Source organism: Gopherus evgoodei, chromosome 1 (genome assembly GCF_007399415.2).
Source record: "Gopherus evgoodei ecotype Sinaloan lineage chromosome 1, rGopEvg1_v1.p, whole genome shotgun sequence".
Lineage (NCBI taxonomy): Eukaryota > Metazoa > Chordata > Testudines > Testudinidae > Gopherus > Gopherus evgoodei.
The window spans coordinates 156,670,392-156,814,570 of record NC_044322.1 but is presented as its reverse complement, the minus strand read 5'-3'; the positions used below and the strand labels follow the sequence as shown (position 1 = coordinate 156,814,570).

General features: G+C 42.3%; 1 protein-coding gene across 1 annotated transcript; it reads left to right on the top strand.

The window, feature by feature from the left end:
* Positions 1-49,107: 49,107 nt before the first annotated feature.
* EFHC2 (EF-hand domain containing 2) lies at positions 49,108-135,959 on the top strand. Its single transcript, XM_030576499.1, is given in 17 exon segments — positions 49,108-49,252; positions 55,996-56,184; positions 64,874-65,024; positions 81,645-81,868; positions 91,874-91,936; positions 91,938-91,989; positions 91,992-92,125; positions 93,674-93,784; positions 94,130-94,268; positions 103,887-104,052; positions 105,420-105,562; positions 114,113-114,309; positions 118,150-118,283; positions 126,970-127,167; positions 127,879-127,971; positions 132,640-132,745; positions 135,631-135,959. Coding segments are annotated over 17 exon segments (2,238 nt in total). The 5' UTR covers positions 49,108-49,210; the 3' UTR covers positions 135,727-135,959.
* Positions 135,960-144,179: the final 8,220 nt, after the last annotated feature.

Here is a 144,179-nt window from a genome sequence, read left to right as displayed (position 1 = left end):
CAGTGCAGCAGTTTTCAAGTGCATTTGTCTTAAGAATAAAGGCATAAGCATGCAGTAGTCTTTAGAAATGGAGAAACTATCAAATTAAACACAGAAGGAGAAAATGTTGCTCTTTAAACAACAGTACTTCAAGACGTTCCTTAAAGTCTATACTTTCCAGTGCTGAAAAGGAAGCATCACAAAATATATCCTAGAGACCTTTATTCACATCTAAAGATGTAGGGGGAAACTAAGCAGAAAAGTGTTTTCACTGTTGAGTGCTGTTTTTTAATTTGCAATGCTCATGTATATTTCAATGGAAGTATCTGCAGCTGGCTGATTGTGACTCAAATGTTGTGGTGATAGAGGTACACTAGCACTCCTTTCTCCTCCCCGGAAATAAGCAGAATGCTCTTTAATACGTGTGCAAGCATTTCTGCATAGGTGCAGTGTACATTTTTCAAATCCTTCATAGAAAATAGTATCAAGAAATCAGTGAATAAGTATTGGATCATGAATCCCATTTACAATAGATGCTTTGAAGAACTTCCATTTCAAGCAGAGGTTGTCTACATATGCTTGCCAGTATTGATTCAACAGAAGACAGAACCAGTGTGTCCTGTAATGATTGTTAATAAAACTTCATACTTTTTTCAAACTATACATAAATTGGAATGGGAACTTTACCCAATTTTCTCATATAGTTAAGGCACAACAAACTTTCAGTGTAGTCAAAAAAAAGTGAAGATGGTTTTATTTTGAGATTTTAAATCCTCTGCAGTGAATCAGTCCAAATGTCTTGGTGGTTAAATACTGAATATTGAAGATGCCACACTTCATCTAACCAAATTTTTACGAGAAAAACCTACATAGAATGAATCTTAAATATTAATAATGTACTCCACCTTGTGTTCCCATAGTTTTGTGTGATTGTCAAGGATAACAAATTTCTCCAGAAATTATAGCATTTTAAATTAAGGCTGTTATTTATATAGCATCAAATGTGATTATTGGTTTATAAACGTACAGGTTCCCTGTCCCACAGAATGTGCTATCTAAGACCCTGATCCTGCAGACACTTATATATGTGCTTAATTTTGAGCATCATTAGTCTTAGCCCACGTCCACACTACAGGGTAAAATCGATGTTATTAAAATCGATTTTATAAAGCAGGCTTTATAAAATCGATTTTGCGCGTCCACACTAGGGCTACTTACATCGATGTTGAGCGTCCATGTTCCCTGGCGTCCATCTTTTCCCTGAGCGTTGCACTCTGGGTACCTATCCCACAGTTCCTGCATGGGTCCCTGGCCTTTGGAATTATGGGTTACTACACCAGTGCATGATGGGGCCAAAATCCCCGTCGTGGGTGGTTCTGGGTACAGCCTCACCCCCTCCCTTCCTGTCAGCGGAACACAGTCACTTCGCGCGGTTTTTACTGGCTGCAGTGAGAAAACGCCATTTTGCAGCAAGCATGGATCCAGGAGTGCTCTTATCCTTGATCGCGAATGCTGTAAATAGTTCACGCATTCTCATGCTATCCATGCTGAACCATGAGTCAGAAATGCAAGAGAGAATGCTTGACTGCGGGGACGACAGTGATGAGGACTTGGAGAACGAGATTTCCGACACCCCGGGCCCCTGCACTTTGGAGCTCCTGACGGTTTTGGGGGAGGTTCTACCCGTTCCGCGCCGCTTTTGGGCATGGGAAACAAGCACTGACTGGTGGGACCGCATAGTCCTGCAGGTGTGGGACGATTCGCAGTGGCTGCGGAACTTTCGCATGCGTAAGAGCACTTTCTTTGAACTTTGTGACTCGCTTTCTCCTGTCCTGAAACGGCATAATACCAGGATGAGACCAGCCCTCACAGTGGAAAAGCGAGTGGCAATAGCCATCTGGAAGCTTGCAACGCCAGACAGCTACCGGTCAGTCGGTAATCAATTTGGAGTGGGAAAATCTACTGTGGGGGCTGCTGTGCTGGAAGTATCCAAAGCAATCATTAAGCTGCTGCTTCGAAAGGTTGTGACTCTGGGAAACGTGCAGGCCATTGTGGATGGCTTTGCTGCAATGGGATTCCCTAACTGTGGGGGGGCCATAGATGGAACCCATATCCCTATCTTGGCACCGGAGCACCAGGGCGCCCAGTACATAAACCGCAAGGGGTACTTTTCAATGGTGCTGCAAGCCCTGGTGGATCACAAGGGACGTTTCACCAACATCCACGTGGGATGGCCAGGAAGGGTTCATGACGCACGTGTCTTCAGAAGCACTACTCTGTTTAAACGGCTGCAGCAAGGGACCTACTTCCCTGACCAGAGAATAACAGTTGGAGATGTTGAAATGCCTATAGTTATCCTTGGGGACCCAGCCTACCCCTTGATGCCCTGGCTAATGAAGCCATACACAGGCAGCCTTGACAGTGCTCAGGAGTTGTTTAATTACAGGCTGAGCAAGTGCAGAATGGTGGTAGAATGTGCATTTGGCAGATTGAAGGGAAGATGGCGAACGCTTCTTACTCGCTCAGATCTTAGCCAAACCAATATCCCCTTTGTCATTGCTGCTTGTTGTGTGCTCCACAATCTCTGTGAGAGTAAGGGGGAGACCTTTATAGCGGGGTGGGAGGCTGAGGCAAACCACCTGGCCGCTGATTATGCGCAGCCAGACACCAGGGCAATTAGAAGATCACACCAGGATGCTGTGCGCATCAGAGAAGCCCTGAAAAGTAGCTTCCTCATGGGCCAGGGTACAGTTTGAATGCTGAGTTTCTTTTCCATTGATTACCACCCTTCCCAATGTATTCAGTCCTGCTGCTGCAAGCTGCATTCCCTGCACCCTTCCACAACTGCTTGCTTACGGTAATTAAAATAGCCGTCTGTGTCTGTGGAAAACATTGAATTCTTTATTAAAAGACAGTCACTGTAAGCAGCGCACCCTCCCTCTTGCATTTAGAACCCTGCGAATAGAATTACAGTAATAGGGTTTTTTTGGGAGAAGAATAGTAAATGGCTAGGGTTAGGGAGGGATGTAGGAAGGAAAGACACAGTCAGTTAAGGAAGCCCAGAAGTGGCTTCATGGACCAGGGAACGGTGTGATTGGTATGTTTTTTTCTCTGTTATTACCTACCTCCCCATGTCTTGACTCTGGCTGCTGCAAACGAGCTTCCCTGCACCCTTCCTTAACTGCTTGCTTATTGAAAATAAAGTTACTGGTATTTGTTAAAGAAATTGAGTTCTTTATTAAAAATCAGACCCTTTCACAAATCAATCATCATGCTTGCTGTTACAATCCTGTGCATGACATTTCATAACTCGGGGTTCTCCGGGGAAGGGAGTGAGGGAGGTTTGGAGGAAGGGGGAGGGAGGTTGGTAAGAAGAAGGCGCATCAGAGAAGACATAACAAGATTTATCATGGACCATGGTACGGTATGACTGCTTTGTTTATTTTCCCTGTATTACCCATCTTCCCATGTGTTTACTCCTGATGCTGCAAACTAGCTTCCCTGAAGCTTTGCAAAGCTGCATGCTTTATTTCTTTAACAACCCACCCTCACACTGCCTTTGCATAGCATGTCCTGAGAGTAAAGTAAGTAAATGGTGCCAAGGGAGAGGTTTGGGAGGAGTACAGGAGGGAAAGAAACATAACATTAAGGGGTTTTCAATGTAATGACAGCCTTCTGGTTGGACTGTCCACAGGGGTGTAGTTGGCTGGTGCAGATAGCCTTCCCCCACGCGTTCTTACACGCCTGGTTCTGGAAGGTGTGGGACAGGGTGAGTACTGAGGGAGGTTATACATGGGTTGCAGAGGCAACCTGAGACCACGCAGCTCTTCCAGCATATCGCGGAGTATGTCGGTCTGATCACGAAGAAGATCCAGCGTTGCTGCCCGCCAGCGCTGATCTTCCTGCCACCTGAAATCATTTTTAGCATCCCTCCTGTCTTCGCGTTGACTGGCAGCCTCCCTGTACTTTGCGACCAATTGTTTCCAGTCCCCCTGCTGAGCTCTCTCAGTACGGGTTACTGCCATAATTTCTGTGAACATCGCCTCACGCGTCCTCTTTTTTCTTAGCCTTCTTATGTGACCTCCCCGTCGGACAGGAGAAGGGAGAGGGAGGCTGGAGAAATGTGCAGCTGTGCGGGGGGGGTGGGGGTGGAAAGAGTGATAGAAGAATCATAAGAGACATTTCATAGAACAATGGATACAGTCTTTCTCAGTGAACTGCGCTATTCACCGTACCTTGAGCATGTAACTTTACCACAAGGTCGCCTTAGGATTCTTTTAATACTTATTGCTTGTGGCTGAGGACTGAGATTTCAGCTCAGCCGCAGGTCAGGGGAGCACACAGACCGTGTCCGGAGACAATGGTAAGTTATTTGGTAGTGAACCGTGCAGTGGCTTGTAGTACCCTGCACCCCCTGCTTTTATCAGGTAGCATGAACAGTAGTGAGGCAAAGCGCTTTGAGGAAAAACACTGGTTTCTTTTCTTAAGCCATGGAAAAGGTGCAGCACAGGGAAATACAAGTTCCCTCCCACAATCATCTGTGCTGCACTTTGGAGTTAGCTTTAATGCCATCTACCTAACCCCATCCCCCCTCTGCCATGGCAGTTAATAGGGATGATTCATGCTGGCCAAGTGCTAGGAGACACCACCCCGTAGGAATGAACAGCTTTCTAACAACCACCACCTGGGTCATTGTTTTAGGAAAGGTTTTTCATTTACTGGCTCAGCACAGAAGAAAGGAATGAATGGTCATCTCTGTTCCCAGACATGTTAACAGACTGTTCCAGTAACTCTAATTCCAGCTACTGCATGCAGGCACTCATGGCAAATCACCCAGTAAAAAAGGCTTGCATTCATTCAGCCTACGCTTTTAATAAAAAAAGTGCACTCACCAGAGGACAATTCCACAGCATCATTTTCTGTGCTACTGGCTTGAGAGGGCTGGCAGGGTACTTCTGTAAGGGTTAGGAAAAGATCCTGGCTGTTAGGGGGAATTGAATGCTCTGTGCTCTCTGCTGTTTCGTCCTCCTCTTGGTCCTCATCGTGATCTTCGCTGTCCTCTAAATCTTCGGCAGTGGCAGAGATCACTACCCCCACCTCTGAATCCACAGACAAGGGGGGGGGTTGTCGTTGCACAGTTCCCCAATATTGCGTTCAGCTCCTTGTAGAAGCGGCATGTTTTGGGGCCAGATCCTGACCTGCCCTTTGCTGCTTTGGTCTTCTGATACGCCTGTCTGAGCTCCTTCACTTTCACCCTGCACTGCAACGAGTCTCTGCTGTGTCCTCTCTGTCTCCTGGCATTAGAAATCTTTTCAAAGGTTTTCTCATTTCTTCTGCTGGACCTCAGTTCTGAAAGCACTGACTCTTCTCCCCATACTGCTATCAGATCCTGTAACTCCTGTGTGTTCCATGCTGGAGCTCTTTTCCTATTCTCAGGAGATTGCATTGTTATCTCTGCTGCTGAGAGCTCCACGCTGGGCAAACAGGAACTGAAGTTTCAAAGTTCCCGGGGCTTTTCCTGTTTACCTGGCCAGCAGTAGAGTTCCTTTCCCTGTGCAGAGCGGCCACTGGTGCACTATGGGATACCTCCCGGAGGCCATTAACTTCTGTTTCCGTCCACACTAGCATAAAATCGATTTTATAAAATCGATTTTGGGGTTACTCCTCTCGTTTTGATGGAGTTCCAAAATCGATTTTAGGGACCCTTAAAATCGATTTTATGCACTCTGTAGTGTGGACGGTTACAGCTTAAAATCGATTTAAAGCTCTTAAAATCGATTTAAAGCTCTAGTCTGGACCTGGCCTTACTGACTTCAATTTGACTGGTTATGTGAGTAAGGTTAAACCCATGCTAAAGAGTCTGCATGTTTGGAACTCAAATGGAAGATATTTAAATGAAGGTTAATAATAGTAAAACTTTTAAATTGGAAGTGGTAACTTGCTGGCTACACATTTTTACTCTTTCAACAATGAAGCTTGTTTCTTCACAAACTATGGTCGGTGGCCTACACGTGGTCTGTAAAGCTTTTTCATTTGGATCACAAAACCAACAGAAATGGTATCATCTACTGAGAAAAATAGAGGAATTAAGGGGATTGGAGTAATGAGTGAGCCACACTCTTACAAAGTAAGGTGTAACTGACTTTACTATTGACTAGCTGGCCTTCTGTGTTTATCGAGCTGTTAAGTATTTAACATTTTCAATTGAAGTCAACACTACTAGTATATATTATCAAGTTGCAGGTGGCGGTGTTTGGGTTGTTTTTTTTCAGTTCACTACCTCCAGTGATTCTTGAAATGAATTAACTCATCTTTCACTAGTGGGAAAGGCTGATAACATTGCAGTAGTACTGTAGAAGGCTGACGTGCATTTTGGAGTTGCCAGTTTAAAAAAATCTGAAAAAGTCCATATTGTTCCTCTTTATTCTACCTTCCATTCTTGTGTGTTCCTGAAAAAAACCAAACCAAAACAAAAAACCACTCAAGTCCATGGCTTAGTTCCCCGCACATGAAACATTCTGTAGAGGATGATGTAGTTACATTTATTTTATCCATGTGTTTTTGGTAGCTTACCTGCTCCCATGTCTTTTCAGACAAAGTCTTTCCATTAACTTCAGTGGGTACAAGATCCGGCCGTAAGTGCTTGTATTTCTGAGTATATAGAATAAAGGATCTTATGGTTAGTGTCCTCATACTCATGAGTCTCATACTGACCAGAATAAATAGGCACTGAGGGTATATTATGATGTTATAACTAGTTTAGGTCTTTGTTTTAAAAGGAGGAGTTCATTGTATAAAAGTTGAGAGTGTAAGATATCTACCAAACCCTTCTGTGATATTGAGGTTTTTTTTTCACTAGAAAAATAAATTCCTTTGCTAGAGGGCATGTGGGAATATTTGCTGTGGTTTACTTAGACTTAATGTTATAGTTATTTGTCAGATATCATTTCTGTAGAAGATGAAGAGAGCTACAGAACTAAGAGTAAAACCAGATGACTTTTTCTGTCTCCACAAAACAGTTGCAGTTCCTGTTAAATACTGAGCAAAGAAAAGTAATCTGTGTCTACAAAGTTCTTAAAAAAAAGTCACAACAAAGTTGACTTAAGATTTGCGTTTGTATGTAAGAAACACGTTTATAATATGGGGCAGCAGAGCGACTTGGTGTATGATTCCTACAGCATCATAAGTAGGCATTTTATCACCCAGGGCAAGCAAGCATATTTGCCTCCCCCTACCTTTTTTTCCCCACCCCTGCAGCTTTGCACCCTGAGCATCTGCCCCACTTGCCCTGCACTGGTTACGGCTCTGGATTCCTAAACTACGTTTAAAAGTAGTAAATTGAAGTGGGATATATACCACAAAACCCGCTATGAGGAAAGTAAGCCTATGGAAAAGCACATAGATAAATTAAAAGGGTAGACTACTGACAAAGAAGATTAAAATTGCAAATAAAAAAAGAAAAAATGACATTAAATAACCAAATGTACAAAGTTGCTAGGGGCCATCGGGATGCAGGAATAGATGGATGAGGTTGATAACGCAGAGGGCCTAAAGGAATTCTTCGCCCCAGTAATCACAGAAGCAACAGAAGGTAATATCCCAGGAACTGGGATACATTTTCCTGGGGGGAAGGAAGTGAAATATCAAAAGGTTTTACTGTTGCTCTAGAGTGGATAATAAGGCAATAAGAACTATTAAAAATTGACGAAGCACTTGGTCCAGAATGATAAATCACATCCTAGAATTCTAAAGAAAACAGACAAAATTGGAAAGCTTTTATGGAACATTTTTGCTAGCTTACTAAAAACAGGGTTATTAAATGCTGGTGAGTACTTAATGTAGTTTATACTCAGAAATGAGTGAGGGAGGATACAAATCCAGGAATTTATAGACCTGTAAGCTTGCCTTTGGTTCTACAGAAGAAACTGGAAAAGGTGATGAGTCATGACTGTATAATTTAATAAGTGACAGCATGGATACACAACAGAATATATTATTCAAACATAAGTGTCACCAGAAATGTAAATGATGCAAATAGGGTACAGTCTATCATTGTACAAAGAATTTACATGCACGATTCCTATTAACAAAAATGGGAGTTACCTATGCAAATACCTTCCTACTGATGCAAGAACAAATTTCAATGATATTAAACTGTACTGTTACTCTTCCAATAATGTCTACAGTTTAGTTGATTTCATATGGTTTTCTGTATTTATACATTTTATAGAGAAGTTTGAAGTAACACTTTTTTAGTCCTCTCTAAAATGATAAATGCACTCTGCCCCAGATAATTTGTTTCAGTAGAGTATCCTAGTTGTAGTTTATCATCAGCATTTTTAATTACAATTTTTGGACAAAAAATATGCAGCGTTCTGGATGATCTAGCTCCAGTCATCTCTCTAGGTCTAAGCTATATAAAGGTGTTTTTTTTTTTATTTTTTAACAGTATAGCTATTTCAGCTAGGAGTGTGATTTTTTTTATGAAATTAAATTGGTATAAATTCAAGTGTGGACAGGAGGGAGGGGGCAAATTGCCCCAGACCCCGAGCCCCACAGGGGTCTCCACGAGAATATAATATTCTATAGTTTTGCAACTTTTTTTATGAAAGGGGCCCCCAAAATTGCTTTGCCCCAGGCCCCCTGAATCCTCTGGGTGGCCCTGAGTGTGGATGCAGTTAAACCAGTCTAAAAGAGCATTATACTGGTATAGTTTATTCCTCTTTCCATATGGGAATAAGCCAAACCAGTATAAGCAAAAATTCTTAACCTGGGGCTCATACCCTCCCTGTCTTTATGGCTGAGAGAGAGAGAGAGAGAGGTGTAAATTAGTGGCAGGGGCATCCCAAACCTTTTTCTGTTATAATGTGGGGTCATATCTCAGAAAGTGTTGAGAGCCACTGCGCTAACTCTTTCATTGTACAATATGCTTTTTTTCCCCATTTCTGCTTCTCTCAACTCATCGTCTTCACCCCGACCAAGTGTGTTCTCAGGTGCCTGAGCTACTTGAATAAAAGTCTGTAAGCTGCTTCCATGACTCATCCCTGCTTACCAGCTGGACCTCTGCAACAGCACTTGAATTTTTTTGCTCTGATCTAAATAGAGGAGATCTGTGTTTTGTTTGTATGGCTTTAAAAAAAAAAAAGGTAAGTGAAGCTGATTCTCCCGAGGGAGTCAGAGAGCTGGTCAGGGCCAACATAGCTTAGATTGGAGCTGTCCAAGAATCACACCCATTTCTGCCAATGCACTCTAGTTCTAACCTCTAGCTAGAATGACCCAACTCCTATCTTGTACCCCTGCTGTGTATAGAACACCCAGCATCCTCAAAAAGCGGGTGGGATTGTGATTTGATGAGGTGTTTAGTCGTCTTCATTCAAGTGAATCTGAGATGATTTCTCTTGTGAGCTAAAACAGAATTTTTACCCATTTAGAAATGAACAGCGCTAGCATTTTCTTTATTTTGCTACACAACTTCTTAATTTCCCTGTTCATGTTGCCAGCTAAAGAAGACCTAGCTTCATGGATGTGGAACTACTCCTTAGCTAGCTGTTTCACATGGAATCAGAGTGGCAAAATGAGTATTGATGCCATTTGTTGTGCCATATTTTTAACCATATAGGTTGGTTTTTGGTTTGGCTTCCTGCAATACACATCAGGACTTCTTCAGAACAACAGAAGATGGTCTAATCTATCATAGTTTATGTGTTTCTAATGTGCCTATACTTAGGCATCATTTATAATAATAGTAATAAATACAAATACTTAGCTCTTACACAGCAATTTCACTTGGTATGTCTCAAAGTGCTTTACAAAAGATGTAAGTATTGTTAGCTGGAAAGGAATTTATGAAAAGATACTGGATAGGAAGACAGCTAGAAACTATGGACAGCATTCTGCTTATCTTTGGTACCTTTGCAAACAGAGCCTCGCTGGAATTGCATAGATTGCCAGGGAAGCAGGGAAACAAAGGGAAGGGCTAGAAGAGTATGTAGCTCCCCTAGCCAATGTCCTCAGCATGTAATAGCTGAAGAGTCAGTCCCTGGTGTGGATAGTAGGAGTACATTTATACAAGAAGATGTGGCAATATTAAACACATGCCCATAGAATACAGTGCCCAGAACAATGGTTGTAGAGCACAGAGCACAATGGGGGCTTGGCCCATGATTGGGGCTCATAGGCACTACCTTAATAATCAGTTATAAAGAGAATCAAGTTAGGGACGGCTGGGAACTTGAGCATACAATGCATGCTCCACACATCACACCTTTTCACTGCTGCCTCGGTTATGCACGAGGTGGCTATGTGGGAGTGACAGTGCTAAATGATCCTGGGTAGAACTTCAATGTTCAGCAACAACATCTGGGACAATACAGCTGTGCAATGTGAGTGCTATCCAGATGAGATCCAGAAAATGTGTGGCAGATGGTACTGGCCAAGGCTAAGCCCATGTTCTGACACCTCAAATGCCTATACTGGAAGAATGCTCTGTCCATACAGGTTGCTTTTCTTCCTGGTACCGTAGCTAACACCAGCATGTCCATGCACCGCTGATTACACTGGACTGTACCCACGCTTCCTTATACTAACATAACATCACACTTCCATTGTGGTACAAAATACCTTCTGTGTACTGGAAATGGTTGGAATCTTAAGCATGCCTGTCATTCCTGTGTAGTGGGATGGTTCATGGCTGCACCTGTGTGGTCTTGCTGACATCCTCAACCAATGTAAGCTGATGAGATCACTATGCTGCCCAGACCATGTCCTTGTGTGGTGTCAATTGCACATGTAAACAGTTATACTTCCTGGTACACTGCCTGGGAGATAGCAAGCCACATGCACTGTTGCTACTTGATGGGAGTGAAGACTATGAATTTGCAAGGGGACATTAAGTCTGAAGTCTTATGGACTAATGGACAGTGGTCTCAATTCCTATTTGCTAAGATGACCTTCAAACTACATACCAATGGCTGCTATTCTCACCTGCTCCTCAAACTGCCTGTGTCACATTGCTGAGGAATTACATACATTCATAGAGTTTAAGGCTAGAAGGGACGTTAGATCATCTAGTCCAAGGTTTCTCGAACGGGTCACTGCTTGTGTAGGGAAAGTCCCTGGCGGGCCAGACTGGTTTGTTTACCTACCCTGTCCGCAGGTCCAGCTGATCACAGCTCCCACTGGCCGCGGATCGCTGCTCCGGGCCAATGGGAGCTGCTGGAAGCGGTGCAGACCGAGGGACATGCTGTCCGCCGCTTCCAGCAGCTCCCATTGGCCCAGAGCAGCGATCCGCAGCCAGTGGGAGCCATGATCGGCCGGACCTGCGGATAGGGCAGGTAAACACACTGGCCGGCCCACCAGGGGCTTTCCCTACACAAGTGGTGACCGCTGTTTGAGAAACCCTGATCTAGTCTGACCGCCTGGATATTGCAGGTCATTAAATTTCAACCAGATTCCCCTGTATTGAGCCCAATAATTTATGTTTGACTAAAGCACAACTTGTGTTAGGCTAAATCATAGTTTCCAGAAAGGCCTCCAGTTTTTATTGGAAGACACAAAGAAATAGAGAATTCACCACTTTTCCTTTTGGCAGTTATCTCCTATGGTTAATCACACTCACTGTTAAAAAACTGTGCCTCATTTTCAATTTGAGTTTGTCTGACTTCAGCTTCCAGCTGTTTGATCTTGTTCTGCCTTTCTCTGATTAAAAAGCCCTTTGGTACTTTGTATTTTCTCCCCAGATGATATTTATTCACTGTAATCAAGTCCTCTCTCAGACTTCTTTTTGATAAGCTAATCAGATTGAGCTCTTTAAACCCTTCACTGTAAATCCTTCTCCAGCCTTTGAATCGTTTTTGTGGCTCTTTTCTGCACTCTCTCCAGCTTTTCACCATTCTTTTAGAAATGCGGACACCAGACCTGCATGCAGTACTCTAGTATAACACTTACCAGTTCTGTACAGAGAGGTAAAATCACCTTTTTACTCACTACTCCTCTGTTCATACATCCAAGGATTACATTAGCCCTTTTAGCCACAGCATCCCACTGGGAGCTCATTTTCAGTTGTTTGTCTACCATGACACCTAATCCTTTTCAGAGTCACTGCTTTCTAGGATACACTCCTTCTGTAGCTATGGCCTGCATTCCTTGTTCCTAGACTTGTAACTTTGCATTTGACTGTATTAAAAGGCTTTTTGTTTGAATGGGCCCAGCTCAGAGGCGGTAGTTCTAGCAGGACAGTGGGGGCTAATGTGCCCACAGTAGAAATATTGTGGGAGCTGTTCTCCTCCATCCCCACACAATATTTCCTCTGTAGCTGGGGAGGGTGTGCGATGGAGCAGCCCAGGCCCTGCTCCTTCTCCAGCCAAGGCTCCGTGGTGCCAGAGAAAGGGGGTGCTTGGAGGTGGGAGCTGAAGGGGGACTTGGCAGAGAAGAGGCTGCATCATTTGGGGACAGAGGGAGGGCTGTTTCCCCAGCAGGGCAGAACTCACTGACATTTGTGTAAAAGCAGCAGCTAGGGTAGAGAACTGGAGTGTCTGTAGGTCTGGGGAACCGGGGATACTATTCTGCCGCAGACACCCTCACTTCCTCTGCCTGCTGTGTCTCTGTGAGGCCAAGGTGAGTGCCCGCTCACCACTACTAAAGCCCTGGCAGTGCCTGAGCTCCCTCTGCACCCCGGGCTCCTTAGCATACCCACCCCCAGCTCCAAATCTCAGCCCTCCCATTGCCTCTGGCTCAGTTTACCAAGTGATCCTGATTGTTCTGTATTATTGTTATTTATCATTCAGCTGATCTTTTTGTCACCTGCAAATTTTATCAAATGCGATTTTGTATTTACTCCCAGATCATTGATGAAAGTGTTGGAAGAGTTTTGAGCCTAATTCTGATCCCTGTAGAACCCCACTAGAAATACCCCCATTCCATGATGATTATCCATTGACAACTTCTTTTTGAGATCCATCAGTTAGCCAGTTCTTAATCCATTTAATGTATGCTCCATTAATATTGTATAGTGCTAATGAATGTCATGTGGTACATAAATTGCAAAGTTGGTGTTTTCTGAGTGAAACTTGCACATACATATTTCCGTAAAGGGATTTGCCAAAGGCCCTGATGTACAGTCTCTGTTATTCCAGCTCTTTTCCTGGGCTATCTTTCAGGACCCACCGGACCTGCCCCACTGTGCACTTTGCGGGTAGAGCATGTGGAGCTGCAGTCCTCAGGGTTGGATATGTTGAGTCCAATCTGGCTATTTCATTTCTTGCTCACGAATGCCTACGTATCATTACGTTAGTGCTGTAAATATAGGTCCTCAGCCATGACGTGAATATTGGCCAACTTAATGCCATTAAATGGAGCAAAAGGTAAATGAAATCTCTAAATTAATTTGTTCAGACTCAGAAGATACACAGTCACTTTTACTTCATATTCCTTTGCCAAACTAGTCCCTTTAATGGTAATATCAGTGGTGTGAATTGATCTCCCTTACTCAATAAACAAAACACTACAACGATAGAACTAAAAGCCTGCAATTTTTTGCTTCCTTTCGAAAGGTGACAAACCTCTCTCACAAATCCATGGAAATAGTGCCAACTTAATTTTGGGCTTTAGCAAATCAGACAGATTTCCATTTCTGTGATAAACGTTTTATTTTTCCAAACAGAAAAACACACCCAAGTTTTTTGCAGACATGTTTTTGAAGAGAGAAGAAGAGACAATCTCAGGCACAGAAATGAGCGGCCTGATCTACAAGAATAACATGAGTCCAAAAAGGTATGTCAGAAGCAACAACATTGGTTCCTGGTGGGTGAGGTAATGCTGTCATAAACAAATAGCTAAGGGTTAATGTCTCTTTCACCTGAAACACCTGACCAGAGAACCAATCAGGAAACCGGATTTTTTCAACTTTGGGTGGAGGGAAGTTTGTGTCTGAGTCTTTTGTCTGTCTGCCTGTTTCCTCTGAGCTTTGGAGAAGTAGTTCTATTTTCTAGTCTTCTGTTTCTAAGTGTAAGGACAAAGAGATCAGATAGTAAGTTCTATGGTTTCTTTTCTTTGGTATTTGCATGAATATAAGTGCTGGAAATGCTTTGATTTGTATTCTTTTTGAATAAGGCTGTTTATTCAATATTCTTTTAAGCAATTGACCCTGTGTTGTATCATCTTAATACAGAGAGAACATTTGTATTTTTTCTTTCTTTTTTATATAAAGCTTTCTTTTAAGACCTGTTGGAGTTTTTCTTTACTTCAGGGAAATTGAGTCTGTACTCACCAGGGAATTGGTGGGAGGAAGAAATCAAGGGGAGAGCTGTGGGTTGGATTGCTAGCCTGATTTGGCATTTCCTCTGGGTGAAGAGGAAAGTGCTTGTGTTCCAGGATTGGGAACGGAGAGGGGGAATCACTCTGCGTAGTTTCACAGAGCTTGTGTCTGGGTATCTCTCCAGGAGCATCTGGAGGGGGGAAGGGAAAAAGGATTATTTCCCTTTGTTGTGAGACTCAAGGGATTTGGGTCTTGGGTCCCCAGGGAAGGTTTTTCAGTGGGACCAGAGTGCCCCAAAACACTCTAATTTTTTGGGTGGTGGCAGCAGTACCAGGTCCAAGCTGGTAACTAAGCTTGGAGGTTTGCATGCTAACCCCCATATTTTGGACGCTAAGGTCCAGAATCTGGGAATAAGGTTATAACATGGTGTAGCAGCGGCGGGATATAGACAGAATCCAGAAGCCAGTAGGAATATTATATTTTTCTTTTCTCTGCTAAGGGCTTTTTAGCAGAGAGAAACAGTTTGGTTTTAAAAGGGAACCAGAGAGAATTTTTTTTTTCTGCTCTCTAGCAGTTTGTGGTTTGCATATTAAGCGAGAAGACTGTTAAGGGTCTTTTGTCATGCAATAGCCCTCCCATTAGGAGGCAAGTATCAGCACTTATATGCATGCAAATAAAGTGGTTTTTCTGGTTTCCCTTCATTGAACATTAGCTAGAGAGAAAAGGAAAAAAGCACTGTTGCTAGGCAGACTTCAGGAGGCAACAGAGAGCCTGCAGTTCAGAAAATAAACACCGGAGGGCACCCCAACACAAGAAAACAGGAACCATGACTTCTAAGGCAAAGATTGACGCCGAAGAACAAATCAAAGACGCTGAACACAGGCGACAGATGGAGATGAAAGAAAAGGAAGAAAGCCTCAAACTGGCAGCCTTCCAAAGAGAACAGGCAGCCCAAGAGGCAGCACACAAAAGAAAACTAGAAGAAGAAGAGGTGGCCCACCGAAGGAAGCAAGCAGAAGAAGAGTTGGCCCACCGCCGAGAAATGGAAAAGCACCAAAAAGAAATGGAAAAGCACCAAAAAGAAATGGAAAAACAACAAAAAGAGAATGAAGAGAAGGAAAAACAGAGAAAACATGAACTGGAGATGGCAAAAGCTGGGCTGCATGTGCCAGCCAACCCTAACAACCCGGCGCCAATTATTGCTCCCCAGCACAGGAAATTTCCCACCTACAAGGCAGGTGATGACACCGAGGCCTTCTTGGAAAATTTTGAAAGAGCCTGTCTTGGGTACAGCATCCCCGAAGACCAGTACATGGTGGAATTAAGGCCACAACTCAGTGGACCTTTAGCAGAGGTGGCAGCTGAAATGCCCAAGCCGCAAATGAATGACTATAAACTTTTTCAAACCAAGGCCAGATACAGGATGGGGATAACCCCAGATCATGCCCGTCGGCGCTTCAGAACCCAAAAATGGAAACCAGAGGTGTCATTTCCCAAACACGCCTACTACATTGCAAAAAACTATGAGGCCTGGTTAACAGGAAACAACATTCAAACCTTGGAAGAAGTGAACCTCCTCATACAAATGGAGCAGTTCTTGGATGGTGTTCCTGAAGACATCACACGGTACATACAAGATAGAAATCCCAAAACTATCGCTGAGGCGGGGGAGATTGGAGCCAAATGGATGGAACTGGCAGAAAGCAAAAAAGCTACTGTCAAGGGGAACGATTACCCCAGGGGGCACACAGACCATAAACCCTACAACCGAGGACAGCCAAAGACCCTCCATACCACCCAAGTAAAGCCACAGATACCCTACTCTTCAACCTCACCAGTCTCCAGTAACTCACCTCGGCCCAGTGACCCATCAGATGGAAGATGCTTTAAGTGTAATGAACTGGGACATATCAAGGCCAACTGTCCCAAGAACACCATGCGAGTGCAATTCATTACACCACCATCACCCCAAAGATCCCCAGGCCCAGATGCCTCTCAAATACCCTTGGAGCGAAGGGAAAATTTGAGAGTGGGCGGAAAGAAGGTTACTGCATGGAGAGACACGGGGGCACAAGTGTCAGCTATCCACCAATCCTTCGTTGACCCCAAATTCATCAACCCAAAGGCCAAAGTTACCATTTACCCCTTCATGTCACAAGCTGTAGACTTGCCTACAGCTGAACTGCCTGTCCAGTACAAAGGCTGGTCAGGAATGTGGACTTTTGCAGTCTATGACAATTATCCTATCCCCATGCTACTGGGGGAAGACTTGGCCAACCAGGTGAGGCGGGCCAAGAGAGTGGGAATGGTTACCCGTAGCCAAACCAGGCAAGCTTCCAGACCCATTCCTGTTCCTGAGCCGTCCACAGAAGCCCCGTCTGTGTTACCAGAGACCCAGACAGAGGCAGTGGACCCGGATTCCATGCCTACCACTGAAACAGCCACAGCATCTCCAGTCCCAGGCCCGGAACTGGAACAGCAACCAGCACCAGCAAGTGCAACCACATCTTCAAACTCAACGCCAGAGGGCGCCAGCAAGCCAGAACTGGCAGAAGCAAAAGACAGCCATACCCAAAAGGCTCAGCCAGAGCCTGAAATACCCTCAGGTGCACCAGCGGAGAGCGGTTCACCAGCAACGGAAACAACCCCATCACCTACATCGCTTCCAGAGGGACCAAGCCCAAGTCCACAGTCTGAGGAAAAACTGGTGACCCCAGCCTCAAGGGAACAGTTCCAGGCTGAGCAGGAAGCAGATGACAGCCTTCAGAAAGCGTGGGCGGCGGCACGGAGCACCCCACCGCCTCTCAGCTCTTCAAATCGATCCCGGTTTGTTATAGACCAAGGACTTTTATACAAGGAAATTCTTTCTGGTGGACACCGGGAAGAATGGCAGCCGCAAAAACAGTTGGTGGTTCCAACTAAGTACCGGGAGAAGCTCTTAAGCTTAGCCCATGATCATCCCAGTGGCCATGCTGGGGTGAACAGAACCAAGGACCGGTTGGGGAAGTCCTTCCACTGGGAGGGGATGGGCAAGGATGTTGCCAAGTATGTCCGGTCTTGTGAGGTATGCCAAAAAGTGGGTAAGCCTCAAGACCAGGTCAAGGCCCCTCTCCAGCCACTCCCCATAATTGAGGTCCCATTTCAGCGAGTAGCTGTGGATATTCTGGGCCCTTTCCCAAAAAAGACGCCCAGAGGAAAGCAGTACGTACTGACTTTAGTGGACTTTGCTACCCGATGGCCAGAAGCAGTAGCTCTAGGCAACACCAGGGCTAACACTGTGTGCCTGGCCCTAACAGACATCTTTGCCAGGGTAGGTTGGCCCTCTGACATCCTTACAGATTCAGGGTCTAATTTCCTGGCAGGGACCATGGAAAAACTGTGGGAAACTCATGGGGTGAATCACTTGGTTGCCACCCCGTACCACCATCAAACCAATGGCCTGGTGGAAAGGTTCAATGGAACTTTGGGGGCCATGATAAGAAAATTCATCAACGAATTCTCCAATAATTGGGACCTAGTGTTGCAGCAGTTGCTGTTTGCCTACAGGGCTGTACCACATCCCAGTTTAGGGTTTTCACCATTTGAACTTGTGTATGGTCACGAGGTTAAGGGGCCATTACAGTTGGTGAAGCAGCAATGGGAGGGGTTTACGCCTTCTCCAGGAACTAACATTCTGGACTTTGTAAGCAACCTACAAAGCACCCTCCGACACTCTTTAGCCCTTGCTAGAGAGAACCTAAAGGATGCTCAAGAAGAGCAAAAGGCCTGGTATGACAGACATGCCAGAGAACGTTCCTTCAAGGTAGGAGACCAGGTTATGGTCTTGAAGGCGCAACAGGCCCATAAGATGGAAGCATCATGGGAAGGGCCATTCACGGTCCAAGAGCGCCTGGGAGCTGTAAACTACCTCATAGCATTTCCCAATTCCTCACTAAAGCCTAAAGTGTACCATGTTAATTCTCTCAAGCCTTTCTATTCCAGAGACTTACAGGTTTGTCAGTTTACAGTCCAGGGAGATGATGCTGAGTGGCCTGACGGTGTCTACTACGACGGGAAAAAAGACGGTGGCGTGGAAGAGGTGAACCTCTCAACCACCCTGGAACGTCTGCAGCGGCAACAAATCAAGGAGCTGTGCACTAGCTTCGCCCCATTGTTCTCAGCCACCCCAGGACGGACTGAACGGGCATACCACTCCATTGATACAGGTAATGCTCACCCAATCAGAACCCCACCCTACCGGGTGTCTCCTCATGCCCAAGCTGCTATAGAACGGGAGATCCAGAACATGCTACAGATGGGTATAATCCGCCCATCTACCAGTGCATGGGCATCTCCAGTGGTTCTGGTACCCAAACCAGATGGGGAAATACGCTTCTGCGTGGACTACCGTAAGCTAAATGCTGTAACTCGTCCGGACAACTATCCAATGCCACGTACTGATGAGCTATTGGAAAAGTTGGGACGTGCCCAGTTCATCTCTACCATAGACTTAACCAAGGGGTACTGGCAAGTACCGCTAGATGAACCTGCCAAGGAGAGGTCAGCATTCGTCACCCATACGGGGGTGTATGAATTCAATGTCCTTCCTTTCGGCCTTCGAAATGCACCCGCCACCTTCCAGAGGCTGGTAGATGGTCTACTAGCTGGACTGGGAGAATTTGCAGTTGCCTACCTCGATGATGTGGCCATTTTTTCAGACTCCTGGCCCGAACACCTACTCCACCTGGAAAAGGTCTTTGAGCGCATCAGGCAGGCAGGACTAACTGTTAAGGCCAAAAAGTGTCAAATAGGCCAAAACAGAGTGACTTACCTGGGGCACCAGGTGGGTCGAGGAACCATAAACCCCCTACAGGCCAAGGTGGATGCTATCCAAAAGTGGCCTGTCCCAAGGTCAAAGAAACAGGTCCAATCCTTCTTAGGCTTGGCCGGATACTACAGGCGATTTGTACCACACTACAGCCAAATCGCTGCCCCATTGACCGACCTGACCAAAAAAACCCAGCCAAATGCCGTTAAGTGGACTAATGAGTGTCAAGAGGCCTTTACCCAGCTTAAGGCGATGCTCATGTCTGACCCTGTGCTCAGGGCCCCGGACTTTAACAAGCCATTCCTAGTAACCACAGATGCATCTGAGCGTGGTATAGGAGCAGTGCTCATGCAGGAAGCAACAGATCACAACTTCCATCCTGTCGTGTTTCTCAGCAAGAAACTGTCTGAGAGAGAAAATCACTGGTCAGTCAGTGAAAAGGAATGCTATGCCATTGTGTACGCCCTGGAAAAGCTACGCCCATATGTTTGGGGACGGCGGTTCCAACTACAAACTGACCATGCTGCACTAAAGTGGCTTCATACTGCCAAGGGGAACAACAAGAAACTTCTTCGTTGGAGTTTAGCTCTCCAAGATTTTGATTTTGAAATTCAACACATCACAGGAGCTTCTAACAAAGTTGCTGATGCACTCTCCCGTGAGAGTTTCCCAGAATCCAGTAGTTAAAAAGTGTTCTTAAAATGTAAAAGTCTGTTACTTATATACTTAGTAGTATATGTAAAGGTGCATGTGTTGTATAAGCCGCAAATGAATGACTATAAACTTTTTCAAACCAAGGCCAGATACAGGATGGGGATAACCCCAGATCATGCCCGTCGGCGCTTCAGAACCCAAAAATGGAAACCAGAGGTGTCATTTCCCAAACACGCCTACTACATTGCAAAAAACTATGAGGCCTGGTTAACAGGAAACAACATTCAAACCTTGGAAGAAGTGAACCTCCTCATACAAATGGAGCAGTTCTTGGATGGTGTTCCTGAAGACATCACACGGTACATACAAGATAGAAATCCCAAAACTATCGCTGAGGCGGGGGAGATTGGAGCCAAATGGATGGAACTGGCAGAAAGCAAAAAAGCTACTGTCAAGGGGAACGATTACCCCAGGGGGCACACAGACCATAAACCCTACAACCGAGGACAGCCAAAGACCCTCCATACCACCCAAGTAAAGCCACAGATACCCTACTCTTCAACCTCACCAGTCTCCAGTAACTCACCTCGGCCCAGTGACCCATCAGATGGAAGATGCTTTAAGTGTAATGAACTGGGACATATCAAGGCCAACTGTCCCAAGAACACCATGCGAGTGCAATTCATTACACCACCATCACCCCAAAGATCCCCAGGCCCAGATGCCTCTCAAATACCCTTGGAGCGAAGGGAAAATTTGAGAGTGGGCGGAAAGAAGGTTACTGCGTGGAGAGACACGGGGGCACAAGTGTCAGCTATCCACCAATCCTTCGTTGACCCCAAATTCATCAACCCAAAGGCCAAAGTTACCATTTACCCCTTCATGTCACAAGCTGTAGACTTGCCTACAGCTGAACTGCCTGTCCAGTACAAAGGCTGGTCAGGAATGTGGACTTTTGCAGTCTATGACAATTATCCTATCCCCATGCTACTGGGGGAAGACTTGGCCAACCAGGTGAGGCGGGCCAAGAGAGTGGGAATGGTTACCCGTAGCCAAACCAGGCAAGCTTCCAGACCCATTCCTGTTCCTGAGCCGTCCACAGAAGCCCCGTCTGTGTTACCAGAGACCCAGACAGAGGCAGTGGACCCGGATTCCATGCCTACCACTGAAACAGCCACAGCATCTCCAGTCCCAGGCCCGGAACTGGAACAGCAACCAGCACCAGCAAGTGCAACCACATCTTCAAACTCAACGCCAGAGGGCGCCAGCAAGCCAGAACTGGCAGAAGCAAAAGACAGCCATACCCAAAAGGCTCAGCCAGAGCCTGAAATACCCTCAGGTGCACCAGCGGAGAGCGGTTCACCAGCAACGGAAACAACCCCATCACCTACATCGCTTCCAGAGGGACCAAGCCCAAGTCCACAGTCTGAGGAAAAACTGGTGACCCCAGCCTCAAGGGAACAGTTCCAGGCTGAGCAGGAAGCAGATGACAGCCTTCAGAAAGCGTGGGCGGCGGCACGGAGCACCCCACCGCCTCTCAGCTCTTCAAATCGATCCCGGTTTGTTATAGACCAAGGACTTTTATACAAGGAAATTCTTTCTGGTGGACACCGGGAAGAATGGCAGCCGCAAAAACAGTTGGTGGTTCCAACTAAGTACCGGGAGAAGCTCTTAAGCTTAGCCCATGTTCACCCCAGTGTAAGGTTATAACAAATGCTGAGTAATGGAGTAACTGCTCAAGACTATATCTCAGTGTGTTTTGATCTCCTTGATCATCCATATTGCTTCTCCTAATCTCTAAATAACCTTATTGGAGATGGAAAATCTATTGCCTTAATATCCAAGATTACCTAATGTAGCCTTCTTTGACTCAGCAAAAAATCACATAGGCTGCTACAAGAGGCAAAAGTCAATTAAATGCTCCAAATATTTTTTTTGGAACCAAACTGCAGACCTTTATCTCATTAGAAGGATTTACAGATTATACAAGGCATGGATAAATGAAGTATCAGTTTAATGTCTGACATGTCTCCTGTCAAAAGATTAAAATCTGCATTTGCAGAGGGATGGTGATGATAATCAAATAGGTATTTTCTGTCTCTTCCTTTTATGAAAATAATCAAAGCGATCTTGCGTCCAACTAAAACAAGAGGGAAACTATATGGAAGAGTTACCCTGAGGAGAGAAAGACCTAACAAGTGCTCTCAGAAGATTGATACAAATCCATTAATGCTATACATTTTCACTGACTGCAGTGTGATATTTAAACAAACAAAAATCCCATATTGCTTATCAAAATCTGCAAAAGTGTCCTAAGCCAAATCATTTATTTTAAATAAAGTTTAATTTCAGAAAGCCCGACGCTGTATTACAATGCCTCCCTTTCATCCTCCAAAGTAACCACAGAAACATAAGTTTAATATTTAAAATTAAAAGAAAAATTCTTAGGCCAAACTAATAGAATCTATCTATCATTGCCCCTTTGGTCTGAGTGGTCAGGTTGTTTCCATTAGAATATGAAATTCATGACATGAGTCAGGTATATTCCTGGTGTAAAGTTGTATATTTACAACAAAAATGTACACAGAGCCTGTTTTCCTGAACACGGTAGAAACAAACAACAGCAGGCCGTTTTCTTGCTCAGAAATCCCCAAGTCTGCTACTCCAATGAATTCTGCACTCAAGAAGCCCTGTCTCTCTGCTTCCTCTCAGCATCATGCTAACAAATCCCTCTTATGGCTTTTTTCTGTCTCCAACACAAACAAGCCTGCCACTGATATTGTAGCCCTTGCATGTGCAACCAGGGAAACCTCTCAGTTCACATAACTTAGCTCTGCCCTGCCATGCAGTCTATTGCCTTTGAAGACAAGTGACAGTCCCGACCAAAACTGACCAAGCACTACAGACAAGGGCAAATCGTGCTGAGAAGTGGCTTCCAGGAAATTGTGCTCAGCATTACACCAGTTTTCCACAACCGGTTGATACAATGTTAAACATGACATCCCTATGTTAAGACTGCACAATTTTCTTTAACATTGTGCTAGCTAACACAACTCCTCAAGGCCATGTTCTGACACAACCTAATTTTCTAGTGGAGATAATCTTTCATGGTGCAATAAGAGAGAAGTAACCTTAAAAATAAATAGGAAAATATGATTGTAGAACTACAGAAATTGGCAGAGGGGCCCTTTGCAGGACTGGTATCTGCAACTACTTTAAATTGAATTTTTTAAGCTGTCTTTGTTTTGGCTGACAGGGTCCCTTTAAAACTAAGCAGGTCATGTAGCTAAACTAAGCAAGAGCTGGTCTTCTGTATGAATTGCTGTGAGTCATGTTTGTACTCACAGGGAATAGTGTAATGCGTTAATTGAATCTTCTCACTGATTTAATTTTCAATTGACAAGTAAATAGATCTGGTTTAAAAAAATTAACATAGAAAAAGAAACTGTCAGTAATACTTTGATGATAAATTTCTCTGGTGCACATTTTCCCCTCTTTCTCAGATCAACAAAAATTGCAAGGGCTTAAAATGTGCAGCATTCTCTTTTCAATGAAGGTTACCACGTTTCATTGCATTAATTTGATGGCTCAGTATTTTGGCACTTTTTTCCAGAGAGATTTTCTTCACATCTTTATATAAAGCTGTGTGTTTCCCGGAATTTTAACACTTAATAGAACTACTAGTCATTTTCATAACCCTGACCCAAGCCCCAATACAGAACGTACAAGTAATGCAAAATTGTTAGATAAGCCCAGTTTGAGAGCAACATGACTATATCTTAGAGGTCAATGCTCCCATTCACTTACAGGAGCAGAAGGAACTGGAACCTCTTGATGTCTATCCAGGGGTGTGGAAGGTGGAGTGTTATGTTCTTCTAATTCCCCAGACTACACAGGAACTCCTCTCTTCCTTCTTGGGCTTTGGACTCCACTGCTCAGGTGGGGGAACACCAAAGGTAGGAAGGGGTTGTGACTGTGGGCCCTTCTGTACAATGACATCATTCCTCTACCCCAGTTGCATGGGGCCAAGCAGCACAAGCTCTCATTGACTGAGTCAGCATTAACACGTGTCGACTCTTGTTCCACATTGGAAAACTTAATGTGAGGGGGAATTCCAGGAGCAGGGATGATATGGAGAGCCTCTAGACACAGAGTTTCTTAGGCCTGGTCTACACTACACGTTTATACCGATTTTAGCAGAGTTAAGCCGATTTAACGCTGCACTAGTCCACACAACGAGGCCCTTTATATTGATATAAAGGGCTCTTTAAACCAGTTTCTGTACTCTTCCCTGACGAGAGGAGTAGTGCTGAAATCGGTATTACCATATTGCATTAGGGTTAGTGTGGCCGCAAATCGAAAGAATTGGCCTCCAGGTGGTATCCCACAGTGCACCACTGTGACCGCTCTGGACAGCAATCTGAACTTGGATGCACTGGCCAGGTAGACAGGAAAAGCCCTACCAACTTTTGAATTTCATTTCCTGTTTGGTCAGCGTGGAGAGCTCACCAGCACAGGTGACCATGCAGTCTCCTGAGAATCGAAAAAGAGCTCCAGCATGGACAGCACGGGAGGTACTGGATCTGATCGCTATATGGGGAGAGGATTCCGTGCTAACAGAACTCCGTTCCAAAAGACGAAATGAAAAAACATTTGAAAAAATTTCCAAGGCCATGGTGGAGAGAGTCCACAGCAGGGACTCAGTGCAGTGCAGAGTGAAAGTGAAGGAGCTCAGACAAGCCTACCAGAAAACCAAAGAAGCAAATGGAAGGTCCGGGGCAGGACTGAAAACATGCCACTTCTACGCTGAGCTGCATGCAATTTTAGGGGGGTCCGCCACCACTACCCCACCCTGGTGTGTGGATTCCGAGGCGGGGTTAGTAATCTCAGCCATGCCTGAGGATTCTGCAGATGGGGAAGATGAGGAGGAGGAAGAGGAGGACAAGCTTGCGGACAACACACAGCACTCCGTTCTCCCCAGCAGCCAGGAGCTTTTTCTCACCCAGATGGAATTACCCTCCCAGCCCTTCCAAGCCACTGGCCCAGATAATGAAGCCATGGAAGCGACCTCTGGTGAGTGTACCTTTGTAAATATAAAACATGGTTTAAAAGCAAACGTTTTTTAATGATTGATTTGCCCTGAGGACTTGGGATGCATTAGCGGCCAGTACAGTTATTGGAAAAGTTTGTTAACATGTCTGGGGATGGAGCGGAAATCCTCCAGGGACATCTCCATGAAGCGCTCCTGGAGGTACTCCAAAAGCCTTTGCAGAAGGTTTCTGGGCAGGGCAGCCTTATTCCGTCCACCATGGTAGGACTCTTGACCACGCCATGCATGTAGCAAGTAATCTGGTATCATTGCATGACAAAGCCTAGCTGCGTATGGTCCCGGTGATTGCTGGCATTCAAGCAACATCCGTTCTTTATCTCGCTGTGTTATCCTCAGGAGAGTGATATTGTTCATGGTAACCTGGTTGAAATTCAGGAATTTAATTAAGGGGACAGAGATGGCCACTCCTACTGGGCTGTTTGCCTGTTGCTTAAAAGAAATCCTTCCTTGCAGGTAGCCAAGCAGGGCGAGGAGAGCGGGGTGGGGGAATGGCGCTGAATTTTTTCGCGTTTGGCTAGCAGGGATCTTCCCTGCTACCAGCCACGCGGTAGGTGGGGAAGGGGGGTGATTAGCAGTGATCTTCCATGATACCAGCCACGCAGTGGGAGGAGGGGTAAATCGATCATCCCAGAGAATTGGATGGGGGGTGGTTTCTGCTGCTGCATGTTAACAGGAAAGAAGCAGCACTGAAGGGGCTTTACTTGGTATTTGGGAAAGGATAGCGCTGTGTATATGAAGGCTGCAGAAGCCGAAAGACAATGGCTTACTATGGACGCATGCAAGCTGAATACTGCTGCCCGGACCTGCGTCTGTGAGATCTCTAACACCAGAGCCGCAGGCACTCAATATTAAGATGCAAAATGCGACCTTGTAGTGAAATCACATGTGCTATGTAAGGTGAATAGTGTTGTTCACCGTGAAAAAGTATAAGCATTGTTCTGTAAAATGTATCTTTTTAAATACTTCTCTCCCTTTTTCCCTCCCTCATGCAGCTGCAAATTTTTCGAGCCTCCCTACTCCATCCTGAAGGCTATCTCAGATAAGGCAGAGGAAAAAAAAGACGTGAGACGAAATGTTCTCGGAAATCATGGAAGTAACCTGCAATGAAAGAGATCATCTGAATGACTGGAAGGACGTGGTATCAAATTACAGGAAAGGTGCCAGTGAACGTGAGGACAGGAGGGACACTCGAGATGAGAGTGGCACCAGGAAGATATGCGGTGGCGGGATGCAACGCTGGGGCTGCTGCATGATCAAACTGACATCCTCTGACGTCTGGTGGAGCTTCAGGAACAGCAGCAGGGTCACAGAATGCCGCTGCAGCCCCTGTGTAACCACCCTCACCACTCACCATGTTCCATGTCTTCCTCACCCAGACACGTAAGAACGCGTGGGGGAAGGCTTTGTGCACCCGCCCTCTCCACCTCCGTGGACAGCCCAACCAAAAGGCTGTCATTACTTTGAAATATTTTTAGTGGCCTTTTCCTTCCCTCCTATTCTCCTCCCAAACCACACCCGGGATACCTTGTTAGTTCTCTCCCTCTTTTTATAATGACTTTTAAATAAAGAATACATGATTTTTAAACGATAATGACTTTATTTCCTTAAGCAAGCTGTAATCGAAGGGGGAGGGTGGGTTGCTTACAGGGAATGAGTCAATCAAGGGGCGGGTTCATCAAGGGGAAACAAACACAACAGTCACACTGTACACTGGCCTGTGATGAAACTCGTTTTCAAAGCTTCTCTGATGCACACCGCTTCATGGTGTGCTCTTCTAATCGCCCTAGTGTCTGGCTGCACGTAATCAGTGGCCAGGTGATTTGTCTCAGCCTCCCACCCCGCCATAAAGGTCTCCCCCTTACTCTTACTCACAGAGATTGTGGAGCACACAGCAAGAAGCAATAACAATGGGGACATTAGTTTGGCTGAGGTCTGAGCGAGTCAGTAATGTGCGCCAGTGCGCCTTTAAATGGCCAAATGCACATTCTACCACCATTCTGCACTTGCTCAGCCTGTAGTTGAACAGCTCCTGACTACTGTCCAGGCTGTCTGTGTATGGCTTCATGAGCCATGGCATCCAGGGGTAGGCTGGGTCACCCAGGATAACTATAGGCATTTCAACATCCCCAACTGTTATTTTCTGATCTGGGAAGTAATTCCCTTGCTACAGCCATTTAAACAGAGTAATGTTCCTGAAGACGTGAGCGTCATGAAACCTTCCTGGCCATCCCACGTGGATGTTGGTGAAATGTCCCTTGTGATCCACCAGTGCTTGCAGCACCATTGAAAAGTACCCCTTGCGGTTTATGTACTGGGTGCCCTGGTGCTCCGGTGCCAAGATAGGGATATGGGTTCCATCTATCGCCCCACCACAGTTAGGGAATCTCATTGCAGCAAAGTCATCCACTATGACCTGCACGTTTCCCAGAGTCACAACCTTTCGTAGCATGAGCTTAATGATTGCTTTGGCTACTTGCATCACAGCAGCCCCCACAGTAGATTTTCCCACTCCAAATTGATTCTTGACTGACCGGTAGCTGTCTGGTGTTGCAAGCTTCCAGAGGGCTATTGCCACTCGCTTCTCAACTGTGAGGGCTGCTCTCATCTTGGTATTCTGGCGTTTCAGGGCAGGGGAAAGCAAGTCACAAAGTTCCACAAAAGTGCCCTTACGCATGCGAAAGTTTCGCAGCCACTGCGAATCATCCCAAACCTGCAAAACTGTGCGGTCCCACCAGTCTGTGCTGGTTTCCCTGGCCCAAAATCGGCATTCAATGGCTAGAACCTAGCTCATTACCAGCAGGATCTCCAAAGCGCAGGGGACCGCGGTTTGAGAGAATTCTGTGTCCATGTCCTCATCACTTTCGTCGCCGCTCTGCCGTAGCCACCTCCTCCTTGCCTGGCTTTGCACGTCCTCATTCAGCATAGACTGCACGAGAATGCGTGGTGTTTACAACGTCCACGATTGCGGTCTTCATCTGAGCAGGGTCCATGCTTGCTGTGCTATGGCATTTGCACAGTTCACCCAGGAAAGAAGGCATGAAACGGTTGTCTGCTGCTTTCACGGAGGGAGGGGTGAGGCTGTACCCAGAACCACCTGCGACAATGTTTTTTGCCCCATCAGGCACTGGGATCTCAACCCAGAATTCCAAGGGGCGGGGAAGACTGCGGGAACTATGGGATAGCTACGGGATAGCTACCCACAGTGCAACGCGCTGGAAATCGATGCTAGCCTTGGTACATGGATGCACACCACCGAATTAATGTGCTTAGTGTGGCCGTGTGCACTCGACTTTATACAATCTGTTTTACAAAACCGGTTTATGTAAAATCGGAATAATCCCGTAGTGTAGACATACCCTTAGAAGCCCAACAGCCAAGGAGCCTTAGGAAGCAGGAGTGAGCGCAGAGGAACAGAGCTTCTGTGCAGAGGACCTTGGCTTCTGGTGGTACCTTGGAAATCTGTAAGCTGCTGAGCTACTGCCATTTCAAACCTTCCCCACTCCCTGCAATAGAAGAATTATGAGGAAACACTGCACGTATCAGCTCATGGAGCTCCCAGTGCTCTACTTGAATTATTTCCAGGTAAGGAAGCATGATGTCCAATCTGCTTTTGTTTCAAACAGGTTATTTTATTTCATTGGGACACTCAATCTAAAAAACCTTCCCTTATTTAATCATAATCTTATTTGTGTCTATAATGTCCCTTTAGAAATTTGAGACGGAGGGCCCTGATTCTCCACTATAGTCGAACTGCAAATGGATACAGGAGAGTGGTGATGATAGGGAGCCAGTTGCTGCTCCGTGACCCTTAGCTGCCCAACTACAGTGGAAGTTAAAGTAGCCCACCCCAACTCTAACATCTGCTGCTGGTAATAGAACTTAAAACAGTGAAGGATCAGGCTTAATGGAGCTTTGCTCCATCACACCTTCTTCTGTGTACGTTCTGTCTATGACCTATCCATGTAACATGCCTGACATACCCCATGCCTTGCCTTGCAACAGAAGGGAGTGTGTGAGGGGGAGAGAGACAGCTGGCATAGGAGGTGGCAGAGTGATCTCTGCTGTCTTTCCACAGACAGAGGAAGTTCCCCTATGCAAGGGAACTCTTCACTGGCTATCTTTAGCCATTTTAAGATGGCTTTTTGGTTTGTTGTTGCAAGGTTGCTCAGCTGTGTTGGCCTAGTAGTAATACATTTTATTTTATTGTATTTTATTTTAGAAAAAAGCATAGTCTGTCATTGGCTTGGGAAAAACACACATATAAAGAATGACACAGGCTTTGTAAGCAGATATAAGGGGATAAACTAGCACAATAGGCCAAACTGGGGGCCTTCCAACCTGGACAGCATCTCTTTAACTTTCCATAGAACAGTGTATAATGACAAATCTGCTATAATTTGTCATTATAATACTGCCCCTTCTCCTCAGGTTCTATATGCCATTATGGATGGAGCGCCCATGACTTTCATGGAGTTGTTCTGGGGTGACTTTTCTATGTGTATGTAACCAAACTTCTGTCATGTATTATTATTTCAAAAATCCCTTTAATTAGAAATATTAATAATTTACCTCATAATAGCAGAGAATGGCCTCTGTGCCGTGTTTCTCTTTATGTGGACACGTAACATTCAACTCTGGAATGAATTGTCGTTGCTCACCTCATTGTTTTCCTTTGAATAGCGGACTTTCAAAACAAAATGTTCATAAATGTATGAGGTAATAATAACAATCTTTTACTACACACAGTTGATATTTTACTAATCTGTATGCACTAAGTTACGGTAAGTTACACAAGACAGACAAATGTAATGGTTGATTGTAATAGTTTACTGCTATAGCTACCAGGTATCCCACATCTCTACATTTCCTAATGTACTACTAGCACCAAGCATGCACAGAGCAAAATCAGCATGCTCTTATCTTTCTCTTAAGGACAGCAGCTTCACTATTTATTTAAAAGAAGAGCCAGAAGTGAAGGACTCATCTTGATTGCCTTTTTCCCATCCCACTTGTATAGATACAAAACTAAAGTAAATCTCTTCCATAGGAAGCAGATTGGTACAAAGTACATGCTTTCATCATATATAGAGATGAAGGACTAGACGGGGGTACACCTCAGGCAGTCTAGGACTGTATTCCCAATAGAGCTTGAGCATGCATTTATTTGCAGACACCATATGGCTTTATCATTTGTTAATAGGCATTCATATGAATAGCTCCTCATTGTTATCGGAAGAAGATGGACCCCAGGTGAATAGAACATTGATATTTGTGTAATCATTGCAGTGGTTAATCACAGCATAAGCATGAGCAGCAGACTTGGCTGGATAGACACAAAAATGTCCTCTTCGATGATGACATTGAAAGGTGGTTTGTTGGCTTCTAGATGGTAAACTGAGGGTCATTGAAGAGCTAATTCGGGCTGTAGCCCACAAAAGCTTATGCTCAAATAGATTTGTTAGTCTCTAAGGTGCCACAAGGACTCCTGTTCTTTTTGCGGATACAGACTAACGCGGCTGCTACTCTGAAAAATATCAAACTAGTTTCTGAAAAATGCAATAGAACAGTTGCAGTTAGAATCAGCATTAATGAATGCAGATTCCTCCTCCACACTTCTAAAAACCTCCCTAGGGTGAGTTCTTGAGATACCTGGGAGCATGGCTTTGTGCCTGATCTACAAAATTTGATTCTGGATTCAAACTTCCCCAAAGATTGGTGGTATTTAGATCTGGTGTTTTAGTATGGCTCATTATAAAGATGGAGCCATAAGTAAAGTTAGGGTCTGGATGTGAACTGACACAAAGTTTAGATGGTCTTTGGATCTGGAGTTTTGATTTGAGCCAATTTTTGTTGAATTAGGAATGCCTTATTGCAAAATTTACAGTCATTTCAATTCAGCTCTTAATGATGTTATCTATCACAAGGAATCTCATATAATATGAATAAAATAGATGCAGAGGCTATGTACACCTCTACTTCTACTTGCTGTGTGCTGAGCTTGTGTTTGTCAGTCTGTTTGGTTTGTTTGTTTGTTTGAAGGACCGTGTGCTGTAGCTGGCAGTTGGAGGTGGAGCTACTAGGAAGGTTTGAAAGCTAGAAGCCTCTGGTAATTGGCTGAACCTTAACCAGTGGGCGGGGCATTCACTCAGGCCAGGGCTTTATAAAGCTGCGCACAAGCGACCAGGGAGCTTAGCGAAGAGGAGCTGCTAACAGGGAGTTTTGCAAGGGAGTTTGGAAGGGGAGTAGGAAGGGGCGGGTCCCTTGTCGGTCTCATCTGTGACCCATTGGTCCCCTGAACCCATAACCTGAGCCACATCAAAAATCTTTCTGTTTACAGCAGAGAGGAGCGGACAGGGAACTGTAGACGGGAATTTGCGAGAGTTTGACAGAGGGAAGCTTACAATGGTGAGGAGGACCCGCAACACCTGTGCCAGCACTGCTTCTGTCTCCTCCACCTGCGCCTGTAGCCAGACAGAGCACCAAAGCATGGATGCTTTTACCCAGATTCTGGTGTGGGCTTGCAAAGACTGTAATTTGCAATTTCCACTTAGTGATATCCAGGCTGGGGGTGGCATCCAATGTGAAAGGTGCCTGCTGGTGGAATCTCTCAGGCAGCAGGTGGGAGAGCTACAGGAGGAGGTGGCCAGGCTGAGGAACATCTATGTCCATGAGCAATTCCTGGACAGTATTCATGTGGAGACAGCTGATGGTGCTGTCCCAGTTGACAGGACTACCGACACACCAGTGGAAGAGGAGATGCCTCAGGGTGTATCTGACACACCAGTGGAGGAGGAGGCTCAGGGTGGACATAGCCAGCTGGTTACTTCTAGCAGCAGGCAGTGCTCCACCGCTGCTGCGAACCCTCCTGTTGTGGTAAAAGATAACTGTTATGCTCTTCTTGATACAGGAGAGAAGAAATCACCCCCAACAATGAAGGGGGTGAAGCCTCGTACCCCTAAGGCTGGGAGGTCTGCTGCCACCACTGATAAGAAACGTAGGGTAGTGGTGGTTGGAGACTCTCTGCTGAGGGGGACGGAGACACCCATCTGTCGCCCTGACCGTTCATCCCGGGAGGTATGCTGCCTGCCAGGGGCCCGTATCCGAGATGTTACAGAGGCTTTGTCGAGAATTATCCGGCCTTCTGACTACTATCCCATGCTACTCATCCATGTGGGCACAAATGATACTGCGAGGTGTGACGCTGAGCAGATCAAGAGTGACTACAGGGCTCTGGGAGTACGGGTTAAGGAGTTTGGAGCGCAGGTGGTATTCTCTTCGATTCTTCCTGTTGAAGGTAGGGGTCCGGGCAGAAACAGATGCATCGTGGAGGTGAATGCCTGGCTGCGAAGATGGTGTCGCCAGGAGGGCTTTGGCTTCCTCGACCACGGGATGCTATTTGAGGAAGGACTGCTAGGAACAGATGGCCTTCACCTTTCGAAGCGGGGGAAGGCCTTATTTGCGCACAGACTGGCTAACCTAGTAAGGAGGGCTTTAAACTAGGTTCGACGGGGACAGGTGAGCAAAGCCCACAGGTAAGTGGGGAACAAGACCTGGGAGATGGGTTGGAAACAGGAGGGAGCACAGGCTATAATGGCAGAGAGGAAGGAGGGTCAGGGCGAAGCTGGGAGGCAAGATCAAACCAGTATCTTAGATGCCTTTATACAAATGCAAGAAGTATGGGTAATAAGCAGGAAGAACTGGAAGTGCTAATAAATAAATACAACTATGACATTATTGGCATTACTGAAACTTGGTGGGATAATACACATGACTGGAATGTTGGTGTGGATGGGTATAGTTTGCTCAGGAAGGATAGACAGGGGAAAAAGGGAGGAGGTGTTGCCTTATATATTAAAAATGTACACACTTGGACTGAGGTGGAGATGGACATAGGAGACGGAAGGGTGGAGAGTCTCTGGGTTAGGCTAAAAGGGGTAAAAAACACAGGTGATGTCGTGCTGGGAGTCTACTACAGGCCACCTAATCAGGCGGAAGAGGTGGATGAGGCTTTTTTCAAACAACTAACAAAATCATCCAAAGCCCAAGATTTGGTGGTGATGGGGGACTTCAACTATCCAGATATATGTTGGGAAAATAACACCGCTGGGCACAGACTATCCAATAAGTTCCTGGACTGCATTGCAGACAACTTTTTATTTCAGAAAATTGATAAAGCTACTAGGGGGGAAGTTGTTCTAGACTTGATTTTAACCAACAGGGAGGAACTTGTTGAGAATTTAAAAGTAGAAGGAAGCTTGGGTGAAAGTGATCATGAAATCATAGAATTTGCAATTCTAAGGAAGGGTAGAAAGGAGTACAGCAGAATAGAGACAATGGATTTCAGGAAGGCGGATTTTGGTAAGCTCAGAGAGCTGATAGGCAAGGTCCCATGGGAATTAAGACTGAGGGGAAAAACAACTGAGGAAAGTTGGCAGTTTTTCAAAGGGACGCTATTAAGGGCCCAGAAGCAAGTTATTCCGATGGTTAGGAAAGATAGAAAATGTGGCAAAAGACCACCTTGGCTTACCCTTGAGATCTTGCGTGACCTACAAAATAAAAAGGCGGCATATAAAAAATGGAAACTAGGTCAGATCACGAAGGATGAATATAGGCAAATAACACAGGAATGCAGAGGCAAGATCAGAAAAGCAAAGGCACAAAATGAACTCAAACTAGCTATGGGAATAAAGGGAAACAAGAAGACTTTTTATCAATACATTAGAAGTAAGAGGAAGACTAAGGACAGGGTAGGCCCACTGCTCAATGAGGAGGGGATAACAGTAACGGGAGACTCGGAAATGGCAGAGATGCTTAATGACTTCTTTGTTTCGGACTTCACTGAGAAGTCTGAAGGAATGTCTAGTATAGTGAATGCTTACGGGAAGAGGGTAGGTTTAGAAGAGAAAATAAGGAAAGAGCAAGTAAAAAAGCACTTAGAAAAGTTAGATGCCTGCAAGTCACCAGGGCCTGATGAAATGCATCCTAGAATACTCAAGGAGTTAATAGAGGAGGTATCTGAGCCTCTAGCTATTATCTTTGGGAAATCATGGGAGACGGGGGAGATTCCAGAAGACTGGAAGGGGGCAAATATAGTGCCCATCTATAAAAAGGGAAATAAAAACAACCCAGGAAACTACAGACCAGTTAGTTTAACTTCTGTGCCAGGGAAGATAATGGAGCAGGTAATCAAAGAAATCATCTGCAAACACTTGGAAGGTGATAAGGTGATAGGGAATAGCCAGCATGGATTTGTAAAGAACAAATCGTGTCAAACTAATCTGATAACGTTCTTTGATAGGATAACGAGCCTTGTGGATGAGGGAGAAGCGGTGGATGTGATATACCTAGACTTTAGTAAGGCATTTGATACAGTTTCGCATGATATTCTTATAGATAAGCTAGGAAAGTACAATTTAGATGGGGCTACTATAAGGTGGGTGCATAACTGGCTGGATAACCGTACTCAGAGAGTAGTTGTTAATGGCTCCCAATCCTGCTGGAAAGGTATAACAAGTGGGGTTCCGCAGGGGTCTGTTTTGGGACCGGTTCTGTTCAATATCTTCATCAACGATTTAGATGTTGGCATAGAAAGTACGCTTATTAAGTTTGCAGATGATACCAAACTGGGAGGGATTGCAACTGCTCTGGAGGACAGGGTCAAAATTCAAAATGATCTGGACAAATTGGAGAAATGGTCTGAGGTAAACAGGATGAAGTTCAATAAAGATAAATGCAAAGTGCTCCACTTAGGAAGGAACAATCAGTTTCACACATACAGAATGGGAAGAGACTGTCTAGGAAGGAGTATGGCAGAAAGAGATCTAGGCGTCCTAGTGGACCACAAGCTTAATATGAGTGAACAGTGTGATACTCTTGCAAAAAAAGCAAACGTGATTCTGGGATGCATTAACAGGTGTGTTGTAAACAAGACACGAGAAGTCATTCTTCCGCTTTACTCTGCGCTGGTTAGGCCTCAACTGGAGTATTGTGTCCAGTTCTGGGCACCGCATTTCAAGAAAGATGTGGAGAAATTGGAGAGGGTCCAGAGAAGAGCAACAAGAATGATTAAAGGTCTTGAGAACATGACCTATGAAGGAAGGCTGAAGGAATTGGGTTTATTTAGTTTGGAAAAGAGAAGACTGAGAGGGGACATGATAGCAGTTTTCAGGTATCTAAAAGGGTGTCATCAGGAGGAGGGAGAAAACTTGTTCACCTTAGCCTCCAATGATAGAACAAGAAGCAATGGGCTTAAACTGCAGCAAGGGAGATTTAGGTTGGACATTAGGAAAAAGTTCCTAACTGTCAGGGTAGTTAAACACTGGAATAGATTGCCTAGGGAAGTTGTGGAATCTCCATCGCTGGAGATATTTAAGAGTAGGTTAGATAAATGTCTATTAGGGATGGTTTAGACAGTATTTGGTCCTGCCATGAGGGCAGGGGACTGGACTCTATGACCTCTCGAGGTCCCTTCCAGTCCTAGAGTCTATGAGTCTATGAGACCCGATATAACATGAATTTGGATAGAATGCGGTAAAGCAGTGCTCCGGGGAGGGGGGCGTGCACTCCAGTGAATCAAAGCAAGTTCGTTATAACGCAGTTTCACCTATAATGCGGTAAGATTTTTTGGCTTCTGAGGACAGCGTTATATCAAGGTAGAGGTGTAATAGGAAACATCCAACAAATATGTCATAGTTTACAGTTCTTTTACTCTGCCTCAGTATAGAAGTCTGTCATTGTTAAATGAAAGACTAATTTCAGAAGTCACTGTAATTTTTTCCTGTATAATGCTCTGTCTGTTCATCAAGTTAATTTACAATAGGAAGAAAAAAAGCAGAAATTTAAAGCCTTCCATTTTTCTAAAATTGAATTGTGGCTGCTGTATAGATTAAACCCGTGATGTGCTGCACCTTTAAACTATTTAAACTCCACCACCCCTCTCCTCTGTGAAGCCTACAGACAGTAACCCAACTCAATAACATTAATGTCACCTACCCATAAGACTAAACAGATCTGAAACCAAAACAAATATAATGCTAAGGCAAAACCATCATTTAGGTCTCCCAGTGCAGTTTATGTTGACCATCTAGTTAGATAATAAGCACATTGGGCTATTTTGTGGATTAGAAATATTGAATGGCTGTCTATTCAGTGACCACTATCTATCCAGTGCACTAAATGAGGTAGAAGTCCTGTGGATAAGTAGTATGTGATCATGTAATTAAAGACTATTCATAATACATACCCACAAGAGGGCACATGTAGCCTTAATTCTGGAATTTCCTAAATTTTGAGAGCTTCACTTTGCAACTTTAACATTCTTGCAATGTCATTTTTTGGGAAGTAATATGAAAATGATAATACCATGAGGTATCATGCTAGGGCCAATGTTGTTTAACTGTTGTTGTCTAGAAAAAGGAGGGAGCAATGAGGTGTCAAAATCTGCAGATGACACCAAATTATTTAGGTTACTCAAATCCAGAGAAGACAGAGGAATTCCAGAAAGCTCTAACCAATTTAAGCGAGTAGACAACACAATAGCTAAAGTATGTCAGTGTTGATAAATGCCAAGTAATGTACATTTGAGGGAATAATCTGAACTGCCAAAAACATTGCTAGTTCCTAAATTAACTGTAGCTAGTCAGGAAAACGACCTGAATATCATTGTGGACAGCTCAGTGAAAACCAGTGGTCAAAAAAAGCAAAGCAGCTGTTAGGACACATAAGGAATATGATGGAAAATAACACTGAAAATATTAGAATATCATTATAATTTTATGTATGCAGTGTTGTTGTAAACTGTGTTGGTCCTAGGCTATTAGGGAGACAAGGTGGGTGAGGTAATTTCTGTATTGGACCAACTTTTGTTGGTGAGACAGACAAGTTTTCAAACTTACACAGGTTCTCTTCAGGTCCAGAAGTTGGCCCAATAAGAGATATTACCTCAGCCACATTATAATTTCATGGTAAGCATAGTATAGTGTGTTCAGTTCTGGTCACCCTACCTTTACAAGGATATGATATGTAGAGGTGATTCAGAAAGAGGAAATGAGAGTGACCATAGGTGTGTAAGAACATCCAGAGATGGAATGTTTAATTAAGAGAAGAGATGAATACAAGGAGTATACAAAATAATTAATTGTCTACAGAAAGTAGGTCACATTTTTTTTCTCATCATGCAAGAACAAAGGGACATTTCATGAAACTGAAAGGCAACATATTTCAAAATGACAGGAGGAAATACTTTTCCAAGCAACACACAATTAACGTATGGAGCTCATTGCCACAAGATATCAGTGAGGCCAAGAGCTTAGCGGAATTCAAAAAAGGACTGGACATTTATATGCATGATGAGACATCTAGATTTACATTAGTGAAGATTACACTTTAAAAATCCAAAAGATTGGAAGAAACAAAAACCCTCCTGCTTCAGAACCTAACCTAACTTTTAAATGAGTGGATTAGGAAGAAATTTTACCTACTGTGGCAAAACATCTCTGCCTCCTCTGGTGGTGGGGGCCTGGAGTTTGATGGGAGGACAGTGTTGTGGAAGGGACTGAACCGTCTTACTTGGGAGATGTGACAGACCTGCAGGAAGGGGCCCCTTTGTTTGGAAAATCTATAAGGAAGATTTCTCCACTACCTCCAAAAAACCTCAAACAGTATTAAGTTAGCACTTTCCCTATCCTATCACCTATAATATCAATAACAGTTACCTTAATTTTTCCACTTCCTTCCCTCATGTCCAAACAGTTTTAAATTCTGTATCAAGAATATTCAGCATCCCTAAGGTTAATCTGATTTGATCTTGTCTTATTCCATATATTTAGACATCTTTATCGGGCACTACAACTTGAAACAGATGTCCCAGATACATTATAGAACAACAAAATTACATGTAAATGTAAAAATTAACTTGTAATAACTTGACTTAATGCCTGGGCTTGAGGATCAGCATGATCCTGGCCTCCTCATCCACATAAAAATTATTCAGCCACAAAAGGCCCTTGAGCATAACATGACATTTACATCATCTATCTGTATTTCTTGTTTATTTCTCATAAATTTCCTTTGGTAATAACTTGATAGCTGAGAAACATTCTGCAGCATCCAAATACAGTACACGATTATTCCATATTTTATACAACACATGTTAAAGTAATTAATTTTCCCAGGCAAATGTCATACCATTTAGTTCATAGTTAAGAGCCAAATATTTGTGCACTCATTTGTTAGAAAGATATGCATAAGCACAGAACACTTTAGTTCCATTGTACTGAACAAGTGTAATTTAAAGAGACACTGTCACGCTTGTTAAGTTCTTAACTTTCACATTAGTTGTCGTTCCAGTTAATTGCAATTCCCTTAAGGATTCTGCCCAGTTTTATTTTTTTATTTAAAAAAAAATATCCTTGCTACAGCATTTAACATGAAAAAACACCACCAAAAGACTAGGCCTTCTATATTGTGGAGTGCACTGCAGGCAGTCTGATATTTATGTCCTATGGTGCCAGAAGGACATGTTTTATTTTAACCCTCTCTTGCCTTTTTATTGACACGATCTTGAGCCTGTCCCATTTTTGGTTTGGAACCATAGCAATTAAGACCCTGTAGGTGACTCATAAAAGCAACTGCATTTAATAAGAATTTGAACAGAATTGCAAGTTGGAGAAAGAAACTTCTTTAATTTTTCCCCCCTCCCCACTTCCCCCCCCAACAATAACAACTCTGGAGCAGCAATTCACAAGACAATACCCTCCATCAATGAAATGCAAGTTAGCAGCATTACATCATCATAACAATCTCCCATTGGCGCATCATGCTCTGAGGGCATGAAACCATTTCTGGCAGTTTCTCATAGCTGTTTATTTCCAAATGAACCCTTTTAGACATACTACACCCTATAATACAAAAGACACTCACAGCGTTATATTTAAATTGGAACTGAACAAACCAGTTCAGTGAACTGAAGAGTAGAAATACACCTGAGCAACTACAAATTCTCTCACTTGACAAGATTGGATTTCCTGAACAAAACCAGAAATTTCCATTGAAAGTTCCAGTTCAGCAATTCTAACCTGCATAGCCTCTCCTATTTCCTGCATGGCCACTTTTTCTTCAGCATGCTCAATGTGCTTCCAACAGCTTTGGAAGCAGAGGACCTGATTCTCTTCTCACTTACATTGATTTTACACCAGTGTAAGTCCACTGACTTCTGTGAAGTGAGAGGAGAGGTAGGCCCACTGAAAGGCAGGCAGTTCTGCTTCTGCTTCTGCTTCTGGAAGGACTGATTCAGAAATGGGAACGGGTGGCTTGGCAAAAAGTATGAGGAGGACTGGCAGACATAAAAGCAAAACATGAAGCAGATGAGAAGATATGGATGATCAATGGAAAGAAGTACAAAAGAGGCCATAAGAGTAAAGGGGATCAAGAAGAGAAAGAAGTAGCCAAGAAAGGAATGATATAGGGAGGGAAGAAGGGAATGTAAGAAATACAAGACAAAGGGAAAAGGGGACAAAAAGAGACAGGAAGAAGTGCACAAATAAGAAAACAAAAAGATGTGAAAATGAAAGGCAGCGTGAAAAGAGATGAGGTTATGAAACATCTGATTTTATTCAGATCTCTGGGGCATTCACAGATTTTTGAATCCTTAGAGTTTCTCCCAGCCCTGCTTCTAGTGCAAAAATGTACCAGCTGTTTTAATATCTTACACTGCATTAACAGTCTATATGGACAATATGCTATCCTATTCCAGGCAAAACAGATGATTCCTCAAAGCAGCTTTGATCAACACCAGATCCTCAAAGCAGCCTGCAAGGGTAGCTTGAAAGCTTTTTATTTAAAAAATAAATGTCATTTCCTCCTCTATTTTCTTAATTGAAATAGATACTGAAACTAGAACACAGTGTACCAGTAGCATGAGGGTGGAGTACAAGTGCATCCTTAGAAAAACCTTGATCAATATTAGAGTCTCAAGATTGACTGGAAAAAGAAAGCTTAAACATGGTCTTGGGAATTTTTTTAAATGTTTTTGTGTTTATCCATCAGCCTAAAAGCTTAAGCTAGGAAATGCAGAATTTGGAGGAGAGAGGGAACTGGTATTTCCTTCATGCAGCTCCAATTGATGTCAAAGCTTTAAGGCAGCCTTCAAGGGGAAACTTGGAGAAATGCCTGGGGAATTTTCAAAAGCAGTAGGCAGCAGGTTAACAACCCTTGATGAGCAGAGACAGCAACTGGGCTTGTAAGCAACCTGCTGTATTTCAGTTATTACATTTGATAGTGTTTACAATAGAGTATTCAGGCTGCAGACAAGTAACCAATGGTGGAAACAAAAATAAATTTCTCTGGGCACTTCCTCTGGGACAAATCTGTAAATTTTGTTACCTGGGCACATCACACTACACAAAGCAGAAATTCACAAGATGCATGTGCTGTGTGTAGTTTGTGTACTATCACTAAATGGAAATGATACCCAGTGATTAAAGTAAAAGGAAGCGTATATAAGCAAAGTACAGCCCCCTTCCCCAATCCTCAGTTGGTGCAGTGAGAGTTCCTCCTCCTCTTTCATTCTACTTTAAACCCTGATGTTGCCATTCTGTTTTTTAGGTACTGCACCTTTAAATATAGGGGCCTCTCCCTGGCAGCTGCAGGGTTGGCTGGGGGACAGATTGCCATTTTGCATTTCAGTTCAGTTGCAGAATGTCACAGAGGGAGTCACAGGGCTCTCCTGCCTCATGGTGACTTTATATTAGTTCTTTCTGTGCAGTTTCTAAATCTAAAATAAATGTCACCTAGATTGAGAAATACATGATTTCTGTCTGAGAAAATATAATAGGGAGGTCTCAGTAAATGATGAAAAATGGTTATTGCTACTGAGCAGTGTATTCATACTTCCCTTTGTTACTTGTGTATGCATGTCACTTGGGGTTAGAGCTTTCCTAGTCCTCTCAGCAATTGCTGTGTGTTTTAGTAAAAGTGTGTCTACAGTTTCCTGCCAATCTGCATTCCAGCTCTGAGTCTAATCAGATGCTTTACTTTCACATGCATACTATTTCACATGCTTTACTTTCACATGTATCTCACATTGGACCATAATGTGGGGGTGAATAGGATCTGCACAGTTACAGCATATCCCAGGTCACACTGAATATATACAGCGGTTTCACTTTAAAAGTTTCTGTCAGCTGGAAAACTTTGCTGCTTTACTGCGATCCCAGTATGGGTATGATTTTCAAATGTGCTCCGTGTAGGCATAACTCTGCTTTTTTTTTTAAGTCAATGATGAAATTTCCCACTAATTTCAATGGACCTTCGTCTGATCACCTATGCCTACATGTACAGGGTATGTATATCCAACTGGTAAGAACTTCAAAACCTGTGGAGACACTTTAAAAGTGCCACTGTACCTGATGTGACTTACATCCAAATCTATCTCTATTCATGCTCAGTATGATAAAATGGCAAGCTTTTACTATGAAGTATTTCACCACAAGCTCAGATTCAACCCTGTGTTAGGGGCATCTTAGCCAAAGTAACGAGCCACAGGAAGGTCACTTCAGTGTAGGGGGATCTGCCAGCAGCTCTTAACCATTCCTCTCTCTGCAGCTGGCATAGGCAGTATGGCTGGGAGAAGGAGATTATGGTCATGTGCCATGGCTCTTTCCAACAACTATATCATAGATGCTCCAATTACTTGAAGATTTTGCAAACATGAAGGATATATAGATTAAATGCATTCTTGGGACCTTGTTCTCCACCCACGTACACTAGTGTGAATCAAGTGTAACTTCATTGAAGGGAATGGAATTACTTCGGTGTAAAACCAATATAAATGAGAGGAAAATCAGGGCCTTTGTGACAAAACGCCCAAGTGGTGAGTAGTTTTGTTCAAAGCAGATCAGGAGATCATAGTTTGAATACTGAATATTTTCAAATTTGCTTGAAAAACAGTCCCAATACAGATTAGAATCACTATGTTTCTCTTTCACCATGGCAATAATATATTGGGTTTTTCTTTAACCCTTTGGCTTCCTTTCTGCCTTCTTCCTCCTTGTACTATAGAACAAATGCAGTGTCTGATGTACATTCTCCATTATAATTCTCTGTTGCTGTCAGGATGTACAATTAATTTAATATTACTATCCTTGTCATTCATTTAATACAAAGATTTTATTAAAATATTTTCTTTAACACTTTTTCAGTAATGGTAACTAATGCATTTGTTTTTGTTTTGGCCATATTCTCAAATGAATATAAAAAGGGAGGAACAAAAGATAGCCATGATGAATCAATCTCAAAGAAAACTTATGTGGTAACTGAATCAGTGGTTCTAGACAGGCTATATTGCTCCTGCACTTCACACAGCAAAATGTGACTGAAGAGTAGATGGAAAATGTTTGCAATGGTGTGTTTTGTTCTTACAGAGGAACTGTCTAGCAGCAGTTCTCAAACTGTGTTTCAGGACCCCAAAGTGCATTACAACAATAGGTGCCGACTCCGTGGGTGCTCCAGCCCTGGAGCACCCATGGAGAAAAATTAGTGGGTGCTACTCACCCACCAGCAGCCAAGCTCCTCTGTCCTTGCCACCTCCTTCTCCCCCGAGCACGCTGCGTGCATGCTCCTCCATCTTTCAGCGCTTCCCACCCCACCACCAGCTAACAGCTGTTTGGTGGTGCTTAGGACTTTCTGGGAGGGAGCAGGGAGGAGTGGGGATGCAGTGCGCTCAGGGGAGGAGGTGAAGAGGCAAGGCAGGGGCGGGGACTTGGTGAAATGGGACTGGAATGGGGATGGGAATGGAGGGGCTGGGGTGGGAAAAGGCGGGGTGTGGCAGGGACTTTGGGGAAGGGGTGGAATGAGTGTGGGGTGAGGGCAGTGCTGGGGCAGGAAGAGGTGGGGCAGGGGGGCCAGGGGCAGGGGATCGAGCACCCACCAGGCAGAGGGGAAATCGGCGCCTATGGTTACAACCCCATTTTAGTGGGGTTGCCAGGGCTGGCGTTAGACTTGCTGGAGTCTGGGTCCAAAGCCCAAGCCAAAGCTGAAGCCTGAGACCCCACTCCCCCTCCAGGTTGTGTAGTAATTTTTGTTGTCAGAAGGGGGTCACAGTGCAATGAAGTTTGAGAACCCCTGAGACAAAGCATATGCTTCCCTCATCACCTGTTACAACATGTAGGCCAAGAGAAAAGTCCTAACTGTGCTGAGTAATTGTGCAGGATGAGGGATGATGTGGAGGGAAAGCAGCAATTCTGTAAGTGTTCTCCTCCACAGCTGCCTCTGGCTTCTCCAAGGCCACCATGCAGGAGCTAATTTCCATGTAGCTAAGAAAAGCTTGGCCAGAATGTGGGGAAGAAGTCATGGGACTGTTCACTGTGGATGTTCCCTTGTTAGTGAATTGTACTTTGCAATGATGTCATCTGATACAATAGTAAGGGCTCAGGCATTTTTATCACTAATCTTGCTCTATGTTGTGTTAGATAACATGGTAGCAAGAAGGTCTGAATCCTGTCTACAGTATGACTTCCACTCTTACTACCTCTGACGGAGGAGCTACACCAAAAGTGAATTTTGGCTGCCAGTTTTCCTAGTTAGATGCACAAAAGAAGTAGGAAGAAGTGTGAGTGCCTTTTGGGCTATAGTTGTGTGAGTCAGACTTCCATTGCTATCTGGAAGGCAAGAACAACACAGATCTTGTCTTCATTGGAAAGTTAGATCAAGTTAAACCCAACGTTGTGAGTTCATGTTAGCTAATGGGATGTTAAACACAATTTTGCAACCAGTGTAGATTCCTACAAGTTGTGTTTAACAACATGTCAACTGGTTGCGGTTAAATATATAGTTCCATGACCATCTGACACAATATTAAACACAACAGTCCCTGCCTATATTGGTTGCAAAGTCTGTTTGACATCATGTTAGTTAACATGTCACCTCAAAGTCATAGTCTAACATGACCTAAGTTTCCAGTGAAGACAAGCCCACAAAAGCAACAAGGAAACGCATATATAGCCTGAGATCTGAAGAGTGTTCCCTGAGTATCCCTGTAGGTCTCTGGGTGAATGAAAAATCCTAGCTGGAAATATCCCTCCTGGGCTCCTGCTCTATCCAGAAGTCAGGAGAGTGGCAACTTTTTGAAAGCCCTGAAACTTTGGGGGCTGTGTTTCCATTCTGTGCATTTTTACACAGGAAAAGAAGCATATGGCCCACAGTAAATAACATGTTTATGCAGAGTGTTAATTGTGCTAAGTATGGCTTTCAAAACCTCACTTGGAATTTACTTATGATTTTTAATAGGATGCTGATAATACTGTAGCATAAAACCATCTCTTGTTGCTCGTGACGGATGAAAGCACACATTCCTCCAGCTACAGAGAGGAAACTGATTTTTGTACAATTTCAAAATATTTTTACAATCGGATGTTACCTAGAATCTCTGTGTTCTTGGGGAACCAGGGTGCAGTACCCAGCCTGTCTGACTCACAAAAGACCTTTCACCCCCACACCACCCCAGCCTCTGCTTGAACCAAAACGAATCAGAAGAAAGACTTACAAAAAGCAATGAAAAGGCAGTGAAAGACACACCTAAACCCCTGGGATAAAGGTGACAGGATTAAGGAAACTCCCCTAGCCTAATCTGCATTGAAGATGGGACAAGGAGGCATCTCCATTAGCATACAGAATGGAGAAAAGAGATTCCAAGGCAAGAACTGCACGGAACTCTGGGACCAGGAAAGCAGGGAAGCATTGCATGATGGGGGATTTCTGCTCCAGATGTTAATGAACCCACACTGGCACACACCCTGCTCAGACCAATTCTAGTATAAAATACTTTATTGTATCCAAAATAGTGAAGCTCCCTAATTGCATTGTGAGCTCCCTCCAAGGAACACCACCCACAGCCAGGAATGATCAGCTCCCATTGTCTAGCCTGAACAAAACAACTTTGATATACTCCCTTGAGCCATCAGTTTACACATAAACAAATCTAGTGTTCTCCCTTGAACCATTGTTTCTCTACAGAACCCCCCTACCCATGCTCAACTAAGTGTTCTGATGCTTGGATCCAAAATTTGCATCAGTTCCATTAGGACTTCATCTTCTCCTGACTGATCGTGCTGGGGGCTCTGCCTGTCTCCAGCACTCCGGACCTCAGCTACCTCTACCACCTGGGCCTCCTGATTGATTCAAGCTTTACGGAGTGGTGAGAACCCAGCTCTCTCTCTCTCTCTCTCTCTAGGTATAGCTTTCTGACCCTGACTTGTGTGATCAGTTATAGTTTTCAAAATCTGACTTTTATAATCAAATTTAAATTAGATTTAATATTATAACTGTTTTTTTTGTTTGGCTCCCCTATGGTTATTACCTGGCAATAAATGACTTTCATGATTAAGCTGGTTGCTTCTCTCTCTCTCTCTCTCTCTTCCACTCTCCCCCCGGTGATTTTTGGTTTCCTCATTCACTCTGCAGCAACGCTTCTCATACCTCAGCTAAAAGATCACTGCAACGCCCAAAAATTCTGTGGGGTTTGCTCATCAAGCGGGTTACTACCAGAACAACTGTAACGTGAAAGTGGGGATAGGGGCATGCTGAACCTGGGACATATGAGAGTGGCAGATTGAAAGTGCTGCTCGACCCAGCCTGCTCAGGCGTACTTTATTCCGGTGTGGTGTCCATGGCATATGAGGGTGACAGCTTGGAGGTGGTGTTTCACCCAGCCTACTGAGTCCAGGGACATATAAGGGGTCAGCTTGGGAATGCTGATTAACCCGGTCCTCTCAGACGCACTCTGTTAATGTACGTGTGTGTTCGTCTGATTCTGGGGCTGAAAGAACCCAGCCCTGGGGAATCTAGGTCCTGCAGGATAGCTCCATTGGGAGGGAACTTGCAGCAGGGAGAAGTAGAGCTCCGTAGGAGAACACAAGTGACACAAGAGTACATTGATAGAAGTACAGAACCCCCGCCCCCCCCCACCCCCAGAAGAGTAACCCTAATAAATGAGCATATCCCAAAGTAACGGCAAAGCTGGTAACACTGACAATTTGAAATAATAAAGTTAAGGACATTATTTCAAAAGTAAAGTATACAGGAGGAAAGTTTGCATTTCTGCTTATTTGTCTTGGATCCGATAGGGCTTTAATAACATCATGCATCGACTACAAGAAAGGGACCGAGACACTTTTTTTGTTGGACCATATGAATTGGACCTTAAACTCACTGAACGTTAATTCTCACTAAATGAGTGTCAATCCATCCTCAGCATCGTATCCACTCATTATACTCCACACCTGAACGTAGCCATTTTATGAACAACATATCTCATACCTCATATCTCAATATCTGTACTTTGACCCATCAACCTTTTACCCCCAACTGGAGATATTGCAGATTATGTATTCCTGATGCCATCTGATCTTAAACAGAACTTCGTGCCCCTTGATAATCTGTATGTTATTCCCTGATAACCAGAAACTCTACTCTGTACCATTCACTTTTTTTTTAAATCATCTTAATAATGGCAGGAGTCCATGCTGATGGAAAAGCCACGCTCACTTCCGTATTTTCACACCTTTATAGAATTGTCCCTACCTAATTTAGGATAAACTTTGCAGTACTTTCTCAATTCTTTCTGAGTTGAAAACTGAGGTATTAAAAGGTATTTTACTAATGTAGTAATATCATTTCATCAGCCTATTGGTCAATACAACAAGTGTACATGAATAGTAGTTATGAAATTGCACTAGTCCATTTAAGCTTTCTCAGTGGTTAACTTATGTAGTATGGGACAGGGGTCAAAGAGACTGAACCAAAAACTCTATTTTGCTCAGATATTTAAAAAGGTAGAAGTAATTTCTCACCATGAATTAACAGTGAAATATATTTGAAAGTAGAACTTTTAATTGGATTCTCTGAGCCTATTTTTGATAGTGGCTCTCTTGCTTTCAAACAGAATTTATGATGCTGGATCTATGGAAGTGCAGAGAAGCTTCTATGCTAGTTCAATAATCACAAAAAGAATAGGAGCATATTGGCATGTGAGCATTCCAAGATGCTTTGTGTCAATGTCCTCCAGACCCTCTCTTTCAAATGAAAGCTACTAACATTGAAAGTTTTGCTGCTGGAATATACACAGTGTTTCCTGAGGATTATACAAATAAATAAAAGATAAAAACACATTGAAATGGATAGAGGAGATACCTGTATTTCATGAATGTTCTTAGAACTTCAGTCAGCACAGAAAGGGGTTAGTCATATGAGTGGTACAGGTGCTACAATCACACAATGTACCCTTCAAAATTTGTACAGCTCTTTGCAAAACTTCTTTGAAATTAGAGGTGGTGACAAAACAGGTTATTTCCCCCAGGGAAAATTTCAACTTTTCTGCAAAAAATCAAAAACTGAAATATTTCTACCAACAACCAAAGTAATTTGATTAGAAAATGCTGCTGTGGGGAATGTCTGATTTGTTGTTTGGGTGCCTCATGTTCCCATTTTTCTCAATAGGCTGGGCTCTCTGATCAGACAATATCTCCTGTCATACCCTGCGTCTTCTTCCCTCCTGGTGAAGGGAGGCAGTGCATTATGGGAGTCTCATGATTGTGATACACTATGGGAACTGAAGTCTGGCAGCCGAGTCTCACCCATGGAGAATACAGATATGGAGCAACTGAACTACAGTGCCCATGAGGCACTGTGGTGGCAGAATATCAGAATCAAAAATATTTTTTTGGCTGAAATATTTCAGCTATCAGCCAAAAATCAAAATCTTTTTGGATTTAGGCTGTCCGTTTTTTTTTAAATTAAAAATTGAAATCTGCTGTGGAAAGCAGAACTTTCTGCAAAAATAAAAATAAAATAAAAAATCCAAATTTCTGTGGAAAAACAGTTTTGATGAAAAAGTTCTAGACCATCCATATGTGAAACACAAGGACAGACAGGCCATTGAGCTGCTGCTTTTCTGGACTATGGTTTGGAAGTGCACTGAGCATCCAGAATGCCCTGAAGAGGGTGTCCTATTTACAGGGGGAAATGAAATCTCCCTTGGACACTATCAGCTTAGTTTGTGTTCAGAACCCTGCTCGCCACTACTTATAGCGAAGTTCTTGAGTAAAACATTATTATGATGTTTTTCTTTTTAATTTCAGAGGAAACAGTTTAAAAATAAGGAGTACATACAGCACCTTAGAGACCAACAAATTTATTTGGGCATAAGCTTTTGTGGGAGCTCCCTGGTCACTCAATTACAGACCTAAAAGTCACAATACTCAACCAAAAAAACTTCAAAAACAGACTCCAAGGAGAAACTGCTCAATTGGAATTAATTTGCAAACTGGACACCATTAAATTATCCTTGAATAAGGACTGGGAGTGCATGGGTCATTATACAAAGTAAAACTATTTCCCCATGCTATTTTCCCCCACTCCCAATGTTACTCACACCTTCTTGTCAACTGTTGTAAATGGGCCATCCTGATAATCACTACTAAAGTTTTTTTTCTCCTGCTGCTAATAGTCCACCTTCATTGATTACTCTCATTATAGCTGGTATGACAACACCCATTGTTTCATGTTCTCCGTGTATATTTATCTTCCTACTGTATTTTTCACTGCATGCATCTGATGAAATGGGTTTTAGCCCATGAACGCTTATGCTCAAATAAATTTGTTAGTCTCTAAGGAGCCACAAGGACTCATCACTGTTTTTGCTGATACATACTAACATGGCTACCATTCTGAAAAAAGTTTAAAAACGTTTACATATTGCTAAGTAATCCTTGGAAACGCAAACAGCAGGGCATGGGACCAGTGCCTGGGAAGCAGAAAGTGAAATCCACTGAGCTAAATTTTAGGGTCAGAACTGTGTAACATACAAGGTCAAACAAAAAAAGTAGGAGATTCTCCCTTCAGCAGGTGGGGTTTGCAGTACCAGGGGGCCAGGTTGCAAGCTTTTCTCCACCGCCACCAGGGCTGCACACTAAGCCCCCGTCGGAGGGAAGACAGGCGGAAATCCCGCAGTGATCCCCTGACTCCGGGAGCTGGCGTTTTAAAGGGCGCACCCTGCCACCCGCTACAATCCCCGGGAGCCCCTCCCCGCTCCCCGCTCCCCGGTTCGGGGAAACCAAAAGCGGGAGCCGGCGCTGAGCGCCGGAGCCACACGGGTGAAGCACCCGCAGGCAAACGTGCAGTGACCGCCCCGAGCCTGCAGGGGTCAGCCGAGAGCAGGCGCGCCTCGCCCAGGCCCCGCCCCGCCGCCATGACACCTCCCCCTGTGATGTCAAACGCACGTCTCTAGGCAACAGGATCCCAAACAGCGCGTTCACGTTCCCTCTCCGCCTGGCAGCGCGGGGGGCGCGAGCGGCCCGTGTCCGGGCAGCAACACCAGCCCCGGAGCGGCGCCGGGCTCGAGACAGGCACGAGCATGGCGCTACCGCTCCTGCCCGGGAACTCCTTCAACCGCAGCGTGAGTGACAGCGGCTGCCCCGCCCCCGAGACCCCGCCCCCAGCCGCATCCTGTGCCCCCGCTCCTAGCCCCCCCCGTCCTGTGCCATCCCGCCCCCTGCATAGCCCCCTTCTGCACCCCCTCCCCTACAGCTGGCCCCCTTGCATCTCACCCCTCCTTCCCTTAGCAACCCTGTGCATCTCCCCTGCCCAGCCACCCCGTGTCCCACCCTGCACCCCTTGCGTAGGTCTTTCACCAGCAACCCTGCATAGCCCCCTGGCAACCTCACATAGCCCCTCCCCTGCACCGCCTACCCCCTTGCACCTAGCAACTTCTGCCCCAGAGCCCCTTGTATCTAGCAGTCCCACTCAGCCTCTTTACCCATCACAACTACCCTTCGCAGAGTCCCTACCCCTGTCCCTGCAACCTAGCAACTGCACAAGCTCCTAGCTCTGCCCCAGAGCCCTGTCTGCACTGCTTCTACCTTCTGGTACCCTCACACATCTCCTTGTAGCTCCTGCACCTGGCAGCCCACCCTGCACCCCTCTCCTGGCACCTGCCCCATGAATCCAACAACCCCCAGATAGTCTTTCTAATCGCCCCACACACTCCCAGCTCCCCCATTTGTTCCCCTCTATATGCTCCCTAGGTATCTCCCCAGCACACTGCCTAATCTACCACAGGTGTCTGATGCCTTTTTTTCCACATGTGTGGGGCAATAGGGGTAATGATACTTGGCTCCCTTGGTAAAAAACTTTTGAGACCTACTGATAAAAAATGCTATGAAAGAGCCAAGTGTTGTTGTTGCTCCCCTTCAGCGTACCTCCCAAGTGCACCCTAATGAACCCCAGGCTCCCCCAATATTCCTCCACAACATACCTTTCAGCATTATCACTTCCAGTATGCTCTCAATATACACAAGATGTGATTGCTTCACCTTATCTCTCTTTTATACTTATCATGTTCCTAGAAACCCATACATTTGAAATTACTGTGCTTATTCCAGAGGAGAAGGGAGGGTAGGTCTAATTTTCAGAAGATTGTTCAAAAAGAAATATTTATTGCCGACATCGGGCATTGGCAATGTTTGCACCTGATGAACTGTTGCTACAAACATGGTCTAGCAGCAAGTGTAGATGAGGATAAACACAACATGTCCTTGTCTATATTTGCAGGGAAATCATGTTTCAGCTGTACCCGTTGTCAGCAATAGTTATTTTTCTCTTTTGTATATGAGGCTTTGCTTCCAATACACTTGTCCTCTCTGGCCTTGTCTGCACTGGAGAATTATATAGTGTGTAATATATATATATATTAGTCTTGGTCCACATGTAAGTGCTGTACTAGCGTCCACACTACCAGTAATATTTCACTTGCACTTATCTCTGCATCCACACACAACTGTAAAATAAGAACATTGCCCTCAGGAGTCAGTGATGGGAGTACTACTTGTCATATACAAACTAGTTTTAGTGTTTCTCGTGTTCATGAACACTGTAATATTGAAAGTTGGCATGGACTAAGAATACCTTTATTTAGACTTGCTTATGATAGGACAAACAAAAAATATACAAAGCATGCCTTTAAAACATTTGTAGCAAATCTAGGACTTTCCGGAGGTGGGTGGGACAGGGGAACTGATCTCTAGTGCATCAAAAAACAATCTCCAGTATAGGTACATTGTGGGTGCTTTTTTCTGCTTCCATTGAAGTCAATGGCAAGACTCCTATTGAATTATTTGGCAGCAGGATTGAGCTCCACAGGAGTTGTCACAAGCAGAGTTAACTTAAATTCTGGAGTTTGCCACCTTCTCATTACACAATTGAGCAAAAGTAAAATAGTGTTACATTGATAACATTTCTTCTTTTTGAGGGCTTAAGTCAAAAGTGAACATATTTAGCAAGTAAGGAAGAACTGAATAACCAACCAGTAGTTTTTAGGACAGTTTGAACTTAGCTTATTTATGTAACAAAGGAAAATGGAGTGACAAATACACTGTTTAAAAAAACCCAAACAAATCAAAACCAGGACAGTTCAGGGATAAACAAAGTTAAGAATGATAATACATCATTCATAGCTGACAACTGCATTCTGTATATAGTTCCATAAGTATTCATGGCTGTTTGTAAATATGTAGAAGGACAAGGTTCTTACCATGAACTCTAAAATAAAAGAAAAGAGAGTTTAGGCAGCCACCACTTTTTCAAATCTGCCCATTAAGGATGGGGGAAATTTAAATAATAAATTTGCTGAATAGTACACATTTATCAAATATTTTTGAATATCAGTAGGTGAATACTTGGAAGTGAGTGTGACAAAATGAAGTTCAGGTTCAAAGGCTAGAGAGAGAGAGAGTTAAATCTTCTTTAGAATATTCTACTCAGTCATGTGGCCTCATTCATCTATTTTGTAATCATTCTTCAGATATTTTGGGTGCTGGTTGTTATTGCTAGCTTGTGCTGTTCACAGTGCCCTTTTCTCGGAGAAGAGTAGGAGGTGTACTATATACAGACTAACAAAGAGGTTTGGACCATTCCTGCCACCGCTGCCTTCCCTTCTCTTATCTTCACCATGAGCACAACAGGTGCAGAGCAGCAGCAGCAGTGTTGTGGATGTTTGTGGAGGTTGCTGCTTTTATATACTGGAAAAAACAAAAGCCACATTGGTTACTACTAGGAGCACTGCCTCTAGTGCCCCCTATTTTGTGGAGAAATCTAGTTCCAGCAATAACACCTACAAAGCAAGAAGGACTAGTGGCCTTGTCATTGCTACTCCTATTAGCTTTTGGCTTATTTTTTCCCCTGCTGTTATTTCTATCATTGCACTTCCTGTTGCTGTTGTCATCACTACTACAACGACCATTCTTTTCTGTTCCCACTGCTACTGATAAGTCAGTTACTATGCCTATGTGAAGGGCAAGAAGAAGTGTAGATGGAGAGGTGAAAGTACCCATTTTATCTGATTTGTACATGCCTAATCAGGAAATTTGCCTAACTGGGATGTCTCTCAGGGGTTCTGGTTGAACTTTGTGATAATTTATGGCAATTATTCTAGTTCAGTGGAGATGATATTTTTGTTAAAATTTTCATGATGCTTAGGTCTTTGTGTATGTCTCAGTCTTATTCTGGACTTGTCAACATTTATCTACCAGCAGCATTCAGTCTCTCCTTAGCTATGATAGGTCTAGAAAGGTTTAATTTCTTTCCATATCAACTGTACACAATAGACTGCTAAGATGGACATCTCACAGCTGCCCCTGTTGCTGGCACTTGGTAGGTAGCAGTCTCTGTCCCTGTCCTACTGTAAATAGTGCCTCCTCCCAACTTGGCAGCTTCCTGGAAAACAGTATTACTACTGAAATGGTTTATTCTGTTAGTGGCCATTCTGCTTAATTGGGGCCGATGTCTAACCATTTGGGCATCCCAGTTAATTAGACTCAAGGGTTATATATAAATCCTTATAAATACACCTTATAAATACCTATAGATTTTACTGTACCCTAATGCTTCCTTTTCACTGGATGAAACAGCAGAACTAATAGAAACAGTGCAAGTTTGATGTTCCATTTGCTGCAGAGGGTAGGATGCTTTCTGGTAGAAATGGATCAGGATGCATCAGAAGTCTGAAAAATTTACTGCTTGCAAAGGGAAAAGGGAGATACTCTTCTCCCTGCGCCCTCCTTCTTCTGCTTTTTCTTTTAAGGCACTTATCATGCTCCATTGAAAAACAGAGAAAAATATATTGTGCAATTCCATTTTCCTGATCCTGCTAAGGAGGCCAGGATTAATTAAGAACCAATGGTGTCTTAGCAGTAGTTACAGCAACAGGACAAGTGAGCACAGCTTCGGGAGCAGGAAGTCTCAAAGGCCAACTAGCATTGCTATTGTTAATGTGGTGGTTGATTTTTAATCCATGTAGAATGGCAGTATTTTGAGCTTCATATAGTCAGTGTCACACAAGCTGTAGGCATACACTTTAGAAAAGGTGTTTGCTGGGACAGAAACTTGTGAAGCCTGACAACTATGATCCATCTGTTGAATCATCTCTGTAATGGATGTCCCAATTTAGAGCATGAGAGGTATGCCCAAGTAGAGCAGAAAGAATGCACAAGCTGTTTCAAGTCCAGAATGGGTAAGGAAAGTGGTGCGGTGGCATGCCTGGCACTATCTCCCTCTTCCTCCTCTGTCATCCTACTCTCCTGCTATTAGTACTGTCCCATCTGCCTCCGCTCAAGGTAGCAGTACCATCACTTGTATTCTCCGTTCTCTTCTCCACTTGGGCTAAGGGCAAAAAAAAATCCCAGCCTATATCGGTGGTAGCAACATGAATGCCTATTATTGTTCCAATCATGCAGTGCTTTAAAACCAAGATCAAGCACAGCTCCTCTCACCCCACCATGCAGCAGATCACACAGCTGAGATGATGACAGTGGGCATGCAGCCCTTTTAAATTAGTGGGGTGAAGGGGAGAATGCTGGCTTTTAGCTGACCAATGGATTTTTGTTCAAAAAGTTTGAGATCCTGTTGAGATGCACCTTTTCTCAAACAGTTCTGCCTGGTACTTCTCAGAAGATCTGAAAGGGAGTTTACAGACCTTAGAAGAAGGTGGCTGTGGGGGAAGGTCTTATCTTCTGTGCCACTAATGTTTGGAACAGCTCAAATTCCATGCATGCACCTCTGACTTCAACAGCTTACTGGAATTACCCTCAATGATGCTAATGTTGCTATTGTTACCATGACGATTGCTGCCTCATGCATTCTCTGCTACTTCTCCAATGTTGCCAGCCTCGAGATCACAAGTTGCCCCTCCCATCATGAAATTTAAAAAAAAAAAAATTACATTGTGTAAGGGGAATTTTGGGCTGTCTTGATTTTTGAGCACCCCCCGCCCATCTCCAGTGTGTCTGTGTGACAATTAGTGCTGCCCACTCTTCCACATGTGCTGGGTAAGGGGATTTTGGCCCCTGCTGCAGGAGCTCTCACCTCCACATCTTCATAGCCCCTACCCAGCGATTAATCCTGTCCCGCCCAGCCTCACCTCTGTTCCTTTTTTTCATTCCTCTTTTCCAGGCCTGCAGGGCAGGGGCCCTCTCTCCCTGCCAGGCTGTTGGGGCTCATCCAGGGACTCTTCCCACCCCTCTGCCCCTTCCCAGGCTGGGTGCTGCAGGGGGAGGGGGAGTATCAGGGGATAGTCTGCAGGAAGTCTTGAATGGTACCTGGCTAGAAAATGGTCAACTTAAATCTGGCTTCTTTGTTATAGCTGTAAGGTCTAACATGGTGAGAGAAATTGCCAATAGATATTGTGGCAATTTCTTTTGCTTTGCTCATCCCTCAGTTTCCTGGTCATCCATTATTTCCGGAGAGAACCTGAATGTCAGAGTGATGTAATTGCCACAGTGTACACAACAGGTATTCACTTCCAGTGTTTGGTCAAAGCAACCAACAAACTATATGTATAAAGAGACCTTTGTTCTTTTCTTCCTTTCTTACTTAAAGGAACTTGCTGGCAAATACATACTGTTTGAAAAGTTTATTGTTTGCAGAACCTTTTAAGGTTAGTTTGCTTCTAATAATGATTCTGCATATAACCATTTTTATATGTTTTTTATGTAGAGCCCTCTACGATTTTGCAGCAGACAGTGGAAGATTCTTGATGGATTTAATTATTGGGCCATTTGGTTTTCATATAAAAAGTTACATTTCCGGAAGAAGTTCGTATGGGAGCAAATCTTGATCACTTAACTTAACAATTTAAGACGCAACTAACCAAAATAAAAACCAGACAGAACAACAGGAAAACTTTCTCACGACAGCTTTGAGATACATAACACCTGGTTCTGAGAGCTGTTTTCCTTTACCTAGATAAAATACTTCCCTCATTTATTGGCCACGCTTTTGACAGCTGCCTTTTTCTTCCCAGCTATTGCTTCAGTAATAGATGGGGAAAAAATAGGAAATATTAGATGTGCCAAAAGTGGTGCTATTCTGTAGAGCCCTTTGGTATAAATCAGCCATTTCTGCCTGCAAATTTCTCTTTTTAAATTCAGCTTTATTATATTTATTTCCCATTTGAACTCAAATGTAGAAAGCTTTCTCCTGCTCTGTACCCTCCATACCACCTTTCCTAGTTTGGTGAGGAGCTGCTACAGTAATAAAATAAGGAAACGGAACAAGAGAGCAGTTGACCAGCATCAGGAAAAAAAAAAAGACGGAGAACAAAAGTAGGAACCCCCCAGCCCCAAACCTTTTACAAATAAATTGCCATACTGGATCAGACCTGTGGTCCACGTGGTCTAGTGTCCCATCCCTGAAGGTAGCCAACATCAGATGCTTCAGAAGAAGATGCACTGTGTTATAAAGTAGTACTTCTTTAGTTGCTTTCATTCCTGGACCATGAACGTGCTCCTTATACTCTTAAACAACACTTCACTTCTCACTGAACATATGGGCGTACATTCCTATTGCCGAGGCAGGGACAGAACGGAAAGGAGAGATCTATTCACCCTTCTACAGGCACAGGGGAAACTGCACACAAGAAGATGAGGGAGGACCAGTGGAGTAATTTTTGTCCAACAGTTGGACGGAACAAGGAGCTGGTTCCACAGATGAGCACAATTCCCCTTTCTCCCTAAATCCCCTCACTAGTACTATGTCCTACATTTATACCATAAAAGTTTGTGTGAAGTTTTTAAGCTGTTGATTTAAATACATCGTTTTATGATTATATAATAATGGCTTATTCTCTTTTTTCCAATCTGTTTACAGCTAGGGAAAGAAAAGTTCCATAAATCTCAGCATTGGGGTTACTGCAATAAAATTGCTATGTTGGTGGCAGAAGATAAACCTGGAATAGGAGGTGAACCTTTGCATGGACAAAAGCTGAAACCTAAATATAGTGTGTTTCCTAGAGGTGTGGGAAGTGATGCTCCTTCATGGGTAGCATTTGATAAACAGGTATGTAGAAGTTGATCTCTGTTATAAAAGTGTTTTTACAAATGGTTAATTTAAGCTAAAATAGTATAAGATAAAGAAAATATTTTCTGTGCAGCAATGGTTAACATTTATTTTTCCATAGTATTAAGTATAGCTACACTGATCAATATACTAACTGCAACTGTCTAAATAGTTCACCACAAAGCTCCTAACTGGGGATTGGAGGGTATAGTGTGACTTCTGCAGGAGATAAAGTATAAGGATGGACAATGATATATTTCTTTTCAGTGAAATATATGGGGACCAAGAAATTATCTGGTTATCTTAAAAAACATCAATGGAGCTCATATATGAAGAGTTACAAGATGTAATTGGTAACTTCTATCCTTGTCCAGCGGTGAGTTGTGTGTGGCTCAGAGACCCACTGGAACAGGATTGAGGCTCTGATTCTACAAAGTAATCTGCCCATCTGGACCTTTATGCCTGTGCGAAGCCCCATTGGGACTCCAGATGGGTGTAAGGGTCTGGTTGGATTGATTCCCTTTGTAAAAGGTTTTAGGATTTAAACTATTATTTTTGCTTTTGTTTTGTAACAGAGTAGTGACATCCTTCAAATTAGCAAGTTATTGAAAAACCGTAATATTTGACAGTCTTACAAAATCAAACTATCATTATGTTTGATGTTTAAAGTTATGTTATGTTAAAGTTAGGTTCTGGTGACAAAGGTCATTTTGCCTCTTTTTAAAACAAATGACACAGAAATATTTTGTGACAAAACTATTGTGGTGGTTAAGTATTTGGAGGAATTTCTAATCTCTCAATTTCTGCTTTAAAATAAGTCATACAAGTAAGTACAGTTAAAACGCACATTCATCTTTTTGGTCAGCCAGCATCAATTATAAATTCATACAGGGCCTCATCCTGCAAACACATACAAAAGCAACTTTATTCACGTTAGCTATTCCTTTGAAGTCAATAGCACTGCTCACAAGTAAACGTACTAATATGTAGAAGTGTCTGTTGGTTCCTTAGTTTGTGAAAGTACTAAGGCCTCAGTCAATCCTGCAGACGCCTATGCACATACTTAACTTAGTACATGTGAGTTGTCCAAATGATTTTACTGGTACTACACACGTGTGCATGTATGCAGACTTGAGACCCAAGTATATGAAATAAGTCTGTAAACTACGTATTACCCTGCATGTGAGCTACAGTGCGAACGCTGCACCATTTTCAGACTTGTGGTTAAATAAACTAGATAAACTATTTACAATTTGACTTTTAATTTTTTGGTTTAAAATTATTCTGCTTTTGCCCATTTCTTGTGGGTTAGTAGCTTTCCTCAAGATCTAATAATTCAATTAAAATTGAAAGAGAATGCGTAGTACTTCATTTAACTAATTGAATAGCGAAGAAAGGTTTTTATAGTTTTCAATATTCAGTAGGAAGTAAGAGATTAAGTGTTCACATAAATGGGTTAAGAGCTCACAAATGAGACATTTTGTGCTTGAAACATTACTCATAATTTGTCCATCTAACTATACTGTCAGGTAGGCCAAACTAAATGATGTTTCGAGGTGCCCCACAGAGTTTGTCGAATCTCTGTTCCTGTTTGTTGTTGTTGTTTTTTGGTATAAAACTTTTATTAGTTTTTATTAACTTTTATTAAAAGAGGACAGATACTCCCTAAATTCATATATTAAACATGAGTCTGCTGTTATATTGCTATCAAGAATATAAAATTCCCCAAAGTTGAGGGATTTGGAGAGACGTGTATTATCCTCCCTTTTCCTTTGGTATTGTCACAGCCAGGTCATGCGCAGCCAGACCTAGTAGTCAGAGCCAGAGTCCACAGTCGTGAGACAGGAGTTAGCTGGGTCAGGATACCATAAGATCTGAGGTAGGAGTCAAACTGGAGGTTAGAACCATAAGGCAGGAACTAAAGTCAGGCTGGGTCAGGGGACCAGGGAGTTAGAAGCAGGAACCACAAGTCTGATACCAAGAGTCAAGCCGGCTCAGGCTGCCAGGAAATCAAGCCAGGGTAGTAGGCACAGAAGGCACACAGTCCAGAGAAAGGTGAACCCAGTTCAGACAGCTTCCTGTTCCTGCTGCTGACTTAGGGCCAGCGGGCCAATTGGCCCTGTGGGTTGGAGCCTCATAGTGGGGCTGGGCTTCATCACTCCCAGGTAAGCTGTTGCCATCAGGCTGCCAAGTGGAGGTTTAGAGCATGACTTCTCACATAAACCTTGCAAAGACCCTGGGGTCATGAGAGATATTATCAGTTGTACATTTTCATTTCTTAGTTACTAGCAAAATGCTTTGCTTAAGCACATTACATTAAGTAAACTGAAACTGCATCCTAGTTAATGGGTAAAATAGCATATGTGTCACTGAGTATGAATTTCATGCTGCAACTGCAGATTTGTAGTTCACTTTTATAGCTATTGTGTGTATCACTGTGGTAGATTGACTACCAAAATATTCTGAGACCTTTAATATCCAATAGAAGAAATTAGTTATTTGATTTGTCACCCTAAATTGTGTTTATTGTTAAAGTGCTTATGTGATTTTTTTTTTTTGATTAAAACGTAACTTGTCATTTTTCAGTTTAAGGCAATCTCCTTTTCTCTTCCCCTCTACCCTCCTTTCTAAATGATTTTGCATTATTGAAATGGATGACTTAGCAATTGCATATATTTCAGTTTTACAAAGCATAAGCATATTCATATACAAGGGTATAAAGAGAAACAATGTTTGTGGAGCAAAATGCTTAATTGATCAAACTGTTCTAACAAAGTAAAAAAGCAATTGGGCATATGCGGACAATAAGGAATCATTATTTAGGACCTGATCTTGCGTAGAGGTCCTTGCATGTGGGGTCTTCCATCTAGACGGATTCCCAGTGGGGTTAGTGAGATTCCATTTAGGCACAAGGGGCCAACTGCATGGATTCCTGTGCGGATCAGGGCATTAATGTGTAGAGGTATGTCAGCACATAATGTATCCCATTATTATGGGGCCATGACTGTGCCCCAGAGGTAGGTTTGCAAATAGTCTTCTCATTATAAACTCTATACTTAGCCTAATCACATCTGTTTAATCAAGAAGCTGAAAATTTGACATCCTTACTTTATGGCAAGAGGAGTTTATTTTGCCAAGTTTGAAGGGTCTAGATAAAACTGGTTTTCAGTAAGAAGCAAGTAAAAATTGCCCCTACTTTTATAATATAACAAAAATAACTAATACTTTTTGGAGTGCATGTAATGGAAATATTGACTTAGTTTTGCTCCTCCCTGGAACAATGACGCTCCTGGGGGTTGGTGGTGGAATGTCTCCTTTGAGCACTTGCAAGCTCTGAAAAGAAGGGCGCTCTGTGGAAATGTGCTGTCCAGACCGGGGGATGGGGGAGGAGGGAGTGAATGAAATCTCTCTTCTGTTCTCCATGCTGATGTGTCTGAAGCACCACACCTCCAAAAGTCTTCTCATTTAAGAAGCAACTTTGTCTCAACAGGACTCCTCCCCAAAAGGCAGATGATTCTTTATGTACAGCACTCCTGGAGGATTCGGCAAGTAAAGGCAGAATCTATCTTTGCCCTATGCTGTTACCAACCTTTCTTGCTTTAGCCCTAGTTAATGAAACATTGTACGACTTACAGGAAAAAATAGAAAATGATGGAACCATGACTTCAAAGAGTCCCATGACAGAAGTACTTTTCTACTAAATGTACGAGACAAGGGTTTTTCTGGCACACAGAACACAGTACTGTGTAAAGAACTGAATGGGATGGGAGGACATACCAGCCACTGGCAGCCTCATGGTTCAGGTGCCCTGCACAATCAACTTGGTTCCAGCTTTATTTAAGTGGAATTACAAGCATTGGTTTTCTAGAGAAGCTTGAGTGGAGGTGGGAATAACCGAGGCAGAGAAGCTTGAAGGCTTGGAAAGGGATAGATTCTAGAGGGCTGTAGGAAATGTCAGGAATGAAGTTAGGGATGACACTTCCCCCAGGGAGAGGAAAGAATAGTATTCACCCAAACCATTCTCTGGTTCTTACCTTGCCCTCTTCCCTCCTTGGAGGAATTCTCATTCATCATTTAACATGCCTTCTTTGAGATGCTAGCTATACATGTGTCAGGCTGCCCAGTCACCTCCAATGGTTATTCTTGCTACCAGAGAGAAGATTTAAGCTTCTACAGAATTAAAAATACCATATATACTCGTTCATAAGTCAAATATTTTTAGTTAAAAAGTGACTCATCAAGGAGCAGGAGTCAGCTTATAAATGGGTCTACACCAAAATTTGATGATTTTAAACTCAATGGAATCATTGAATTGAATATCTAATACATTGTCATTTTGTTTACCTGGAGTGTCTGCAGGCATGGAGCCCCTCAGCTCCCATTGTCTGGGAACAGTGAACCACGGCCACAGGAAGCTGAGGGGTTCCATGCCTGCAGGAACTCCTGGTAAACAAAACATCCTGACTCACCAGCGGCGTACCCTGACAGGCCTGGAGCCAAAGTTTGCCAACTCATTTATTGATGTCAATACTGCAGCCTTTTAAAGTTGCAAAGGCTTTGTTTAGTGGACTAGATTGGCTTGAAAGGAATACTGAAAGAGCAGTGCTGCAGATCTGCATGACATTTGACCCATGCATTTCACAAAATGCTATGTCTTACAAGCCAGACAGAAAAATACAATGAACGATAGTACTATAGTGTCAGTCTGCTACTGTGTAATTTGATCTCTTCATGCATTTCTACCAATGGACCTCATAAGTCTCAAGCCAATATGAAAATATAATGTGCAGAATAGATGGAATCTCTAATAAAATTGAAATAGCCAGTTATCCACACAGACATGCCAATCTACAGGGCTGCTTTGAAATAAACAAAGAACAATAATAATGTGACAGTGATAAAGCAGGTGACGTTCCTGTGTGAAGTCCTACAAAATCTATAACTACAATAATAATAATCTATTTTCATACTAGTATTTAAAATGAACAGTGAAATCAAAAGAAAATGGTCTGCTTATCACGCAGCGTTCAAACTTAAAGTTGTTGAATATGCAGAAGCAAACAATAATTGCGCCGCTGCTCGTGAATTCTGTATCAATGAGAAGCAAGTAAGAGAATGGCGAAAAAATAAAACAACACTAAAATACATGCCAAGAAGCAAGAAAAAGTGTCCAACGAGGTGCGCTTCATTTCCTGAGCTGGAGAAGGATCTCAGTAATTGGGTTGTTGAATGTTGACAAAATGGGTACATTGTCACTAGAACTGGAATTCATCTGCATGATCTGCAAATGTTGAAAGACGACAAATACAAGTCAGTAAAGCCGTCAATGTTTGTCGCTTCAGCCGATTGGTGTGCTCGCTTCATGAGCCGTCATGTTTCTGTCTTCGTCAGCGAACAAAGATAGCGCAAAAGCTGCCAAGAGATCTGGAATTAAAAATCGAATCTTTCCAAAGGTTTATTATAAAATATCGAAAGGAATATGCATTTGAACGGTCACAGATAAGAAATATGGATGAAAAACTGATGACATTCGATTTCCTGAGCAACAGAATGGTAACTGGTGATGGTGAAAAAACAGTTTTAACTAAAACCACTGGCCATGAAAAAATCCATTTTATGGTGGTTTTATCATGTTTGGCAAATGGATCAAAGCTCCCTTCTGTTGTTGTTGTTGTTGTTTTTAAAAGAAAAACCTTGCCTAAAAACATGAAATTTCCTGCTGGTGTCATCGTACGTGCACATGAAAAGGGATGGATGGATGAAAGTGGGATTATTGAATTGCTGGAAAAAGTGTGGTATAAGAGACCAGGAGCACTTTTCAAGAAACTGCTATGCTCGTTTGGGACATGTTCAGGGCACACAAGACGGATGAGGTGAAAAATGTGGCCAAAAAAATGAAAACTTCTTTGACTGTAATACGTGGAGACTTAACTTCAGTTCTACAACCGCTTGATGTCTGCCTGGACAAACCTTTTCAAGACAGGCTACGCAAAATGTGGTCTGAACTGATGTGGTCAGGCATGGTGAAGTTGACAAAAGGCGGGAATCTTATGAAGCCCGAAATCAATCTGGTCGCCCAGTGGATCAAGGATGCATGAGTGTCCATTCCTTCAGAAATGATAGAGAAATCATTTAGGAAATGCTGTGTCAGAAGATGATGCCATATTTGATGATGACAGAACAGAGGCTGATGATGAGAAGGAATCTGAGTCTGAAGACGACACTTCCGACATCTACGATGACAATGCAGGTGCAGCTGTGACTGAAGCCGAGTTTAATGAACTGTTTGGTGAATCAGAGACTGATTCAGACTTTGAAGGTTTTAAAGACTTTTTAGTGTCTCATATTGTTCTAAGTTACTTGTTTTAAATATCCATTTACTGATTTTAAATATTGACTGTAATTTTGAAGGTGAATACATATTTGTTCAGTTATTATAACAACAGTTTTTTTGTTAGATTACATTAAAATAATTCTAGCAAAACTTTTGAGTGTTTCTTGTGATGCCAGCTTTTAAAATATAGCAGGGGTTGGCAACTTTGGCTTCTGGCCCATCAGGGTAAGCTGCTGGCAGGTCGGGACGTTTTGTTTACCTGGAGCGTCTGCAGGCACAGAGCCCCTCAGCGCCCAGTGGCCGCGGTTTGCCGTTCCCAGCTAATGGAAGACGCGGAAAGTGACACCACTTCCCGCAGCTCCCATTGGCTGGGAATGGCAAACCATAGCCACTGGGAGCTGAGGGGCTCCGTGCCTGTGAACGCTCCAGGTAAACAAAACGTCCAGGCCTGCCAGCAGCTTACCCTGATGGGCCAGGAGCCAAAGTTTGCCAACCCCTGAAATATAGGGTTGGCTTATGAAAGGATCATACAGATTTTGCTATTTTTACCTATCCATCTTGGGGGGTTGGCTTATAAATGAACGGGCTAATGAATGAGTATATACAGTAAGTAATAATCAGATAGTGTTTATATAGCATTTGAATGAAAGCGCTTTACAAATGGGTGGACATTAGTGTCCCCGTATGGGAAAACTGTGGCACAGCGTTGAAAAAAGTTGTCTATGGACACACAGCCAGTCAACAGCAGAGCCAGGAATGGAACAGGTCTCCTTGTCCATTGAATCACAATACATCCAGTTTTAAGACTAAAGTAATTTCATCTGAAGTGGTTGATTGTTGAGGGGTGTTGGGCAAAGTTAAGATTGTTCATGTTGACTTCACTGACCACTAAAAATTTAAGCCAGTATTTTCATATCTGGGTGCCTAAGGTTAGGCACTTAAATCTATTTTTAGAAAACTGTATAAATGCCCAGCTTAGGCACCAAGTATGAGAATTTGGGCCTTATTCAAGTGCTGAAAGCTGCCCAGGTCTTTGTTCCTTCTGGGTAAATTTTAACCCCTTTTCTGTAAAGAGAGATTCTCCACTCATGCAGTTACATCCTTCTTCAGCAGAGCAGGAAGGACAGTCCAATTAAGAAACAGGACTGGGAGCCAGGAGATCTGCCACAGATCTTAGACAGTGCACTTGGCCCTTCTCTGCCTCAGTTTCCCCAGCTGTAGAAATGGATATTGATACCTGCCCAGGGTTGTGCTGAAGTTTACTTAATTACTGTTTGTAAAAGTACTTTGAGAGTCTCTGATGGAAATGCTAAAGAAAGGCAAAGTATTTTACATAGAGAATTTTTACATCTTTTAAAAATTTCCAAGCCTACTTCTGTCAGACAGCCATCAGTATCTGTATGGCATGAAGAATGGCTAGCTAGAGTCTTTCTTCCATGGTCAATTTTATCTATGGAATCCAGATTAAAAATACATTCTTTCATTGCGGAAATCTTGAAAATATAGTGATTATGAAAGAGGTCCTAATTAGCACTGGTTTGAGCCAGACATGGTAGTGAAAAGTATGCAAGTTTCCGTAGTGTTTTCTTGCATGTGTGTGCTATGCCTACTTTCCTGTTGATTTATATACAAATATGTTTTACAGTTTTCCCCAAGCTTGACCTCATGAATAAAGACAATAAATGGTGCCAAATTGTTTAGTAGTTTTGCTATGTGCACAAATGAGTATTAATATGCAAGAGCAAAACTTACTAGTACATGTAACCATATGGAAGATGTCAGCGTCTCTAGAGGTGAAAGCCGCTGTAGTAAACTACTGAGTGGTGCACCCACAAACATTTTTTCTAGGATTACTAATACTGTAAGTTATAGTAAGGGAGGATCTAGATGTGTGTTTGGGTAGGCCAGCCCCAGCCTTCCCTGAGATTCACACGCTCACTGAAACACAACAGCAGGTAAGTTTTGAAGTAATTGTTTTGTATAGCCCTAAATGGCACTCAGTTATAGGAAGCTGGTATCGGCCTTCTCTGTGACAGTAGCCTGCTGATAGCTTAATAGTAGATTTCTTTTTTTAAATTTAATTTAATTTAATTTTTTTTAACTGGAGTCTTCCTTCTCTACTCAGATGTAGTGATAAAAATGTCATCCAAAAGAATATAAAAATATAAGAATAGGAATTCGCATGAAATTGCATATTTCTGAAAAGTGAATCTACCTGCTGAAATCCACACATTTGTTATCTCTATAATTAATTGTGCATCTGTACCACTTCCCTTTATTGACATCTTTTTTATTGCAAACACATTGGATGAAGACTTTGCTTCTTTATATTTCTTTTTTTATGCTTTTTTGTAGGTATTGGCTTTTGATGCCTATTTTGATGAAGAAGTGCCTGAAAAAAATCAAGAGCTATATAGAATAAGACATTGTAAAATTTACTTCTATCTTGAAGATGACACAATTCAAGTGGTTGAACCCCAAGTCAAAAATAGTGGAATACCACAAGGTACCTATTTATAATAGACCTTCCTTTGTTTCTTCACCTCTGATCTTTTCCTCATTGAAGTCTTTCTCCATCTAAAAGGATACCTAAAGCATCTGCTTACATAGGCCTATTCTACACTACAAAGTTTTACCAGCATAGTTATGAATTATTTAAGCTTAGTACCAATGTGGACACAAGAACAAATGGATATAAACTGGACACTAGGAAGTTTAGACTTGAAATTAGATGAAGGTTTCTAACCATTAGAGGAGTGAAGTTCTGAAACAGCCTTCCAAGGGGAGTAGTGGGGGCAAAAGACATATCTGGCTTTAAGACTAAGCTTGATAAGTTTATGGAGGGGATGATATGACGGGATAGCCTGATTTTGGCAATTGATTTGGCAATTGATCTTTGATTATCAGCACGTCAGTATGCCCAGTGGTCTGTGATGGGATGTTAGATGGGATCTGAGTTACTACGGATAATTCTTTCCTGGGTGCTGGCTGGTGAGTCTTGCCCACATGCTCAGGGTTTAACTGATCACCATATTTGGGGTCGGGAAGGAATTTTCTTCCAGGGCAGATTGGCAGAGGCCCTGGAGTGTTTTTGTCTTCCTCTGCAGCATGGGGCACGAGTCACTTGTTGGAGGATCCTCTGCAGCTTGAGGTCTTCAAACCACAATTTGGGGACTTCAGTAACTCAGACATAGGTTAGGGGTTTGTTATTGAAGTGGATAGGTGAGATTCTGTGGCCTGCATTGTGCAGGAGGTCAGACTAGATGATCATAATGATCCCTTCTGACCTTAAAGTCTATGAGTGTGAAAAAAAAATCACATCCCCCTAGCTGATATAGCTGTGCTGACAAAACCCTCCTGCTATCCTGACAGCGGAATGCTTCTGTCAGGATAGTTAATGTTTGTGAAGATGGTGCTGAGAGAAGAACTTGTGGTGACTTATGCCACATCTATACTAGGGGGCTCTGCTGGCCTAGCTATGCTGGCCAAGTCTTTGTAATGTAGACAAGTCCGTAGTGTAGCTAATTTTGAGTACAAATCTATGACAAAGAGTATAGATAGAATTCTTTTTCTTGCCATGGCCATTAATGAGTACTTCCTCACAGGCTTCAGTTTAGAGGATCCAGGCCTAGTAGACGAACCCTCCTGTTTTTGAAAGAACATTCTGTGACCACGCTGCTGGGCAAAGTCCCTATTTTAACACAGCTATGATTGAAATTACATGATTATGGGTCTGTCAGCACAGTCATGTAAACTCTTAGTTTTCCAAAGGCAAGTTGTATATTATAGACTTCTACTCTTGTCTTGCTGCTGCTACCTTAGAACTGGTTGTTAATTTCTCTATAGAATTCTAACATTGTTTATTGCCCACTCGGGTAGCATGTGCCTGCCTTTGGTGAGGAGGTACAGCAGCTTTTAGTGCCTCCAGCTGTCAGTTCCTTTATTACTAGAGCTGGTCTTAGCATTTTTTGATAGGGCCTGCTAAATAATTTGTCACTGACACTCTCAAATTAACTGATTCCTGTGCACTGTGTTCACACCAGTATATGACCTGTGTTCTACACTCCACTTTTTATAAATATCCGCACTTGTGTTTTGGGAGAGGGCTAGTGAGTTGATTTTTCTGGAATACCCTCTAAATCTAATGGACTGGTTTTACATAAAAACTGTGTGATCTGCAGACCATCGCTCTGCAGCAGAAGTGTAGTGCAGCTGCAGTTCCTTGGCGTTTATGGGGCTAGCTATATACTTTCCAGTATTTGAAATGTTTGCAGAAGATAATAGTACAAAGAAGCAAGAAGGCTGGGGACCATTATGTCTCCCCAACCACTGGAGCATTTTGTGTACATTCTGATGAATTTTAGTACATACATCGATATGCACACATTAACTACTCAGTCACCACAGTCCCCTTTGAGGTAGATAGGTATTATTAATTTCCCCATCTATCAAACAGAAGTAAAGCAGAAATGTTACCTAACTGATCAGTAGAGCCCTGCAGATATCCGCTTTATATCCATAGATATCTACATCTACGGATGCAGAGGTGGTTGTAGTGTTTACAATCTCAGATGCAGATCCCATTTTTTGTATCCCATTTTTGTATCCCATTTTTTGCAGGGCTTTAACAGTGAGCTAGGGTGCTGATGCAGGTGCGGATACTTATAAAAAGTGGAGAGCAGATCACGGGTCAGATACAAGTTATCACAGATGCGGATTCAAATGTTTATAACTGCACAGGTCTCTACTGATCAGTGTTAGAGGTGAATTAAGATCCAGGAGTCCCTTTTCCTTAAGACAGTGCTTTGTGTACTGAATGACACTGCCTCTCTTGGTGTCAAATGGCCCCTCCTTGTGGTCAGAGGTCTCACTGGCTGTTCAGCAGAGGAGCTGGCTCTGGTTCCAGTAGGCACTCCTAGTCCTACCTGGGCAAATGCTCTATCAGGCTCTGGATGAAGGCTTGTCAAATCTCTGATTCTCTTAACCTGGGAAAATATGAAGAATTTAAACCCTCCGTCTGTGATTGGAGATGGCAGCAGGTAAAGCTGTTCCTTGGTTTATGTGATAGAGAAATGAGAGAAGCTACTTCTGGGTTAGATGTTCACAGCCTTTTCTTGGCTACTAGAATGATCTTCAACAGCTGGTGCACCTGAAGCTTGAGAGCCTGCAATACAACATAGGGTGCCACTTTGGGGCTTGTTGCAGGCTTGTTTCACTAAAGCAAGATAGAACAAGACCACTTTCCATTCCATTGGATTTGGGTGGTGGACAAATATTTATCCCTATTGCCCGTGTAGTGGTAGTAGTTGGAGAGGCCAGGCTGCTGGGCTTAGGATCCTACACAGTTCGGCGGGGCCCTGGCAGGGATGACTTAAAAAAAAAAGTGTTAAAAAAAAAGCCTTTCATTTTTTCCATGTATTATTTACTTTCCATAACTATATATATAATAAAATTATATATTATGTACATTGCATCATATATGCTGTTGATTGGTTATTAATGACTGCCGTTTCACATGTGTGGGTCCCAGCTGCTCCCTGCCCCCTTCATAGAAGCAGGTGTGCAGGGTTACTGCCCTGGGAACTGCAGGGCAGCAGTGGACATGGGGCTGGTTGGAGGTAGGGCAGGGGCTGACTGGAGGTATGGTCTGGCTGCAGGCAGGGCAAGGGGTGCGGGACTGGCTGGAGACGGGGGTGTGGGGCTGGCTGGCTTCAGGCAGGGCTGCAGGGGGGTGCAGCAGGGGTTGGCAGGGCTGTAGATAGAAGAGTGCGGGAGTGGCTGGCTTCAGGCAGGGGGGTGCAGCAGGGGTTGGCTAGAGACAGGGCAGGAGGTGCAGGGCTGGTGCGGGCAGGGGTGTGTGTGGGGCTGGCTGGCTTTGGGCAGGGCTGCAGGGGTGTGTGGCAGGGATTGGCTGAAGACAGGACAGGGGGTTTGGAAGGGGTGGCTGCAGGCGGGGGGGGGCTGGTGTGGGCAGGGCATGGGGTGCAGCAGAGGCAGCTGGAGCCCCGGCCCTTTAAATAGCCCCCAAGCCCCCCGCTATCCCAGGGATCTGGGGCTATTTAAAGGGCCAGGGGCTCCCCTGCTTCTACCCCGCCCCGGACCTTTTAAATAGCTGTGGGAGCCCTGGAGAATGCATGGGGGTGGCAGGGCTCCGGCAGTTATTTAAAAGACCGGGGTGGCAGAGGCAGCTGGAGCCCTGGCCCTTTAAATAGCCCCTGGAACCCCCCGCTACCTCAAGGCTCTGGGGGCTATTTAAAGGGCCCGGAGCTCCAGCCGGGAGAGCGGGGCTGTAGGGTAGGGCTTGCCACGCTCCAGCCAGAGCTCCAGCCGGGGCTACGGGGCTTGTCGCACTCCGGCCGGAGCTCCAGCCGGGAGAGTGGGGCCGCGGGGCAGCTGTGCTCCCGCCAGCGCTTTGGTCAGGGGAGCGGGGCCACGGAAGACCCCGGAGGAAACCACAGCCAGGGTAAGTAAAAACAAAATTAAAAAGGTGCCTAAGGCACAGGGCCCTCTTAGGCGCGGGGCCCGATTCCCGGGAATCAGGCGAATCGGCCTAAAGCCGGCCCTGTATGTCTTACATACTTGATTGAAGCTAGTGCTAACTGCTATTGGAGTACTTTTATTTTTTTTCTTTTGGTTCTAGATACTGAAACTTACCTTGAACATTATTGTAGAGAACCAAAAATACCTTCAGTGCACTATACAGGTGTATCTGGAAGAACTTTATGTCTTATACAACTTGGTCCTGAGTCTTTACTACAGAATTAGCAACTATTCTTGAGCGACAAGGTGGGTGAGGTAATAGCTTTTATTGGGCCAACTTCCTTTGGTGAGAGAGACGTGCTTTCGAAAGTTTGTCTCTCTCACCAACAGAAGTTGGCCCAGTAAGAGAGAGTACCTCATCCACTTGTCTTTCTAATATTCTGGGACTGACACGGCCCCAACACTGCATACAACAACTCCTGAAGCGTTAAAATTCATTCACAAGGACTACTCTGAGATTTTTAAAAAAATCTCAAACTCTCTGTTGCCACTTGGGTTGTTAAAGAGACTTTATAATTTCAGAGTGTCTATAGCAGAAGTTTTCAGACTATGGGGCGTGGCTCCATAGGGAGCCATGGAGAAATAGTCGGGGGCTCGGGCCAGCCCTATGTGGGTGGGGGTGTGTTGGGCAGGGAGTGCCACCTCTACCCATGACTCACCTCAGCAGGCCATCCGGCCTATGTGTCAGTGTCAACATATGCATGCCCAGTGCTGGCTCTACCCCAGAGACCATCGTATGCACCCTTCCCCATCCCTGAAAACCCAAGAGGGGAGGGGTAGGTATGGGGGGGTGCAATCAAAAATTGTAACTCAAAGAGGGGGCTCAGCTCAAAAAGTTTGAAAACTGCTGGTCTATAGAGAGATGATATGGATAGAAAGCCTCTTCAGCCAATCAGATTACAGATTTCAGCCAAGTCATTTGAATAAAATGGTCCATAAAGACAAAATGAAGATTTTAAGTGTTCTGAATTTCATGGCGGCTGGTGATCTTTCAGTTGCCTGATGTAGGTAAACTGTAAATATAATGTGTTCATAAGGAATTTATATTTTGTGTTAAATACCCAGGAAAGGTAAGAAGTATGCATTAACTTGGCTTTTCTAAAAGCAAGGAAACTAGATTTTACAGAAGATTTTTAACTCTCTTACACAGTTCGGCTGAACACAGTAAATTTCTATTACTGGTATATGTGAAAACCTCTATTACGGGTGTATTTTTTAGCCTGAGCACATTAAAAATACTTAAGCAAAGACAACATTTTAAAAGCACTGTTTTGTTTTGTTTTTAAAAATCCAAAATCATTAGTTGCCAAGTACATTCAGTTTTAGATACAACAGTGGTCTAATGTTGTTAATATTATTTATATTTTAGTAACCCTCAGGAGCCCCGTTCAGGAGTAGGGCCACACTGCATTAAGTACAGTATAGATATGAGAAAATGCAGTCCTCACTTAGAAGAGCTTAGTCTTGAAAAGGAGGAGGGTGGGAGAACAGACAAAGGGTGTGGGAAAGAATTACAGCAAATAAGTGAAGAGATCAGGGTAACAATGGCTCATACGTTAGTTAGTCGTAGTTATTTTTATATATTTATTTTTGTTGATACTTACATGTTCTCTTTCGAGTGATTGTGCACTTATACGTTACACTGCGGATGTATGTGCACCCAATGCACTTTAGTCAGAGACTTTAGCAAGTAGTATCACTAGGCGCTGCATGTGCCCTCTCTCATCTTGTGCACCTAGCCAAGGGCATAAAAAGGGCTGATCCACTGCCTCCCTCTCAGTTCCTTTTTGCAACCCGTGGCGAGAGTTGGAGCTCCCCATACCTTTAGCTTAGGTTTGCCAGTTTTCTAAATAATTGTGTCATATATAGATAGGTATAGTTCTAGTGTAGCTATAAGTTAATGTAGTTACTTAGATCTAGTTTAGCAAAAACTGGTCATTTGGAATGAAAAAAAATCATCAGGATTCAGGCAAAGTACTACATGCAGAGCTGTTTTCCTTGTGACAGGCAGGCATAAAAGCTTTTTGATTTGACTTGGTGAGGGACACATGTAGTATTTGTACCTCCTTCCCTACCAGGACTAAGAGACTGAGGGTTTTCCTCCTCAAAGCCCTGATGAAGCAGGGTGTTGCTCCCCTTTTCCTAACTGGACCCCAACAACAAAATAATGAAATCAAGTAAACAAGAAGTGCTCCTACTGCTACCTGGGATCCCAAGCAGAAGTCAATGGGAAAACATCACTCTTCACCCTCCCATCCCCCAGCCTCCTCAGAGCACTCCCAGCATTCTGACTCTTCATCTCATAAGAAGGCTTCCAGTAAGCACTCCAGTACTGGTTTGAGGCATCACAAGCATAAACACTCACTGGCACCATTTGAGGTTACACTGTCAACTTTGACTCCTCTGGGGCTATTCAGAGTGGTGTCTTCATCCTTACTTGATACATGGTCAGTACAGCTGATTCAGACCCTATTGGCACTGCCAGCTCTCCAACTATCCTACTTGAAGACTTACCTGTCTCAGTCCTGTTGACTCCTCAAGCATTCCTGTCTGCAAGGGAATTTCTGTGCCTCCTCTTACCGGTTACCGGACTTTTCATGGTTATACCTGGCTCCAGTTGGGGCAACTCAGTGTCTTTGGCACAGTTGATACTATCAGCACAATCAGCATTGCTGGCATGCTCAGCAATGCCAGCACCTGTGACATAGTCTGGGCAGACAGCACTTCACTCCACATTATTATGCCAGCACCATTTTTACTGTCAGCACCAATCACCTTGTTGGTACTCCGGCCACCTTTTCCCTTGGTTTCTTTGGATCTTCTGGTGTCTTCCATACCCTGACCACTGCAGACTCCAAGAGTGACTGCCCCTCCCTTTTCTGAAGAAACCTGTGTTTCTTCTTCAGACTTTGAAAGGGAGGAACTTGTATCACTTTGAATGTCTTTTAGATCACCATATAGACCTCTTACCAAAGTTATGGGTCCTAAGAATCAGGACTGGTTTTCCACCCTGGGTTACTCAGACATTGCAGTATCCCTCCTAGTTTTACTAATCTTGGGCTGAAGAGGGTTTCAGGAAGAACAACAGAAGATGAAGTTTGGTTCGGGTGGAAAGCTGACAGTCCCTTTGGAATAAACTTGAGGTGTGGCCTAAGGGAAACTTTGGCTTTATGAAAGATCATGAAAGGAGGATCAGCCAGAAGAGCTTGAAGATCTGAAACTCTTCTTGCAGAAGTGGTTAGCCAGAAATGCCATGTTCATAGACAGTAGAGGTAGTGAAGTTGTTGCCATAGGTTCGTAGGAGGATCCCATTAGTCTAGAGAGGACTAAATTGAGATCCCATACAGGTAGGGGATTAGGCACAGGTTGGTAAACATTCAGCAGACCTTCTAGATATCTGGAAACCAAAAGGGTGAGAGAAAATCTGTTGCTGGTTGTAGTGAGATATGGAAGCTAGGTGGACTCTCCCAGAACTAACTGAAAGCCACATGATTTCAGGTGCAACAGATAGTCCAGTACACGTCTAAATTCTGTTCGATGGGGCAATAACTGTTGTGACTGCACCCAAGTCATAAACCTAAACTTTGCTGCATACATGGATCTTTGCTGCATCTCTACTGGATTTTTATGTTGTTTAACAAGATGGCTTGACTATCCTTGGAGCACGATCTCTCATGAGTGTTCAACCAGGGATCATCCGTGAAGTGGGGAGACTGGAGGTTGGGATGTAGAGACTTGCCCTGGTTCTGAGAGTGGTGTGAAGCAGAGAACATAACCCTCCTTTACAGTGCTGAGCACCTACTTGTCTGATGTTATGTCTTTCCAAGCACAGTGAAAGAGATAGAGGCGTCTTCTGAAAGAAGAAGATCTGGTCAGTGTGCTGTCCTTGATCAAGCAGTCAAAATGAACCCTTGGAAGTTGAAGATGTCTGATGAGAAGGGCCAGCTGTAGACAAAGTCGATTGGCAAAATCAAGCTGGTCTAGACCTTCTCTTCATGTCATCCTGTAATGTTCATGAATCTTATAGTATGGGTGATGTTGAAATTGTTTCCTCTGTTCCTGGGGCATAAACTCTTAACGTAGGGAGCGTTACATGGGAGCCTTTCAGGCTATGCATAGCACCATCTGTTTTTTGGGGGAAATAGCTTAGACCCTATGAAGGGCAAGTCCTTGATTGTATTTTGAAGCTCCTTTGGAATGCCAGAAGCCTACAGATAGGAAAAGCACTCATGGAGATGGAGGTGGTCATAGAACGCAAGATCCCATAAGCGTCATCAGGTGGTGATGATCAGGGCGTAAGATGTCCTTTTGAAACCAGAGCCAGGAACTGTTCTTGTGGCAACTTGTCATGACATTTTGGAAAAAATAATAAAAGTATATTTAGAGAAGATTGTTTAATAGTTGGCCATTCTCATTTATAGAGTAGTGGTAGAATAAGCCTTCCGGCCATATAAATCCAGTCTCTTGAGCTGCTTGTCTTTGGGAATGGTTTTAAGATGGGACTGTCAAGAGCAGTCATGATCACCGAGGAACTGGGAACTGGTTGGGTGAAAAAGTAATTGAAGTCTGGCTGAGGGACTTGACAACATTTGTCCACCCATTCGACTATAATTGGTATAGAGGTGAGGCTCTACCCGATGGTTTTTGCCAGCTCCAACAAGGCTTCATTAATAGGAAAGGTAATTCTTTCTGAGGCAGGGGTTTGTAAAATATCAAGGAGGCTGTATGTATTTTCTTGCACAAGCTCAGTGTGCACTCCTAAGGAAATGGCCACTCTTCTCGTCAGGTTCTCTCTCTGCCCCCAGAGGCTTCCAGTGTTAATGGATTTAACGTCTCAATACCTCTGTTAAGAAGGGAAGTAAAATTATCCTCATTATACAATTGGGGAATTGAGGCACAGAGATTAAGTGTCTTGTGCATAGTCACACAGGAAGTCTGGCAGAACCAGGAAGTGAACCCGGGTCTCTAAATCCCAGTCCAGTGTGTTAACTACAAGAGCATCCTTCTGGTGCTTTTTAAAAAAAGGTATTTAATTATTACTGAAAATGTATGGATTTTTTGAGGGTGAGGGAGCAGCACTTAGAGTTGAATTGTAGGAGAAGGGATTGTTGGAGTAAGGGGAGTGGATTAAGTGAGAGGACAGCTGAGCGAGGGAAAGTTGGAAGGGTGAGGGGAAAGAAAGCATCGGGGGTGTAAGAAGGATAATCGTCATGGAGAATCAGGTTGGGTAGCTAAGGGGCTGCAGTGGTAGGAAAGGGGCAGAATGAAGGAGAAACAGCATACCGTGGCAGTAGAGGTAAATGAGGGGAAAGAAGTCCATGGGCCAAGTATCAGGGTTGATAGAATAGTAATAGAAGACTGAGAAGGCTCCTGCTGACTGATCCTATTTTTCATTTGGAGAGGATATAGGAGAGTGATCCAGAGGGTCTTTCTGGGTGTAGTAGTGCTGAGGTGGCTGCAGGGCCTTGACTTATCCCCTACGCTTTCAGCTGCAGATGGTTGCACTAGTGAAGAGGCTTGGGTTTTCTATTGTCCATTCCCTGTGAGAGATCTCTAGCTTCTGCTGTATCCCATGTAGTGTAGATAGGTGGCTGTTCTGTGTGGTTCTCTCTGGGTATGATGGGGTCATGGAAGCTTGTGAGTTACCCACTGTGCTCTCTGTTGTGGCTAGTGCTGACTGCTTTGGTGACAAAGTATTGTATAGATTCACATGCCGAGAGAACGCTCCAAGGTAGAGAAAAATGAAGAAGAGTTTTTCTGAAGCAAAAATAATGAGTTTACAAATGTAAAAGAATTAGCTTACAAACACATTTTCTGCTGTTTTCATTTTATGTTTACCAGTAATCAAACCCCCCTAAGAGTAAAGGATCTCCAGAAATGATTTTCAGAGACTTGAAAAAAGTTTCTGTGAAATTGGCAACACTATAGGGATGTGAATATGTACAAACTATAAATAAGGCTGCTGTGAAGGAACTACAGTTGTAAACTACATTTAATGCTGGGAGATGAATTGCTTAAATTTGAACTTACAATACTAAAGGTTACTAAAGTAACTTACAATACTAAAAAAACCTTTTGGCTTGTTTTACTCAGTGGGGAAATGCGCTCTATGGAGGTGTGACTTCTAAAGCTCGCTAACATGTTGCCCATTAAATAGTTCATATAGATCCTGCTGGTGCTCTTTAACGTAGTGCTGTTTGAAGCAGAACTGCATTAAAGCACATTAGGGAACCTTTAGTGCACACCAGCAGTGTCTACGTGGACCAATTAATACACAACACATTAGCGCTTTGTAGAAATCTTGCTCCTTTAGAGTGTTACCTCACGGTGTATACAAGCCCTTAGAAGTATTCGAAGAAAGCTATCCAAGCAGAGAAACAAATACATTAATTCATGTTTTGCCAGGCCAATTTGAAACTGACTTTGGAGAAACTGGAACCAAAGCTAAAAAATACCAGGACAATCAAAATACACAAAACTAAGTAAGGCTATGGGGGAACGGAGTGAAGGAGAGATCAGTAACCTTGAAAACACATTAAAAACTCCACCTACATCTTTCCAGGGTCAGAGTGTTACTGCAGAACAGTAACAAGAAATCCTCCATGTGCAGAGGAGACAAGTTAGGGTGATTCCAATATCCATTTCATAATTCCCCAGCTAACTGAACCCTGGCTAGCTGACGCTCTCTGTTATGAAAATCATTTATGTCCCATGGGGTTAAAACTGTAGTTTCAAGTGTAGCCTAAGCCCCACCATCTAGAGCACAGTTAAGCAGCTGGCTGGCTTCCCCAAGGTCAGCCAGCTGAAAAGGAGAGCTGAGCTGCCTGCTGGCTGGCTTCCCCAAGACCAGCTGGCTGAAGAGGAAAGTGCAATCAGGCAAGCAAGGTTTCAGTTAGCTCCTCCAATTTAACTGACTCTGATTATCTAAAGTTTTATGACGTTTCCTGGAACATTTAGATAATCAGGATTCTATCATGTTTATTCAGGGCCAGATCATGCTCTTGCTGCATGCTCACATAGGTGAGTGGATATAAGGAGCCCTCTTACTCCTCCATGCTTACTTTTTCTATTGTGGGGTGAGCAGAGGCTCCTGGAGTGTTCTGTGAATGTGGTCTTTGAGTGAATAGAGCAGGGGTAGGTGACCTATGGCATGTGTTCCGAAGGTGGCACTGCAAGCTGATTTTCAATGGCACTCACACTGCCCGGGTCCTGGCCACCGGTCCAGGGGGCTCTGCATTTTAATTTAATTTTAAATGAAGCTTCTTAAACATTTTAAAAATCTTATTTACTTTACATACAACAATAGTTTAGTTATATATTATAGACTTATAGAAAGAGCCCTTTTAAAAACGTTAAAATGTATTCCTGGCACGTGAAACCTTAAATTAGAGTGAATAAATGAAGACTCGGCACACCACTTCTGAAAGGTTGCCGACCCCTGACGTAGAGTGAAGGCTTCACTCATTTCCCTCTGCCTCCCTTTACTCAATGCAGGGACCAACGCAGCTGAGACAGTGTGTACGGAAGGTAAGATATACCAGGAAGAGTGCTGATGCTGTTTACTTTCCCTGTGGAATTAGGAGGAAGTAGAGACTCAATTTTGACATAATTTGTTCCTTCTCTGCTCAGCAAGATTACAATTTAACTTTAAGCCTTCCTTGCATCCCTTTTTGATATTAAAGATATCTTGTAAGATGTCATTGGACTTGTCCAAATCAAAAATAAAAGCACACTTTAAAGAGACACAGGCAAGGGTGCTCTATAAATATATTAATAACTTCCTGACACCCAGACTCCAACGAGGATTGTGGAGAATCAGTCCACCAGTCATGCCAGAAAAGATAACATGTTCTGGCTCCTGGAGTAAGCATATAGTGAAAATAAATGCCAGCACCACAGGGAGGTACAGAAGAGAAGCTGTATTTCAGATAGCAAAATGAGTATGATGAAGAAGAGGGTTAGCTCTACTGAACAGAAGGAGATTAAAAAAAAATCAATAATGCTGTAGAATAGTCTGTTGGATGCTGCACTGTATGAAGTAACATCTACTTAACGAGGTGAAAGAGGTGTTAGAATATTCACTCATTATGAGTGATCTGATTTGGCTGAGCATGCATACACAGGTCCTCTTATAATGGAGTCTTATGGCAATTTTTTTAATGTGGAAATAGTTCCCCCCCCAATTCCGATGAAAGTAGGATAATAAAAGTCTAAACTGTGCTGCACAATGTCTATTAAACCTCAGATTCACCAGTCTAAAGTTTATCATCTACAGTACATGTGAAGAAATGAACTCGATCAGGCATAACAATAGCTCATTTTCTAAAAAGGGTGCTTTTGATACCCTCTGCACAAGAGATTTTCCATTGGCAAAGAATTCTTACCTACCTAGCACCAAGATGAAATGTGTATCACAACCAGACACAGTATTCATGGAAAATTAGTTGAAACCGACTCTTGGAGTTTTTGTCTACACTGGGAAGATGCATCATGTTAGAAAACCATCAACTAAAGTATTTTAACTAAAATGATGATTAAACTTGATTTTGCCCCTTATATGAGTAAGGAAAGTTGTGTTTAAAAATATGTAGCAGGTCATGGTTAACCCAAGGGGAGACCTGTCAGGGTAACTCAGTGAGGCAGAGGTGGAGCTGGTTTGGGCAGGTGCAGGTGGTTGCTGGTGTAGGGCCAGCTGGTGAGAGCAGGCTGGAAGCCTGAGGCAGGCAGGAGCCGTGCAGGCTGGAAGCCCAAGCAGTCAGTAAGACCACAAGGCAGAGGGAGAGTTCCCAGCCAAGTGGTGACGTTGCACAGACTGCTGACTGCTCTTTCTGTGGGATAAATAGCTGTCCACGGGGGTCATCTGACCTGGTCTTGGCTTGTGCATTGGCTATTGCAGCATGCCTGAGGGATGAGTCATTTCAAGCTCTGGCTGAGGGATTACCTCACAAGACCCAGATGTTAACCATGACCAGTTAACACATTTTTAAACACCACCTGTGCCTGTGTACAGTTGGTGCTAAGTAGTGTTTTACATCATGTTAATTAGAATGTGTTATGGTTTGTTGTCTCAGTGGAGATATGGTCTAAATGTGCACATAGGTAGTACACTGGTACATCATAAACCCGGAGGAGTATCTTTGAAACTCATTGTATGGCTCCATAGAGCAGGCTTTGTCTATCGTGGGTATCCAGACCTGGTGTTGGACTATCTAGATAGTAGCTCATAATTATTTTCCAGTGAGAGGTCAATGACACAGATATGATATATGTGTGACTTAACTGGGTCTTAAATTGTAGCATGAAAGTGGGGGGGCAAACACAGTGGGAAATGTATTTATTTATTTGGTTAACTACTCTGAAAATTAGAAGAAATTGCCATCTTTTCTGAACAGGAGTGAATATTTGACAAATAACTGAGAATACAGGGTAAATACTCTGAGAATACAACCCATCTAGAGCCATTCCCCAGGGACATAAGATCTCCAATAAAGAGTTTCCATGGGCTAACTAAGAAAAAAGGCAATTCACACACCAAACAGGAACACATAAGAGGAATCGCAGCAAAATTACCACTTCTCAACATTGGAGAAATTTAAAAAAGGGATTCAGGTGGTACCAAGTAGAGTGCAAGATGCACAGTTGAAAGATATTGGGTAGAGACCTCCTACTTGCGTGAAGAGTAGAGACAAGACCCCATAGATATTGTATATAACACACACTTACACAGTACTCACTTAAGTACTAGAACTGTTTGAATATTGTTACATCTTTATTAGTATTGTACGGTACATTGGGAACTGTTAGTGGTAAAAGAACTATGTAGCTGTAAGTAGTGATTATATCAGTTTACAATTTTTGATTGAATGAGTTGGTGATATTTTTCTAGTCCTAGCCAATAGATGTCCTCACTGCAAAATTATTGCCACAGAGTAGTACCTTTGTTGGTAGGCTCCTCAGGGAGACAAAGATTGAAAGGGCATGAAGGCCCAACTATCTTTTCATTCCCTAGACGTGGTTTCTCAGTAATGGGTTGAGAAACATTGGTGTGGGAAAGATTTCCCTTTTACTGTTGCCCATGCTGGTGTTCCTACATGGATTAATCCTTGGACTAAACTCCTCTGTTGTCTTTTCAGCACTTATTATAAACACTAAATTCACTCTGAAGAGAAAAATAATCATTGTAGGTCCTAATGTATACATGCCTGACTACAGCACATTATGTAAGCAGTAGGCTACAAACTGCTTCTGAAGTACTGTGAGTAATAGGTAATTTTAAGGCATTTTATCACTACAGTGCACAGTGCCCAATTCGGCAACGTACTTAAGTACGTCTAACTTTAAACAGGTATAGTCCCATTGAAGACAATTTACGCCCACCTTAAGGTCCCTTTGTGCTGCTCACAGTGTAACAGTGCATTAGTATAAATGAGACTCGTGTACCATAGGACACCATCTGCTGTTCATACCACCCTTTCCCTGAGAGTCCGGTTTTCCAGGCAGAAATATCAAAGAAAAAAACAATGCAAGACTTGCAGTGTGATGGATGTAAAGTTTGTCATTCTCAATGTTGAGAGTGCTTGTTGAGAATGATCAGCCCTAGTGGGACAGGTATCCAGTCAAGAGATGGAAGAAGGGCTACTAATTCATCAGCTCTCTTCCTAAAGTCAAATGCGCAGACCTTTAAAAAATATTATCTGAGAGGGCTTGGAGGTGGCACTGTCTGTTATCAGTTGTGTCTATTTTTTGACTTCCATGATTCAGCATGGAGAACAATGGTCTCTAGGATGGATGCTTACAGGCACCCCACGGTATAGTAAAAGGCTGAAATATGACAGAGAGGAGGTGGGGTGGGGAGAGGAGGTTAGACTTGTAGAAGCAAAATTAAGGCTGCTGTGGATGGGCCAACTATGATTAGGCAGCTGGTGTGCTGTGACCACTGCTTATTGTTCTATATTTAATTTGTCTGTTACCTGGTGCTTCCCCTACCTGATGGTTGTTTGTGCTTGTTATTGTTCATTTCATAGTTAGATTGTAAGATCACTGAGGCAGGGACCATTTCTTTATGATGTATTTGTACAATGCCTAACACAATGGGGTCCTGCTTCCTGATTAAGGCACCTGTGTATTACATAATATAAGTAATAATGGGTAATTGGGCAATCAGCTGATTATGGCTGGCTCTGTGTAACAAGAAATAGGGCAACAAGCAGTTTGAAGGCTAATAGGATTTAATAATGTTCAGAACCTCTAGAAAGAGATTCCAACAGTTATACAACACCAGGAGGACTGGGGTTACTAAGTCAATGAATGTCCTTGTCTCCTTATCGTGTGGCTGCAGCACAGGACGTGGACTCAGGAGTTCTGAGTTCTTGTCACAGACTATCTGTGGGAAAACTGAGGCCCTGGAAAGGTTAAATTACTTTGTTTCAATTGATGGATATTAATTCTGTCTACTTCATGGGTGGGATTGTGTTTACAAATACTAGTGAATTAACCCAAAGTCTTTTGAGATGTTCAAAGTGCTATGATTGTGAATAATAGTAAAATGTAAGATATATACTGGTCCCCCAGTGTCTGGCAGATAAAACAATAGTGGTTTCCTTTCTTAAGTGTGGATATTAGTAGTCACATTGTTCCCAGGGAGCTGGTCCTTTGCTTCAGGGATTATAAAGAATAAAATTAAAGCAAGTCCTAAATTTGTCTAGGTTCAAAGTGAAGTGTTTTTTTTTCCTGATAGGGTTTTGGCCCCTGTCAGATTGGTGAGCCCTGAGCCACTTCTCCAAGTCAGTGGTCTGCATTTCCCCACTGGAAGCCAATCAGTCCAATATTTCCCCTGCTTTCAACTTACTTCTTGGTGACCTTAAGATGAAGGCCCCTGCCTCCATGCTTGGAAGTTAAGGAAGTTTCTCCTGGGCAGGACAGTTGTCTTCTCTTATCACAGTGATGGATTACTGTTCTCCCCCTGTAGAGTGTTGTACAGGGACACCTCATCTCTGAAATCCTTTGTTTCCCAGACCGTGTCGTCCAGATGTCCACCTCCATAGAGTTTTAGCCATTTGGTTTTTGTGTGACTTTTCAACTTTCTCTTTAGAAAATAACTGGTGATAAAAGGGAGTAGGGGCTGCCATAGCTTCTCAATAGAATTGGCAAAGACTGCCCTCTCCTTTGGTTGGTCATCCAGTTTAGAATGCTGCTAAGAGAATACCTGCCAATCATGTTATAAGATCTAAGGGCCCCACGCTGGAAAGCTGTTCTACTAACATACTTATAAATTTTGGTCTCAGAAGATAATGATTTTCTTTACTTGCATCACAATGGTATGTTTGACCACAAATCACTCTCAAATACTGAGAACTTCTGAAGGTGATGAATGCAAAGTATTGTTATTAGAAGAAGAAAAAAGATCGCTCTTTACATATAGTTATGTGCACAGTCTTTGCTGAACAAAGGAATAGTTGTCTCACTTTCGCTGAGTTTTTTATTTTAAGTGGGTTCTTCCATTTTTTAAAAATAAAACCAGCCTACTAGGTTAATGTGAAATTTGATCCTTGGAGCAGAAGATACTTACCTTATCATTTTGATACAGGAACTATTGTCCGACGTCATCGGATTCCACTTCCACCTCCTAACGAAGATCAGTTTTATACTGTAGATTATTTCAACATCAATACAGAAGTAATCTTTTATGCCCGAAGATATAAGATTGTAGATTGTGATCAATTCACAAAAAATTTTTTGAGGAAGCTGGGAGTCAGATTAAATCCTCCAGCATATCATCCAGAAGATCCATACACCAGAGACCGGCAAAAGGTAAGGCAAATAGTGATGGTGAAAATCTAATTTTACAAACAAAAAAAGCCTCTGTGAAATCATATGCAAAGTATATTACATAAGAACATTACTCCTGTAGCAAATTAAAAATGTGTCCAAGTAACTATTTTAATATATGTTAATTAATTTTGGAATTAGTACAAAAAGAATAAAGCAGAAAAGAAAATACCCATTTGGTTTACTGTGACTCACTAGGAAAAGCAATAGCTTGTAATATAGTCCCAGACAGGTCAATTTTCCTGTTGATGTGCACATCTATTTTGAAGCAGGGGGGAAACATTTGGGGAATAGCTAGCATGAGAGATTCTTCCAATAAAAGCAATATTGGTTGTGTGTATTTGCTTGATAAAACAGTTCTTATCTGTTACTGAAAATTGTAAGAACACAGGAGTGAAATTGTCTTCAATGTTTGTGTGCATGTAACTGCACAATATTACATTTAATATCTGTATGTATAAAATAAGTTACTTCCAGCCCTACATGTGGTGAATCAGATTTATTGAGACAAAGTATAAAGAACGAGATTGTCTCTAATAAATCTGACTCACCACATGTAGGGTAGGAAGTAGCTCTTTTAATATAGATATTAATTGTAATACTGTGCTAGCTGTTCCCCAGATGCCTCCCCTCTGCTGCAAAGTAGCAAGAATTCCTCATGGTTGTTTCCCACATAAGAGCTCAATTGGGGAGAATCCAGTAGATGATTGGGGATCTTTTCAAATAGCAAACAACAGGGGAGGGATCAGATAATCCGAGTCATGTGGGCCCTCTGCAATAAACTTTAACATCCTTTTCAGAGTCTGGTTGAATTGTTCATGACATGCATCTGACGAAGTGGATATTCACCCACGAAAGCTCATGCTCCAAAACGTCTGTTAGTCTATAAGGTGCCACAGAATTCTTTGCTGCTTTTACAGATCCAGACTAACACGGCTACCCCTCTGATACTATAACTTCTTAGTAAATTCTGAGCCAAAAAAAGTGATCCAGAATCCTGACAGGGTCTTCTCATGATTGTGGTAACCCGCAGAGCGGGTATTGTGAGTCAGTCGCATAACCTCGCACCTGTGAGGCCAGGGAGTTGCAACTGAACTTCACCTGTCAGTTGGTCTTTCTCGAATTGGTACAGTTGCTCTGCCTGGAGCACAAACCAGGGATACTGTTTTGCTTGTTGAGGGTCTATCACCTCCCTGTTCACCACTGGCAATTGGTCATAAATAGGGCCCTACCAAATTCACAGGCCATTTTGGTCAATTTCATGATTTCAGATATTTAAATCTGAAATTTAATGGTGTTATACCTAAGCCTACGTTTTAGTGATGGGTATTTTTAGTGAAAGTCACGGACAGGTCACGGGCAGAAAACAAAAATTCCCCGTCTGTGACCTGTCCATGACCTTTACTAAAAATACTAGTGAATAAAACTTGGCAGAGGGGACTGCCTGGGGGCCCCATGGCTGCTGGGGGAGGGCAGCCTGGCTACTTGGGTGGGAGAAAGGCAGCATGTGGCCAAGGACCCCCGCTAGTGCTGGGGAGGGAGGTTTGATGGGGCCAGCAGGTTCCCTACCTGGCTCCGCACCTCCCCCTGCCAGCAGCAGCAGAGTGGGAGGTGGCAGGGGCTTGGGGCACGGGATGGGGTGAGGTGGGCTCTGGGCAGCTCTTACTTGGGGGGGCTCCCCGCAAGCAGCGATATCCCCCCTCCCTCAGCTGCTGGGCGGACGCTTGGACAGGCAGCTCTATGTGCTGCCTCTGCCTGCAGGCACCACCCCCGCAGCTCCCACTGCTGCTGGAGGTGGGTGCCTGAGCTGCCCCTGATCCAGGCGCACCGGCCGCTGCAGAAGTCATAGAGGTCATGGAAAGTCGCGGAATCCATGACCTCTGTGACAAACTCGCAGTCTTAGTTATAACTGTAGGGATCCTGACCCAAAAGTAAGTTTTGGGAAGGTCACAAGGTTATTGTAGGGGACTTGCAGTATTCCCACCCTTACTTCTGCGCTGCTGCTGGTGGTTGCGCTGCCCTCAGAGCTAGGTGGCTGGAGAGCGACATCTGTTGGCTGAGAGCCCAGCTCTGAAGGTAGCGCTGCCGCCAGCAGCAGTGCAGAAGTAAAGATGGCATGGTATGGTATTGCCATCTTTACTTTTGTGCTGCTGCCTTCAGTGCTGAGCACCTGGACAGCAGCCACCGCTCTCTGGCCACACAGCTCTGAACGCAGCGCAGAAGTAAGGGTGGCAATACTGCAACCCCTCCCCCCAATAACCTTGTGACTCCCCCCCCAGTGTCCTCCTTTTGGGTTGGGACCCCTAGTTTGAGAAATGCTGGTCTTCCCTGTGAAATCTGTATAGTATAGGGTAAAAGTACACAAAAGACCAGATTTCATAGGGGAGATCAGATTTCATGGTCCGTGACGTGTTTTTCACGTCAGTGAATTTGGTAGGGCCCTAGTCAGAAACCTTCTCTCTGATTCTTGATGAGGTCAAGTCCCTCTAGTTAGAATGTCCCCTTCCAGTTAGGGGGACCAAGATCACTTTGTTGTTTGGTGGCCCTTCTCACTGGGATGGATCCCCCCTCTGCAGGGTCCTGCTCCTCACCCATACCTGCCAACTTTGCAGAGTTTGAGATCCCATCTCCCAAGGCACCCACAATCAATTCCTCTGGGGCAGGTTTAGATTCCCTTGGTACCTCAGAGAAATGCTCTCAATCCCAGCCCCAGATAATGGGGCAGGCTAGTGTTGAGGCTAGCCCCACACAAGGGACTTCGTGTTTTCCCCTATAGTCAACTGCACGTGTACATTAGGACAGGGTTTAATTTCTCTGTGAATATACTGTAGAAAGAGAGTCTCCCTGGGTGCTCAGGATTTGGGACCAAATCATCCTGGACCAGGGTCTGCCCACACTGGGAATCCATCAGACCCATCATCTCTGTACTGTTTATTCGAATAGACACCAAGACCCATCATCTCTGTACTGTTTATCCGAATAGACACCATTACTTTAGCTGGTGTTTGCTTATCGGCACAGCTATCTGCCTTCCACAGCTGTCCACAACCACACTCCATGTAGTGGCACTTGTGATACCGATGATCTGGGTGCCCACATGAAAAGCAAACTCCCACAGCTGGCTGAGTGGGCACTGGCCCTAAGCCTAATGTTTGAGGTAGCCTTTCCTTATGTGGCTTTTCTGCTACTGTCCTATGGCTTTCCTGCAGAGGAGTCCATGAGGCTCCCACTGACCTTTGTTGAGGCTGGGGCCTGAGATGCTGGGGTTTCCCAACAAGGACAGCCTGGGGCCCCTTAGAGGCTGGTGCTTCTGAGACCATACTGCCTGATTGCCAATACCCTTGGTGAGTCGAGGGGCTCCTTTGGCATCAGGCAGGTTCTAGTGTGATGCTGCCAGAGCCACTTCAGCAGCTAGAACATCTTCCATCAGCCAGACAACATCGACTAGGGACTCTGGCTGGTGTTTGAGTACCTTCTGTCTACCTCAAGCTGGAAGCATGTGAGCAAACTGCTCCACCCATGATGAGCTCAGCCAACTGAACTCCTGTCCAAATCTCTGACTTTAAACACCTTCAGCATAAGTCTCAATTTCTGGGCAACCATGCAGGGTCAGGCTCCCTGGGGGAATTTCTCCCCATGGAACCTCTGTCAGAAGGTCTGCTCCATGACTTCAGGATAGTCGAATACAACTGCTTTCACTTGCATGCAGTCGTGGGCACACACGGTGTCCAGCCCCCAGTATGTAGCCTCTGCTGGTTCTGTCAGGTCAGGTGCCAACAGGGTGGCTCACTGGTCAGGTGGTTACTGGGCTGCTGTTGCTACTCACTCAGACATTACCAGGAAAGCCTCTGGGTCCATCCTCAGGTCTCATTTTAGTGAGTTTCACTGACAGGTGAGGTCTATGGGCCCTGGAGGGGAAACTCCTGGGAGAGCCTGGGCTGCATCAGGCCCTTAGCTGTTGGACCAGCCTTTGCTGCTTTTCCTGCTGTTGTGTCTAGGGGTCAGGCCAATGTTACTGTTGAGCTGCCACTTGCTTCAGGACTTGCAGCTGCTGCTGATCTGTCATGCACTTGAGAAGATGCTTGAGATCCATGTTGTCTGACCTACCAACTCAGACCTGTAGAGGTGTAGGGTGTTTGACTATCTGGGTCAATCAGTCTTCACCCTCTCCAAGGGTGGGAAGGAGTCCTGCATTCTTCACCAGTTGTGAAAGAGTTGACTCACTGATGGTGCCTCCTTGTGGTGAGGCATGGCATAGTAGCTCTCTCCCTGCTGGGTATCTCCTGGAGATGGTTGCTCCTCTGTGATGATCTGCTCCTTCCTCCAGCCAGGTCACTTCACAGTCTCTTCACTTCTGGGGTTGTCCATGAGCAAAAAATGAAGGGAATTAATGCAAATAAATGGAATTAATAAGAGACAGAGGGGATTGTCTCCGTCTCAAAGTATGTCAGAGTCTGGCCCTCACTTCCCTCAGGGAAGGCTTCAGGCAGTGGTTGTCGGGGAAACTCCTGCCTTCAGTCAGCCCTTCCTCAGGGACTGAGTGTTAACAGTCTGTCCTCTTTGCGAGTATGCCCACTAGTGAGCTGCTGTTAAGCTCCTTCTTCAGCCTGTGCATGCTTTGCAAGTATAGTGGGCAGAGCTGCCTGGACCCAGAGCATGTCTTTAATCCTTTGTTGTCCAGTGTGGGGTTGTATACCCAATCACAACATCCTACTTATGATATTGCATAGGCTGAATGAATACTAATAAACCTATTAGTCCTCATCCTCAAAGGAAACCTGCACAACACTTTCAAGGCAAGCCTGGGAGCTTACATTCAGAACTCTGGTAGACACTAAGAAACATGGACTGCATAGAAACATTGGATTTATGGCTTATTACAACAACCTGTAACCCATTAACAACCCACCCCCTGAGCTTCCTCCTCCCCCTCTCACCTCATCTTTAATAGTCCCTTGAAATATGTGCTAACTACTTGTTCTAAACAATCTGTTCTACTTTATATTTAACTGTGACACTAGAGTACATTTCCCAGACCTGGAGAAGAGTTCTGTGTAAGCTTTAAAGCTTGTGTCTCTCACCAATAGAAGTTGGTCCAATAAAAGATATTACCTCACTCACTTTGTCTCCCTAAGATTTTTAAAGGTAGATTTAATTGGGCTCATGGGGGGTTACCAATACTTTGGAGGATAGAGCTAAAATTCAGAGGCATGTTGATAAATTGGAGAACAGGGCTATAGATGAAAAAATGAAATTCAACAAAGACAAATGTAAGATGCTACATTTAGGGAAGAAAAATCAAATGCACGAATACAGAATGGGGGATAACTGGCTTGGCAGCAGCATTGCTGAGAAGGATCTGGGACTTGTGGTGCATTACAACCTCAAAATGAGTCAGCAGTGCGATACTGTTTCAAAAAAAGCAAATGCAATTTTAGGTTGCATTAACAGAGGCATAGCATGCAAGTCATGGGAGGTGATAGTACCACTCTACTCTGCAGTGGTTAGGTCTCAGCTGGAGTACTGTGTCCAGTTTTGGTCACCAGTGTATATAAAGGATGTAGAGAAAACTGTAAAGGATCCAGATGCTAGCAACAAAGATGATCAAAGGGTTGGAACACAAGCCATATGAGCAAAGGCTAAAAGAACTGGATATGTTTAGTTTGGAAAAGAGGAGATTCAGAAGGGGACATGATAGTGGTCTTCAAGTACTGAAATGTTGCCAAAAAAAAAAAAAGATGGAGAAGAATTGTTCTGTCTTGCCACAGAGGGCAGGACAAGAGGCAGTGGGTTCAAACTACAGTAGAGCAGATTTAGATTAAATCTCAGGAAAAACTTCCTAACAGTAAGAACAATAGGGCTATGGAACAGACGCCTAGGGAGGTTGTGGAAGCTCCTTCACTGGAGACTTTCAAAGGGAGTCTGGATAGGGATAGCCATCTGTCTTGGATGGTTTAGACACAACAAATCCTGCATCTTGGCAGGGGGGTAGACTAGATGACCCTGGCAGTCCCTTCTAACTTTGTGATTCTATGGTCCAAGCACATGTTGACTGTAGACTCATTGTTGGGCACTTTTCGATGTCCTTATTAATCCCTACCCCCTCTACTTAATAAAACTATGTTACATGAAACAAATTCTTGCATCCCCAAGGTCCCAGTCGCACCCTTGCCTGGCATCCACTCTGTCTCACAAGCTTCCAGTTTCGTGTGCACATGCACACATCCCACCAAGTCTCCCTCCCTGTCAGTTCCTAAACACTGTGTAGATTTTTGTTTTCTGCAGGGTTTGGGATCCGGCTCCCCACAAATCTGGGAAGAGCAGTGGGAGTAGCAACAAGAGATTTTTCCCTGGTCACTTTCTTGAGGGCCATGTCTCCTTTTCTTCCTCATCAGCATGGAGGAGAGGAGGCATTGTGCTTTTTTTCTGACCTGCCCCTAGTGGGAGTTGTGGTCAGGGGTCCAAGCAGCACCCCTGGAAGCAGCAGTTAGTACAGACCCCACATGTCTGTCTCTCCCTTCCTGTTGTTGAGGCTTCTCTGTGACAGTGACCAGCAGTGACAATGGGATTTAACACCCCATAAGATGCATGTGGCAGCCTGCATATCTTGGAAGCTGTGTCAGGCTGTCTGCAGTCTCAGACAGACATCTGTGCATTAGTTATCTGTTGATGTTTTCAAGCTTTTCACCATAACTACAAGGGCTAAACTTCTTTTATTTTGTCAAATGAAAACTGAAATTTTGAACTCATCACATGACTCCAGGTATTGGGCCTATCCCTTTGTCTTAATCTGACCCTGTAGAATACACGTGTGTGAAAACCCAAGATGTATTTTCCTAATGTTGATGAGCTCTTAGTTGTAATGGGTGTCTTTGCCTCGATAGCTCTCGGCTTTTATTGCTAAAGGTCAATCCTGTTTTTTTTAAGACCATGCAAAATAAACTCACTCAAATGGGGAGAGAGAGAAGAATACCAAAGACAAGAAAATGAAGCTTCTTTCTTTTGGTATTTGCAGTTCAGCTACTGGAAAATCATATACACAGCTGTAATGCAAATTCCAGTTGGTTCTGTGGCTCTTATTCTCTGTGACTAGTCAGTGGAAGACAAATCTTTTATTTTACTATGATTGGGCTGCTCAGGACCACTTTGAACAAGGTGAAGCCTCTCTTAGTTAGCTAAAACTGGCTCTAAATAAGCAGGTGGCAAAAAGAGAAATATATGAGAGAAGCAGGAGGAATAAGGTGGGGGTGGAAAATGCTACACAAACAAGGTGCTGTAGGAACATTAGATTCACCGCTCTGCAGTTGCTCTGGCCTGGTCTACACTACACATTTATACCGATTTTAGAAGCGTTAAACTGATTAACGCTGCACCCGTCCACACAACGAGGCCCTTCATATCGATATAAAGGGCTCTTTAAACCGGTTTCTGTACTCCTCCTGACAAGAGGAGTAGCACTGAAATCGGTATTACCATATCGGATTAGGGTTAGTGTGGCCCAAATCAAATGGTATTGGCCTCCGGGCGGTATCCCACAGTGCACCACTGTGACCGCTCTGGAAAGCAATCTGAACTCGGATGCACTGGCCAGGTAGACAGGAAAAGCCCTGCAAACTTTTGAATTTCCTTTCCTGTTTGCCCAGTGTGGAGCTCTGATCAGCACGGGTGGCGATGCAGTCCCAAATCTAAAAAAGAGGTCCAGCATGGATCGTATGGGAGATACTGGATCTGATCGCTGTATGGGGAGACAAATCTGTTCTATCAGAGCTCCGTTACAGAAGATGAAATGCCAAAGCATTTGAAAAAAATCTCCAGGCTATGATACAGAGTCCACAGCACAGTGCTGTGTGACAAGTGTAACGGAAAACCAAAGAATCAAATGGACGCTCATGGAGGAAGGGAAGGGGTACTGAGGACTCCAGCTATCCCACAGTCCCCTCAGTCTCCAAAAAAGCATTTGCATTCTTGGCTGAGCTCCCAATGCCTGTAGGGTCAAACACATTGTCTGAGGTGGTTCAGGGTATATCTCGTCAATTTACTCCCCCACCCCGTGAAAGAAAAGGGAAAAAAAATCGTTTCTTGACTTTTTTCAGTGTCACCCTATGTCTACTGCATGCTGCTGGTAGACACGGTGCTGGGGCAATGAACAGCAGCATCCTCTCCCTCTCTTCCCCGGTGGCAGACGGTACAGTGCAGTAGGACTGGTAGCCGTCCTCGTCATCATCCATGAGTGCTCCTGGCTGGCCTCAGGTGAGGTCGCCGGGGGCGCCTGGGTAAAAATAGGAATGACTTCCTGGTTATTCCCGGCAGATGGTACAGAACGGCTGGTAACCATCCTCATCATAGCAACTGGGGGCTGAACTCCATCAGCCCCGTCCTTTTATGTCTAAAGAAAAGATTCTATACTGCCTGGACTATCATAGCAGCGGGATGCTGCGCAATTCTCCCTCCACCGTTTAATGTCCTTCCGGACTATCATAGCAGCTGGAGGCTACCTCCCCCTCATTTTATCTCACTAAAAAGTCAGTATTTCTTATTCCTGCATTCTTCATTACTTCATCACACAAATGTGGGGACCCTGCAACAGTAGCCCAGAAAGGTTGGGGAGCAGGGAAGCAACGGGTGGGGTCTTGCAGGGACAACCCCTAGAATGGCATGCAGCTCATTGTTTCTGTGGGATCTGACACAGACATGAAAAAGTAATGTTGCCTAGTTCCCTCGTCTTGTTTAGTGTGAATCACAGCACCTTGGAGGTCTAGGGAAAAGAATGCCAAACTTGTGTGGTGGTAAATCCCTGCATTCCAATGTTGAGGGATGGTGGTGGCTATGATGGGAAATGCTGGTGCTGGTTGGTTGTGACATGGATGTGCATTGCTTAGGATCACGTTCTAGAAAGTTTCAAGTTCCCCTTAAGGAGAGAAATATCCAAAAGTTGTCCCATCTAAATGCTGTATAGGTTTATATGTGGACACATCCTTTGACCATCAAAAATTTGTCTCGATTCATCAAGTTTAGTCTGTTTCTAAAACAATTATGTAAGCTCCCCAGAAGCCTTGAAAACTCCTAATCAACAGTTTTTTTCATTTCAAACACCTTGGTTTACATCATCTCTTTGACTGAATCCTATGCTTTTTTTCAGCAACAATTTACATAGTTTTTGCTGGTTAAAATGACAGTTCTGCCACCTTTCATCCTCTTGGACAATGCAAGTTCTCAATTAAGGAAAGGATCTGTATTCAGGACAGCATTAAGCATGTGTTTTAAAGTTAAACATGTATAAAGGCTGTCCTAAATTGGGGCCTAAAACATTAATCCAGGGTAAGATTCAATGCAACACTTCTCCATCCTTGAACTTCCTATGACTGGAAACTGCTGATTTTCAGATCTTGTACTAAATGGGATATATTTTCATTTTGAAGCAGATTGTAATCCTATTTATATAAATGAATGCATGCAAGAAGAGAATATACACTGTTCAATAAGTGTAAACCACATAGATCACTTTGTAGCTCAAGGTTCCATATAACCAAATCATTATCTGTTAAATCCTGTAAAAAAAAATTTTAGTTTAACCTTTCTTCCACAATAGTTAATTACTGATATAAAATATCTTCAAAACAATCAAGAGTGTGATGTTTGTCATAAATGCAGCCCTATAGGTACCAAACATAATTTGTTGAAACTTGTGTGGTACAGGTTATTAATATTTTATCATTAAAAAACTTGACAATTTTCTGATCAAAAGGACTGTTTATAGCAGGAGAAACAGGATTTAAAAGTCTAAAAATAATTGAACTTTTCAAAAATATACCGAGAGTATCCTCTTTTTTTCAAATTACTATGTTGTGTTTGATTTAGTATAGCTAAATTACATAGTTGGAAACCCTTAAACTAGTCTGAGAACATGTGTTTACCGTGTGTTTTTTCCTGCACTTGAAAACATGTAAGTTTTAAAAAAGCTGTCTTTCATTTCTCCTTGATCTTTAGATTGCAGATAGTATGAAGCCCTTGCGCCCTTATGAGCGCTGTGACACTCTGAGACAGTTTCTGGGAGTACGATGGACATGTTTTACGTTTTTACTGTATATGGGATGATACAGAATCCACTTTGGGGACCCACGAGAACTTATTCTGCATTATTTTTTTGGCTGACGATACTATTGAAATAAAGAAGTGATAACAGTAAACTCAGGCCGGGATGCTGTTCCACTTTTCCTCAGTAGGAAGAAGCTACCAAAGGTAAAGAATAAAAAAATACAGCGTATTTAAGTTCTTTTGCCAACTAACAGCTTAAATTGCATTATTTTGAAGTTCTTGTATTAGCAGTAAAATGATAATTACAGTATATTATCAAATGACTGAGAATAACCACAATTATGGATTTTTTGTTGCCTACGTATTTAATCACACAATAGGTACAAAAATTATAAAAAAATAATAGGCTTGGGCATGCTGTACTTAATCAAAGAAGAGAGAAAATTCAGATGGGCGAACTAATAGGTTTGTATTCTACAATTTCCTTCTACTATAATTCTATACCAATGGAGAAGTTTAAGTTTAATAGTTTATTACTGCAGCACTCCAGTGTAAATCAGTGTAAGTCCATTGAAATCAGTGGAGTTACCCATCATAAAACTGATGTGCATTCAGAATTAGGCCATGATTTTTCCTAACTCCTTAAAAAAAGGTACCAGTTTCAAGATTCAGCAATGTAAATTGTTGCTAGCAGCTACAGTATCATTGCTTTCACTTGAATTCTTAGAGTAGTGCCTAATCTAAGCCAGTTGAAGTCAATGGGAGTCCATTCTACTGACTTCAGTGGATATTAGATCAGGCCCTTAGAGAGGGCTACTAATTAGTTTAGTCCTCCATAACTTACTTACCATTTTAGAGTTTGAATACAATGGTTTTTGTGTTTATTCCATTTTATACTGGTGTTGGACTTGCACCAGTAGAGGTCTGGAGTATGCAGTGATGAATTATTTCCCCCCTTCTTTGCTTCTAATATTTGTTATAATATTTAATTCTGTAAGCCACAGGGGTTTACAGGCCAAGTTTAAAAAACAACAGATCCCCTGCCTTGAAGAGCCAACAGTCTGGGCCCCTGATCTTGCCATAAGCTCTGACTTAGCAGACCCTTACCCATGCACTGCTCATTGAAGGATTGGGATTCAAGAGTCTACTTCTCTCCTGAAGGTCTATGGAAGTAGAGAAATGGAGGCAAAGGATTACCTAAAATGGGGATGGTATACAGGAGGGACTGGGGTTACATTTAAGAGAATGAGATCTGTTTTAGTTATCTGCACATCTAGTTGATTATTTTGGTTATAACTAGGATAAATTACTAGTATAAGTTAAAACCTTACTATAGGAATATTCATCACAATAGAATAGGCTGATTAGCTCTTTTCTATATTTGTGCAGCACCCAACACAATAGGGCCCCAATCCCATTGCAGCTTTTACATGCAACAATAATATAATAACTACCAGCAATAATAATAGACACACAATACTTTAGTTGTGCTAACCTTTGCTTTCCAATTGCTTCAGAGAAAGACTGTGCCCTTGGGTGCACAATAGGACTCTGAATGTTTAGTTTGAACAGCAGAGTGGCTTTGGAGGGTCAGTAACATAAGCACACCTCAGTATGGTCACTAAAAATGTTCACACAAAACCAGTCATATAAAAATTGTCTCATACAACCACTGGTTTGTTGGTAACCTGAAGTCTCTGTCTTTTGCTTTATTAGATGCAGTTCTTAAGCATCTGTTCTCTTTCCTTGCAGTATGCTCCAGCAGGGCTGTATCAGCCTGGTGCAGTCACAGATCGCACAGTGCTCAATGTGTTTGGAGGCTTAGTAGGAAACAAAGGCCGTTACATTCTCGACAATCGTAAGGTCAGATATTTTGAATACCTCAAGCCATCTAATGTAATTACAGTTGTTTTATCATTTCTAACATCCTGCGAATCTAAAACAAAGAAAGTTATTTGTAAGACGGTGGTGTCACTGTAGAACTGCTTAAAATGAGCAGTGTTGAAATTAATATGCAATGTTTGTGAAAATATTAGAAAAGCTTTAGCTTGGAGTAGGAGTAAAAACATCTAAAATGTGAACTCTGGAGGTTTTTTGGTTAACGATCAAATATTTATGTAAAATTTCAACTTTTTTTTTTTTTTTTTTTTTTTTTTTTTTTAGGAAGTTCCATAGAGGTGCTTCTTAAATCTTTTTTTCTTTATTAGGACAGGAGCTGTGCATCAGGAATTTTACAAAGACTCTGACCTGGCAATAGGAACAGTGATCAATGTTTGGGGAAGGAGGGTAAAACTCTGTGACTGTGATGAATTTACTAAAGAATATTATATGACAAAGTATGGAATCAGTAAGTAGTTATATTTATCCTCTTCTGTGCCTCCTTTTAAACTTCGAATTTTTAAAAGGTTAATCTCATATTAATAGAAACCTTTTATTTTTTGAATTAGAAACTTGGAGCTATATAATCGCTGTAAGTAGCTACAGCAAAATAGTAGTTTGGCAGGGGTCCCAGTGGAGTTGTTATAGAGCCAAGGCCAGAAAGGGACCACCATCTGATCTCTCTGCACATCACAGACCACTAAACACCACCCAACCACATCCATACCAAGCCCACAAAGCAGAAATTGACCAAAGTGGTATACAGTCCGTCAGGAAACTAAAGAACTATTGTGTGCCAAAGTCAGTGACAAGGACTGAGGTGCACCGATGCAATGGCAAGGAATTGATTTAGTAAGATATACCCAGATGTTCCTAGCAAGTGACCTGTGATCCATGCTGCAGAAGGCAGAAAAATGCCCAATGTTTGTGGCCCATTGACTTGTGGAATATTGCTCCCTCTTGGATATGGTGAGCAGTTAGACTCTGAGCATATGAGTGAGACCCACCGAAGCCTCTAAAGTGTGAGATGTTAGTAACATAAGGCATGAACGCAAGAGATGTCTAGAGGTACCTAGCCAGTCCTCTCTCAGTGCAGGCAATTCTGTCATACAATCCTACTTCATACATTACCTAAAAGCAATTAGGTTGTTTGCCCCCACAAACTCCTGTTGGGAGAGCTGTTCCAGATCTTCACCCTCTGATGGTTAGAAACCTTCTTCAAATTTCCCCACCGTGGTCAATTTATACCCATTTATTCTTGTGCTGACATTGTCCATAGCTTAAATGTCTCTTCACACTCCCTATATTTAGAGAGAGGCAGTCATATCCCCTCCCAGCCTTTGTGTTGCTAAACAAGCCAAGCTCTTTTTAGCCTCCTTTTGTAAGGTAGGGTCTCCATTCTCCTCATCATCCTAGTAACCCTTTTCTATGCCTGTGCCAGTTTGAATTCATGTTTCTTGAACATGGGTCATCTATCATGATCTATTTAAGACCAACACAGATTTGCATGTTGTGCCCTTAACTGTTTTTATTTCAAAACCAGGACAATAAAATGATCCTACATATCCCTACCTTCAGTCAAAGTTTGTACAAGAATGTACATCTGAAAATTTGTGTACACTGGCTTCAAGACTAAGCTTGATAACTTTATGGAGAGGAGGTATGATGGGATAGCCTAATTTTGGCAATTAATTGATCTTTGACTCTTAGCGGTAAATCTGCCCGTTGGGATGTTAGATGGGGTGGGATCTGAGTTACTACAGAGAATCCTTTCCTGGGTGTCTGGCTGGTGAGTCTTGCCCACATGCTCAGGGTTTAGCTGATCACCATATTTGGGGTTGGGAAGGAATTTTCCCCCAGGGCAGACAGACAGAGGCCCTGGGGATTTTTTGCCTTTCTCTGTAGCATGGGGCACAAGGCACTTGCTGGAGGATTCTCTTCACTTTGAAGTCTTTAAACCATGATTTGAGGACTTCAGTGGCTCAGATATAGGTTAGGGGTTTGTTACAAGAGTGAGTGGGTGAGATTCTGTGGCCTGCGTTGTGCAGGAGGTCAGATTAGATAATCATAATGGTCCCTTCTGACCTTAAGTCTATGATTCATATTCTTCCATCACACTGCATTTTGTAAAGATGTCAGATCTATTTTCTGAAAACTGTTGCTGAGTTTAGATGTTTGTTGTTGTTGAGATGATTCAGTGCATCCTCACAACAAATGCTGGCAAATCTACACTTAATGCTCTCTACTGTTCAGAACCTGTGCTGTTTGGAACATCACAGCAGCTATCCATAGTGCCTCAAGAATTGCAGACTGGAGCACTGAATTTTTGGAAAACAATCAGCATTTGTCTCTAAGATGGGAAAACATTCTGGGAATATGGGATTTAGTTAGCGATCCCAGAATTCCCCAGTCAGAATCAGAGCTGTTTTTAGTATGGGTGTCTCCTTGGAAGAGCAGTTTACCCTACCATCAATTTAGTTATCCAGTGAATAGATACTGAGTATATGGACCTGCTCAAAAGTGGTGAGAAAAGTACTGTGCAACCTTTCTGACATGTGAAACAAGATATCTGGGTAGACCTGTTTGTGACCTTGACTCACGACCAGATGGAACACAGAGTTTGGACTGAAGTCCAATGAACTCCTTGGTGGAATGAGGTACTGTAGTGCTGTAGAATGATAACAGTGAATGGCTGAAAAACATCAGAAGGAGGAAGTCCACCTTTTTATTTTTCTGGAACTTGGCCCAATATTACAGTAGAAGCCTTTATTGAAGCTAATTACACATATTGAATACTGCTTCTTGTCTCACTTGTTGGGATTAGAAGAAACAGCTGGAACAATACTGGTGCAAGTATGCCAGGCATTAACAAGATCCTATCAGAATGTGTTGTTAAAATTAAGAATGTCTATACTGTGATTACTGGAATGGTGTATGGGACTTCCATAATTGGGGTGGTGTGGTAAGTGGAACACACACAACCATTATCTGCCCACCAAGTAATACAGCTAAATATTATGGCCGCAAAGGTTATTTCTCTAGTGTAGTCGTGGCTGGTTAACTGCTGGTACTAGTTTATGGATATTAACTTCAGCTAGTTGGGCAAGTTTATGAGATGGCAGAATGGCACACTGTTTCCCACACACATATCAGAAAAATAAATAGTGTGTAATAGGGTGGTAGGATCTATGATTCTGTATAGAAGTGCAGGCACCTTGATGTGACCCACCTTGTTAGCAGGGGTTAGAACCTTGCATAAAACTGCTAAATTCTGCTGATTTACTGTGACATGATAACCTCCTGGATATCCTGTCAGGATAGAAAAAGGTATGACCTTTTAGTCAGAGGGGACTAAAGGTAGAGACAAGGAGGCCCTGTGGGTAACTCTTGGAACAGGTCGGGTTGGGTGAGAAAGCTCAAGGTTGGGGTTTATGTTTTGTTGTTTGTGAGTTGCCTATAAATTTAAACCCCAGGAAGAGATTGCATTTGTCCTCCATGGAGCTTGTGCACACTTTATTTGGAGTGGACAGAAACACCGTCTACTCTCTGTGAGCTTGATCATGCAGTGTGCTCAGCACTCTGTCCCTGATCCAGCAAAGCACTCAAACAGGTGCTTAGTTTTAACTTGTCTTCAGTAGGACTGTGCCCTTGGCAAAGGTTAAACACTTGCTTAAGTGCTTTGTTAAATTGGGACCAGAGTGCTCAGCACCTTGCAGGACCAAGCTCACTGTTACTGTTGTGATTTTGAGTTACTCGTCTTACCTACTGCTGTCCTTTGTGCAAGCATTTATTTGACTCTATGGCTTAAGCAGGAGTTGTATGCTGATAGAATTGCCTTTTAGGAGGACAAGGCAATTCTCTTGATGTGCAGTGGTTATGATAATCAATATGTTTCCAACGTTTCTGCCTATTTTTCTCTGCATAATATTTTGTGAACGCAAAGGGAGATTTTTCAAAGGACAGCGGCTTTGTAAAGATAGCTCATGCCCTTCAGCAGAAAGCCTGACGTTATTATGGATGAATGCAGCACTGATCTATATGCAAGGGAAAGACACCTTAATGTGGGATATATTCTGCCTAAATTTTGCTAATGCAGCTGCATTGAAAGAGAAGGATGATCTGAATGCAGCAGTAGCCACATATACATTATAAACAATGCATGCCCAAATGAAATGGGAAATTCACTCATGAGTATGTCTCTGAGGAGAATACTCACTTACTTACTGTCTCATCACAGCACAGAAGTAGAGTAAGAAGCGTCCCTTCTTAAATACTTTTCTATTATTTATTAATTAAATATTATGTGGAGAGGGAAGAGGGATTTCTTGTGAGCCAAAATACATAGTGTCACATTTTTGGCTGCGCTGCCAACCATGTAGCAAATAGGTGCTCTTGTAATATTTCTTTTAAAAGGCAGGAGAAAAGGAGGCATTGCCTCCTTGTTTTACTTAGTAAGTGAACTGTGAAGCAGGATCCCATTTCACTAAAATAAAGTTGGAAACTAGGGGATACCTGTTGCTTGTTAGCAAATGCATGAACCGAGCTTTATGTCCAGGGCTAGTCATCTGTTTTCAGTCCAAGGGAATTTCAAGTACCTCTTCGCTGGTACTTTTAAAACTCCATTGAAATTGAAGCAAAAGATGAAATCTCAAATTTGAAAGCTGATTTTTTGCTAGTGTAACGCTTTTGCTGTGCCACTGAACTGCTCCTTATCACCATTTTTGCTACTGAGACGACTACATGATATTCGAGTTTTTTTTTATTCTTAAGGGGGACTGGATGGCTCTGGGGATTAATAATGGGCTATAAAGTTTTTTGCCTTTATGTTACTGGTTCAGATCTTGTTTCGTGATTGAAAGTGGTTAGAATGTAGTGACTGGTGTGTTATGTGAAATTAATTTGATAGTGTATGTTCATGATCATAAAACCAGCACCACAGTAAGACTCCTTGAATTGCTCTGGAGACTGAACTGCTCTCTCATGCATAGAGTATATCTTCACTACACAGATAACACAGGCTCTTTCTTGGGTTTTAGCCCGAGTTCCCTAATATCTGGATAGAAAATCCTCTGACTCAGGTCTGAGGGTGCTTTAAGCCCAGGCTAGGTTACATTGCTCAGCTGGAGGAATGGGTTAGAGCCCACTTTCAGTTAGGCTAGAACCCACCCACTTTGCAGTGAAGATGTAGACAGAATCACTAATGTTCTGGTAGTCCTCCGATGCCCTTCCCACAATCCCTCCAGACAGACAAGTTCTCCCTCAACTGACTGGGAATGAATCCTACAGCAAAGGAGTATGGGATATACCACCCTCCCATCCCCCCCAGACATGCATGTCCGAAGGCAGAAACAGTGAGGACACATTAAATAGGGTAAGACTTTGCAGTGGGGGCACTCACACTTGGGCACCTAACCCAGGTGCTCAGACCCAGATGCCAGTCATGCAGGTTCACTGTGGAGTGAAGACATACCCATAGAGATGATCCTTCAGTTTCAGGATTGAGGTGCATTGATGCAGCATTGTGGGAGAAAACTGCTGGTGCCTATGGTGTACCTGTCCGTCCATGAATAGTATTTCATTACCAAGGCTTTCAATACCACAGTAAATTCACAATAAAATGTTGGAAGGGAATGTTAGAAGGTCATCATAGTAGGGGGCAACCAGCGAGGAGATGGATAGATGTTGTGTAGGCAGATCATTGGGAGATCACCTGCTGTGTGTGCAAAGTTAGCTATAGATTGAGAAGGCTTCCGAAAATACTGCTATGCTATCACTGGTATTCAGGACTTGAATAAATGGACTTTACTTACTTTATTTTCTGCATTGTCCCTAATGATTTGCAAGAAGTTTTTTGAGAAGAACGTATAAGAACATTGTGTTACTCTGCAGATTGTTACAGCAAGAGACATGTTTACAAATGTTCAAAATACTTCTGCTAAACTGTTTTGGTTACAGATTTTCAGGACTTTAATAGAGATAATATATGAGTTTAGGGATACACATCATTAAATTGTTAGGAATTGGTTCGGAGGGGTCAAAGTTCAAAGAACCACCAAAACGATATTACATAATTACACAGAAGCCCAATCAGAACTGGGCTTTATGGAATGGGAACCTGGGAAGAGCAAAAATGGACATGTCCATACTACACGCAATTGAAAGCGGTGGTATTTTGTTGGAGATCAGGACTTATTAGTTGCTGTATTAAAGCATGGTTGATTAGGTCATGACTGAACACATCTGAAAACAAAGGTGCAAGTGCTGAGTTTCCAAGAGAGTAAACCTAAATTGAGCAATTATCTTTGTCTTGTCCTGTTAGACATTACACAGGTGCACTGTTGGAGTGCTGAAAGATCTTAATCAGTGTTCGATTTGTTATGTAAGCTCCACCTACCAAGATTAAAGCTACCACCCGCAGGTAAGAATAATCAATATTATAAATCTGATTGTTCTTTTTCAGATAGAGAATACATGTGATCACCTTGTAAATTCAACATACAAACTCATGGAGGGGGCTTCCACCCCCTTCCTCAACGTATGCAGAGACTAATGTACATGGTATTTGTTTTTTTAACTAGAGTCGCACAGTAACTCTACACACTACACTGAAAGTGTCTAGAGGGTCAATATTGCCAGAACATAATGTTTATTTTGTCATGTGTTTACTTACATGATGCTACTCTGTTACAGTGATGGTTTTTGGTGTAAATTGAAAATGTCCTAGCTGGAGACTTCTTTTTATGTATTGATTTAGGATTGAGCCTCCAAGCCTAGTTGCGATATAGCATGGAAAGGGCATGTTAACTTCTGAGGGAAATACATTAGCTGCTTTGTTTTTATAGAACTCCTCTTGATTGGTTCAAGAGGAGGCATTAGCTTTTCCATGCAAGAATTATTCTTGACAGGTATCTTGCAATAGAAGTAACTGCTGAAGGAAGGATGGAGAAGGTGCTTCTTGTGTTGAGGACTTTACTTAGAGAATTCTGACATTTGAATTCTTGCTGTACTTTTCAACAACAAATTTGTGTTAGATAAATCTGAATTAAAAGAGTAGGTTGCTGTGATCTTCGTTTATTAGCATGTTCTAAATCACCAGTTCTCAAACTCATTTTGCTGCGACTCCATTCTGACAACAAAAATTACTACATACCCCAGGAAGGGGGACCGAAGCCTGAGCTGCCCAAAGCCTGAGTTCTACTGCCCCAGGCAGGGGGCCTGTAACCTGATCTCCATCGCCCAGGGCTGAAGCCCAGCATGAGCCCCACACCCAGGGCTGAAGCCCTCTGGCTTTGGCTTTGGCCCCAGAAAATCTAATGCCAGCCCTGGCGACCCCATTAAAATGGGGTCGTGACCCACTTTGGGGATGCCGACATAGTTTGAGAACTCCTATTTAAATAGACTGTAGATTGAAAAGCACTTCAGGGAAAGTTTGAATTGGCCCACATTTCACCCTTTTCCTCTACATGTGCCGAAACCAAACCTATAGTACAATAAGGTTGGGGATGTTTCAGATAAAAACTGCATTATTCATTCAATCAGTTTTTCTTCTTGTAGAACTATGTGTAAATTTCACCATTTTCACTGGATACTTTTGTTTTGGTGATGAAAAGGGAAAAAATGGTGAATTAAATCTCTTCCACTCCAGGTAGAAGAGACAAGGCTTGGGAAGAAAAAAAAAACCCCATACTTGTTGTGGTCATTGTTGTACACTGCCTTTCTGAGGCCCTCAGTTCTTTCATGGACCGTGGATGCTGTGACATTCTTCTGGCTGGTGATTTGCCTAGTGCGTTGTACGTTTATTTTCCAACATCTATCAGTATTGCTTCCACGTTAATAAACTTTATTTACAGAGAATATAATCATCAAGACTGTATCTATCTAGGTTCTTATGTTGTCTGTAAGCTTCAATAGCTGTTGCAAGTTGTAATACCAGGAAAAACAGTTCAGGGGAGCAACTATGGCACACGAGAGCAGCAGCTGACACCAGGGCAGCAGGATTTTCGCTAGATATAGGGATCAGGGTGGACCCTATAACAGCTTGTTGAGTTGACAAGCATATGTGAAGAGAGGACAGATTGGTTATTGGTCATGTTCATATGGAGAAAGGGATCATAGTTGTGGAATAGTGCTGATGAGTGAGTCTGGAGCTAAGGCAATATTTAAGAGCAGGGTAGGGGAAAGACTATAAAAGTAAAGCTTCAGAAAATGTGGATGTATTTGGATAGGACTGAATTTATTGGCAACTTGCCAAGACTGACATAAACATTTGAGTTCTTCCAATACAAACATAGAAATTGACAAAAAGCAGAGAAAAATATCACAAGCAAGGAATTTAAATTGTGGAATGATCCCAAGGGATAAAAGTTGAAAAGTGGTTTTTAAAATTTGGTGGTTCTGTTTAGGAATAATATTTCCCTTAATATTGACTGATTTCTTCCAAACATTATAGATCATGGGCAAAATCCTGGTCCCATTGAAATTACGATAGCAGTTTTGCCATTGATTTCAATCAGGCCTGCATTTCACCTTATAAATAGTGAAGTATGCATGATTTAAAGCAGGGATCTCAAACTGAAATTACCACCAGGGCCACATGAGGACTAGTATGTTTGCCTGAGGGCCACATTACTGAAACCTTTTCATACAACAATACAAAAGCATAGTCAAAACTGAAAAAAATGAAGAGTAATATATGTGACAAAGTTCCTTCTCTACGTTGGTGGGTCCTGCGCTTATTGGCACATTTGCTCGCCTCAGAGATTCACCCTGTGGGTCGGGAAACAGCCCAGAGATCTTCCCCTCTGGTAGAGGCCACAGTCCAGGTCAATTCCTCCTGTGTTTGATCAGGAGTTGGGAGGTTTGGGGGGAACCCAGGCCTGCCCTCTACTCCGGGTTCCAGCCCAGGGCCCTGTGGACTGCAGCTGCCTAGAGTGCCTCCTGGTACAGCTGCGTGACAGATACAACTCCCTGGGCTACTTCCCCATGGCCTCCTCCCAACACCTTCTTTGTCCTCACCACTGGACCTTCCTCCTGATGTCTGATAACACTTGTACTTCTCAGTCCTCCAGCAATATTTCCACTCGCTCTCCAGCTTCTTGCACACCTCTTGCTCCCAGTTTCCTTGCACTCTCTTCCTCTTCTCTGGCTCTCTCTGGCCTGAGTGGACGTGAGCCATTTATAGCATCGGAGGGCCTTAATTAGAGTCAGGTGCTTAACTGCCTCACCTGATTCTTAGCAGTTAATGGAGTCAGGTGTTCTCATTAGCCTGGAGCGGCCCTGCTCTGGTTACTCAGGGAACAGAAAATTGCTTATCCAGTGGCCAGTATATCTCCCTTCTACTACTCTGTTGTTCCCAACTGGCCTGGGTCTATCACATATAGTATGGTATTAAAAGTCAATGTATTAACTTTTTAAAAACTGTAATGTGAAGAGGGGTTTTAATAAAATATAACACACCTGTAACTAGTCCTTATGTGGTCAGTAACACTGATGACGATCTACACTACCAGACTATCAACATAGCAGTAATGTCAGGAACTTTTAAAGTAACTATTCATACAAAATACGTTGCCACTTTAATAAACATTTCTCCCAACTACTCACAGCAGAGTCATACATGCTGAACTTCATACCCCAGACTGCTTGTCTAGTCCATGAGGTCCCGCCCCTGCCCTGCCTCTTCCCACCCCTTCCCTGCCCCTATTCCAACCCCTTCCCCAAATCCCCGCCCCAGCCCGCCTCTGTTCCCCTCCTCCCTGGGGTGCCGTGTCCCTGCTCCTTCCCCCTCCCTCCTGGAAAGTCCTAAGTGCTGCCAAACAGCTGTTTGGTGGTGGGAAGTGCTGGGAGGTAGGCGGAGGAGCGGGGACACGACATGCTTGGCAAGTGGGGGTTAGGGGTTGGGGAGGGGAGCTTGGCTGCTAGTGGAGTCGGCGCTTATGGCAGGCTGCATTTTTGAGACCTCTGATATAAAGGGAGAGGTTCTGCCCTGTTACACGAATATATTAATAGACATCTATTCTGAAAATGCAATATCTTTAATAAAATAGCATGATCTGAAAAAAAATCTTACTGTCTTATTTTCTTATAGAGGATTTTACCCCGATTCCATTCAAGGCTCCACCTCCTGCAAAAATAGAAAGGAAGTTTCCACCGTACACTGGATTTGGTTCTGAAGAGGATTCTCTATGCTCCTGCTTGAGCCTTCTTCCTCAACCTCCCCAGAAAGATTTCAAGAAATTCATGGAGAAGGACAGGTATTTTAGTGAAAGATAATCCCAGTCAGTTTTTTAAATTCCTGGTTGCAGGGGAGAGGAGTGTTAAGTGAAATGTCAGGGTTACATGACTTAAGTGTCCAGGTGTATTAGGACTTGGTTAGCAACATTGCAGTTGACATTTCTGTGAACTAGGCAAATACCATCTTCCATGAAGTTAGAGTCTAATCTGATTCCCATTAAAATAAATACAAAGACTTCGTTGACTTCATTTGGCGTTGGATCAGTCTCTGAGGTATGTCTACACTTGGAACTAGGATGTAATTGCCATCTCGAATAGACATACTTGCTCTAGCTCTCATTGAGCTATCATACTAAACCGCAGTAACGTAGCTGTGCTAGCACATGCAGTGGTGAGAGGTGGTTGGGGCTAGCTGCCCCAACTATGACCCAACCAGACCTTGTGGGTACATACTTGGGGTGGTTAGCCTGTACTGCTGCGCCACTCCCCATGTTACCATTGTTCCACTACTATTTGTAGCACGCTAGCTGGATGAGAGTTAGTCTGAGTATATCTACGTGAGCTGGCACTCACACCCCCGGCTCCAAGTGTAGACCATTAAAAAGAATTTCAGAAGATCCACAAATATGATATAACTCCCGTTTGTTTCTCTTGAGATTTCCTGACAGTTCCTTTCTTTGTTGGCTGGTTTTCACGCACAGTTGTACTATAGCAATATGAAAACATTAGCACCTTCTATTTCCATATACAGACTGTGCCATGATTTATGAATCCTGAGTGAAAACCAAAGCTGCATTGCAGAGCTGAGGTCCATTAACCCACATGTAGAGCCTTCAGAAAAGGAGAATGCTTTTAGAAGACTTTATTAAAATTTTAATAATTTATATAACCATGGTACATTTTTTAAATAATACATCTAAATCAATAGATTTATTATTGTTGAGTTCATGCAGTTTTCACATTTTAAAAAATAGCCACGTGGAAAAAGAATCTGATTGGCAAAATTTCCTGGAGAGGGTCCTGACATGTATTTTGATTTGTATTTAGGTTTGAAATTAATACATCTAAAAAATGCTTTTTCACCCAATGAAATTTCTGGAAATAAACTTTGAGCCTGATATGCAATTGAGATTGAATACAAATGCAATCAGAATCTGTAATCAGAGAACCAGTTGTGCCCTGAAAAATAATTCCTTTCTATCTGGCTGATCCTGCTTGGCTTTGTTAACCCCAGCTGAAAATTATTTTTGAAAAAATAGGGAATTTCATTCCATTTCCTGTCCAGACCAAGAATAACACAGTTTATTTCATAAAATGCATTTCCAAGTGATGAAAAGTTTCATCATACTATGTACTGAATTTCTTGCCACTTCTTCTGCCCCCGTAGAAAAGGCCTCGAAAGTAACCTGCTGCGCTTTCTTGCAAAATTTATTACTGATAATCCCATTGACAAGGATCGGCAGTTCATTATTTCTTATTTTCTGAGTGATGACACAATTACAGTGTTTGAGACCCCACAGCGAAATACAGGTAAGAGATGATAATCCTCTGGAAGCAAATCCAAGAGTTCTGCTGCTTTGATTAAAATGTAGTGATCATTAAACCCTATAGCCAAACTCAATCCTAATGGAAGCCTGCACAAATCCTTTTGAATTCAGTCAGATCTACATCTGTTTCTTTCAGGCTTGACTGAGGTTTACTGTTTTACGTTAATAGTAGTTGGCTGTGCTAATTTATAGTCTGTGATACTCACACAGCACTTCACAACATTTAAAGTAATTGGCTCCTAAAGATGGTGGCACATTTTCTATTTGCAAATCTTACCCAGGGGAGCTTGCTTTTGTTATAAATAACATATAGAAACTGTATTGTTGTCATTGATGGTAAATAGGGATAAACCCATAGAAAACCTAACATATTGGAAATCATACAGTAAGTTCTATGTTTTGCAGAATCAATATTATTATGCTAGCTACTGTATATGTTTTCCAGTATATAGAGGCACAGTATAAAAGCAAAATCATTGTAATCTAATATACATAACAATATCTTAAACAATACACAGTTTATTGGCATTTGAAGGGTAAATTTGGTCTTGTGCCAGGAGCTGTCTTAGTGACCTGCTAGAGTGACATTGATTTGAATTCCAGGAGACAGCTCATCCAGCCTTTCTAGTGATGAATGATCTGTGCTTCAAGTTCTTGTCCATATGTGTTTCACTGTTGGTGAGCATGCATCCAGTACAATTAAGTCCAGATACTTTGGGCCAGCAATGTTCTTTGGGGACCATGCCTGTGCCTCTGAGGACCAAAAGGGCAGGGCAACCCTACCCTTCATTTCCTTCTCCCTTCCTCTGGGTATGGGTTGGAACTTGCAGTGTCCAAGCTTCTTAGCTCATTATGTGGCCTATTCTTTGCCAGGTAAATAGTTCTGGATAGTTAGGTACTTAATAGTTAGTTAGTTAATAATGTTATTGTTACAGATTTTTTATAGTAATTCCTTTCTTCCTTTTAGAAGGAAATTCACTTTTTTGTTTTCCCATGAGTTAGCTCTGGAACTGAGATCAGTCATAATGGCTGAGCAGAAATCTCCAGGCTTAAAAAATTCCTCTTCCTGCGAGGCGGTAGTGTCTTCCAATGATGTGCACACTAGATGCTTGCTGGGTTTGGGTGAGGTGCACATAACAGAATCATGTACTACATATAAATCAGTTTCAATGAGACCCCAAAGAGCCAGGGAGTCTCCTCTGAAAATATTCTCCCTGGAGAGGTCAGTGCATCCCTTTCCAAACCCCGAGACACCGGGAGCAGCAGTTTCTTAACACTCATCATCTAAAAGTGCTCTGGCTGCCACCTTAACTCCTGGAGTGAAAGTGGGAGCAGAAGCAACCAAACTAGGGAATGCTGCACTGGGGGTGGGAGAAAATGGGGCCTCATGGGTGATCTCTCACCTCAGCAACTCCTTGAACCCTGAACTGTGCAAGATAGACTTCCCCCTACTCTGGACATACTAGGACCCAGGTGGTGCCTCCCCTTTTCCCTTGTCATGTGGCCTAGCTGGCCAGAGTCTCCAGCTGGCTGGGGCAGAAATGGCCAAAGCAGGGACCTCTGGACATTCAGAGAATTTTTCTACAGTTTAACTGGACTTTCCTCGCCCTGGTTTGATTGGCTGTTTGTTCCAACACACCCCTCTCCCTCCTTCCCATTTTTTTTCACCTCAGCTTCACTCCACATTTGTCCCTCTTATCCTGTCTCCCTCATGCCCTGCCCTTCAGTGTCCCCTCTCCCTTCCCTTTTCTTTCCGTTTAACCAATCCCTTCCTAAGTAAATCTATACCCTAACACCCCCACAAAAAAAACAAAACTTGTGGAATTAGCTTAATGTTAGCTGCCATCACACTTTTCGCTCTGCCATTGTTCGCGACTCCTTCTTACATCCTCTGTCTTGTCTATTTAGACTGTAAGCTCTTTGGGGCTAGGACCACTTACTGCTCTGGTTTGTGCAGTGTCTTGGAAAGAGGGGTCCATTCTTTGTTGGCCATTAGACACTTCAATATTTTATTTATTTATTTATTACTGTAGCACCTAGAAACCTCCGTCATAGACCAAGAGCTGATTGTGGTAGACACTGTTCAAAATAAACATGATTAATAATTAATAATAAGAGCTGCTCCTAAAGATCCATCTTTCTAGTTTGGTAAAATCTCAGGGTACAGAGGGAGGAAAGATCACTGGACCCGCAAAGGAAAGAGATCTCTGTCCTCTTCTTCAAGGAACCATAAATCCTCTCGAGCTTCAGAAGAAAAAGCACCCAGTCTGGCACTGTTCACTATGCCTCACTTGGTAACGCTGAAATCTCTCAGTACAGACCTCTCAGCATTGAGGCCCTGATGTCTCTCATACTAATAACCTTGGCACTATGACCATCTACTCACCTGTCTTTGATACCAACATAATTGATATCGAAATCTTATACAGCATTGAAAGACCTACTGGTCTCTTCAGTGCTGGACTCTCCACTGTTAGCAGTGATGGAACTACCTCCTCCAGCACTGACTGCTGCTCTGATACTTGTACCAGGTACATCAGTGGTACCAACCAGAGCACGGACTAAAGGTGCTCCTAGCACACCAGCTGCTACAGCTCCTTCTCTCCAGGAGGACTATATATTCTCCTCCTCAGGCTCTGCAGGCAGTAGGGAGGTTGGCCCAGTTTGTTCTCCAGAGTCTAGATATTCAGGCAGCACACCATGGAGAGGGAGTCAAGGGTTGAGTTCTATTACCCTCAGCGTAGAAGCTGAAAGAGGGATAGAATTCTCTGGTATCCTCTCCCTTGGCTACCTGGGTCTTGTGCTTAACAGTACCTTTGTCTGTATTGGGCTCTGGGAGGAAAGCATCAGGCTAGAAGGCCAGTGCCTGCCTCCCAATCCAGGATTAGATCCCCTTCTTCACCTCCACCAACCCAATCTGCTCCACTCCCAGCTGAACAGACATTCATGGTTCCAGTGAGGAAGCCCAAGTAGACGCCATCCTAACCCAGTTTCACATATTCTCATCATCCCAGTATGAAACAGTAGTTCCTGAGTCATTTACCTCAACCCCAGAGGGCTATAAGATGTTCCAGGACTAGTTATGCAGAATATCTGACACACTGGAGATTCCAGCTGAAGCAGTACAGGAAAAATCGCAGAAGCTTCTGGACATCCTACACAGGTCCATACTTGGATCTCTTGCAGTGCCCATCAAAAATGGACATCTTGAATCAGCTAAATTGCTCTGGGAGACACTTGCCTCTTTGGAATCAGCATCAAAGAGCTCATATCATCATTGCCACCTAGTGTCTTCCCAGGGTATTGAGCAATTTTATACGCAATGGCTGGCATCATGGGTGGTTCTTGTGGTGAATGAGAGAGATCACATGGAAGGCAACACAAAGCAACATGAAAAGACAAGGAACCCAAAAAGTTAGATTTATTTGGATGAGGAAAAGTACTCTACATCAAGCCTGCAAATGAGAATCATAAACTACCAAGCCTGGTTGGCAAAATACAGTTATTTAAAGTGGGATTACATGGCTAAATGTGCAGGCAGGCTTTTTTAAGACAGTAGAGAAGAATTTAAGTTGCTCAGTGCTGAAGGTGATGTTATGCATATCACTCCAAGCAGCCTGTGATGCTGTAGGTATAGCTTCTAGATCTTTGGTAAACTCATTTCTGTAAGTTTGAGTGGTAGCCGTGTTAGTCTGTATCAGCAAAAACAATGAGGAGTCCTGGTGGCCCCTTAGAGACTAACAGATTTATTTTGCGATCAGCTTTTGTGGACTAGAACCCACTTCATCAGATGTCTGAGACAATTCTGGTACTTTACACCTAAAGAATCTCTCCATCCAACCTCCAATACAATTGCCTCTCCAGGCTGATGTAATGTCTCAGGCACTATGAGATTCTCCATCTGGATCCACATTCCCTGCACTTTATGGCATGGGTGCTGGCTAGCTGACCTGCGTGGAAAGATCCTATTACCCTGAAGTACAAAACATCTTAATCTACAGTAGAAAAGATTCTACAAGGCATACTTATGCTGCTAAGTGGAAGAGATTCATAATCTGGGTGCAGCAAATTCCAGACATGCTGGACTGCTGTCTTTCTTTAAAGGACTCTGGACTGTCAGTGAGTTCCCAGAGGGTTCACCTAGCAGCCATCTCAGTTTTCCACCCTCCTCTTCAGTGATATTTTACATTTTCACACCCTACGGTAGCTAGCTTTGTATATCCTCAGTCAGAGAACCTCTTCCCTCCTTGGGATCTAAATATTGGACTGATTGGGGCTATTGGGCCCACCTTCTGGGTCAATGGCCATATGTTTTCTCTCTTTCCACTTTTTTATTAAAACAACTTTTCTGTGGCAGTAACACTGTCCCGAAGGGTTGAGGAGATACAAACACTTGATGGCAAGGCCCCCTATAAAGACAGGGTGCCAGTAAAACCGCACCTTAAATTTTTACGGAAAGTGGTGTCTGTCTTTCACTTAATTCAGGTCATCCCTTGACCTGTTTCCCCTGCCTGCCCAAAAAAAAAATCCACGTTCAAATAAAGGTGAGGTGAAATGGCACACTTTACAGAAGTTCTTAGAGTGCTCTCCTTCTGTGTAGATAGGACTAAGCCATTCAGGGTATCCCCAAGATTATTGATATTTTATGCAGACAGGGTTAAAGGACAAGCCCTTCCAACACAGGTGTTCTAACTGGATCTCTGCTTGGATCACGTGATGTGATGAATTAGCTAACATACTCTCATAGGGGGGTCTAACATCTCAGTCTACCAGAGCACAAACATCCTCTGTTGCTTCTTTGATAAATGTTCCCATACTTGGAGATACTAGGGTAGCTACTTTGGGCTCAGTACACACATTCACCCAGCATTACTCCATAGTGGAAGCATGAAGATCTGATGCTAATTTTGGTAGGACTCACCTACAATCATTGACAAAGAGTCCTGTGGCACCTTATAGACTAACAGACGTATTGGAGCATAAGCTTTCGTGGGTAAATACCCACTTCGTCAGACGCATTGGTTAGGTAGACTCCTAGCATCCACCTCCTGCAATCTAGGTCATTGCCTGTGAGTTACCAACAGTGAAATGTTTATGGACCAGCTCTCAGAGAAGAAGAAATTGCTGCTTGTACCTTACAGTAATTAGTTCTTCAAGATGTGTTGTCCATATATGTTCCATGAGTGCTGCCACCGCCCCCCCCCCCCCCGGCGTAGAGGCAAAAATTGAGTGTAGAAAGGCGCTCCACCTGTGTTCCATAGCCTCTAGCTTTCATTCTTCACTGTTCCAGCCTACATATTAGATCCATAACTAGTTATAATGGAACTGTCTATAGAAACAGTTGCTTCCATATATGTTATATCAATAGAGGGAGGATGCTGGTACAAATCCTGCAGGGTGGAACATCTATCAGTGTCTTTCCATTCCCTTGGATTTTGCTTATTTTACATAGTATACAATACATAATGCATACACAAACCCTTTATCCATACTGATGCTTCCAGTTGCTGCTGCTGCTGTTATTGAACAACAAAAGGGAAAAGGAGGGATGCAGGGACATAGAAATACACAGAGTAAAGTTAAGGGTTTGTTTGGGTACTACATTACCTATTGTAGTACTTCCTGGGTGGTCTTTTTTGTTTTGTTAATTACCTTAAATAATTGTTTTAATGGAATTTGCGGATTGTTGTTTGAGGGATTGTGAAAAGCAGCGGGTTTTGAGAAGATATATAGTAAGGGAGATTACTTGGCCTACCAGACCAGTGAGACCATTTCAGGCTCGGAGGCCAGCACTCAGGAGAGCACAGGCACTTGTGTGAGAAGGGAACAAAAGGGGATCAGTCATTGGCAGAGAGAGAGTCAGCATAAAGGTAGTAGCTCAGATCGAGTGGATGAGGTTACCCAGGCATAAAGTGCAGAGGAAGAAGAGGAGGGGGCCAAAGACAGAATTTGGATGTAAAGAGGGGGTAAAGAGGAGGCGACGCCTCCAGAGGAAATACTGAAGGGAGCACTCCAAATCAAGTATCTGATAGTCAAATAAAAGTACATGAGTTCAGAAAGGCGAAGTAGAAGAGAGTTAAGAAGGATGATATGGTTAACAGTGTTGAAGGTAGTAGACAGGTCAAGCAGAGTGAGCATGGAGAGATCAAGGAGGATGAGACTGAAGAAGAGAGATTTGGACTTGGCCAAGAAAAGCTAATTGGCGACTGACTCAGTGAGAGAAGTCTCTGTGGAACAGAGGAGTGAAAGGAAGTACAAGCAACAGGAGGACTTAGGATGTGAAAGGGGTTATGGAGACAGGGTAGCAGTTGGAAAGGTGGGAGAAACTGAGGAAGATTTATTTTTCAAAATGCAGAGAAGTAGATATGTTTGAAGGCTGAGAAAAAGGAGCTAGCTGAGAGAATCAAGATTAAGAATGAGAGAAGAGGGGTGGCAGAGGTCACAGATGGGAGGGTACAAGGGATAAGGGCAAAGGGACAGGGATTGGAGGAGGAGAGTGGGTACTTTGGCATAGGGAGCGAGGTGGGACTGGAATGGGTCTAAGTAGGGGAAAATAATAATGACCTCAGAACAGATGGGAATCGGCAGTAACAGTAAATTTGTTTTTTTTTTGGTTGTTTTTTTAGTGATCATCCCTCTTTTACTCAGATTCAAAATGCTTATTATTCCTATTTTAATTTTAGAAATTGATGTTAATAGGCAAATTAAACTATTTGGAGTTGCAAAACGAACACTACAACCTTAACATTGTTCTCATTTTTCTCAGGACAGCATCCTGAAAATCAGAGGAGGAGAAGCAACTCATTATTAATATTTTGCAAATTAGATTAGAAATTTACTTTTTTTGGACATTTTGAAACTTCTGTTGAAAATGGGGGCAAAATCTGAGACCTATGGCTCCCCATATAGGAGACTATAACCCATTTTTCACCTTGTGTTAATACTAATCTAACAGCTGTACAAACACCTGCAAGGACTGCTCTGATCTCAGTGGAGGACTTTTTTGTTGGTGTTTATTTTGTCTGCTTCTTGCAGATTTCCATTGAAATTGCTCATCTGATCTCAACCTAAGGTCCTTAACCTAGCAGTGTTCCTTATTGTTATTTTAATTTTTCTTTGCAATACTAGAAAAGTGCTACTTTTAAACATTAGAAAAACACATTAAGGTAAATTTCTAATTTAAACCCAGAGAAGGAGGGAAGTGCAATCAGGGCTGAAATTCCAATCTGATGGTGGCCAGTTGTGCTTATGTATTGCATACATCTTCTAAAACTGTATGATCTAAAGTATCGTATGTGCTGCTATACCTAGGTGAAAAGGAATGTGTTAAGTTCAGAGTTCTATCCTTAACTTTGAATTTTCATGCTTTTTTTGGGTTTAAGCTAGACCCTGATCATTACCTTAATGTATTTTTTCTATCACTTTTATGAAGTTAGTGGAGCAATTAAGTAAGATATCTGATCCAAACTCTTGTTTAATAAGTAGTTGGGTTTCACATTCACTTACAGTTTTGACTATAAATGGCATTTTATTACACTGTCCATCAGCTTTTTATTGGATTTACATCACTACAGAATATGTAAGACATCATAAAAAGTTACAAAAGTATGCTTTTTGGCTTTTGGTTTGAAAGGTTAGATATAAACAGGAAATGAAGCCCAGGCACTGCAGAACTGGCGTAGTGCACATTTAACGTAGTAATATATCTTGATAAAACATAACACTTGACAAACTGTTTTCTAGAATTTGGTAAATGTGATGCAGATTTGCTGGGCATTGCAAAACTATAGCAAATCAATTCAAAAGAAAGCCTATTCCTTCTAGTATTTTACATGCTAGTCACTTTAGCTTTGCAAACAATGGTACCCATTCTGCCCTACTTGCACTTGTACTTGGCACTTAAATGTCATTTACATTTTAAGATCCCCCTATAGTATAAATCTCACAGTGTACTTCAACCACATGCTCGGTTCCCATGATGTGTATAAAATCATTATATATGAAAACAAAATTACCATGAGGAGGTCAAGTTTACAAAGGAAAACAGATCAGAATTAAGTTGCATTGGAAGAACTATCTGGGAAAGCTAGAGCTATCTCAGTCCTGTGTTTTTTCACATTCATAAGCTCTTAAAAAGAAGTTGGAATAATGGTAAACCAAAAATTGAGTATATATGACTAGGACTTTCTCCTTATCCAAAGCTGTATTTGGCTTTAGCTGTTCAAGTGCAATTGCTTGTGTTGTATCCCTCCCAAGGATCCCAATGCTGATGTCTGGGTTGTGGAAACCATGAGAAGAGGCAAACTTCTGTCACATTTTTATGAAAAAAGGAAGGTGTTGGCAGGCATTATAAGGATCACATGTGAGGGAATGTGCACAGTGTAATTGTTGCTGTGGGCACTGATACAGATGGCCCTTTCAGGAATGAGAGGGAGAGAGAGGGAGTATGGGAGATGAAACGTGAAGATGAAAACTAATATTTAAAAACAAAATAGCAAAGTACAGCTAATTATTTACAATTCTGTTCCTCCAGGGATACTTGGTGGGAAGTTCCTGGAAAGAAGTCGTATTAAGAAGCCTGGGCAGGAGCTTTTTAAGAGTGAGATATCTGAGTACTTCAAAGCTCAGGATCTGTTTGTTGGAGCCAAAGTTTGTTTCCATGGTCACAACTTTCTTTTGGTGGATGCTGATGAGTATGCTTTCAGTTATATGGAGAAGCATGCAGATGAGGTGAATTGAGCTTTTGCTATTTTATTTTGCCTTTCAGGACTGTGCATTGAGTATCTTATCTATATAATTTTCTCAGAACCAAGTTTACCATGTTTCTTCACACTAAAATGTGTACCAAACTATCATTATTTAATTATTTATCTTAACAATTTGATCATTTCACTGCCCCCCTCTCTGTATTTGTGTGTATATATATATATATAATCTCTGATCATGTGCTTTGTCACAAATATCACATATTCCCTTCACAGCTGGGGATTCAAGATCTCAGTTGCATTGAGTTTGATGATCTGCTGAGACTGGCATTGTTTTCAAAAAGGAAAGCAATAATTAGCAGAGGGAGGGGAAAAACTGATGATACGTACTTTTATCGTGCCAGTTAATTTATACGTGGTCCTGGTAACAGAGTCGATGTTAACCAAAGCCACACAGGTATGTCATAGTTGTTCTGGCTGCATCTTCCCACAGCAGTTGTCACATGAGGCACTGGCAGAAACAGTAACTTGGAGGAGACGATAAAAACAAGCTGCTATAAAGAATTGCAGAGTATTATGGGTGGACTACTGGTCTGGGTATGCTGTGCAGAAGCATACACTTAGGGAGATTATGATGAAATAATTATAACTGTAGGTGTACATATTTGGGAAGTCTTTTCTCTGAAGTGTTGAAAATATTATTCTGAAATTATTTAAAAATGCATTTGAAGAATATGTAAAATCAACTCCTGAGTTCTAACCCCTGCTCTGCCATACTCACCTTGAGCAACTTGCTTAGGGCCAGATTGTGCCCTGAGGCACAGTTCTGTGCAGAGTATAAGTTGCATTGCTTGTGGTGGATCACCAGAAGGAAACGTGTCTCAGACTCAGTGTGTCTGAGTCATAATTTCTCCAAAGCTGCCCTTTCCCACAGTGGCAGGTAGGGAAGGGCAAAGAATACATTGAATTGGTCCTTAACAAGAAAAGGGATTTCCCTCCAGCCTTGTGTCCTGGCATCTTGTGTGTGTGTGGGTGGGATAGGGGGTAGTGGGGGGGGGGGGTACAATGTTACTGTAGTCAAGTCTTTACCTATTCCCTGACCACCTGCTCACTGAAAGGGAAGGGGGCAAGAAGCAGCCATTCAAGGACTCTGCTGTGCCTAAGTCCCAGATCCCAGGGGTGGGTACACCTAATACTGTTTCATATGTGAGGGTGGAAATCCTTATTCCACTACCCAGTCATGGTAAAGTAGACACAGTCTAGCTCTTAATGCCTTTGGGCCCCATGCACTACTCATCTGAGTGAGACAAACATGTTTTCAGCCTCTGTTTCTTTGTAAAATAAGGATACTAACATTGTCTTCTTCACTTCGTGAAGTAAGGATTATTCGTTTGTTGAGTGCTTGTTGATATAAAGTGTTTTAACTGTTATGTATTAATAAAAAGATAAAGCTATATACACCTCTTATTCCCTGCAATTTGTTTGTACTCCTAGTATCATAACCAAACTATGCTCCAAAATATACAGGGCACCATTAAACTACAAATGTTCTTTGGAGCTGCTGTTTGCATTTGATTAATCCCTAAGCAAATAAATGAGATCCTAGTTTTTCAGACTAAGTGAATGCATATATCAGCATTACAATTGGCAGAATGTGAACAAGAAACATTGAGAAAACAGTCCTTTAAAAATTAGTTTTGAAAACTATTATTCTTGCAGATAAGATTTTAAAACAGATGGTGAAAATAAGCTTTACTGTTGTATTGATGCCTAAGTGATTTATGCATGGTATTTGAATACTGAATATTAGGATTAAGTATACTAATTTGTCACAGTGGTCCAGGGAGTCACGTACTTCACTTACCTGAGCAAAAGTTGAAGATAAACAGATGAAAAATAAATACATTCTAGAGGAAGAGAATTTTAAGATTATTCTTAATCCTTTTATTTTTAAATTAAATATTTCTCTAACCTTTAGTTCTCTGTTTTCTTCCTTTGCCTTGCTCACTTTTCTCATCTGTGTCTGTTTTTAGAGCTGGTCAGAAAAGTTTTAGCTGAGCATTTCTCCATTACAAAATGCCATTATGCCAAAACAGAAACTTTCTGCAGAAATGTGTTGATTTTTCATGCATTTTTGTTTAGATTAAAAAAAAAAGGCATTTTGATAAAGTTCCATTTCTGTATTTTTGGAACAGAGTATTTTGATTTTAATTTTGAAATTTATTTCATTTTTATATTATAAAAATGTAAAAAGTCATAGTCAAAGGAAACATTTTGACTGATCCAAAATGAATTATTTTCAAAAATATCATTTTCTGGGAAATTTTGAAATTGTTTGGTTTTGTTCCGATTTGGAATGAAAACAAAGTTAGAAACTGAGGAATTTCCCACAAATTAGAAATTCCAGTTCCCACACAGCTCTGCATATTTGGGGAGGAAGGGATAGCTCAGTGGCTTGAGCATTGGCCTGCTAAATCTAGGGTTGTGAGTTCAATCCTTGAGGGGGCCATTTGGGGATTGGCCCTGCTTTGAGCAGGGGGTTGGACTAGATGATCTCTTGAGGTCCCTTCCAACCCTAATAATCTATGATTCTATGTATGGAGACTAGATCAAAGCTCCTTAAGGAACTGTTAATGATGTCAGCAAGGTACACAGGTATAGTTAGCCTGCCACGCACTAGTGCAGGGTAGATTCACATTCCAGCTTGCTGCAAAGTGTTCATGTAGACAAGTCATAAATGACAAAGTGTGCATGTCCTGTCTAGCAGGTAGGTTAATTCAAACTGGTGATTATTAATTACACTAAGGCCCCTTTGTGCTGCTCAGGCAATGTTATTAGGGTCTTACGGTACACCCACTTTTAGGGCTTTTAACACAACCAGGGTGATGTAAAGATGCCTAAGAGATGCTGGGCCTGACTCACGGTTATGCTAAGTGTAACTGAGAGTCAGGCCTAACCTCTCTTATGGTTAGATCCTTAATTGCCAGCCTTATCTAATTTCAATATTTGCTACTCAGAACAACACCGTGTATCAAATGGGAGAAAACAGTTTTTCGCTTGTTTCATTATACTGTATGTTCTTCAGCAGAGCATGTCTGACTTTCTAGAACTTGATTCAGCATCTGTTAAATGACTGTTTATTCAAAAAAATAAAAATCAAAGTTTTATTCTTGTTGACTACACACTTTTAAGAGTACCAAGCAAATTATGTACAGGGTTTTAACATGGCAAAGCTGAATACTGGATTTGAAACTTAAGTCTCAAGTCTAATTGGAATGGCCTAATCAAGAAGAATGCCACTTGTTGAAAGAAATGTTTAGCTTTCATTCTGGGAAAAATTGGTTCCTAATAATACTATCTGTGCTGAACCCAGTGTGAATGGCAAGTTTAGATGACTGAGCATATGCACTGGAACTGCAGTAAGCTGTTCACCAAAGCAAAGGATGAAAAGGTTTATTTTAAATTGATCATATGTATTAAATGAGGATTAAGTGGGATGCAGCAGTGGACAGTGAGGGCAAAAACAATTTTTAAACTTGTGCTTTAAAATGTACCTCTATCTGCTTTGATGTTGCATTGAAGCAAGACTGGGCATCGTTTCCAGTAATTAAAATCTAAGCTTTCTGAAGGTATAACAGATAAGTACATTTATTGAGCTTTTAACATTTTCAGTAAAAAGCAAATTTTCTCAGCAGTTGGCTTTTTCTCAAACTCACGTAGAAAATGCTGTGATATGTACTGCACATTTCAGATGAGACAATGAGGATGATAATGCTTAGCAAGTATACAGTGCCTCCATAACACTGTGCATACATTAACTAAGTAATGCCTTTCTGAATATTTCTGTTCTTCCCCCTCCATTAAGTTCCCAATGGCCAATATCAGCCTCATCCTGAACAAACTGAAGGCTATAGGAGAACCTAGTTCCAGAGAGATCAAGCAGATTTTTGCAGCCACTGACCCTGAACACACCAACATGATTGAATATAACCCTTTCAGGTAAGAACGAGGGATTCTCAGTTTTAACATTTACTTAGGGTGATTTTCAAGAAATGTACAGAGCATTGCTGTTTCTTGAAGCTCTTTGCATAATTGTGTGTTAAGTGATAGATGATTTGTATTTGATTTCCACTAGTTTTAGGACTTGTGTGAAATGCAATACAAAGGAAGGTTTTCAGGTGAATTTACAGAAAAGGAAGTGATTCTGGCTTAGAACAAGAGAATGTTTTGAATAGCTTGGACAGCACAAATGAATGTGGCTGTTGTCTGTGGAGTTAGCAGTGCAGCCACAGGAGAATAAGATCAGAACTGCATAGGCAGGGGAATAGGTGAACATATGAGCAGACAGGTAGGGTTGGCCAAGTCAGCTGGAAGTTCTGAAAATCAGGAAGGCAATTTTGAGTTGAATTCAGAGATGGATAGGAAACAACAGAGAATGGGGTTACTTGAGTCCTGATTCTTTGAGTTACTGAATCCAGGCCCCTTGAAGTGTAGAAAACAAACTAGGAAGATCTTAAAAGAGGGGAATGCAGTGATGAGCTGCTAAAATTTAACAACCGGTTCCCTATAAAAAGTTCTGATTTAAGGGATGTGCCACAGTATGTATTTTTTGTACCAATAGGGTTACCATATGTCCGTATTTTTCCACTCAGACAGCGATTTAAGAACCAAAAAGCCTGTCATCTCCAGAAAAAAACAGATGTATGTTAACCCTACCTAAAGTTCTTTTTTAAAAAGATGGGCCTGAACTAGAAATGAGCTCCGTTTCACATATGTGGGTCCCCGCCACTCCATGGGGGTGTGCTAAGGTGATCAGATGTCCCGATTCTATAGGGACAATCTCGATTTTTGGGTCTTTTTCTTATATAGACTCCTATTACCCCCCACCCCCATCCCAATTTTTCACACTTGCTGTCTGGTCACTCTAGGGTGTGCACATGTGTGGGTCCCAGCTGCTCCCTGGCCCCCTCATTGAAGCAGGTGTGCAGGGTTACTGCCCTGGGAACTGCAGGGCAGCAGTGGAGGTAGGGCTGGCTGCAGACAGGGGCGTGGGGCAGGACTAGCTGGAGGCAGGGGGTGCAGGCAGGGGCTGGCTGTGGGCAGGGGGTGCAGGCAGGTGGTGCAGACGGCCTGGCTGCGGGCAGCGTGGTGGCTGTGGGCAGCGTGGTGAGTACTCACATGGGGACAGGAACCCAGGCCCAGCAGAGCAGCCAGGAACCCACCAGGCAGCAGCCGGAGCCTCAGGGCCAGAGGTCCAAGGAGCAGCAGCAACAGTGCCAGGAGGCAGCCCACATGGCTCCCGCAGCGCAGCGCCCCCGGTGTCCGGGAGGAGGAATTACACGCTTCCCAGCCGAAACCCATCAAAGCTTCCCTCACAGGGAAGCCAGTTAACAAGCGGTTCTAAAACCGCTTCTAAATTGAACAACCGGTTCGTGCAAACTGATGCGAACCGGCTCCAGCTCACCATTGGGGGAATGTAGTAGTTCACTCAAGCAGTGATTAAAGCATGAATAAGTATTTGAGGAGAGGCTGGGTTAATGGAAGTCTGGATTCTGGCAGTGATCCAGAGGTGGTAATGAACAAATTTATAGGCAAGGTATATATGGAAGGGGAAATTAAATTCAGTATCAAGGCCAGCTTCAAGATTTCTGGCTTTGGTGGTAAAGGAGGGGTCTGAGCTAAGGAGAGTGGTAGTAAAGTCAAAGCTGTCAGACAGAGAAGATTGTTTTACTTAGGACTTCAGTTTTTGAAACTTTGAGTAGTAGTATATGATGATATCAGGAGCTTCAGAGATAAGTGGAGTAGCTAAATAGGAAATAACAATGTACAGTGGAATGTCATCCATATAGAAATGTTAGCTCAGATAGAAACTGCTGATGAACTATATTAGAAGAGATATAGATGAGAAGAAAAGGGCCAAAGATGGGTCTTTGTAACACTTTATAGTAGAAATATCAACAAAAGAATGAAACCTCATCTTCAGTAATGAAAAATGAGTATCTAGAGAGGTAAGATTCATACCAGGAGAAGTCAGTGCCATTGGCACCTTCTTTTTGCTCAAGGTACTCAAGGATCAGTGTTAGAAGTTTTATTGAGATCAAATAGGTGTTAATCCACGATCAAAGTCAAGATATTAGACCATTAAATGCTTTGAGATGGTTGGTCTTACTACTACAGTAAGAAAGGGCAAAACACCAAGCTGATGATGTTATGCTGAAAAACCTTACGTCTGAGTAAGCAGCTTATTGCACATGCCCAGTAATCTCTCTAAAAACCAAATAACTTGGTCATTAAATATTTGCTTTGGTCCAAATTATTAACTAATTATCTAAAGTATTTTGTTGTTCTCTGCCATGCTCTGATTATGTGTCAAAGTCTCTAGCACTTGTATTACCAAATTGGAGTGGCAGACTTGAGAAGAGCTGACTTCACTTATGTATAGTGGGAAAGGTTTTTATTCTGGGAGGTGTAGCTTTTGTTACATGTAAGCATACTGTGTATTCTTTGAAGCCCGAATTCTGTGCAGCTGTGAACAGCCTGAGTGCTAAGCTGTGTGCAGAGCAGGATGAGAGGGGTGTGGAATGAGATGAATTCTCTCCCCAAGGCTGTAGAGCTGCTCTGTGGTCTACTCTTTAAGCAGCGAGGCTTCAATAGCTTCCTCCACAAATCTGAGAGGAGAGTAGGACTCACAAAGCGGTAGATCTTCTAGCCTCATCTCTCCCATGGATCACCACAGGCCTATCTCTTCATACCTCACGTGTGCTGAGATGCAGGGCTCCTGTAGGAATGAGCTGTATCTCATAAAGTGTGCCCATCACCTGCAACTGCTGGCCTTCTGAACCCCCTTGTGGAGTGGAATCCCATCAGTTCTGACAGGGGAGTATCCACAGATTTGAAATATCTTAACCATGTCTTCCTGTTCCATTTTGCAATATATGCATTACTATAGAACCGCCTGGAAATATTTCCACCATTCGGGAGAAAAATATTTTTATGCCAAAGCAAACAGAAAACCTCTCTGCTTCTATAAAAAGTCAATTTTTTTGAGGAAACATATGTCTTTTATTTTATTTTCTCATATGTTACTATTGCTTTTAATCTTTCACAGCATTTCATACTTAGAGGCCTTTACAAAATGCATATTTTTAATACATGCGCACACCTGCATGACAGCCTGAAGCTGTAAGGGACACTTAAGTTTATGCTCCAGTACTACAGTCTTCCTGGCTTGTCTTAGAATGAATCAAGAATTTCACTATGCTCTGAAGTTTACAGTTCAAATATACTCCTGTCTGCCTAGTTAATGAGTCAAAATAGCTTTCTCCGTAATGCACAGATCCTCTGTGTAACTTTCCTCAAGTTACACTGAGAAGATATACCCTTAGATATGATGCAGTGAAGCAGAATTATAATTATAACATTTGTTTATTCTGTTTACAAATCCCTAATCATACAGCATAGAAAACAAGAAATAAATAAATAGAATATACAGAAAGTATCGGCAGAGGTATTGTTCATGCTATTGAGAAGCTTTGTTAAAGAGACCAGGACACTGATAGTGACTGTGAAATGCTAAGGGAGATTAGGGAGGCTACCAAAATAATGAACTCAAAATAGTGGGGGATTTCAATTATCCCCATTTTGACTGGGTTCATGTCACCTCAGGATGAAATGCAGAGACAAAATTTCTCAATATTTGAAATGACTGCTTCTTGGAGCAGCTGGTACAGGAACCCACAAGGGGAGAGGCAATTCTCAATTTAGTCCTGAGTGGAGCGCAGGAGCTGGTCCAAGAGGTAACTATAACAGGACCGCTTGGAAATAGTGACCATAATATAATAACATTTAACATCCCTGTGGTGGGCAGAACACCTCAACAGCCCAACACTGTGGCATTTAATTTCAGAAAGGGGAACTATGCAAAAATGAGGCGGATAGTTAAACAGAAATTAACAGGTACAGTGACTAAAGTGAAATCCCCGCAAGCTGCATGGATGCTTTTCAAGGATACCATAATAGAGGCCCAACTTCAATGTATACCCCAAATTAAAAAATACAGTAAAAGAACTAAAAAAGAGCCACTGTGGCTTACCAACCATGTCAAAGAAGCAATGAGAGATAAAAAGGCATCGTTTAAAAAGTGGAAGTCAAATCTTAGTGAGGTAAATAGAAAGGAGCATAAACACTGCCAAATTAAGTGTAAAAATGTAATAAGAAGAGCCAAAAAGGAGTTTGAAGAACAGCTAGCCAAAACCTCAGAAGATAATAACAAAATGTTTTTTAAATACATCAGAAGCAGGATGCCTGCTAAACAACTGGTGGGGCCCCTGGACGATCAAGATACAAAAGGAGCACTTAAAGACGATAAAGTCATTGCGGAGAAACTAAATGAATTCTTTGCTTCAGTCTTCACGGCCGAGGATGTTAGGGAGATTCCCAAACCTGAGCCGTCCTTTTGTAGGTGACAAATCTGAGGAATTGTCACAGATTGAAGTGTCACTAGAGAAGGTTTTGGAACTAATTGATAAACTTAACGGTAACAAGTCACCAGGACCAGATGGCATTCACCCAAGAGTTCTGAAGGAACTCAAATGTGAAATTGTGTAGCTATTAACTATGGTTTGTAACCTGTCCTTTAAATCAGCTTCTGTACCCAATGACTGGAAGATAGTTAATGTAACACTAATATTTAAAAAGGGCTCTAGAGGTGATCCCGGCATTTACAGAGCGGTAAGCCTAAAGTCAGTACCGGGCAAATTAGTTGAAACAAAAGTAAAGAATAAAATTGTCAGACACATAGAAGAACATAAATTGTTGGGCAAAAGTCAACATGGTTTCTGTAAAGGGAAATCATGTCTCACTAATCTATTAGAGTTCTTTGAAGGGGTCAACAAACATGTGGCAAGAGGGATCCAGTGGACATAACGTATTTAGATTTCCAGAAAGCCTTTGACAAGGTCCCTCACCAAAGGCTCTTACATAAATTAAGTTGTCATGGGATAAGAGAGAAGATCCTTTCATGGATTGAGAACTGGTTAAAAGACAGGGAACAAAGGTTAGGAATAAACGGTAAATTTTCAGAATGGAGAGGGATAACTAGTGGTGGTCCCCAAGGGTCAGTCGTAGGACCAATCCTATTCAGTTTATTCATAAATGATCTGGAGAAAGGGGTAAACAGTGAAGTGGCAAAGTTTGCAGATGACACTAAACTGCTCAAGATAGCTAAGACCAAAGCAGACTGTGAAGAACTTCAAAAAGATCTCACAAAACTAAGTAATTGGGCAACAAAATGGCAAATGAAATTTAATGTGAATAAATGTAAAGTAATGCACATTGGAAAAAGTAACCCCAACTATACATACAATATGATGGGGGCTAATTTAGCTTCAACAAGTCAGGAAAGAAATCTTGGAGTCATCGTGGATAGTTCTCTGAAGACGTCCACGCAGTGCACAGTGGCAGTCAAAAAAAGCAAAGAGGATGTTAGGACTCATTAAAAAAGGAATAGAGAATAAGATGAAGAATATCTTATTGCTGTTATATAAATCCATGGTATTCCCACATCTTGAATACTGTATACAGATGTGGTCTCCTCGTCTCAAAAAAGATATACTGGCATCAGAAAAGGTTCAGAAGACTGCAACTAAAATGATTAGGGGTTTGGAACGGGTCCCATATGAGGAGTGATTAAAGAGGCTAGGACTTTTTATCTTGGAAAAAAGGAGACCAAGGGGGGATATGATAGAGGTATATAAAATCATGAGTGGTGTGGAGAAAGTGAATAAGGAAAAGTTATTTACTTGTTCCCATAATATAAGAACTAAGGGCCACAAAATGAAATTAATGGGCAGCAGGTTTAAAACAAATAAAAGGAAGTTCTTTACACAGTGCACAGTCAACCTGTGGAACTCCTTGCCTGAAGAGGTTGTGAAGATTAGGACTATAACAGTGTTTAAAAGAGAACTAGATAAATTCATGGAGGTTAAGTCCATTAATGGCTATTAGCCAGGATGGGTAAGGAATGGTGTCTCTAGCCTCTTTTTGTCAGAGGGTGGAGATGATGGGAGGAGAGAGATCACTTGATCATTACCTGTTAGGTTCACTCCCTCTGGGACTCTTGGCATTGGCCACTGTTGGTAGACGGGATACTGGGCTGGATGGACCTTTGACCTGACCCAGTACGGCCATTCTTATGTTCTTATGTTCTTAAAGCAAAGACCATCTGGAAACTTAAACACTTTGTCTTAGTCCTGTCCTGACCTCTCGTTTTCAGAAGGTGATATGCAGGGCCATTTACAGTGAGAGACATAGCAGAATCACATGGGTTTAATGAAGTTGCTGCCCTTTCATTCATCTTGTGAAAGTTTTCTGAGCAGTTAATTATAATTTCTTCTCTGACCCTCCTAATCTTAGATTGCAATCTGATTCATTCTTATAGAATAAAAAAATTAAAAGAAAAGAAAACTAAGTTACAGGGAAAATTTATGAGACAAGGTGGGTGAGGTAACATCTTTTATTGGACCAACTTCTGTTTGGTGGAAGAGACAAGCTTTCGAGCCACACAGAGCTCTATGTGCCTTGAAAGTTTGTCCCTCTCACCAATAGAAGTTGATCTAATAAAAGATGCTACTTCACCCACCTTGTGTCTCTAACTTCCTGGGACCCACACAACTACAACTCTACTGCATAGGGAAGATTCATGTTACTTGACATTGTTTCCTGGCAGGAGAAGTCAATAAAATTCTGAGTTGGAATTTTGGGTTTTCAGCACTCTTCAGATCATAGTAACCCTAGGAAGTCCCTTAAATCCCAAAAGAGAAAATAATTTCATCTGAGGAAATCTTTGGTGCTTTGATTGTCATTGTCTGAGTTGAGAAAACATATGGAAGGACTTATTTAGATCCTAATCCTGCAAAGACTTAAGCATGGATGTAAAGTTGTACATGTGAATCGACCCACTGAAGTGGGTGTGACTACTCATATGTGTAAGGTTATGCATATGCTTAAATCATTGAAGGATCCGGATCTTAGTTGTAAGCCGTTTGGGGTGTGGATAGTCTTCTATGGTGGTAGTATAGTGCCCAGCAGAAAGGGCTTTAATTTTGATTGGGGCCTCTGAGCGTTACTGTAAAACACATGATAACAAGGGCGAGACCAAGCTTTGGTATAGTGTTGTATTTCATGCACTCAATTCAAATGCAAATGCTCTGTTTCCCTGTGTCTGGAAATAAGATTTATCTGGAGCTCTGTACACCTTGTCCTCTCCTGCTATTCATCTCATCATTGTAAATAAAGGGTCTTTCTGTGTTACTTAGTACAAATCCAGCTCAGAGTGAATCAGCTGAATCAAAGCAGAGAGTACGTTGTGTTCAGTACCCTTTAGTGAATAGCTCTGAGAATTTAGACTTCATGGGCCCTGGATTGACACTTTTATTTGGGCAGGGCTCCCCAAAAAGCAAATCATTTAAAAGAAACAGATACAAAAATCATCACATTTGTGGTAGAGTTGTGGGGGGGGGGCAGTATTTATTTGTGCTATGAATTAATTGTTGACTGTTAAGGGCTGCATTATCAGAGAATAGTGCAAGGATTAGCCATGCACCATGCTCCTGACATCTCTCTGCCCAGCTCCTTGTTTTTTCATCCCTCTGCCAATCAGAGCTTCTGGGGTGGGGCCAACTTTCACAGCACTTCCTCTGTGCTGGAACTTCACACCTCTGCCCCATTTGCGTGCCTAGCTCTATGACTCTCTGTCCTTTTGGCACTATCCTCGCTTGTTTCCCTATTTTATGTATTTTCTGCGTAGGTGACATAAATGTGGTTGTGTTGCTAGCTCATAGTTCTACAAATATCTGATCAAGTAGGGTGGAAGGTAGTTTTTAATTGATAAGATGAAATAAGATCATGTACAGAGAAGAGCAACAAGAATGATTAAAGGTTTTGAGAACATGACCTATGAAGGAAGGCTGAAAGAATTGGGTTTGTTTAGTTTGGAAAAAAGGGTGTCATCAGGAGGAGGGAGAAAACTTGTTCACCTTAGCCTCCAATGATAGAACAAGAAGCAATGGGCTTAAACTGCAGCAAGGGAGATTTAGGTTGGACATTAGGAAAAAATTCCTAACTGTCAGGGTAGTTAAACACTGGAATAGATTGCCTAGGGAGGTTGTGGAATCTCCATCTCTGGAGATATTTAAGAGTAGGTTAGATAAATGTCTATTAGGGATGGTCTAGACAGTATTTGGTCCTGCCGTGAGGGCAGGGGACTGGACTTGATGACCTCTCCAGGTCCCTTCCAGTCCTAGAGTCTATGAGTCTATGAGTAGTTGGACCAAGACAGTGATACAATAAATACTGTCTTCAGTATGACTCCAATAAGACAATGCTGTGGAAAGGTACTTCAGAGATTACAAAGATTTGTATAGTAGCAGCATTGTGCTAGGTATTCTACAGACCGGTAGGAAGAAATGGTCTCTTCCCTAAAGAGTTAAAATTTAGATAATTTCTTAAACAGTTTCTTGAGTAGTGTTAAGTTCATGTTAAACTATATGGACTTAATATCAGCATCACAAGTTGAGTACAGTACATCACCTAATTTCACAGAACTCTTAATTACATTAAATACTCAGCTTTTAATTGACTGTTTTGCTTTATTTTTCTATTTAATTTATTTGTTTCTTGCTAACAGAAATTTGATGGTGAATATCACTGGTGGAAAATTGTCAGAACATGAAATTATGACTATTGGACGTCATTACAGCGAGCAAAATGAGTTTGAAATGGACATCAATTTCCTTTTTGCAGTGGCTCAAGAACAGCTAAAGAAAAATAGCTTTGAGAATTTCGGACAACTGTCTGCTACCTTTATATACAATGACCGTGAAAAGTAAGATTTCTGTATTTAATTCAAGCTAATAATTGCCTTTTTTTTTAAGCTGGTTCCTGATTTGATAAAATTCTATTTAGAGACCCAGGTTCTTTCTCTCTTTTGCCTAGCATATCATGAATGCATTCAAAGGATCTGGTTTCTGGTAGGAGCCACTTGAGGATGGATGAGAACTAGACTGCTTCTCTGTCCTCCTTTTTTTCTTTCTGATTTGCTGATGGAGTCTGCATCATTTCAAATGTATTGAATAGCCTGTGAAATAGTTATGTTCCTGGCCCTGCCACCATAGAAAAATATTTTTTTTTAATCTAGGAGGAAAAATAGACATTTAACAAAAAATAAAAAATCTGAGATTTTTATTGAATTCAAAATAATCACTTACATAAATTGTTTGTCCTGGTTTTGTAGGATCATAGATTTAGAATTAGAAATCTGTAAATGTATACCTTCCACCTGTAGTATACATGTGACTTAAATACTTCAGGGGAAGAGGGCTATGTGTGTAAAGTGTTGATGTTTTTCCTATTATGCAAAAGTGAAATTGTGTGAAATACGATTTTCATTTTTACCCTTAGATTTTCAACAAGTTTTATATTGTTTCCTTATTCACAATACATGCATTTGAAATATACATTTTGCTTCCATGTTGTTAAACCTGTGAAGTTAGACAACATGAAGGAAATTTTTTCACTTCATTTTATATTTGTGCAGGTGTGGGTTGCTGCCCCATGAGAAATGCAGGACTATTTGCAAGTCCTTCAGATTGCCATTGGCTGATGATCTTCTGCGAGCTCTACTGACCATGTAAGTCAAGGCCAGATAAAACGTTGTGTGTGAGTACAAGTCACTTGCACTGTAATGTAACGTGTGTTTAATGGTAGGTGAGTATTTTACATAAATTGTAGAAATATTTCCTAAGAATTTCAGCAGTTCAAACAATTGTGTATGTGCTGTGGTGCTGAATCTTTTCATGCACTTCTTTGAGTTTTCATACTGGTAAACATTTGCAAATAAAAAGGAAGAGAATCATAGAAATGTTGGGCTGGAAGGGACCTTGAGAAGTCATCAAGTCCAGCCCCCTACTCTGATGCAGGTCTAAGCCAACTGGCCAACGGTCTAGTTTGAGTTTTAGAATATGGTCTTTGGTCTCTTCTTTTCCCCTACTAGAAATCATTAAGAAAATCATTTTAAGGATATGGAGACCTCTTAGCATCAAGTCAAAAGCAGAAGGAGGTCTTATTTCTTGTCAGGAATAGATGCTTTCATGCATGCAAGCTCCTAGCTTTTAGCAGAAATTCAATGTATGCTTCAGGGATTTACCATTGAATGACAGGATTCTCTACAAACAGGAAGGTGAGGGAAAGTTTGATCACCTTTAAATCCTTAATGCCCAAATCTAGCCCTCCACACTTCACCAAACTCACAGGACACTGCTTGGAGGAGAAACCTTTTAAAGTCACTCTTTACCTGCAAGTCTGCCTTAAGAAACCTAAGGCACCATTGTTTTTAAGCTCAGTTTGTCTATGGACCGAAAGCATTTAGAATAATTCCCTGTGGTAGCCAGATGGATGACTTCTACAAACTGCTGGCCATTCATCACTTCTGACAGTTGAGTCACAAGCATCAGTCAAAATGCATTAGCTGGGGGTATATATATCCTACAGCTTGCAGTTTTTTTCTGAGGTTAAACGATAAATAACTTATTAACTTTTTAATTTTCTATTTAAAAAGTAATACCCGTAAATATCTATTATTTAACACTTGTATATAATACTGCAGGTGTCCATGGCACTTATCAAACAGAGTAAGGATTTAGGCCACATTGAAGTAAATAGGAGTTTTGCTATTGGTTTCAATGAGCCCAAGATTTCACCCATGGTTTCTGTCCCAAAGAGCATCCCAATCTAAGCAAGTGAAGAGAGAATCCTGGCCAATAATGTAAAGTTATAGTACATTGAAAGTACTAAGGCAATTCTTAGTGTCTCATTGGTATAAATATATTTTTTTAAATTTACAGAGCAGGTGCAGATTTTTTACTGTGATGTATTCAAGATATGCAGAGGCTTCCTATTTGTTTCTACCAATAAAATGCAACATTTTATTATAGCATTTCTTTAAGTTTGTGCAAACATACAAGGAACAGTGAGCTCGTTTAATACACAAGCACAATTAAAATGCTTGAAAAATAAAATTTTGCATTTTGAAATATTTAGTATTTTCTTTTGATCGTATTTTTATTTATTCACTGTGAACCTGCACTAATTGATAATTAAAAGGGGCTTACAGACTAGAGACATGGTGAATGAGAAAAGATAAAATGGAGGAAAGGAAGCAGGTAGAGGGAATGTACGACAAAGGTTTCAAATATAAGATCATGAGTTAATTCATCTGTACTGCACACATCTCGTGGCTTTTAAAAATATTGTAAGTTTATGCTAAATAATTGCTATGGACACATTTGGGTGGTTTCTCTCAGCCCTGCTGCTGTGAGGTGGTTGTGGGCTTCTAGAAAAGATGGAGGCTTGGCAGCTGTGACTCAGGAAAGCCTGTGGGGGCAGCTGCCAGGCTGGGGAGTGCTGATGCTCGTGTGCCTCTGGAACCTAATATCCCAAGTGGTTGCCCCTTGTGCCAGGAGGCCCACTCACTGTAACTCCAAAATTTACTGTAATTCCTATATGGAATGAAGTGATAAACAAGACAGTAGAAGAGTGCATGCATCAAAGACGATCTTTACGCAAACTAGATGCATTTTGAGTAGAGCTGTGGAAAATGCAGCAACTTCAGTTTGCAGCTTTTTGCTGGATGTTTTTTAGTTCCATTTTATAGCCCCCAAGTTTCCATGTGTGTATGAACCAACACACAACGAAACCATTACATTTTCCTTCAATTTTAATTTGAACAATGCAAAACTGATAATTTGTTTTTACCTGGTACCACCCCGAGGGTCACACTTTTCTCTGAGCACCCCACCTCCCCTGGCTTAACAGGAAGAGGGAGAAGACCTACAGGCATCTTTGATCCTCAGAAGGGCCAGAGCAATGAGATTTGGGCCAGAATAATTCTGTCCCTAGAACTTCCCACCCACAACAGGCCAGGACCTCTCTGCTTTTTTGCTATCTCTTGGTGTGTGTGCCCTGGTGACTTTTACCTAACAACCTACCCTCTAAAGTCTGTTTATTTTGGGGGTGCTATGCTCCCTCCAGTAGGGTAGGCCTAATTCCCCATTCACAGCAAAAAAACTCCTGAGGCAAACAGCGGGACTCAAAAGGCACCCCTGGTCATCCTGCTATACTCTCTCTCCAGCTCAGTGTGGCACCATAGACACACCTGTCTCTACTGTGGCCTTAAGGAACTTGCAAGTACCAATATTTAGAACTTAACCTTTTACAAACATTTTTGGTTTTTCAGTACCCTATGACAGACGGGTAGTGCAGTATGCATTTGTTGGGTATGTGCTAGTCAATATATTTACCACAGATTAGCCACCAACATTACTTAGCTCATACTGACCAGTTGTACAAACCAGCTTGTGTTAGTCCTTTAATCTTTTCCTATAACCAACTTAAACACTTATTCATACCCAGAATATACAGAAGCTATCAAACAAATTGAAGTAGCAACACAGCATACTCGACAAATATTCTGTTAAGTCAAAGTGACATAGTACTTTCTACAGCTATCAGATTAACATTTTAATGAAGTATTTTTGAAAACAAAGGAACTTAAGCTCTGTAAATATTGCTATCTAGAAAAAGAACACTTGGGTTGCAACTTTCTTGGCTGGAAAAGAAACATTTGTAAACAGATTGGGTCTCTCAGCACTACATTCTTACAAATTGATAAAGCAGGCTTCTACATGTTGGGGTGATCCAAGGTGAACACATTTTGAAGAGGCCACAAACAAGAGCTGTCTTCTGCCAAAGAAAAGAGAATTGTTCTCCAGGTGTTGTGGGGAGGAAGGAATCTTATAACATATTTTAATCTCAAATGCTTTGATGACGTTCTAGAGCTAAACTAAAGGGGGACAAGGTATCAAGTGATCTTAGTTGCCTCCTGTTGGAAGAGGAAAATCTAACTTCCTTTGTTACAGAAAAGCATTATACTAGCTACTCATATTAACTCGGATCATTCAAATGTAGAGCATCTCTTTCCAGTCCATCTAGTACCTTTGGCTCCAAACTCATAACTCAAAAATAAGGCATCTCCTTATTCAAATTCACCTGTGTAAGCAGGTGCAGTCCATGGGAGTCAAGGGATTTGTATCCACCTACCATATACCAGTATGAATTTGGAATATTTTCAAGCCACTTTTACATAGCTGCCTAAATATGGATTTAGGAGCCTAATTTTCAGCACCCAGGCTTGAACATTTTCGCTCTAGTTAAGGGTATTAATTCAAAGACAGCATTCCTAGCTGTTCAGGGTGCTTTCACAGTCAGGTCAAAGGACTTTGGCCCCAGTCCAATGCTTGTTGAAGTCAGTGAGAGTCACTGGGTTGCACCTATACAGTCTTAGATGAAAGTGGTCTGGTATAGGTTTAGGTAATAAATTCTTTCACTTTTCCTATATAAAAAAACTGCTCGGTTAACTTGTAGAACTCTGAGTCTGTGCTGTGGATTATATCTTGACTTTCCACAAACCAGCAAAAGGCCAACCTATATACTGAGAAAATACAACTTCAGAGGTTCTAATTAATGAAGTTTTAGGATGTCAACATAATGTAGTACTCTTAACTTTTTCTTTAGAGGGTTGAAAGCAATACTACAAGTTGGTAATTAAAAACAAAAACAAATCACATGTCATAAGGCTTATGAAATTCAATGCGTGTGCACCATAGATCATATTAAGATATATGTGCAATCAAAGGTTAATGCCTGTCAACTTTCATGGCGCATGCTAGCTTCTTAATCAAAAAGTAGGAAGTATTTGTCCTGCTCTACACAGCACTGGTGATCACAAAATGGGTGCCCAGAGAATTTTGGATGGGTGCTTATTTTTATGAAAGGATTATAAATCAAAGTAGCAAAATAAACCAGATCAGCTGTATTCTCTTGTGTCTATAGCACCAGCAGGTTCTCTTCTAAACATGAAGACAGGATTTTACAGGGTGCTTCCAAGAACATTTTCACTCTTTATTCCAAAACTATAAGGCTTCCACTGATCATAACATTCGTGTATTGAAGAAAAATTGGCTAACAGTAATGTTTAGAAAATGAAATGAGTTGAACTCTAATACACTTTAGACAATGAAAAGTCCTATGTGACAAACAACAATGAAGAGTAAAGTTTTATATGAAGTGTAATGTATAGTACAATAGAGACATATTCTGCAGAGTCTTCTCCTTGGCCTGTTGTCCATTTTCTATATTTTTGAAATTAAATATGCAATTTGTTGTGTGATGTAATATATGGCAAAGTATATTAAAATAGGTCACAATTGAATCAAAATATATATAAATATTCTGCTTTTAGGTTTGAAGATGGCAAGGAACAAGTAGATTATAAGAAGTTTGTCAATGGGCTGAATTGGAGAGAGAATCCAGTTCCGACTTTCCAGACAATAAAGGTTCCTATAAAGGTAAAGTTAAGACGTTCAAAACAAAAAAGCAGTGCACAAAACCTGAAAGCCCCTTTCATGCTGCCGCTGATATCGTTCAGTCAAAATATATTAGCATCGTTGATTTATCCAACAAAGAATATCTGGGACTCAATCTTTATGAGTCTTGTCTGGGTTTTTTGAGCAGTTTGTTTCTGTTGTGAAGGATTGGGCGAAGCAGAGAACCAGTATAAGGCATGGGAATCTCTAACTCTGTTGTGCACAGTGGATGCCACATCTCTAATGGATTTCTAGGGAAATATAGGAAGGAAAAGGGCTGTGCGCTCCTGTGAACAAGGGCATGACTATCAGGTGCTCACACTTTCTATTACACAAACCTTATGTTCAGAAGTCACAATTATCAGATAAGTCTACAAACTCCACTGACACTGCAAAATGTACCTAAAATTTTCTATAACTCTATGGAAACTTGCACAGAATACACCATTTCCTTGGTAGGTAGTGGGAATATGATGGAGAAATAAACTAATATGTCTCTGTCAGCCTAGTATTTAGGGTAAGTAAAATGTCATTTCAGGAAACGGCAAAGATTAATCTGACCTGGCTGTCTTGTGCTTGTGTGAGAACAGAATGGTTTAAATAGCATTGTGCATAATCCAATCAAATTGATTTTTTAAAATGTCATAGCAAAGAAATCCAAAGCATCTTAGCGTGCATATAAGATCGCTCTTCTGACCCAGCCCATGACTGATATTGAATGTGTTTCATTTAGTCTCCTCTGCTTCTGCTGGTTTAGAAGCATAGGGTTCAGTGCATTTTAAATTCAACAGCTGCATATTTTCACCAGTTATATGCAAGTGCTGTGTTTTCATCCTGACAACGTAGTGGATTCGCTACTTGCTCACTCTTCTGGAGCCTATAAAACTGTCTGTAGCGACTAGTGAGGGCACAGTGCTGCTGAGTTGCTAAGCTTTCCTTGGTGTCATTTTCTTGGACTGCATAATTCGGAAAAAATTTCTTGTATGCATCTAAGCAAGATCCTGTACATATCTTTACAACATCCACATTATACTGGATATGTTTCAGATTTTAAAAGTGTGTGCTCCATATTAAGATGAGGGCAGTTTTCAAACAGGGGGTTCGGAATTCTACTCAAAGATATTACTCAATGATTATGTTGTGATAGCATCCAGTGATGCTTGTCAGGATTAGGGCACTGTTGTACTAGGTGCTGTGCAAACAGAGGTGGATGCAGTTTCCGACCCAAAGCACTTACAAAACTAAGAGGATGAGCACCATGTGATGGGGGCGGTGGTGAAAGAGGCAGAAAAAAATACAAATATGTTGGCTTGTTATTTATTTCATATTTTTCTCCTAGCTGTTTGGGCTGCTTGCCCAACTGCCTCAGACTAGTAATTGGGCACTGACTGATTTCTTGTAGGTGGTGTGCCTGAAATGAACCTTGAATAGGCGGTGAAGGACCTGAGTGGTAGTGAGGAGAGGCAGTGTGTTCAGTTTGTAGTCATAATAAGCCAATCAGTGGCTGTGATCACAGTTTGCCACTTTGCCTCACTGTTATCAGATGACAGTGTTTTGTAGGCATCATGGCAGAGGTGATATGAGGGAGGATTGGTGTTATGGATTTTGTCAGGGAATTTTTCCAGTGTACATGGGACAGCAAGGGAGAAAAGACAAAGACATTTGTGAACCAAGAAGTCAGTCAGGGTTGGCATCTTTAGTGGAACAAAGGCTGTGATCCATATAATAAAATACCAGGGATAATTTGGGCAGGGTTACATTGTAAAGGTCAGGAAAAGACATTTGTGTTGGCAGTAGAGCTTACAGAAAATGAGCTGACAGAGCTACAGGCTAGGGAGACCATCTTACTGGCAGCACAGTGAACGGACTTGAGGGGAGCAAGGTTACAGACAAGGTCAAAAAGATGGAAGTTGTTGGTCATATTCTCATTTTATTATTTGCAGTACCGTAGTGCCTTAGAGTCTCAGTCCTGGACCAGGCACCCATTGTGCTAGGCACTTTGCAAACACAGAACAAAAAAACCCAACAACAGTTCCTGCCCCAAGCCACAGAGGTGTATTCTGTTATCCCGCTAGATAGGAGAATCACTTCTGCATTAATTGTTTAAAAAAAAAAAGCTGTACATTGCATAACATACTGAGATATCCAGAACTATAGTAAATTAACAAACAAGTTAGTAAATTCTCCAAATTGGCTGTGGTGGCATTATTTATTCAATTTATTATTTTGTTGGTTAGCTGTAATATATAATAATGAATTTATTTTAGATGAGTACATTTTAATGAAAAGATGAGTAACAAAAGAAGAAAGAGAAGATAAAGAGAATATAAATCCTTTTATTGATTCTTTGACTTTCTCAGCTGAATCTTTATCTGAGCTGTGATTTAATATGCACTATGGTTATTTTGTCTAGGTGTAAGATGATTATATTTGACAAACAAAAATTTCAGTTTGTATTCGTACTCAGTGAATTAGTCCTGAAGTTTTGATCTTACAACTTACATTTCTTCTTCATTTTGTCTACTGGTTTGAAAGGTGACAATTCCTACAAAGGACTTGTTCTCTTAGCTGACCTACATATCTGTGAAGTATAGGTATCTAACTGAACAAAACAGTACACTAGTCTTTAATTAAAAAAAAAAGGGCTAAAGTGGAGATGATGGGATATTTTTAATTAAAACTTCAGCAGCATTGGTCAAAATTGATACCATATTCTTTAGGAGGATATGCTTTATAAATTTGTTTTTTTCCACAGGTGATTTGCATGTAGAAATGAAATAATTTGCTTAACATTATTTTGGGATATTTCTAGTTATTTTTGTTTTCAGAATGAATTCTAAGTTTGTCCTCTTGTTTATCACTTTCAGTATGAAGATGACTGGAGTGGGCAGCCACCATCCCTTCCAGTGAAAAGGATAAAATATTTACCCCTAATAGAGGATGTTTTTGGCACTGAAGAATAATCTGGTCTATGCAGGACACTTCTTTTGAATTACTGTTGCAACTTCACCAAGTGTATCTGGACAGATACTGTAAACTTTCCTTAAAAAATAAAAGAATCACAGATATAGATTTTATTGAATTTAAATGTCTTACTCCAATGTAGAAATACAGTTCATGTATTTTGTATTCTTTCAAAATACAAAGTACTGTACTGTAAGTACATGAGCACAAATAAAAATGTCCTTTAAACTGATCTTCATGTTTGGTTATATGTAGAATACACAAATATTCAGAAGTCTTACAGTGAGAATCAGATGTAGCAAAGTGTGACTGACCCTAAACCATTCTCATCTGCAAAGAAACAAAATGATCACTGACAACATTAAGTCAAACTATATCAGCACAATAATTTAATACACTACTACCTCGATATAATGCCACCTGATATAACACGAATTTGGATATAACAGGATAAAGCAGTGCTCGAGGGTGGGGTGGGGGGCACACACTCCGGTGGATCAAAGTAAGTTCAATATAACATGGTTTCACCTATAACGCAGTAAGATTTTTTGGCTCCCAAGGACAGCGTTATATGGAGGTAAAGGTGTATTCTCTTCCATTTTTTTTCATGCTGCTTAGTTTTATATTGATGTATCCCTGCTGAATCTTAAGTGTTGTTTATGTCAAAGCCAGTTAGTTTATGGAGGGGTTCTAGCAAAGCACATTTCCTGGTATCAAAGATAATTGTAGCCTACCCAATATAGAAGTAAATATCTTGCAAGTGTAACACAGAAACTCTGAGCTCTTGATTTTTGCTTTACATACCTCCTAAATCGATAGATGTCAAAACTTATTTGGGGAATCTGTGTGAAATGAATTGGTGGGGAAGCTTGAGGCAGAGGCAGAGATGTGGAGGGACTTGCCTAAGGCAATAGTGAGTCAGTCGAAGAACCGGGATTAGAACTCAGAAGGTCTGACTCTCAGCTCTGCACTAGTATTTTCTGTAAAAGCAGCAAAGAATCCTGTGGCACCTTATAGACTAACAGATGTTTTGGAGCATGAGCTTTCGTGGGTGAATACCCACTTCGTCAGACTACATGCATCTGACCAAGTGGGTATTCACCCACGAAAGCTCAGACGTTTTGAAGCATGTTAGTCTATAAGGTGCCACAGGATTCTTTGCTGCTTTTACAGATCCAGACTAACACGGCTACCCCTCTGCTAGTATTTTCTGGTTACTTTTGTGAAATTATCAAATTCTTTGACTGGAGGATCACAGATTTTTAATCTCAAATTGCAATTTAAGGAAAAGGACAAGTGCTTAATTTACAAAGATGAATACTTAGCTTATCTTACGGTTCTGTATTACAAACAAGTTTAATAGATTATTTAAATCTGATTTGTTTTGTGGTCATACATTTTAAACATAGATTAGACTCCATAATGTCGTAGATTCCAAGGCCAAAAGGGGCCTTTGTGATCATCCAGTCCAGCATCCTACAGGCCACAGAGCTTCCAAGAATTAATTCCTGTTTGAACTAAAGCATATTTTACAGAAAAAAATCCCATTTTGATTTAAAAATTGCCAGTGATGGAAAATCCACCACAACTCTAAGTAAGTTGTTCCAAAGGTTAATTGCCCTCATCATTAAAAATGTGTGCCTTATTTCCAGTCTGAATTTGTCTAACTTCAGCGTCCAGGGATTGGATCTTGTTATACCTTTATCTGATAGATTGAGGAGCCCTCTGTTTACCACATTTTTGTTCCCTATGTAGGTACTTATAAATTGTGATCAAGTCACTCCTTAAGCTATTTTAGACTTGAAAATGCCTTCTCACCTGTCTGACAAGATCTCTGTGTAGATAAGTAACAAGATTTGGGTTTGGTTTTTTTTTTTGAAAGAAAGTTTGAGAACTACCATCATTCTCTCTCTTGACTATTTTGTAATGCTGTTCTGTGAATTTGTAGTAATACTCACTGAATTTTCTCCCCACTTCTGTCTGTGTCTTCTTTTCTTTCTCATGCCCTAGGCAACTTGGATAGCCACAGAAAAATCTACTAGGAATGGTACATAGCAGGTTCATGTAGGGATTTTCATTCCTTGCCACCATGTTCACAATGCGCCTGGCAAAGTTGTGTGGAACTACATAGTACAAATAATTTCCACCAGATCTTCTGTTCACAAGTGGCAATGAAGAGGCCTCAGCCAATCATCAGCCAGCCTTATTGTTTGTATAATGTAACACAGAGCATACAACCCCCCTGACTATTTCAACCCCTTAATCCTGCCACCAGCTTCCTCTCTCTCTTCACATTGTTAATGAGATGCCTGAATGAAGACAATATCATAAGATTATGTTTCCAGATGGCATAAGGCCACAACTTTAAAGCACTTACCACATAAAGTGGGACGCAGTCCTTGCAATTGATCTTAACTAACAGTCTCTGGAGAAGAGCCTCCCTCATATCCTAAATATATCTTCTGTCCACAGACATCCCAGCTTTACATGGCAGTAGCTAAGAGATGCCCACTGAGGTACTGCCTCACCCCTCTATGCTGACTGGATCTTGTAAAGTACCCAATGTTGACTTACCAGCTCAACCCAGTACCTGAGAATGTGTCAGGGGCCATACTGGGGCAGCATCAGAAGCCAAGACAGAGTTAGAGTCAGGAGCCCAACCAAGGGTCAGGACCAGGGTGGAGTCGGTAGCCATGCCAAGGATTAAGCCAGAATCAGAGTGAGAATTCCTGTCACTGGAATTAAGGTGAGGCAGCAGGAGCAAGGAGCAGAACCAGCTGAGGAGGCAGGAACTAGGACCAAGGTATGGTAACAGGGACGAGGGTTAGGAACTGAATATCAGGAGTCTGGTCAGCAGCAGACCTGGCAACTAGTTGTTCAGACAAAAGGTCAGACAACAGGAAACTTTATGCTTGGTGGTGTCCAGTCAGCAGTCTGCTGCTAGTATCCTGACCCAGCTGAGTCAGTGAGAATAGTCTGTGGTAGTGAGGCGTTAGCTGCACTTTCCTCATGTAAGCTCGTGGCACAGAGACTAAGGCTTTTGCTTGACATGTCCCCCTTCCCCACTCCGCTTCCCCACCGGCCTGGGTTCAAGAGCTGCGGTACCTGACAGAATGGGAATTCTACATATTCCTCAAAAAAGCTGCTTCAGCCAAACAATAGATGGAGCTGATTCCATCTCATGCCAAGGAGGCCCTCTGCACCAAAACAAACTGATAGACTCTCTCTTTGGTCTGTCTTTTAGCTCAAAAGGTAATTCAGTAGCCCCAGGTACAAACTTCCCATGGAGGATCTACAAAGATCTTAATACTATGATGTCTGAAGCTTCAGAAGATTTAATCACTCAACAATAATAGGTGAGAAATGTGCCACTTTCACCAATAGCAACTTGACAGTTTATTTCTGATTAAACATCATCAGATGCTCCCACGGTTCCTGATAAGGAATTACAAAGCCATTAGAATAACTTTTCTCATCTGGGTGATCCAGCAGTTGGGAGAATAAAACTAGTATCTTGACGGGAAGGAAGAGAGAGGAAGAAATTCCATCCAGGTATAACAGATTAAGATTATATATTATATAGGCTGTTACTGTATACAGCTGGATGGTCTGAAACATCTGGCAGTTTTTTGTTTTGTTTTGGAATATGTTATCAATAAATAAATTAACTGTTCTCAACTGCCCTTCAGCTGAGCCATTTGTCCGCTTCCTCTCCCCTTTCTTTAGCTAATAGTTTTACACTGAGAATTAGCTGTAGTAAAAACTGGAGAAACCAATTCAGAGTCAGCCGCTTCTCAGGACCATGGTGTAAGCCAATGGTTAGAAACTTGGTAGAAATATCCTTTAACAGTTCAAGTTCATAGTGTTAACTACGGTAGTTTAGAAAATTTCCTCATTGAAAAGGAAAACTATTAGAAGAATGACGTTGTCTTGAAGGTTCAGTGGTACAAACTTTCCACTTGCATGTATTAGAAGAAACTCAGGGCTCTCAGTATGGTCACCGTGATCCATAAGCTCACTGAAGTCAATAGAAATACACCCATTGTCTTCAGTGAGCTTTGAATCAGTTTCCAGCTGTAGTATCCATAGATAAAATTCTTGCACTATTGAAGTCAACAGCAAAGCTCACATTGACTTCAGTGGAGTCAGGTTTTCTCCTTAACTGTTGTGCTTCTAGACCCCAGTTCATCAGAGCATTTAAGCATGACCTTAAGCCCATCACTATTTAGCAAAGCAATGTAAACATGTTTTTAAAATCTCATTGAACGCAGTGCAACAGGCACATGTGCTTAAATGCTTTGTTGATCTGAGATGGTCTGTTGAATCGAGGCCCAGATGAATTTAGTCACTGTAATAAAAATACATTATATCAGAAGATAAAATAGTATCTTATATTATAGAAGTGTGTGCGTGCCTATGTGTGTGTTTGTATCTTCACTCGTGCATGTGCTGTATGTTATTCATTATTACTGTATTTTTTTCATAGTATAAGCCAACAATTAGCAATTAAATTCCCATTATGAGATCATGCTGGTAATTGTGATAAATTGAAACTATGTAACTGCTTTAAACTGTTCTCTTAACTAACCCAAATACTGTAATACTTCTATAATTTAGAGATAATATCCCCATTAGTACTGTTTATGACTCAATAAACAGCTCCCAAAAGTTAATAAATGCCAAAGCCATAAACACCAAGACTATTAATGCAGTAGAGTTTCTGTGCCTCCCTCTTTTGTTGGTGGTCTAGATACAGCAAAGGGAAATGCTATCTCAGGAAAAACATTTATTCTGGCTATATAAATATAAATGAATTGTCTTAAAACCCATCTGGAAAGCTCCCATCCTCCCTATGTCCCAGGTGGTCTGGCAACAGTGATGAATTCTGAATTTGTCTGTAGCCAATAGGAAAATCTTCCTTTTTAAATAAAAGAAAGGGGCTTAGTTTTAAAAGCTCTGATGACATCTTCACCTTATCTTTCCCCTCTGTGGAAAGTGGGAACAAAAATCCCCTCCACTGCGATTATTCAAGTATGTTAGTTCAAAAACAAAACAAAAAAACAAAATAAAACCCTACCACCAGTAGTGTATGGATTTTTACATCTCTTTAACCGTTTTGCTGCCAGCATTCTTCCATTTTGATGGACAGATGGATTTGATGGAAGAGTGTCTGTGGGCGTTGATGGCAGCCTGAAGTTTAACACAGGCAAAACTTTTCTGTAGTAGGAACTCCTTTGGATTCAGAGCTGAGGGAGTGATTAATGAAGTAATTTGCAAACAACACCAACCTTTTGCTTTAGCTAAAAAACATGCATTGAAATATGTTTTGCAAGATACCAAGACTCCATTTCATTAAATAATCAGTTGTTCAATGAGCCCACTGTACCAGGGAAGTTTTTTGCTGAAGTACATTAATTTTGTGTATATGTTTGTATTAATCAAAATAGCTGAATGTTTTAGCCTCTGCAGCTGAGTTAATCCATTTCTGCATGAAAAGCCAGAGTGTATGCAATGGATCAATTTCTCATCATCCCCCCTCTCCCACATACTTCTTGTCCTGCTTATGTAACCCCTGTTTTAATTTAATTTTTCCCCATCATTTCATAGCTTCTATTCTGTTACTTTTTGTGAGAGTCTGTTTCAGAGCAGGATTGTGTCTCAAACGGCTATTGAGATTCATGCTTTTGACCTTTGTGCTATTGTATTTGTCACCGTTATGCCTATGGGGTGCGGTGGGCATTGAAGGCTTTCAAAGGGCTAGTTATCATGCAGACAGAACCTCCACAAACATCGTCATCAAATATTTTTCTGTGCAAGTGCAATTAGCCAAAAGCAAATGTATCCTTTGTTGGCTTTAGATCTGTTATAATGTAACTATCCTCTTTATTTTGCTCTTGGGTTATGTTTCAGGAATAATTGTAGCTAACAGTGGTGTAATCCCTAAGCCAACATGCAAATGCATTTCAACACTTTCCATATGCCACATGCACTGATATTTTATGGCCACTCAGCAGATCCAGAGATGCACCCACTGATTTCCTGTAGGAAAGCAAAAAATTAAGAAAAGAAAACCGACTGAGGCAAAATCAGTTTTTCTGTTTAGAAAAACAAGAGACCAGGCACCCTAGTGGAGCAGAGGGCTTTGTCTAAAGAGGCAGCCCTAATGGTTATTAAGTCAGTGGCAGTTTTATTATTGATTTCAGTGTGAACAGGATCTGACCTTAATTCAGCATAAATGGGTCTTATTTTGCTGCATCCCTTAACTCACAGTCATAGATTGTGACTCCAATGAAAACCAGAGCTCACAACTGACAGAGGGTTCTTAAGTAACTTTAGCAAAACTATCCCTGGATATTAAAAGTAATAATTCCTGTCCATCAGAGAATGTTCTTAAAATGCTCTGCATATATACTGGTGAGTGGTACAGTGCATCACACACATCATTTTTAAAAAAGTCTATACACTGGTCTATAAAACCTGTTATACCTGCAGGTCTGCAATAACAGCACTGAAGTATAGGGAACTAGTAAAGTGACGGACAAATGTTTATATATAAAAACCTCCAGTGGGAGCAGAACCAAGGACTAGAATCAGTTCATTATTTTGAAATTGTCCTTAATTTAAGCAGGCAGGCAAGATGTTACATGAGTTACAGAGAAGAAGAATACTGGAATCATCAGGGTTATGAGTTTTAACAAAATATATACATTTAGGCACTGCTCCAGGGTCCTTTGAAATCATTGGAAAGATTCCTGTTGACTTAGCCAGCTTTGGATCAGGCCCTTCACTCACATTGGTAATCACTCAGTTGAGGTTTAAAATTAGGATTGTGATGACCTCAGTGCCCTATTCTTTTAGTCATTGAGCACTGTTTGGAAAGCCCAGAAAGCCCTCAACTGCCACTGGTTTCTTGGAGGGAGAGGATGCTTTTCTGTATTTCTTTTCCTTCCTTTATCAATAAGCACTTTTGCATGAAAACACATGTGAGGGGGTGCATCCTCTATTGTGAAGCAGGGTTACAAATCAAAGGCGATTGTGTCTGTTATCGTCTGGATTATCAGTAAAATAATATTATGATATTTTTGGAATATTTACTCTCCTCTGGAAAGCCTTCTGAGTAAGCTTTTCCATGATAGTGGGGTATATAGAGCTGTACATGGCTTTATAGTGTTGATGTTAATGCCACACATGCTGGAAGGCAGAATCAAGCCTTCAGCATGTAGCTGTCAAGTGAATGATATCCTCCTCTTGAGGGCCTTGCTGTTGGTGAATTCAATTTTGTTTTTATGTAATGTTTCTATCATGGGGTGACTGGACCCTTTAAGGGAAACAGGTGAAGCTCCCCTGTGATGGAGTAGGTGGCCCTGATGAGGGCCAACTGATAATATCAGGAAGGGCAGCTAAGGGGATGAGAGGGAGCCCAAAGGGGCTAGAGAATGAAGATGTTGCAGATATGGAAAGTTCTTCAGATCTTCCCTGTGAACAAGGATGAGGGGGTTGTCTAGAGTGAAGTGGCTTGGGCAGGGATCCCAGGATGTGCTGGTGAGAGGAGCATGTAGGAAGCCCTTAGCCTCTGGAAGGGATCCCAGGATCTAGGCATAGAACGTGAAAGGAAGGAACTCTAAACATTCAGCAGAAAGCTATGGTGTGTGGACTAAGAAAAGTAACCTGTGGACTAATGGGGTCCTGGCTGAATGCCTTGAACAGAAGGGGAATGACTCAGGAAGGGTCTGGACCCATTGAATAACTGTCTATACTACAAGCCTTTGATGAAGACTCTGTAAAAGCCTATACAAACATTGCAGCTTTGTTTATTTCTCTTGTTTTGTTTCGTTTTGTTCCAAGAAACAGCGATAGCCTAAGGAATAGGCGTCAAACTGGACTTGAGATTTTGTGTGTCAGGACAAACCCGTGGAAAGAGGAGAGGTGGATTCACTTGCATCATTGTGGCCGGCCTGAAGTAGGCACTCCAAGATGGTGAGCTGGTGAGAGTTGTATTGGTTAAACATTTAGGATTACTCTGTTATCTGTTGTCCAAAGGCTTTCACATGCTCCGTTGTCCCATGCACAGCATAAGTTAGAGTACAATATAGAATTCCTTTTTATTTAATATTGCTGTTGCTCACAGCAACTCTTTAAGTGGCTCCACATTTGCAGCACTGAGTTGGTATCACTTAAGGGTAACAAGCAGCCTGCCGTCATTCTGGAAGCAGACTGTGTATTTTCATAACCAAAGCATGAAAACCAAACTTAAACAGTGTCTACAGTTTACAGCACAATGGACAATGTAAGTCATTCTTGGAGCTACTTTTTATAATGTTGCATTTATTTTTGTAGCACTGATACTAAGTTGAATACTACACCAACTCAAATGGATTTACTTTTAAACATTGTGGCATCTATTCCTTGTGCAGCCCAGAACATCCTGTACAGTATAGTGGTTTAGAAGTGC